At 43.4% G+C, this 139,183-nt stretch overlaps 12 protein-coding genes across 16 annotated transcripts; 7 read left to right on the top strand and 5 right to left on the bottom strand.

Annotated features, from left to right (window-relative positions):
- The first annotated feature begins 1,111 nt into the window (after positions 1–1,111).
- LOC115389516 (C-type lectin lectoxin-Lio2-like) lies at positions 1,112–1,444 on the top strand. The gene has a single exon (XM_030092915.1). It carries the CDS (start codon positions 1,112–1,114, stop codon positions 1,442–1,444), a length of 333 nt encoding a protein of 110 aa, XP_029948775.1.
- Positions 1,445–16,179: 14,735 nt separating this feature from the next.
- On the top strand, positions 16,180–22,993 carry LOC115390315 (CCN family member 1-like). Its single transcript, XM_030094121.1, has 6 exons — positions 16,180–16,361; positions 17,022–17,235; positions 18,860–19,107; positions 19,881–19,998; positions 20,945–21,126; positions 22,033–22,993. The coding sequence occupies exons 1-6, from the start codon at positions 16,311–16,313 to the stop codon at positions 22,339–22,341; spliced, it is 1,122 nt and encodes a 373-aa protein (XP_029949981.1). The 5' UTR covers positions 16,180–16,310; the 3' UTR covers positions 22,342–22,993.
- A 256-nt stretch (positions 22,994–23,249) lies between these two features.
- Positions 23,250–30,056, bottom strand: LOC115390675 (ATP-dependent RNA helicase DDX39A-like). Its single transcript, XM_030094612.1, has 11 exons — positions 29,969–30,056; positions 28,980–29,187; positions 28,766–28,893; positions 26,028–26,304; positions 25,587–25,705; position 25,409; positions 24,561–24,691; positions 24,366–24,475; positions 24,128–24,272; positions 23,779–23,926; positions 23,250–23,496 (listed from the first exon to the last, which is right to left on the bottom strand). The coding sequence occupies exons 2-11, from the start codon at positions 29,185–29,187 to the stop codon at positions 23,480–23,482; spliced, it is 1,284 nt and encodes a 427-aa protein (XP_029950472.1). The 5' UTR covers positions 29,969–30,056; the 3' UTR covers positions 23,250–23,479.
- Positions 30,057–33,426: 3,370 nt separating this feature from the next.
- Positions 33,427–56,920, top strand: evi5l (ecotropic viral integration site 5 like). Of its 2 annotated transcripts, XM_030095216.1 has the most exons (20): positions 33,427–33,561; positions 42,881–43,270; positions 44,496–44,685; positions 45,261–45,485; positions 46,180–46,254; positions 46,523–46,648; positions 46,777–46,920; positions 47,002–47,091; positions 47,979–48,076; positions 48,334–48,394; positions 48,508–48,561; positions 49,723–49,755; positions 50,469–50,609; positions 52,609–52,725; positions 53,165–53,305; positions 53,395–53,574; positions 53,664–53,810; positions 53,949–54,044; positions 54,179–54,274; positions 56,568–56,885. In XM_030095216.1, exons 2-20 carry the CDS (start codon positions 43,029–43,031, stop codon positions 56,883–56,885), a joined length of 2,574 nt encoding a protein of 857 aa, XP_029951076.1. In that variant the 5' UTR covers positions 33,427–33,561; positions 42,881–43,028. The 2 variants fall into 2 exon arrangements, with proteins under 2 accessions (XP_029951076.1, XP_029951077.1); XM_030095217.1 differs by lacking the exon at positions 33,427–33,561 and having other exon boundaries at positions 43,029–43,270; positions 56,568–56,920.
- A 4,996-nt stretch (positions 56,921–61,916) lies between these two features.
- Positions 61,917–68,973, top strand: LOC115391112 (zinc finger protein Gfi-1b-like). The gene is made up of 6 exons (XM_030095220.1): positions 61,917–62,023; positions 65,400–65,665; positions 66,216–66,460; positions 67,966–68,091; positions 68,184–68,349; positions 68,425–68,973. Exons 2-6 carry the CDS (start codon positions 65,440–65,442, stop codon positions 68,601–68,603), a joined length of 942 nt encoding a protein of 313 aa, XP_029951080.1. The 5' UTR covers positions 61,917–62,023; positions 65,400–65,439; the 3' UTR covers positions 68,604–68,973.
- Positions 68,974–69,455: 482 nt separating this feature from the next.
- LOC115391113 (lysozyme g-like) lies at positions 69,456–85,517 on the bottom strand. 2 transcript variants are annotated; one of them, XM_030095221.1, is made up of 5 exons: positions 85,412–85,517; positions 84,727–84,804; positions 71,811–72,007; positions 71,574–71,724; positions 69,456–70,073 (listed from the first exon to the last, which is right to left on the bottom strand). In XM_030095221.1, exons 1-5 carry the CDS (start codon positions 85,413–85,415, stop codon positions 69,916–69,918), a joined length of 588 nt encoding a protein of 195 aa, XP_029951081.1. In that variant the 5' UTR covers positions 85,416–85,517; the 3' UTR covers positions 69,456–69,915. The 2 variants fall into 2 exon arrangements, with proteins under 2 accessions (XP_029951081.1, XP_029951082.1); XM_030095222.1 differs by lacking the exons at positions 84,727–84,804; positions 85,412–85,517 and adding an exon at positions 73,577–73,598.
- A 14,042-nt stretch (positions 85,518–99,559) lies between these two features.
- LOC115391116 (zinc finger protein Gfi-1b-like) lies at positions 99,560–102,221 on the top strand. The gene is made up of 4 exons (XM_030095226.1): positions 99,560–99,606; positions 100,971–101,096; positions 101,189–101,354; positions 101,430–102,221. The coding sequence occupies exons 2-4, from the start codon at positions 101,049–101,051 to the stop codon at positions 101,606–101,608; spliced, it is 393 nt and encodes a 130-aa protein (XP_029951086.1). The 5' UTR covers positions 99,560–99,606; positions 100,971–101,048; the 3' UTR covers positions 101,609–102,221.
- Positions 102,222–103,804: 1,583 nt separating this feature from the next.
- LOC115391115 (lysozyme g-like) lies at positions 103,805–107,926 on the bottom strand. 2 transcript variants are annotated; one of them, XM_030095225.1, is made up of 5 exons: positions 107,777–107,926; positions 104,726–104,803; positions 104,385–104,581; positions 104,151–104,301; positions 103,805–104,083 (listed from the first exon to the last, which is right to left on the bottom strand). In XM_030095225.1, exons 1-5 carry the CDS (start codon positions 107,778–107,780, stop codon positions 103,953–103,955), a joined length of 561 nt encoding a protein of 186 aa, XP_029951085.1. In that variant the 5' UTR covers positions 107,781–107,926; the 3' UTR covers positions 103,805–103,952. The 2 variants fall into 2 exon arrangements, with proteins under 2 accessions (XP_029951085.1, XP_029951084.1); XM_030095224.1 differs by lacking the exons at positions 103,805–104,083; positions 104,151–104,301; positions 104,385–104,581; positions 104,726–104,803 and adding exons at positions 106,437–106,926; positions 106,991–107,141; positions 107,225–107,421; positions 107,551–107,628 and having other exon boundaries at positions 107,777–107,856.
- A 764-nt stretch (positions 107,927–108,690) lies between these two features.
- LOC115391114 (lysozyme g-like) lies at positions 108,691–110,663 on the bottom strand. Its single transcript, XM_030095223.1, has 5 exons — positions 110,550–110,663; positions 110,282–110,359; positions 109,305–109,501; positions 108,916–109,066; positions 108,691–108,830 (listed from the first exon to the last, which is right to left on the bottom strand). The coding sequence occupies exons 1-5, from the start codon at positions 110,551–110,553 to the stop codon at positions 108,694–108,696; spliced, it is 567 nt and encodes a 188-aa protein (XP_029951083.1). The 5' UTR covers positions 110,554–110,663; the 3' UTR covers positions 108,691–108,693.
- A 632-nt stretch (positions 110,664–111,295) lies between these two features.
- pglyrp2 (peptidoglycan recognition protein 2) lies at positions 111,296–116,403 on the bottom strand. Its single transcript, XM_030095218.1, has 4 exons — positions 116,337–116,403; positions 114,577–115,437; positions 113,370–113,580; positions 111,296–112,629 (listed from the first exon to the last, which is right to left on the bottom strand). Exons 1-4 carry the CDS (start codon positions 116,401–116,403, stop codon positions 112,326–112,328), a joined length of 1,443 nt encoding a protein of 480 aa, XP_029951078.1. The 3' UTR covers positions 111,296–112,325.
- Positions 116,404–119,060: 2,657 nt separating this feature from the next.
- Positions 119,061–121,592, top strand: trappc5 (trafficking protein particle complex subunit 5). 2 transcript variants are annotated; one of them, XM_030094082.1, is made up of 3 exons: positions 119,061–119,101; positions 119,300–119,578; positions 119,758–121,592. In XM_030094082.1, exons 2-3 carry the CDS (start codon positions 119,309–119,311, stop codon positions 120,052–120,054), a joined length of 567 nt encoding a protein of 188 aa, XP_029949942.1. In that variant the 5' UTR covers positions 119,061–119,101; positions 119,300–119,308; the 3' UTR covers positions 120,055–121,592. The 2 variants fall into 2 exon arrangements, with proteins under 2 accessions (XP_029949942.1, XP_029949940.1); XM_030094080.1 differs by having other exon boundaries at positions 119,066–119,117.
- Positions 121,593–122,081: 489 nt separating this feature from the next.
- Positions 122,082–134,151, top strand: mcoln1a (mucolipin TRP cation channel 1a). The gene is made up of 14 exons (XM_030094239.1): positions 122,082–122,230; positions 127,643–127,917; positions 128,268–128,435; positions 128,907–129,063; positions 129,974–130,055; positions 130,285–130,381; positions 130,661–130,760; positions 130,988–131,094; positions 131,209–131,358; positions 131,445–131,546; positions 131,638–131,760; positions 132,771–132,977; positions 133,092–133,222; positions 133,433–134,151. The coding sequence occupies exons 1-14, from the start codon at positions 122,200–122,202 to the stop codon at positions 133,467–133,469; spliced, it is 1,767 nt and encodes a 588-aa protein (XP_029950099.1). The 5' UTR covers positions 122,082–122,199; the 3' UTR covers positions 133,470–134,151.
- The last annotated feature ends 5,032 nt before the right edge of the window (positions 134,152–139,183 follow it).

Genomic DNA, 139,183 nt, shown 5'->3' with positions numbered 1-139,183 from the left:
GAAGAGCTGCTTGTCAAGCATCTTCTCAAAGCATCTTTGTTCTCTCAAGCAACAAACACCTTGTATTTTTTAAAAGCACAAACCTTGTGTCTAAAGGAACATTTCATAACGATCAAGTCAAAGTGATACTGGTGATTACTCATGTAGGCAACTTTCCAAGGTTGTTTGAAGATGCTTTTCAAGTGATCGTGAAAAACACCAGTTCTTACTAAAAAGTGGTAATGGCATAGTGTGATAGCTTTCGTCCATGAGTGCATACTTCATCATAAATGCAAACAAATACATTCTAAGGCTGCTCTTGTAAGTAGTAACTCAATGAATTCACTCATTCACTTTACATGTTTTTTTACTGGGTTTCCACAGTAAATAAGGTTTTATTCTTGATGATTTTCTTGATCAAATAAAGGCAAATAAAAATGTGAAAATAAACAGTTTATTGACCCAATTGTGTAGAGAATGCACTGTAGTATCAGGTTACACCACAATGTTATTCAGTTCTGTCTTTGCTTTGTGTATTGTTTGGTTTTACGTTCGTGATTTCAGCCATGACATTCATTTGTGTGTTCACCAGTCAAAACACATGCAAACTCCAACCTTGAGGAGCGCTGAGTACGCTGTATACTCCATTGTAGAAGCATAAAGAGCAGAGGAGTGTTTCAGCTTGAGTTTCAGAAGAATAACCATGGAAATACAGAAACTCTTCTTCTTTTTTGCTTCTGTTTTTTGTGTGAAAGTTGAGGGAGAAGTAGGAACACACCATTTTGTCTCTCAAGCACTGAACTGGACAGATGCTCAGACTCACTGTAGAAGATATTACACCGATCTTTTTTCTGTGAACGACCAGAAAGATACTGAGAAGATCGTGAAAGCTGCAGCGGGACAAAAAAGCCTGAACTGGAACACAGTATGGATCGGCCTTTATCGAGATCCTACAAATGCCACTCGCTGGAAATGGTCAGGAGGAGGATACGTTACATACACAAACTGGGACAAGGGTCAACCAAACAATGTTGCCAATACACAGAACACAGTAAATACTAATTCTAATGGACGATGGAATGATGCCCACGGATACTTGGCCTGGCCATTTTTCTGCATCAAGATTTCTGTGATGAACTATGAGAAGAAGACTTGGGAGGAGGCTCTGGAGCACTGCAGAGAGGAGCACAGTGATCTGATCAGCATCGCCTCTGAAACCGACCGTCTTCTCGCACAAACTGAGATGCAGCGCAACAACTTGACTGAACATGTGTGGATCGGCCTGCGTTTCCTCGCTGACCAGTGGCTGTGGGTGGACGGAGAGACAATGGTGTACAAAGCCTGGCCCCAAGGAGGAGACGAGGACCACCAGTGTCCAACGTGGAGACGCTGTGGAGCTCTGACAGTGGAGGGACTGTGGGGAAACTATAACTGTGAGGAGAAACGCTACTTTTTCTGCAAATGAGACATTCTAGAGAACAGCTTCAAAATGCATGGCTTCATTTTAACAACAAAATGCTGTTGCAACACCAAAAAGTTTTAGTGAATAGAAAATATAGTACACACAAAACAAATTGCAAAAATATATGTGAACAATAATTCTTAGTTTCTGTTGTGATGCTGGAGGAGGTTCTGTCTCTTATTTTGTGATGAATACCTGTATCTGAGTGATTCTGATTTTTGTAGCACACTTTGCTTTTGGATAACGTACCAGGTCTGCATGTTGAAATTATGATTTTTGTAACGCTTTCTGCAAAACATTTATAATTCTTATTATTTGTTGTTGACATATTTGTTATTCAGCACAACGAAATATATTAAAACCTGAAAAAAATCGATCACAAAGCAGCGATTTCATTTTAGCAGCAATGAAAACAGTAAATCCGTGATCCAGCAAAAAATCCGTCTTCAAATTGAAGAAGTGCACATTGGTAAATGTTGTTTTCACAATTCTGACTCATTGTTTGGCCATTTCCTGGAGAGATGTTTTGTAGAGCAGCAACACGAGATGTGCTTTAACGACAAAGTTACTCAAAATAAGGAAACACATTGTCTTTCTTTTTACCAAATGTAGAGCCAATAAATGCGATGGAAGCGCCACAGTATTTACAAGTTACAAGTGGTCTTGGACTGTTTAACACACTAATATATGTGTGAAGTGAAACGTTTATCCTCATGTTGCTGTTGAAGGAAATTTGTTTCATTCAAAATTTTGAAAGAATCATGAAGATAAACCTTCACATCCAATTGTACAATTGGATTGATCGCAAAATGATCTAAAACTCATCACAATTGTTACTATTTCTTATCAAGAAATTCTCCAAGTCAGCTTTAGTTAGCCCACTTTAAACATAGATTATTGAACACTGTTGTGTATTTAGAAAGAAAATATGACTGAATGAACCTATTGGGTTTGTGTTTCAAAAACATATAGTCACCAGATAAATCAACAGCTGCACATCATCCATCAAAGCCTTCAGGAACGTGCAGCTTCCACATTAAAAAAAAAATGATGTAATTCTCATTCTGTTTCACAGAACAGTGTTTCTGTTGCTGTTGCTCTATTTTCTCATTTCCACCTCTCTGATTAAGCAGCTTTTGCTCTAACTTAACAGTTGTCTGAAATAACTCCCTGCAAATATCCTAACAAGTGTATGGAAACATAAATGTTATTATATTCTTTTAACCTGTGCTGTCCTCTTTGAAAGTGTAACATGCTGAATCTGATTTGACCCAAATTGCCGCTTCATCTGCTGAATCATACCAGAGGTGCAGTGCCAGACAAAATGCTCAATAACCCTGATTGTCAAATAGCCTCTTCAGATTTTCACTTCATTTCCTCAGTAATTGAAATCTGATGAGCTTCAAGCTCCTGAAACACTATCATGGCACCGTAATGTCTTCAGTTAACTCCAGTCAACCATGTATAGCCCCTTTCCTCTTCTCCTCATGGGCAAAAAATTATGCTGTGAGCCTGTCAGGCGAGAAGCGCCGAGGAATGAGAGAATTCTTTGGGAATTCCCAACCGCAACTGCGAAGGAAGCAGATGGGATCGGGGTAAGGAAGCAGAGAGGCATCATTTATCTTCATAACACCCTCATTCCAGCGAGGTCGGAGCGAGCCGAGGAGGAGGATATAGAGGACAGGGAAATGAAGGGTGGAGGAAAGAGGCAGGGAGAGATGTGTCTTATCCATAAATGTTGCAGACATGAGATATCTGAGTTAGTCCATCTATCCTGATGGCTCGTGATCGGATTGTGGCGGACCTTGTGTCCATATTCTCTGCCAGAATTAGAAAAGGAGGGATGAGTGCTCGTGAAGAATGGGGAAAAGGAAGCTATTGATGGGGAAATAAGGGTAGGATGTCGCACAGGAGAATGGGATGCATGACTGGGGACACAAGGGGAGGGAGGAGTGATGGCAAGAAAATGGCTGAGAAGGAGAGAACAGCATTCATTTCACAGTGGGTTAACTTCATCATGACTATGCATGTTTAAAATATATCATTATTTTGTCATTTGTGAAGCCAGCTGAAAATAAGTGGAGGGCAAAACTGAACTAAAGGTGTACATCCCTTGATCTACAAAAAAAATGTAAATAGATAGACAAATAGGGGTGTTTAGTGCCGTACAGGAAACTTCAGAGACAGCAGCTTTGCATCTATTTGACTAGAACGAAAATCAAATGTGTGAGACAACAAACTCTTGTTCTCGGTAGTTCTGGTGAAAGCTGGTAAATTAATTCAATCAAGAGTCAAGATGTGGCTTTTTATAATTTACTCTGGTATCACAAAGATACTTGAAGGAAAAAGGAGGAAGCAGACATGAGAAAGTCTCAAGTCATTTGGTCTTGGGCAAGTCAAGTCCTGTCATAGGTCAACTGTTTTAACATATCAGTCTATTATAGTCTATTTGCTCATTTTTAAAAACATATCTATAGTCCTATTTTTAGCAACGTGTTTAAGCTTGTAACTGCTCCATTTTTGAACCAGTACTTCATTTAGTCAGTATTTAACCAACTTTAAACTTTTTTTTTTGTGAGGTTACTAATTTTTAACCACATTTTTAGGTAATTCATCATTGCAAAATGTATTTTTTTCAGCCTTTGAATATAATTTCACTACATGCGAAAAATATGTTGCTTGAAAGATTGGGAATCTCACAGTCAATGCAGGATTTGCTTGGCATTATCTGTACAATTGGATTGGAATAGTCAAATTCCTCCAGCTGTCTGCAGTGACGTGAGGTCAGGTTCCTACCTGGTGAAGCTCAGGGTTCTGGAAACTCATTCCATCAGAATCAGATTCACTCCCAGCCACCAGCAGATCCTGTGCAGGTTTCGCTGCTGGAGCCAATCCCAGCTCACTGTGGGTGAGGACAGGATTCAGCCTGGACAGGCTCCAGTCCTGCACAGGACAAACACACAGAGGCAGATGACCACACACAGCCAGGGGAATGTAGAACTAATCTCAACTGCATGTTTATGGACTGTGGGAGGAAACTCACACACAGGGAGAACATGCAAACTCCACATACTGTTTAAACCCATGACCTTCTCATTGTGAAGTGAGAGATCTAACCACCATTTCAGCAGGTAGCCCTACTGTATTCCTCCAGAGCAAAATTTATAACAGAGCTCCACACAAAATGGAAACAAGCTATTAAAAGAATTGAATCATAAATATATGTATAATTAGTAAAGATGATATATTAAATGATTAAATGTTAATATGAAGAAGGAAATGCTAAAATGTTGGTTTTACACCAAAATGTTATGGCGGTCTTACCTTTATTTAGAAATGGAGTTCATGTCCAGATCCTTCTGGGTGACAATCCCTTGAATTATTACCTCCTGCTTCACGTGAAAATCCAGTTCATCAAAGTGAAAAGGATGTATCCTGTTGTTTCTTCCTCAGCAGCTGCAGCGTTTAGAGTCTCTTGACTCTGGAGCGCGCTCCCCCCTAACTAATAGTCATGTATAAAGCAAAAAGATGCCTGCTACCTTGTGGTTTGCAAGCACTTTTTACTTTGAATAGCGAAACAAGTAGAAGAAATCTTGATTTTAAACATAATTCTGCAAGAACGACTCTTAAAGGAATGTGTATATCTGTCGCAGGTGTGGGAAAATGGAATTCCTTGGAAAAAGATGTGTAACAAAGTTCAAACATCTTGCAGTTTAAATGTAAGTTTAAAGAAAAAATATTGAACATTTATGCAAAAGGAGCAATAATAATGATGTGATTGATCTGTAGATTGATTGTGGCCATCTGATGTTTTTTTGTTGTTTTCCTGTTTGAGTTTGGAGAAAAGACTGGGGTAGGAGTTACTGTAAAAAGACTTATTCTTCATCCTACTCCTGTTCTTGTACATGGGATGTGTGTATTTTGTGTTTTTATAAATTGTATCCATTTGTTGATTTTTTTTCCATGCATTCCCATGGAAAAGAATAAATGAAATGAAATGGAAAAGAATAAATGAAATTAAATGAAATTAAATGAAATACCATTAGGCAGCACAACTGCCCGCCTCACTTGGAGTCCTTTCACAGCCTCTGTATCTCAGTAAACAAATTATGCACGTCAGAGACAGGTTTCAGAAACACTCAATGTAGGTTGTATTTTTAGCCACATTAAGAATTTACTCCAACACGAGGCTGAGAAATTTAGCATCCCGTCACTTTTCCTGCTTCGCTAACCCTCCTCCCTGTCCTCTGATTGGCTGTGGGACAAAACTCATGTTGTGCAGAGAGCACATGACTGACAGGGGATCAGAGGCGAAGCGTGGATCTCAGTACAGAGGGGGTGGAGCATTCTCTACGGGCCCTTATGATAGTAATTTTACCATTCAAACAATACCTCATCCTACCATCAAACAACACACTAATGCTCACTTTTATTGAACCAAGCAATGCCTCAGAAAGCAGAATAAAGTCACAAACCAGTTCATAAACTTGTTCTGAAGAACAAATACACATTTGCACGCACGCACACACACACACACACACACACACACACACACACACACACACACACACACAAATGCAGCCTTGACAGGTGTCACTCTCAGAGCGTCCGCTGTCCATGGTGCTGAAAACTCAGACAAAAAGTCATGGGCTGAATTTGTACCATCTTTGAATATAAGCTTGAATATAAAATGAACACAGCTGGTCTAAAATTACACAATCTATTCAGATAAATATAGACACAGCTACCTATATCTTATGGAATTTAGTTCAATATCAGAAAAAAAAATAGACTCGGCGGTCTCTTATAGTTGAAAGCAACACAAGGTACATACAAATAGCCAGGTGTTTAAGACCACAGCATTCTAATAAAGATAATATTTTTGAAGGTTTCACTGACTCACCAGTGGCTCCAATGTTAGGTTTTGGGTAGTACCGCTAGCGGCTAGCATAGTGTTTAGCATACTGTTTAACTTCCCTCCAAAGAGTTCAGATCAAGAGCAAAAGAAAAAACTCGTTCATGCCGTACAGCCAATCAGCGCTGGCTTACAGCTCTGATGCATTCATGGACAGTCGTAATGTAAGAATTGGCAAATTGGAGCCCACAATCATAAGTGTATACCTTCTCGCACACACTGCACATTTTATTATAATAATTTATTTACGAGTAAAAGTGAACACATCACATGAAACGGGGCCCTTGGCCCCACTCTCCGCTACAGCAGGGGATCTAATCCAATCCAATCATAACACCATTCTAAAGCTGCGCTCATATCAGTAACTAACGCTAACCCTCTGATATTAATTTATTAAAACTGAAAAGACAAAATAAACAACACTCAAGTCACTGAAGTCATTGTGCTTCAAGTCAAGTCCCAAGTCTTTAACTTCAAAGTCCAAGTCGAGTCTCAGAGTCTTTCTTATTTTATTCAAGTCAAGTCATAAGTCAACAAATCAGAGACTTGAGTCGACTCAAGTCCGAGTCACATAACTCAAGTCCCCATCTGTGGGACAAAGTTAGAAACAGGAGCTAGGAAAGAGAGTCCTTTTTCCATCCTTTGACGACTGACTCTCATAATGGAGGTGGTTCCTTGAACCATTTGCCCCATTTGTTTGAAGATTTGGTTTTACAGTCATTTCCATTTACATTGTCATAATGCAGCAACTGGCGCGGATTAGTGATGGGCAGCTCAAGTAAATGAAGGTCGTGATTAGCGCTTGTTCCATTGCTCATAGTCAGTTGGGATCAGCTGCAGCCTTCTGCAACCATGCATTTGATAAAGTCGTCAAGAAGATGGATGGATAAATTAATAAATAGATATTAAAGGTCATTAGAAACTTGCAATTCTCCTACAAGTCCCAAAAAGGAACGATGGCTTCTATTGTCATTCATTTATTGGCTGCATTTGGATTATACAGTGTGTTCAAAATGCATATCCTGGATGAACATGATGCACATTACATTCTGAACAGCTCACTGCAGTCCTTCTGAAATATTCCATCATGCTGACGTACAACTTGAAGTAAACTTTGTTACCTTAGGGCTTTTGGGTATCAAGTAAAGGCAGAGGTTCTTGCCCATGAGTTTGAATTATGCGTTGAAAATGTGTCTGCAAAAGTGATAATGGTGTTAGATTGGTGAAGTGCCATGCGGTGGCCAACAAGTGGAGTGAAGAAAGAAAGGCCTCAGGACTCCGAGAGGCTCCGAACATGAATGACCTGTGGAGGTGTTAGATGGGTGTGAGGAACCAGGCGAAGGAGTTTGATGGTGAGACATTGATGTTTTTGTTATACACAGTATTCTTCTATTTCACTGAGCTTGCTTTTACATTCTTTACTTTTTCTGGAACAAATGCAATCTCAATAACATCTGAGAGGCATGAAGTCTGCATTTACACACCCACTCACAATCTGAGACCTTCTGGTTCGATACTCCCATTCCTAAGCCTGCATGCCGTGCACACTGCATACTTTAGGCAGGTAAATGCATGGCTAATCATAGCTTTAAGACAGTTAAGAGGCTATGGAACATGTTGTAAAACAGCCTGAATAAGACTGTTGCCAGCACCTCATAAGCATATGTCTCCAACCAGCACCACATCGCTTGTTTTTTGGTGTAATTCCCTTCATTTTTACATAAATTATTATCAAGCACCCAAAGCTAAAATCTTGACATCCACTATGCATTTGCCCTTAAAGCAGCTTATGTGCAGCAAGCTTCCATATTTGTGATTTTCAAACCCAGTGCCTCCATGTGGGAAATGAAGACTAGCAGCTGGCCAAAGGGTAATCCCCACATCCCAGACAAGTGGGATATTTAGGCTTACATGTCTTCAGGCGGTGCTCCTACTCTACCTGGGAAAATCTTTTTTCCTTGGCTGTCAGCTGGTTGCTGTGAACCCCGGTGACTGCTAAGAAGTGGTGGTGGGTGTCTAATCACGAGACCATGGGTGATGGGAGACAAGAGCGTGCTCTGAATAAAACCAGGTTCAAAGCCCTCTGCTGTCACAATCTGGGGAAGATGGGAGGGAGAGGCACGGAGGGGAAGGGAGTCGGCGAGGTTCAGTCAAAGGAAATGAATTGAAGAAATAAGAATGGGGAGAGAAACGAGTGAACGAAAAGAAGCAGAAAGGATCCTTCATCAGCTCCACCACCTACTCACAGTCTGTTGATAAGAGTTTAATTAAAGATCAGGCAGGGCGAGCAAGTGGAGGAGGACAGACAAAAGCAGCCAAATATTTAACAATGGTACATCAGCAAACTGAAATCGACTGATATTAGTATTGATAAAGTTGATCTGTAAATAGCAAAGTGACGAGGGATGATAAATGCTTTCATTGTTAAGAATCTGCTTGTTCCCTCCCAAGGGACAATTATTAAGTGAAGAGAAAACCTTAAATCTTCTAGTTCAAACTCTACTCTTTCAGTCTGAAAAAAATATTTGCATAAAATCCAACATTGGAATATAATCAACATCAGATTTCATGTTGCACTACCGATGTGTGTTTGGTACGTCTGCACTTGCCACAGCTGACTTCTCAGCACTGAAACTTGATGCAGAGAGCTGGATCATATCTGGAAGGGTGGAATCTAATTCCTGTTTATAATCTAGTGTTTGGTTCCATCTTGTGGAAGTTTAAGGAAAAGAAGTGGTCCCACTGGCACTCAGCCAAAACATACACACACAGCAGTTCTACTTATCAGAGCCTGAAAATTTGACAAAAGCTATTTAAAAAAAAAAAATCATTCTGTTTAAACTACTGATTGGACCAACATGGAAACACAAGGGTCAGAAAAACAACTTTTCAGTGACTCTCAGCTGTAAAACTGTGGAAGAGAAATGTGATTCAAGCAAGACTGGTCCATCCACGATGTGCAGATGTTGATACACTCTTTTATTGCAAATTGATGAGCACTTCAAACCTCATTGTGAGTGTAGCTCCAGTACCGATTCAATGGTTTATCCATCACTTTGTACTGAAGCTTCCACCAGAGGGAGAAATTAGTCCAGGCTGGTGACTGGGGTTGTTGTTGCTGCTGGCCAGGCCTGTTTCTTCTCTCCACAGAGCCAGCCTCGCTCTCTTATGTAACGTTACAATGCTCTGTGGGTTTTAAACGACACAGTTCATCAACACGGGAGCCATATGTCCGTGTCAGATTTAGCACGTATCCCATTACTCATTATAATATTATATGAGGCAGGTGGCGTGTTGCGCAGGCTCACCCGGGGGCTTTCCCACATGTTCTCGCTTTATGTCAACAACAATCCACGCTCAGGTTTCTGTTCTGTTATTTTAAAGGATAATGAGTGAGTAAGTGCACCTTTCGTCTTCCTCCACGCACACAGGCGAGGTTCCCACATGGTTTGCTTTTCCACTGCAGCAGGAGGGGAAAACAGTTTAATGACCCTGCTGTCACCATCACTTGCTCTCACTCTTGCTGCCGTTGCACAGCACAACTTTTCTTCACTTCGTAAAGTCTCAATTTCATGCTCCCTTTTGGATTTTTTGGGGATGATTGCATTTAAACTATGTTATATAACATGCACACCCATACTTCTGTCTATATGCATTAAGGTTGCTTTGTTTTTTTTAAGTATGCGACCTTAGTCTGGTGTAATTTGGATCATGTGACCTTAAGAGCGGTATGGGCCGAGGTACCAGCCGTCTGTTTTTGTGTGAAATACCATCCTGCCAGACTGCCGGGAACCCCATCATGGCGGGCCAGCCCGGCCAGAAACATGCTCGCCCCTCCTCTTGAAAAAACAAACACTCTTACCATGAAACACCTGTCAACCCCCCCACCCAAATCCCAAAACCCAAAACCCCGACACACACCACACTCCCGCTTTTCCCTCTTTCTTCTCCCTTTCTCGCCGCTCTCACACCTCCTCTTATTCACTGTTCGTTCCTCTGAAGTCTCGCTGTTTTCTCACTCCGGCTCCTTCTTTCTCATCAAGCTGGGTCTCTCTTCATGTGTTTTTGTGTGTCGTGTTACGTCTGGCATGCACCTCCTCAGCCATGTGAGAGAAAATAAACACTTATAATGAGTGGCCTGCAGCTTCTGACTTCTCTTCCTGTTTTGTTTAGATTTTTTTAGTTCTGTACTCTGTCATTTTGTTCATATGAATCTGGAATATTTTCTAACTTTTGCTCTGTATCAGGTTGAATAAAAGACACTTATTCACATTTTCCAAAAATTAGCACATGTTAAAAATTCATTGGTCTTTTTATTTACTTACATTGCACTAATTTGTTAGATTCCACTTTAAATAAAAACATTTTGACTTTTCTGTTTAATGTCTGTCATTTTTTCAGCTCAAACTACTTCTTTTGAATCTTAATTTATGGGTTCTAGTTTGGAGCGTTTCTGAAAACACACGGATTCTTCACATCCTCTCAGGTTACTCATCCAGCTTCACTCAATTTTTGAATTCCAGTGGGATTATGATTATGCTTTTAATACCAAAGACTTTTGAATTGAGCCTGCAAAGCCAAATATGGGTGAAAATTCTTTCTTGACTTAAACGAAGATGACACCAAATATATATAGGCAATATCTTTTTGGCTGTCCTGGGGCATTTATTGCTCTCTAGCTCTGGGACGGTATTAAAAAAACAGCAGAGGATTAAAAAAAAAAAATCCTCAAACTCTTTAAGCCCCAGCTGTCCCTCCCATTGACCAAATCTCCCACTTTAAACTTTTTGTTTGATCTTCTTTTATTATCATTTCAATCTTTATCTCTCTCTTTCTCTCTGCAGCTCACTGAGCTCCTTACTGAGGTTGGTCCCCTGCTTTGTGAATCTAAAAGGAACATTCTCCAACATTAATCCTGTTTGTCAGCACCAGTTTTGGGTTTTCACTAGAAAGATGTGCTTTTACAAATCACTACTTAGATCTCTTTCCCACTTAGATCTGACGCTCTGGAGTGATGAAGCAATGATGAGCACTGTGGGGAGGCTGCATGTTCTTCCTCACGCTGTGAAGGTTTTTCAAGGAAATCTCACAATCTACGAACACATATGACGCCCGTCTCTGTGTTGGTCTTCCAGTAGACAAGCCGACATCCGCCTAGGTTGGACGCCTGAATGAGTCCCCCACATCTCCCTGACACCCCAGATCCTCATTCTCAATCATTCAAATGGATTTATGGAGTCAATATTATATATTGATGCGAAAAACCCTGAATATGATCTTTGGATATAATATGTAGGACATTAAAGCTAGGGTTGGCGATCTTGGAAAACTAGCATGTAGCACGAATGTAGCATCTCCCCAAGGCTCCGCCCAGCTCCCACCCCATTGGAGGAGCTCCGTTGGGAGCGGAGACGCAGAGACGTTCCGCGCGCGCGCGGTGCGTAGTGCGTTCCTGGCGTAACCTGTCCTCAGCGCTTCGTTTCTTCGTTTTTCTTTATTTGCACTATGCCAAGTATGGCGCACTCACCGGTAAGTAAAGCCCCAAACATTCTTCTCCGCCATTCTGCAACGACGCTCCGTCCTTCTACGCGCGCACTGAACCAGGGTCAGTGCACGCCATTGACATGTACGCGCAGGGGGGCAGGTCGAACGGCGAAGGGATTTGATTGGTTTAAAAAAAGGTGTCCCGTCAAGACGATTGGTTGCTGTTTTTCCCGTTTTACTCCTGCTGTAGATAGCGGATATTTTCCAAACTACTTTAAGAACACGCTATGAATTGTTTCCCATCGGGTCATAAAGATCATTTTAACCAGTATTTAAAAAAATGTATCTCATTCAAATCGCCAACCCTAGCTTTAACAAGAAAAAAAAAAGGTAAAATAGGCAAAAATCATTCTGTTATTATAATTCATGCAATATTTGTGTTTCCTGATTTTTTTTTTTTTTTCATATATTTTTTGGATGGTGAAATAAAATGCTTGTAGGTCAGTGGTTGGTGCTCTGGTCTCACAGTGAGAAGGTTCAGATTCAAATAAACCCCCGGGCCTTTCTGTGTGCAGATTACACAGTTCTCCAGTGGGTTACTCTTGAGTGAGCGAATAATTAGGGTTAGGGGTTTTTTTCAGTTTGAAATATGTATTTTTAACATAAACATTGTATTAAGGCACTTTATTTTGAAAGAAAACCCAACAAAGTCAAAAGGTAATTTTTTTCTGTGTTTGATTCCCAATCAAGATGCTCTGATAAGAAATCAGTCGCTCCATAGAGCCTGAAGGAAGTGGCGAAGCTGAAATTTCAATTCAATCAATTTAGATTGATCGAAAAACCAATCTGAGTTCACAGAGATTGGTTGAACTGATTGTTTGTACAGATGAATGCTTTACCTTATTGGCTGAACAATGCTTTGAAATGCAAAATGATAAAACTTTACACTTGCAATTCAAAGCACGATTAATCATGATTAACTATGGATGTTCTATAATTAATCATAATTTTTAAAAAATAGTCTTTTGACATCCCTCGCTGTGGGTCCCTGAGCAAGACCCTTGACCTCCACCAGCTCTGCAGAGCACCACAGTGTGCTTCCCCACCTATGATAAAGTGAATTCTAGTGTCTTTAAATTGTCAGTAATGTAAATATGTTGCACTTAGAAATGTTTTCATGTTAAAAGGAGATTCATTATCTCATAAGTGATGAACTTATTTCACATTTTGATAGAGAGAATACCTTAAAACTATGTCATATAATACTCTGGACTCTGGTTTTAATCTCAGCTGAACAAAAATAAAGTTATTTTTATTTTACTGTGAGAACGTTTACTTTTTAAAAGACCTGTTAAAACCATATAAACACATTCTAAACACCAATAAAAGCCGTCATAGTCCAGCACTCACGTACAGTAAATGATTTTCCCATCTGGGTGAAGCTGTTTCATCACGCATTAGTTTGAGTGTTTGTCCCTGTGATTCTCTTTGGTTCAGCATCAGTGGAGAGGCTGAAAACAGCCGCAGTCCCAGGACTTCCCAACCCCCCCCCCCCCCCCCCCCCCCCCCCCTCCACTGCACCATGACCAGCGGAGGATTAAAATAGATGGGCCGTGACTTTGTCTCTTTGGTCACACCATTAGAGGGCCGTGACTGGCAGTTTCCTGACGACGTTTCCTTTTTTAAATTGAAAGTCACGACTCCGGTTCTCAGTCTCCAAACACGAATCGGGCAGGTAGCCGCAGAGCAGACGTGACTGCTGGGAGAATCCAGCCAGTCATCGGCAGACAGTCATGAAAATGAAACACAGGCCAAACACAGCTCAGCCTCCGAGTGTTGGAAATATTACACACACACACGTTTGAAGTGACTGTTGTTTCGCTCAGAATCGTTGACAGCTGCATTTTTACAGCATGTCGAGAGTCAGGTGACCGACTGATTGATGATGAGAGGGATATTTCTCCTCATCAGTGTTTAACACCCCACCTGCCCTCCTCCATCTGAAGTTTCTCTCTACTGTTTTCTCCCCTCTTGCTCATGACATCTTATTGTTTCATACTTTTTTTTTAGTGAAACTCAGTGAGAAAGAGCAATAAAGGTTTTACAGTGAGTAACTTTTCAAAGGATCTGTTGGAAACTCATTAGTTTTGGGTGGTTTTAATTAAAGTGACAATTAAGCTCAGTAAGAAATAAATGTGAATGTACCATTCACAGCTGTCTTCAAAAACTTGTGACTTCTGCTGTTTTATGTGTTTTTTCATTATTCCAGCAATAGAAGTATGATAAGGGTTTAAAGAAACAAATGGCTGTAATTCTGCTAATAAGCTGTAAAAGTCTTTCCACTTAAAGCGCCCGGCCTTGAGGAGTCGCTGCTTGTTAATGAGGTCTTGACCTTTCTATTTGAAGTACATGTTTTAAAGTGCTGCTGCAGTTTATGCACATGTAGCAGTCCGCACTTCAGCAGTGATGCAAGTTCATATTTACACTGCCCTCAACTTTGCTATTGTCTTTAACTGATTTTTGCTGCGGATATCTGTTTAGAAACTCACTGCGTTGTGCACTCTGAACAAGAAAAACATTATAGAAGGGCCGCTTTCCAAAGTTTATTTTTTTTCTTTTCCAGTACTTTGAACAGCCTCCAAACACTTTAGGGGATGAGTATCATTTTGTAAACACTCATGGCTAATTGAAAAGTACCTTCCTGCGAAGGAAACGCACATTTAACTCAATGAGTCACGAAATTTGCAAACCTGCCAAAATCCAGTGAAGACTTCACAGCTGGGAAAACAGCTGAGGATGTCTTCTGCGTCTGGAACTCACCTTCTTTCACTGGACTGCTTGTTGGGACTGTCAATACTGCAGGATGACGACATTAATAAAGTCTGCCAAAGTGATAAGCATTGGTGGCCTAGAGGTTAGTGAGGGAAGCCTGAATCAGTGCCTCTCTTTTTATTTTATTTTTTGATTGTCTTCAACCATAGTTAACAATACTGTGGGCAAAAGTTCACACATCATTCTACTATATACACGTGACCTATAAAGGACCTTCATCTTCTTCGCTGCCTGTCAGAGGACTGCAAACATGTTTATCCATCACATGCAGGAACACGAAGAAGGGCGTCTCTCGACAGATTCATACTGAAAAGTATTTTTCCAGAGAACCTTAAAAAAAAAAACAACACTGAGAGACAATACAGAAAAAAATACTGGAAGCAAATCAGAGAGGAATAGAATAAGAATATGGATTGTTTTCATGCTTCATAAAGCCTGTTATAATAGCTACAGGATGCTGCCTCGGCCGGAGCTTATTTTATTCCATCTGTGAGTTGAATCTGAAAAGAACATTTATCAGGCCAGAAACTAAATCAGTGGGAGAACAAATATGTCACCAGAATTCTCATACACATCTCATCCAAAAAACAAAAAAACAAAACAATAAACAGCTCATCTAAGAAATCATTTGAAAGTTTGAGTTTTTCCATTTTAAGCCAGAACTCTACAAAGCAGTGTCTTCGCCTCATCGCATTCTTTCATCATAAGAGGTTTCTGTGTTGGAGCAGGTGTGGCTGGAAAGCTGTGGTTGAACATAAAATGACAGGAGGAGGCCAGCCCTCGTGTGCGCTGCCCTTAAAACAATAATCCTGCTCTCAGTAACTGGACTGGGCCGTTCTTTCCAAGTGATCGTATCCTCGTCGTTCCCATGTCAGCGCCATGCGGTTAGGAATAATAGCGAGGAACAGACGAGCCCACCTGAATTCAAGATGGAGCAAAACAATCAAAGCTTTGCCTCCGAGAACGATGGAAACATATTTTCTCAGACAGAGACAAAGGAAGGTGTGTTCACTCTCCCTGACAACTGTTATTATCTCACTATTTGCTTAATGCACTCCACTTGAATTTTCTGGCCGGGCACCTACATTGCTCTGGAAAAAACAGCAGGAATGCCCCCCCCCCAGCTGAAAGTGGGGGCTTTATTAATGTTACAGAGCTGTCTGGCCCAGCTGAATATATTTACTTAGTGTTAGGAGGACGGCGGCCACAAAGGCAGGAATGTGCCTAAGTGTGACTTGAAAGCGGCTGTTACATTTTAATTTTTAACTCATAAAACAAATAAGAGAGAGCTGGCTGCCCTGCGTTTTTATGAATGGCTGCTTTCATTCCAAAACCCACCCACCAATCAGCAAACTGCCCCCTCTTACGAAAGCCACGCCCCTTTGGAGCTATAGGGGTTGTGTGTGCAAGCTGATTGGTCAGAACTAAAGGGAGGGGCGGGGCTTGTCATGAGGGTATAAATTGGACTTTAGTAAGTTATCCAAGAAGAAAACGGACTAAGGTCCAATGTAACAAGACATAAAGGCTTGTTGTGAAACTATTTCAGACCAACAGCCATTCAGTGGATTGTGGTTGAAGGACCTACTTTTTGTTGTTGTTGTTGTTTTTGTATTTATTGGAGCTTCCACTTGGCTCATTATGACATTTCTGTTTCTCTTGACTGTCCTGACAACAGCTGTCACCACACAGGTAAGACATCTGGCTCCTGCCTGGAGCTCTTATAGCTGTATTTAATGTCTGTTTTCAGGGTTTGCTTTTACAGTAATCTCAGTTTAATGTGTTTGTTTTTGTGCGGAGAGTGACAATGCAATTAAACCTTGACCTTCTGGGTGTGAAGGGGATTTCACTCCTCGGTGGAATGAATCCCCATGAAGCCAACATCAGATTGACTTAATTGCTGGTGTGACTGCGTGTGAGAAATATTTCTTTCAGCTGGCAAAATTGTGATGAAATGAAATGTTTGGGAAATGAGGCGCACGGCTGCCAGCACTCCCCTGCTTGTGTAATTATGATCAGTGTTTCTGTGAAGATGCTCAGCCTTCCCGGGAATCAGCGTGTCTACTCATGTCCACTGTCCTGAAAGCACAGCGGCGAACTGGAACAAGTTGGCTCTGGTGCTGAGCTGTGAGTCAAGCCGCAAGCCGGCAGGGGACTGTGGTTCAAACCCCGAGCTGTCTGGACAGTGAGGGGTGACGGGCCAGCAGCAGCCACACACCCATCAGGCACAAACCCAGAAATGAGCGCCACAGAGCTTTATCTCACACAGAAACGCAGGAAGGATGACTTGTCCGTTTACGTCCTTCTCCTTGACCTCCCTGAAGCGGAGTCTGACCCCTGCGCTCCCTCCAGGTGGCCGCTGGCTGCCCGGCGGAGTGTGTGTGCGCCGCAGAGCCCCCGGCCTGCCCTCCGGGCGTGAGCGCGGTGCCAGACGGATGCGGCTGCTGCAAGGTGTGTGCCGGCCAGCTCAACCAAGACTGCGGCGCCACGAGGCCCTGCGACCACCACAAAGGCCTGGAGTGCAATTACGGCAACGACGTGACCATGGCCAGCGGCGTCTGTCGAGGTGAGGGTGGGAAGAACCGGGCATTCTGGGAGGGAGGAATTCAAACCCCCCCAAAAAAAATGGCTGCAATCTGGAGCCATTCGGGCTCGATTTTACCTCCACTGCTCAAGTCACGGCAAGTCGGGCATGGAAAAGTATCTTAAAATTACAGTTATTACAGTTGGTATGATGTGCTGTTGAAGCCAAAAGGTCATGAGAAAAAGTGTTCCCAGCTCAGCGGCTGAACAACGTGTAACCTTGCACATCCGGGGGGACGGCACGGGGGGCGTTTTAATGAGAGGTGCATGTTTTATGACGGCGACGGGGGGTTTCAGAGATAAAAATACTCTTTCCATCTGCACCGTGCCAGTGCAGCCCGGCTCACTATGAATAGCCGGTTCCTCCGAGCTCTGGAGACAAGAAGTCTGACACATCCTATTTTCTTATTTCTACTCGCTTTCCCTCCCCTGTGTGATTGTGTGTGCCGTTGCTATGAGGAGTCACCGGGAACTTTTCCATAACAGCTGAAGGGCCGTGCTGCTCAAACACACTCATGTTGAGGTTTAGAAGGTAAACATTGAGGTTTTTTTTTTTTTTTTTTAAGCGCAGACAGACGCAAATGTAGAAACACACAGACACAAAAGACACAAAAACAGATTTCATTTAGTAAATTAGAATAGTCAAATGCATAACGGTGTTACAAATTCACAGATTTCATTAAAAAATTTAAACCAATAGCATATAAATAAATAGTTTGGTTTTTACAACGTGGGGCCTTTAGAAGTGTTCTTGGTGTGAAGGAAACAAGATGAATGCCCGGGGAAGTCAGTTTTTCTGAGCTATTCACACTCAATGCTTCTGGTTAGGGTTAGTCAGAGTTAGGGTTACTAAGTTAGATTTTTTTCCACATCGTTAAACCTGCTGAAGCAGTGAATACTCGTACTGCAGTGGGAAGTTATCACTCAACATTTGAGTCGTGTTTTGAAGCTTTATAACTGCACATTGACCACATCTGACCATTGGTTTATTATTTTATATTCTTAGTGTTATTGGGGCTCAGATATGTGTCTGGAAGAAATGATAAGGTGATTTTTATGGTAGACTCTGTTACACAGAATGCGCCTGATAGTTATTAAGATTTCAAACATGGAACCCGGAGTAAAGAGTTGTAGATTCAAAATACTGAATCTATAAGATATATTTTAAAAGCTGAACTCAGCTGACTTTTGAGGTAAAGATGTTTGATGAGTGTGAAATGTTCTCAGATGAACAATTCAGAAGCAATCACCGATTGGAGCTTTGTCATCTTTAAGCGTCACGTCTTTGTTGCAGATGAAGACAAAGTTTTCAACGTGGCCACATTTTAGAAAATGAAGAAAGTATCAGAATAACCGACGCTGCCACGATGCTGGAGGAGATGCAGTAGTTCTTGCTTTGCAGCAGGAAAACCTCAGTTTGAATCTAACTTGAGGTTTTTCTGTGTGGAGTCTGCATGTTCTCCCTGTGTTTTCGCCCTGTGGTGGACTGGCAACCTGAACAACCTCAACAGAGTGAACCACAGCCTCAGCAGTGGAAATAGGAGCAGAGAAGATGGATGAATGATTATAAATGACAATGTGCATTTTCTATTTAATGTTTTTTTTAGCCAGATCAGAGGGACGCACATGTGAGTACAACGGCAGGATTTATCAGAACGGCGAGGGCTTCCGCGCCGGCTGTAAACATCAGTGCACCTGCATCGATGGAGCTGTGGGCTGCGCGCCGCTCTGCGCCAACAAGCTGCCGCCGGCGTCGCCGTCCTGCCCCGACCCCCGGCTGGTCAGGGTGCCCGGGCAGTGCTGCTTCAGTGTGGACTGCCACCGAGGCACCTGGCGCCTTCCACCAAAGAAACAGGTCGGTTCTGTCATGTCAGGGAAAAAGTCTCAATGTTTAGGTGATAAAAAGTGAAGATTCATCTCAAGATATCACAATATAGTGAAACACTGAGTCGTCTCCATAATGAAATTCAACCTATGAAAGTACGATACGCTTTTTTTGGATTATAGATGTATTTTTTCAATTTCTTACTATCTTTCTTTATTTTTCAACTATTTTTTTCTTAATTCTTAACCATTTTTTTTTTAAATCTTGACAATCAAAAATACAGCATCTCAGTTTATTCTAATATCTACCAGAGCAATTGTTTTCTTTTTTTAAGGTGGCCATCATAATTAACTTTATTGTTTCCTTTCTTCATCTTTATTGTTTAAATGTCATGAAATGAGGAATAACTGATAAAGCACTAATTTAATTGTTGTTACATTTCCATATATGCACTTGTTTATGAAGCAGAAAATGACATATTAAAGTCACATATTAGAAGGGTCTGTCTTGTTTCTTTTCAACTCAATTTCTTCAAAGAAACAAACAAAAATAATTAATATTCTCTCTCTTGATACTCTTATTTTGATATGAAGGCCCTGCTTGTGTTTAGTCTATGATTACATTTAATTATATGTCTCTGCCATTAGTACAGTTTGGTTTTAATGTGTTTGAATGAATTGCATATTTACTGATTTTTGTGTCAAACTGAGTGAATAGATGTCAGGTTGTTCTTGTACAAAAGTATATAGAGACAGATGGTTATAGCACTGCTGAAAACCATCCCATCCACTCTCTTGCTTCAGGTGCCTCCACCTCGACGGCATCTGCCCCGTCTGCAGCAGCATCCTGGAAACGAGCTGCTCGTCTCCAACAAGTTCACAGACAGCTGGGAGAGCGAGCGCGGCTACAGACACCTGCCAGGTGAGACACCGCCGCACAGCATGCTGGGTAAGATCATTTAGCAGCATCCAGATGTGTCTGAGAGTCTGCAGACTGTCCTTCAGCGCCTCCTGGGTCATGTTCTCATCCAGAGGTTGGTAGTTTAAATCCTCTGATGTGTGAGCGCCGTGCATGGCAGCAGTAGTTACCAGACCAGATGAGACAGGTTGTGTAAAAAGCGTATTGAAGTAGTAAAATGCTGTATGTGTAGCGTTGTGTCACAGTGTCGATATTTCATAGCAGCTTCATCATCTGCTTCCTCTCAGCCAGTATCTCGTTACAACCGAACTGAATAAAGACAGAAATCATCTTGAAGATTTTGAAGTTTTGGGTCAAATTCAAATACAGAACATGTTTATGAAAATCTGAAAGCCTCAAATGGAAAATTGGATAAATTCTAAGACGACATTAAATGTTTTTGCACAGATTTTTTTTTTCTTCTTTTCCTCCCGATTGTCTTCTCTTCATCATTTTGTATTTTGAAACCTCCTTATTGTTTGATGGGGTCTCAAACTGAGGGCTGGAAGTTACAATTTACACTCACACTACTGTAATGAAGTAATTCGTCAACTTTAATGAGTTGCAGCAGAGTACAGCCACAGTTTGAATTAATATCCAAACCTTTTCATTTGGAGTCAGTTCTTTCTGTTCACTGAGAATTCTTGCTTTTTGTTCACATCCATACTCGATGATAAATGAGTTTTCAGCAGACTGTTTTTTTCTCCAGGAGAAATGTCGTTGAAAAGCAATAAATACTTTGTGGGAACAGTTTATAAAGAGTAGTTTGAACTTCTATTGAACTTGTTGTAACTGGATTTCTAGCAGTAGTTAGTTGAAGTGGAATTCTCTCTCTCCAGCTCCTCTAAAACCACAGATTGAGTTTTCCCTCTTTCCTCCGCCCTTGCCTCTCGTCTCCAACATTTCCCAGAGTGGAACCACTTGAAGGCGAATTCGTGTCCGACCCAGACCACCGACTGGTCGCAGTGCTCCCGCAGCTGTGGGATGGGCGTTTCCTCCCGCATCACCAACAGAAATCCCAAGTGCAAACTGGAGCGGGAGACGAGGATCTGCACCGTTCGACCCTGCGGCAGCCAGACTCTCCCGGCCAAGGTGAGAAGATCTGAACCCGACCTGAGAGCGGAGGTCAAACGCCCACATAACTCCTAATCAGGACAACTTATCTGTCCTACAGCGAGGCCTTGTTGTACTCTGGTAACGTTTAACAAGCGGCTGTCTTTACAACTTGTATGAATTCCTTCCTTGTTTCACAGTTTCGAGCCAAAATCAGAGGCAGAAAAATGTCAAATCTGAACAGCAAAAGGGGGGAAAGAATGAAAAATTAGATGTTCTGGCACTGAGTAAATATGCTCTTAGTGCTAAAGCCATCTTTATCCCGAGCTTAAGAACAGAGATTATCTTCGCAGGGCTTTCGGGAAGCTGCACATCCAGTGGGAACGAGGCCGTGCTGATTTACTCAGCAGTGTTTTGGTGGCAGCCAGGCGCCTTTTTAAATATAGTCCCCCACCCCTCGGCATTCCTGCCAAGCAACTGTCCATAGCTGGTCCCCATCTGTGTACTCAGAGTCCAGGGAAGCGGTGTGTCTATATTAATCCTTCATGTTGGACACACACACACACACACACTCTTTTCTCTGCTCTGCCGAGTTAAAAGCTCCGATGCCAAGACCGATCAGAGGTGTGGGTGTGTTTAACAGAAAAGGACACTCAAATGTGAAATAAATCTGAAAATTAATCACTTAAATCTAAAAATAATCCCCCTCTGAGTCAATGTTTTGGCAAAACAAGAGGAAGTCTGGCCCCTTTAATGTGAAACTAATGAGTTGGAGTGTAAAGCTGCTTAAATCTGCTGTTACGTAAAAGGACGGAGCAGACAGGCTTAAAAAGTCACAGCTTATTAGGTTTGCTTTTTGTTTAGTGAGTTTCTCTACTGAAGCCAATTAAGGTGCGGCAGTTATCATCGTCCAGACCGTGACGCTCTCTCTTTACGTCCCAGCAGAAAGGGAGGAGCTGCTCGCCGACCCACAAGGCCGCCGCGCCCGTCCACCTGTCCTACGGCGAGTGCGTGAGCGTCCGCCTCTACCGGCCGAACTACTGCGGCGTGTGCACGGACGGCGGGCGGTGCTGCTCGCCGCGCCGCACGCGCACCGTGCCCGTGACCTTCGTGTGCCCGGACGGCGAGCGCTTCCGGCGCTCGGCCATGTTCATCCAGTCGTGCAGGTGCGGCGAGGACTGCGGCCACCTGAACGAAGTGGCCCTCCCTCCCCAGCACTGGATGCACGGAGACACACACCAGTTCGTCGACTAACTCCGAGGGCCTCGAGGAGGAAGGCGCTTTGAGACGAGGGGCCACTTGACAGCCACGGACCACAGGCTGTCAGAAAGGCCATCCAGATTGGACTTTTCCCCGACCGGAGCGGACGGATCGCCCGTCCCGCTCCTGTTCAAACCGACGTGGGACCTAAAATAGAGCCCCGAAAGAGCCTGAAGCTCCCTGGCAGGTTCAGGCGTGGAGGAATCCAAGAGGAGGAACGCTTCAGAGCAACAAAGCACTTTATTTAGCACTGAAAATCTCAGCAATGCACCAAGAACACCATCGCCTTATCGACATCGATGACTTTATCTCTGGTAGCGGTGACGGCCTCATTTCTCACAAAACACCACGACTACTCATGATGCAAAAAAATATTTTGCAAATTTAGTAGAAAACTTCACCAGTGACTTTTTCTTACTGTACATGATCCACAGACATTTATGGTGCCTTTTTATGGCGCTGCAGCCAAGTACGCACATCAACAAGCGACACGGCTTCCTTTCTGTCTGTCAGACAAGGAAGTCTATCTTTGAGCAAGGACTTGAACTGATTGATTTCTTTATTTTTGCATTAAATGCAGCTTAGAAAAATGTCTTAAACATGTACTTTGTGTTTGGATCTTTGTCTCTCCTGTAAATACATTTAATTTTGAACCAAAGTTGTATTATTGTTGCTTTTATACATGTTTATGCGTTGAGACGCTACAGTGTGGCTGCTTTATCTTCAAGTTTCATGTGAAGCTTTGTTAGAACTCAATGTGGAGTTTCACTTTTTTGTTCCGACTTCAAAAAGGCACCAGCGGCTCGGAACAGCTGCGTCCTCATGTTGTGACAATGGCTCCCCCTGCTGGTGAGAACATCCACCTCTGGTAGAAAGAAACTCAGTACAAACACTTATTTTAGATAGAAAATCTTTATTTAACCAAAGCACTGTATCCATGGACTGAACAACAACAAACAAAAATAATCCGGCAAAAACACACAAAAACAAATGTCACATTTTGAAGTTGCCTGTTGGGAGAAAGATGGTAAATAAGGGGAAGGTGTTGAATTTTTCTTATTTTCTTTTAACTTCCTCCACAACACGGCTATAATAATGATTGCAGAGTCGTCACTGGAGAGGCGTTTCAGACTCATCTGGACTGTTCAACTGCAAAGAGAAAAACAAAGAGGCTCAGATGGGAGTAATGCGAGTCCTCTATCAATCCCACATCTCTTCCCAAATTTCACAGATCTGTGTAATCCTTCACGCTATCTAAGTATTACGTGTTCTGAACAGATGTAACAGCCAAGTTCATTGAAATTATCTCATCAGTTAATGTCTGTATCTATGATCATTCACGTCATTCAGCGTCAACATTTTCTCCTCAGCGGTAAAAGTCGCATGCAGGCATATAAACAAACTCTTCAGACAGGAAGGTAGGAAGCTTACTGTAGGAGGAGATGTCGATCTCCTCCGGTAGCTCCGCTACGTTGACCTCGAAGCGGTCCTGGACCTCGTTCAGGGTCTTGGCGTCGCTCTCATCTGACACGAAGGTGATGGCCAGGCCTTTCGTACCAAACCTGCCGGCGCGGGCCACCTGAAGACCACAAAGTCAAAAAGAATTACATCATGCATGAATGGAATTATGGAATTCTGTCAACATCAAGCCTAATTGTTGGAAGTTTTCTGACTTCCTGTGCCTATTCTCAAATCTCTGAATAAAAAACACATTACAAGGTTTATCTTTTTAAATCCACACACAGACCTAAAAACACAGTATAATTAAGGCAGGACTGACTCTGTGGAGGTACGTGTCGGAGTCCTCCGGCATGTCGTAGTTGAAGACGATGTTGACTCGCTCGATGTCCATGCCCCGGCCGAACAGGTTGGTCGCCACCAGGATCCGCCGCTGGAAGTCCTTGAACTGCTGGTACCGGGATAACCTGCACGCGGCAGAGCAGCGGCACTGTCAACCCCCAGACAGAGCAACATGCTGAAATCTGGAGAGGTGGAACCAATTGTCCACTTGCGCCCACCTCTCCTCCTGCTGCATGCCTCTGTGGATGGCGATAGCTGGGAAGTTCTGCTCCACCAGCAGCTGGGACAGGGCAATACAGCGATGGATCGACTTCACGAAGATCACCACCTGCCACAAATCACCCAATTAAACACTGTTTTACGTCAATATTTGAAAAAAGAAAGAAAAAAGAAAGTAGTCATTGTTAGCTCACCTGGTTGAACTCGAGCACGTCCAGCAGGTCGAACAGCTTGCGGTTTTTCTCGCTGTCCTTCAGCTTGCAGTAGTACTGCTGTAAGCCGTGCAGCGTCAGTTTGGTCTCGTCGTCCACAATCACTTCCATGGCTGTACGGCGAGAGGGAGAGAGGGAGCGGCGTCAGTCTCGCTAAAACACACACCAACACACACAAACAACCACAGGAGGTGGTGTTTGTTCTCCTGCAGCTCAGCGGGGCCATGAGGAAGGCGCCGCCGACACAGGAGGGTTTCTATACCCCTCTCATATGGCCACTTATGACACGGACAGCCACAAGTGGGCAAAGCTAAAGGGGAGTCAGTGGGAGAAAGAGAGATCTGAAGGAAGCGGAACGCCACGGCTAGAACCTCAGGACTGGGCTGCAGATACATACTGAATGGGAACGTTGTGTCAACTGACATAACTGCATAAAATTCGCCAGAATACTAATTAAAACTCAGACTAAAATTATTTACGATCCATAAACACCATTTTTCTTCAAATAAAATCATATGAACACAAAAATCCCACTGCTGTAACGCAGGAGTGTCAAACTCATTTCAGTTCAGGGGCCACGTTCAGCCCAATGTCATCTCAAGACGGCTCAATCAGTAAAAAGGCGTCATAACAACCTTTAAATTTAAAAGTTTTTCTCTGTTGTGGTGCAGAGTATATGTGATTAAAAAAAAAAAAATTCTTTATTTTCACAAAACCAAATAAATTTGAATGAGAATTACTACAATGAAGCCAATCTTAATGATACACTCGTGCAAAATGCATGAAATGATGAAATTAAACTTCTCTGATGTATGTTTCCATAAACTGACGCTGAAAACAAGCGTCTCAGTGCTGTGTTATGTTCATTATTCTTAAAAATTTTGTTTTTTTTAATGCATGTTGGTTTTATGTGTGGTGGTTTGACAGGACCGATTGGAGCCTCTGGCAGGCCGGTTCTGGCCCACGGGCCTCACGTTTGCTGGAATGTGTGCCATGAGAGGAACTCACATCCTGCATGAACTTGCGGCACACGGGCCGGATCTCCTTGCTGAGCGTCGCACTGAACATCATCACTTGCTTCTCGTGAGGCGTCAGTCTGAAGATTTCCTGGACGTCGGCTCTCATGTCTGTCGGGTGAAACACAGAATATCAGGAATCGGCCTCCTCTCATCAGCGTCTGACAATCTCCTCCTTTGTCTGCAAATCAAAAACGACTTCAAGTTTACCTACAATCTTTGTCTTTGTGAATCTCATCACACTAGAGATACACTGAATTAGTGTCTGTGCTTTTCTTTGGTAAATTTTAATGGGACTCTGCTTACCGTTTAGTTTATTTTGCTAGCTTTAAGTCATTGTTCTTGATTGTTTCAGCCAGATGTGATGTTGAAACTGCTCCCACACCCTGACCAATGTCTTTCCACAAAGCCCATCGTCACTTCCTCCACTCACCCAGCTGCTCCAGCATCTTATCGCACTCATCGAGCACAAAGTGTTTGATGTTCTTGACGACGAGCGTCTTGTTTCGGATGAGGGCCAGCAAGCGTCCCGGCGTTCCCACCACGATGTGAGGGCAGTTCTTCCTCAGGGTGTCCTCGTCCTTCTTGATGGGCATGCCGCCAAAGAACACCGACACCTTGACGGTGGGCATGTACTTGGAGAAGCGCTCGTACTCCTTGCTGATCTGGAAGGCCAACTCTCGAGTGTGGCACATGACGAGGACGGACACCTGGAGCGGACGACGAAAATAAAGACTTGGCATGGTCTGGAGTTCACCCCAGGAGGAAGAGGGAGAAAACAGTCCTTTGCATCGCACAGAAGAACCTTTGGAAATAAATGGCTAAACATGAGCTGGCTCCACATCTATTACAATCTGGATTAATCTTCTTTCTGGAATCATGATAATGTTCATAAAAATGTCAATAACCCTAAATTACTGTACTGATGTGGTTTTACGACAAGTTTCTTTTCTTCTCTACAAAGCTGTTAAAGTGTGGTTATTCTATATTCGGGTTTAGGTTTCAGCTGTCGGTGCTGGACGATTCAAAGAAGTCATTAAAAGACTCTATGGGTTGATTTAAATGTAGCAAAAACAGAGATACTTCTAACATATTTGGCTCTTTTGTTCATGTGTAAACTAAGCTACAACCACTAAAAATGATTTGCAGATGTGTCTCTGAAAACTCTGGCCAAAGTGCAGATTTGGAAAAACTCCATCTTTCCATTCGTATATAGACTGAGGGCGATGGAGATTCACGTCACAGGATGCAACAGAAGCATCATATGCGTGCCAGCAGTTGAGTTTGGTTACTGTGATGACAATGGAAGCAGTCTTTTTTTTTGTTGACATTTGTGCAAATGCTTTTGGCATTTTTCACTCATGCCACATTTAGGAAGCGCCACTCCTCTATCGGTCCTAATAACTCCCCCTCTCGCTGCTATCTCTGAAGTAGGCATGGGCCGGTTACCGGTTTTAAGGTATACCACGGTATGAAAAAGTCAAGGTTTCAAAACCACTAAAATTTTCCGTCATACCGTTCCTGCGGTATGAGCGGTTTTTTTTTAATGTGACGTCTAATCAGGGAGAAAGTAGAGGTCCCTCACGCTGTCTGAAGCTGCAGCCTAAAGCGCCCCTCCCCCTTCCCCCCGCGCTTGTTGTGAGTGACAAGCAGGCAGCTCTGCAGGCTGTGTGATGGCTGGAGGAGGCGAGCCCCCGGAACTTTTCCGCCGTCCAAGCGGACTAAGTCAGCTGTTTGGGAGTACCTCGGCTACCGTGACAAGGCAGACTGCCACGGCTTGGAGGAAGATGGTCGCCCGACGTTTAAAACGTGCTTGAGGACAGTGGCAGCCCGAGGAGGCAATACATCGAATATGATAGCGCATCTACGGGAGCACCACCCATCGCTGTATGCTAAATTTAAGTTAATGCTGTCTTGAAATGAACGAGTGTATTAGCGTTTCACATTAGTGAAATGAGCTTGTTACCTTTTAGTAACTTTTTTTTATATTTTAACTGAGGCAGATATGGTAACTAGCTTGCTAAGGATTTATTTTAGAATGCTAGTTACCATATCTGCCTTCGTAAAAAATAAAAGTTATCCAAAACATTTTCTTTCATCAATCTTTATTGCCAAGATGGACAACAGCGAGTTTACTCTCTAACATGACGTGAAGAAGAGAGACGCACGTGTAATGTTTCATTTTGCATGTCTTAATTTTTTTTTATTTTTAGGACAGAAAAAACAGAAAAACTGAAAAAATAAAAGACTGTTCAATTGAAACATTTTTTTCCTTTTATTTTTTTAAATACAGACATTCAAAGTACATATTTTAGAGCTGCAATCATAATACCGTGAAACCTTGACATTTTTGCCTAAGGTTATCAGACTGTCAGAATCTCATACCGGCCCATGCCTACTCTGAAGGAACAGGAAGTTATTTGTGCCATTTGTTATGTTGTTTTCCAGGATTCTAATAGGCTGGCATGGCTTTATGCTTCTTGTTTGTGAAACTGATCTGGTGTGAATCATGATATTTTTAAAAACAGAGGGAAATATAATTTTTTTTGTAAGAACCAAGCTTTGTGTAAACATGGCCTAAAAGGCTACGACAGCTGGAGAGAAACCGATGAAGAGCAGGAGCTCAGTTCTGGGATTTTTTTTTTTTTTTTTTGAGAACACTGGACTCCACAGAATGTATAATATACATCTTATATATGGAGGAGACATCTGAGAAGTTCTGCAAATCGTATGTATTCATATTGTAATAAATTTGTGCTCATAAAAACAAGATTTGGTCTGCAAAAGCGTTTTCCCACTGCGAGCCATGTAAAAGAGGGGGTCGTCTCCTCATCAGAGTCGTGTCATATTCAGAACAATACAGCATTCAGGATTGAGAACAAAATGAAACCGAACCCAGGGAGAGATAAAAGACCAGAGAAGTACAAGCTGTTCTAAAGACTGTGCTGCTGATAATCAACTGGGTAAGCTGGTAATACCTTCATTTTTTTCCAAGAGACTCTGAAAACTATTATGAAGCCTTAATAAATTTTAGTGACATTAGTCATAAGAATTAAGGTTTGACAATTAAATCAACTCAGTATTGATTCGAGTAAATAGAAACCCTCGTAAATCAGTATGCAGAAATGAACTGTATCGACTTAGAATCAAACTGAGTTGTGATCAACTCACCTGACCATCGACGGGTTCGATCTGCTGCAGAGTGGCGAGGACAAACACTGCAGTTTTTCCCATACCAGACTTCGCCTGACACAAAATATCCATTCCAAGGATAGCTTGAGGAATGCACTCATGTTGAACTGAAAGTCAAATAAATAACAACTCAAAGTTAGAAAAGGGAGCCACCAGTGAACATCCAGTGCAATAAAGATGATGTGGTCTTCACCTTCTGAGGGATGCTCAAAACCACAGTCCACAATGGCCCGGAGCAGCTCCGGCTTGAGGAGAAAGTCTCTGAATCCTGAGCTGTGGATGGAAACATAAGACCCCTTCACCTCCTTCCTGTTCGCTGGGGTCAAGGTCTCTGGGACTCCCTGTGGCTCCTCGTCGTCTTCATAGTCCAGGAGTTCATTCTCAACATCGTGATCTGTCATCTGCAGAAAAGGCCAGAAGACATCCTCATTACGAACTGACTGACGAAACACAGTTTTTACTCACGTCCATGTGCTTTCTGCGGCTTTAACAGCTCTACAAGGGACAAAATTGGCTACAGTTGGCTTTAAATGTGTTTAATCAACAATCCTGTGACTGGTCCTGGAGTTGTAAATCCACAGTTCACCTACAATTTCTCAGTTGTGGGACTAATTGAGGTTTATCTCATCTAAACAATGTTTAATGACGAGCTAATGTTAGTTGACTATAGCTCACATCAGCGTGAGTAAACAATTTGTAGCAATCTGCATACCTTGGTATGTGTAATATTCAGTAACCAACAATGTGCGATACAACTTCTCCACTTGGCTTTGAATTTAAAAAGCGTGCCGTTATTCGAGACACACACCCACATAACGGAGACGTCGTCCTTCGCCTCCATGCAAACTGGCTAGTTAGCAAGCTAGCGGCAGTAATCATGCACCTGCGTGAGACTTAGCCAAATTAACTGTGAGTGATATTTCATGTATGTGCAAATTTCGAACGACATATAGCAATCGTGGCTAAGCAAAACTAACCGACGAACTTTGCTGCTTAAAAGATGGACTGCTAAACCACTGTGAAGCTAATGCGATTAGCATGCTAGCTTGCGAAGCGCAGGGTAAGATGACAAGTTTTGCGTACAGAAAAAATACAATTACTCCACAAAGTTATCCTTGGTTTCAAAGAGGACCTTGTACACTTACGGGAGTGTTGTGGAAAGTAAGCGAACGTCACTATTACCTTGGTGTGATGTTTTATATTTCTCTGATTCCAATGAATCGACCGAGCTAGCGGAACGCAGTTCAGTACGATGAGCACACATGCGTGTCGCGTTCAAGAACACCTCGGAGACCTTTGAGCTTCAGCGGCTGCGTGAGAACACTTGTTGTGAAATGAGCGATTTAACATCATGCGGACTCATGCACAGCTGGTGGTATTACCAGGAGTATTAACGTAAAGACAATACATGCATATAATGATGGCAGCAGGTTGAGATGAAATGTTGTGATTGATGATTTTTACAATATTTAATTATTCTTAACAGTTTAAACGTCATTTTAACATCAATCAATGGCTTTTATTAAATGTTTACTAAACATTATCATTGTAAAGAGATATAATTTGTAATTTTGGTTCTGCTATTCGTGACTTCGTGTTGTATTTCATATTTACGGCAGCACTTGAAAGCACCTTATTGTAGAATGATTGACGTCCAGTTTCCGTGGATGTGATTGGTCAGACTCACAGCGGTCATAGAAATCCAGCATTAATCTCACTTACATGTCCTCAACTACCTGTCATGTACATACTAATATTCCATGCTAAAAATACTGGAGTTAGCATACTCATGTAAAGTCCTCGGTATTATTTGTAGCATTGTCAGCCATAAACTGGAAAAGTGCAGTATTCATATAGGCCACTTGATGGCAATGATGTGATTTGTCAGACACCAGAATAAGACTAGAAATACTTTCTTAATTCCAGGAGAAAACTGCTCAAGGTTTTCATACAAATAAAAGCTGTAAGAAGGTTATGTTTGATGATTAGGTCGATATTAAAAAGTACGCACTCCAAGTGAAAATTTGAGCACCACGACAGATATCAGGGTTTGTTGTGTTTATCAAGACATTACATAGCAGCTGTTATAACTGACTGGAATTCAAATTAGAAAAACTTTTGGAAATTTTTGAAATGTGAACATGAGTGTGAAATTTCAGTAAATCCCACGCAGTTTGTTTAATATCAGAAAGAGAAAGAAACGATTTCTTTATTTTTAAGGGAGTGATTTCAACACATGTCCAACTCAAGTATAGTCTTCAGTGACTCCATGAATGGAGATGCAATCGGTGTCTCACAAGGTCATCCAGTGCTAGACACGGTTCTTCTCACGAGTTTTGGTGATTACAGACAATCTCTGAGTTAAAAACTTCAAATCTCTGGAAGAATATCCCCTCTGGATATATCCTCAGTTATAATGATGTAGATTACCTCTAACTCTGTTTGTATGTTTGTTTAATTCTACAGGATTTACCATAAGGAAGCCTACATGAATTGACTTCTAAAAAATTTTTAAAAAACAGCTTGCAATAAAAGCGATCTGTAGCAATTCATTTGCAATTGTTAAGTAATCCCTCACTTCTCTGCCATGATGAATCACATTTTGTGTGGTGTTGGTTTGTATTCAAGGTAACAAGCAGGTCTAAAGGTTTGTGTGGACTGGCTTGAGGCTTCACTAATGAATCATTTGCATATATCTGCTGCCTTTTTTTCTTTTGAGCACATTTGTTATTCACACCAGAGTTTGCTTAAAATGAATTTAATTCATTGTCTTATTCAGAATACAAAGGCCTTAGGGGACATATTGTTGCATTCAATAATGTGATTTCATAACTGTAAACAAAAAAACACAAATGTAACTTTAATGTATAAACAACAGACAGCTGACATTAGTGTGATAATGTTTTTTCTTCACTGTCCACCCATAAATCTATATGTGAACAATGATAACTGCATAAATGAGACCATGTATCATATAGACACAATTTTTAGATAAATTACTCACATATTTTCATGTCATGCTGAATAAACAGCTACTATTTCACACAAAAAAAGAAAAAAATATTTTTAACAGTTATATTACAACATGAATCCAAAATCCTATCAAATACAAATCATTGTGATGGATTTAACTTGACGACAACATTAGCGATGTTAATGTAATGTGTGTTACAGATTTACTTTAGAATAACTTTTGGATGGTTTGCAAAGAGTTATAAAATTCCATCATGTCACAGTGGCCCATCAGGACCAACGCCAACACAACAGAGAAAAGGAATGTTGCGTTGAAGGTTTTTGCTCCTGTATTTGATTTCTAGGTTTGTATTGTGGTTTTTGCTGTTGTGTTGTGACATTTGCTGCTGCCTTGTACTGTTGGCCCTCCTGGGCCACCATACATTTTGCTGATAAGAATCTCAGATATAAAACAACAATAACCAACAAATACTGTTCATGACTGTTTGCTGCAGCTTGTGTATCAGATGTAATATTTTGAATGCTTCAGATTTATCCTAAATATTATAGGTTTGAACTAAGTAATATCAATGGTTTCCTGACTGGTTGAAGTCGTTTTATCACGTGTTCCTGTTTATTTGCTGTGTTTGCCTTTACACAATCATGGCTGAAGAACACAAGCACTGATTAATGGCCCTTAGCTTTTTATTTTTTTTCCTTTGCACACTGGCAGTTCTCCTTATTATTTTAACTTTTTGATCAATATTATGTGCTGTGAACAAGACCTTTTAGAAATTATTATATTTTATTTAGAATTTTTCCACTGACTGGTCAGCATTTATACACTATTATATCTGATTTTAAGAGACTTCACATTTTGATTTTTTTTCGTGTTAGCAACATGTTGAAAATTAATCTCACAAGTTGGACAATGTTTATTCTGCTGATTTTCAATCAGTGTCACTAAAACATTCTCTCTAATTGATGCCCCTGCCCCAACCATATGCCTTTATCGCTCCCTCTCTGTTACTATTCACATTTTATACAATATTTAATCTTTTCGAACGGGTGAAACTTTGTCCGCTTTGTACAAGTTTTAATGTGCATTTTTTCCAGCAATGTTTGGCATCTTTGAGCTTTTTTTGTAATACATTTATAGACCTATCAAACGAGAATTGCTGAAGAAATGTTGAGTGAATTATTTTGTTGCTAGACAGAGATGAACCCGTTCTTGTGACACCGCTGTATGACACCTGCAGAGCCCGCCTTCCAGCAGAATAAATCTCCACGCCGATTGGCTACACTTGCTGTCCCTCAACGCGAGTCCCGGTTTTCGGCTTTCCCATTGGTCGACGACCTGTCAATCACTGTTTCATCTACACTGTGATTGGTGCGCCCCACCTCGTGCTCAATAAAACGATGAGAACGCCAGCCATTCTGTGTGATTTACTTGAGATGATTGATGCGGCCGAGTCCACCTCATCCCCGCTGAACCGGAGCCTCCGTCGCGCGGCTGTCATGGTGGTTTTAGCGGGCGGCTCCAGAGATATTTCCGTCTTGTAATCCGGCTCTCAGACAGCCGCAGTCAGTGTCCGGGTGCGGAGCCCGTGGAGCAGCTGTGGACGGGGCGCTGCCTCCCGGTCTGATCCCGGTGTGGTCGGCGGCAGGAGGATGGCACTGCGTCGGACCGACTCTCCGTGTTTTTCCTCGGTGGTCTCTTTAGATTTTAATTAGCCCACAGCAGTACGTTTGACATTTTTACGACGGACCGGCGTGGGAGCGACGATAAAATGCAGCGCTCCGATTATGGCAAAGGAATCTAGGTACGCCTGAAATGATCTTATTTTCCATTTTTTTTATTCCGTCCTTTAACAGTATATCGGTGTTATTGGGTCCGTGCATTTTACCGTTGCTAGCTTGTGGTGTGTCAGCTGGAAACACTGGAAACTGAACATGTTGTTGAAACCTCATCAGCTTCATCCATTTATCTCAGTGAAAAAAAAAATAAATAAATAAAATCCACCGGAGACACGGCCCATTCATTAACATCTGGCCGTAAACCACATTTATTGCTAAGGTTTAGCATGCCCCTGTTGTGTATGTATGTGTATGTATGTGTGTGTGTGTGTTCTCTGTCCATATTGCCTTTCCTCAGCCCTCCCGTCCTCATTTCGTGTCGTTACACAATCGAGTGGTTCGGAGAAGCCGGGACGTTCGGCGCAGCGTTGAGGGGATGATGTGTCATTTTGGCCACAGATGTTGATCCGGCCGAGCCACGACTCGACTGCAGAGCATGCAGGGCCTGTTGTTCAGGCATCCTCACGGAGGAGGCAGCGGGCAGGCAGGCAGGCAGGCAGGCAGGCCGGCCGGGATAATGAGCTGTCATGTCCAAACAAACCGCTCAATGGGATTACAGCCGCCTCAAGTATGAACGGGATTAAAGGAGTCACCCTCAGATTGCTCCTAATTCCGAAGATGGAGGAAAGAGTCTGGATAAAATACCGCCGATCACACTCTCTGGTTTGTCGCTGAGATTGTCATTGACTTGGAGGTGTCTTTAAATATGCGTTGCATTAGGGCTGCAGAATAGGAAATAGCTGCATGTTGCATGTTTCCATGCACTGAACATTCACGCTCTGCAAACTCTAAGAAAAATGACAGAATTCTGAATTAGTCTGATCTAGAATTATTAAACATAAATAATCCAGCCTTGATTATTTCATAGCCTCAGGGCAGTAGTCATAATCTCAAAATCAATGGAAAATGACCAAAAATAATAAAGTTGAAAAGCTGTTAGTCCGAACTAGATCAACAGAGAAACACCTAAGGCCCAGTTCCTTCTGTTTAAAAGTGAGTTACATGTCATATATTGAAAGTCAACATTATTGCATGCCTCACATTTAGCTGCTGTCCCCTTCCTAGGTGTATTTTGTTTTGAAGTACTTGTTTACTCTTGTCTTTTGTGAGGTTTTTTCCTTCTTCTACAGAACAACAACAGTGCAGCAGAACTGACAACCACGACCGAAATCACCAAGTTAAATGAGTGTATTGTGAATCTAGGCCAGGCATATGTAATTTCAACACCCCCTCAGCAACATAAATGGAGGGATGTGACAGAGTTTTACTCAACAACTAATAAGGTTAGAGGACTGGTTACAAAATGAAAGTGCTTCCCCAGGCACTTATGTTTTCTTTTTTTTTCTTTTTTTTTTTTGAGGGGGGACTGTTTATGAATTAATTATCACAATCTCTTGATTGTAATTACACTCTAAATGCCCCATGTTTCAGGGCATGAGTAATAAGTTTACCATGTCTTTGAACTACAGTTTGACTGCCTTCAGACTTATCTGTGAAATCCACTCACCGGGCAAATGGCATCTCGCACATTTCACTGTCAAGGAAACGGGTATCAGATTCTTGACATCCTGGCGACCTTGTTTTCAAACGCAGAAGACACTGAAGCTTCTTCTTTATCTGATCCGGCAATCTTGCAAGCATCCAACAGCATGAACGTTACCTCTGTGACAGTCCAGCTCATCTCTGCTAACCTTTTACACAGCTGCTGTTGCCTCCATGTTCGTGTGTGTGTGACTGGCGAGCCAAAGGGGGTCTGCACAGCCTCCTAAAGACAGTCTCTGAGCCGTTTGTTGATTTGTGTGTGCATGTGTGGGGCCCCTAGCATGTGCACGGGGGATATCATCTCAGTGTGCTGCACAGTCTGTCTGCCCGCTGCCGCTGCTGCCGCTCAGTATTATTCTTGTCTTTGATCTATTTAAAATAAAAACATCGGTACATGTCCAGGTCCTAACACAGATGGATGATTTAGAGCTGGACAAACAAAGAGGCTGCTGTTATTTATCCCTGAGCTTACAGTACCTTTTCCCGTCTTGTAAATTGATAAAAGAGGAACATACTGACCTTTGAATGGACATCAGTTGCCACTGTTGTGTAGGAAGTTATTTCTGTTTTCCAGCTTTATTAATTGATGAAGTCGGTGTAGATGATTGTTCCTTAATGCAGCCGGCTGTTTGACTTGGCCACAGTCCACGATATGAATCAGTACCTTTCATCAACGTATAATGAAATGATATATATGCTAAAAAAATGAGTTCTAAATATGGTTTTGATCTTTGATAACCATATCAAACCAAACATCATACTTTTCTAAAAGTAACATTTTCTCCCCATAATGTGCTCTTAAATTCCTCTTTGTTGTTTTTTTTTTTTTTTTTTCAGTCACTTTCCACTGCCGCCTAATGTACAGTTTGAATATTTGGATAATGTGTGTCATTTGATGATGTCCACAATGAGTGAAGTATTCCTTACACTTCATTTACTGTTCTTAAAAGGTCGGGATGTGGGATGACATTAGTGTGTGTTTAATGTCATATGAAAAATGCATCTGTTTCTCTTTTTGTTTACTGCAAGTTACTTTTCCTTTTTCTGAATGGTGCCTCACAAATAATGGTTTATTGATCAGTTATTATTACAACTGTTGTGTCATTCGAAGGTAATTTTGATGAATATTTGATGATTTTCTTTTTTTTTTAGATGATTTTTCTCTGCCAGCTATTTCATATACTCTATGCAGACTGGACTGACGCTGGCATCTTTGTGCCAAGCTCTCCAGTTTATTGTTGTGGTGCTGGCCAGCGGCGTGCACGTCGCTGCGCTGCTGACACATGGAAACAGGGAGCAGCTTGACGACCTGGCCGCTGGGGTTCAAGCTCACAGCGACTGCAGCTCGTCCAGTTCTCCCCTTTTTGCTCCATTGTTCTCACATCCTGCGGATCTGTACCTGGATGAGGTTCCCCCTCAAGACTTCATCCCTGCGTTGGGTTGTGATCTGCTGGATGTTGGATTTACACCAAAATGCAAATTATTGCTCAAACATCCGGGACCCCTGACAGTAATCGGGGTTGTATATACCTGGAATAGTGCTGTGGCCTAACCTGAATATCCCATTCCTGTCTATTATTCACACCCGTCCCACTTGGAGTGTTATCCGAGCCGTTGTTCCTTTTCGGTAGACATCAAGGATATGTATTTTGTAAGCACGTGGGATTGCAGAGCATCTCTGAATCCTAACAGTGAGTGCGACTGTTGGAACACGTCTAATCCTGCTGCTCTCCTGTAGAAAAGGTCAAAGTGTTTCATCGGCCCGGCCGTCGTTCTGTTATTGTTCTCAATGAACACCAGGGAATGATTCACCACAGGCTGAGTCTTTGGGAGGATGATTAACGACACAGATATTTTGCCAAACGAGAGCTGCTGAAACCTTTGTTGTCACGCTGAGCTGTTGATGAGGCCTTTGTCCAAATACACCTGTAATGTGACTGCAAGTTAATGGACCATCTGCCTTTCAGTGCTTTGATGCAAACAGCACAGAAAAGGCTCAGGTTTTACATCATGGATTCGGTGGAGCTGAAATGTGTTTTGATCAGTTTATTTACAAATGAGGTTTGTTTTCTTCGCGACGGATGCCAGAATGAACAAAGTTCAAAAATTGTGTTGTGCATGTTTTGATTTTTCTACCGTCTGAGTGAATCCGATCCAGGATCCTGCAGAGCCTATTAGCATATCTGTTAGCGCCTGCTTACTAACAGGACTGTTTGGTTACTTCCCCAAGAGGCTTACGTTAAGCAGGATGTACGAGGGAACAATGCTATTTAAAAGAAGTCAACCAAAACTAATTCCAAAGTTTTTTTTGTTTTTTTTTTGATTTGCAGTGTTTGGCTGTTTCCTCTTCTCACAGCCAGCCTACAGCAAACAACAGATGTCTGTAATCAGAGCAAGTGATTAAACCGCTCCACTGCTGATCAGTGTTTGAGACAGTGCTCCCGGTAAAGTGAGAGGTTTTAAAGCTATCTAATTAATGCAAAAAAAGGAAAACAAAAACCTGTCTTTCCCAGCGAACGGTTGGCCCGGCTCAGTCGCGACGGCGTACGTTACTTCCTCAGGAACAATCGCAGCGAGCTGCCCTGTTGTCACTCTGTGAGGTTTACGTAAATTCACTCATCCAGCTTTAAATTCACTTACTTGTCTTCTGTCTCTTCACACTTAGTAGTAGGTCTGTGGGACGATCAGAGGATAGTATGACCGCTTCTGAAATAGTTCAGGTAAAGTGCAGACTGCTGTTCACCTCGGACCGCTTCATGTTTCACTTGCTCACAGAGGAAATTGATATCCATATGTGCTTGTTGCTGTTGACAGTATTCGTGACCCAATTTAAAAAATCAAGGATTTCATGGTCTGTTTACTGTGTTTTCATGCATCTAAGCCTCATGAGGCTTTAGGTTTTTGTGTTGCCAGTCTCAGTCTTGACACATCGTGAGCACCTTGTCGACACCAGTGTGTCCTCTCACTCAGACTCCAGTCATAATGCAAGTGTCATTATTTCTATTAGAAGATCTGTACAAAATCTTAATATTCTGTTCAAATGGACTCCTGGATGAAGAAATTGCATTTCTATGAACACTTTGTTTTGTCTCTGATCGTATTTGGTGCTTCTAATGACTCTGGACAGACATCAGTGTAAATTGCAGAGCTTGTGGCCGTGCATGTCTGTGAGTCTTAACTCTAATTGTTGATCGATATGAGAGTGATTGCCTTTATTATTCAGTGGTACATTAAAGCAAAGCAGTTGCTTGTTGCTGGCTGTTGGTAGTGGCACTAGAGTGAACTGGATAATGTTGTGAGGGATCCTGATTAAATTTAGAGCAGGGGAAGCATTAGTCATATGAAGCATGCATAACCTGGAGATGCGTTGGGGAAAAAAGACATTGTCTTGCATTTTAATTGGCAGCAATGTGTTTCCTCCTCATCCTCTTCATGCATTATCAATTTGACAAATGTCGTGAAACTATCTGTTGCCTGGGATGGACATAAGTGAGTTAGCGACGTCCTACATAATATCCATTTGTAGAGTGCAGCCTGGACAACAAGGCTGTTTGGAAGAAATGGATTATTACCCTAATGATGCTCCTGGAGGATGTTCCCGGGTTTTGTGATCAAATGAAAGCTTTGCTGTTCGGTTATTCCGCACAGCATCCTCATCTATGTGAGGCGGACAAGAGATGCTGCATATAAACAAGCTGAAGTGTGGCATTTCCCACCGCAATGGGACGCCTGCTTTAGGGTCGTCTAAAAATCCTGCTTTCATGATGCACAAATGGATTCAGGTCTGATTCACACGCCATTGATCTGATGCACAGTGTGACGCGCCGTGTGTTTAACTCGTCAATATGTCTGCATCAGGTTTGTGAAAGCTAAGTCCATGCATTGGGTTGGTTTGACTCAAATTATGGATTTTACAAAACGGAGAGAGAGTATGTGTGTGTGTTCGCTTAGCAGCAGTGTCAGAAGTAAACACACATCTCCTCCTCACAATGGGACGTTCTGAGCACCATGGAGCCCAGCAGCAGTCACGGGAACGAGGCGTAGAGTAGTTTAAGCAGCGCGGAGATGAAGAGTCAGTGTGTCGGTAACCAAACATGAGGTCATGAGTTTGAACAGCGGCCGCAGCGCAACAAAGGGATTCAGCTCAGCAGTGGGAAGGCCCCGGAGGCATGGCATGCACACATCAGCAGGGTCCAGGACCCTGAGAGAAAAAAGGGCTGATTCTTCTCAATTTCATTCATAAAGTGCTGATCAGGTTTTTAATTTTTGTCCGTGATAGCACGTAATACGTCTTTATTTTGTAAGAGAATATATAGACCGATGTGTTTTTGGTCGGCCGTTGTCAGGAGATCAAAGGGGCCATTGTTGCCCTCTTTATCATATATGCCCCAGGCTGGATCAGCCCCCGTGTCGCCACTGCCAGCTGGAGGGAGAGGGGAAGCCCGTTTTATTCTTTATACCAGGAAAATGTTTTTGTTTCTTTAAAGATTTGTACAGTCTGCATTGACTGAGCAAATGTGTCTCTATAGGGGAAGAAATAACAGTGGAGTTTGTGTCTGTGTTCACTGAGAGGGTTCATTCAAGTGTAAAACGACACGCTGGGGAGAAACTAAACATGTATAAACACACATTGGTACATTAATCCACAGCAGGTCTCTGGCACAGAGGATGGCTCTCTTTAACACACACATTGATGTGGAGCTTTAGTAGTAGAAACATATGTCGCACTACACATATAATCACATGTAAAATCTTTCATGTAGTGAACACACTCAGTTATAAACGCAAATGTTACAGAATTACAATGAAACGACCTCCTGCCGGCCTCCCCCCCAGCGTTTCCCAGTCCTCTGCAGTTTATTCCAGGCATGCGGTGACATTACAGCGAGCCTGCTGTCATGCACGGGACAACAGCCAGGCTCAGGGAAAAAAAAAAAGAGGAAAGTGGCTTGTTTTGCTTTTTCCGAGACCTTCATGGTGTCCTTCCACGAAGCAGGAAGAACCTCTTTAGTCCTGCATGACTCACACCTTTTTACAGGATGAGTTGACCACAGTGACACAGCTGTTTGAAGCATCTCCACTCTGATACAGTGAAGAGGCCGACGCTTTAAATGTTGCAGGTTTTATTGCACCACAAGTGCAGTGGCTTTTGGAAGGGTTCCAGTGAGACTTTTGATTTATTAATTGATTTATCTAATCAGGAAATGAATTTGAAATACATAAAGGAAAATCTGCTTTACATTGTTTTATTTAATGGAAAAACAAAAGAAATATAATTAAGTATTTGTGTCAAGGACTGTGTTGTTTTCTCTTGTGCTTTTTTATGTGCAACAGTTGAAACTGGTGAACTCTGAGATCCAGAAGATTCAACAACCACTAGCGAGAATGATAGTTCACTTTGGGTGTGTGATGCTCAGTGGTTAGCTCCTCTGCAAAAATGCTCCTGGTTCGAACCCGCTGGGGAGCGGAGCTCATATTTTATGCTGGGATTGAATCTGCATTTAACCTAGCAGATTCATCAAAGAGACGAGTTTATCAGTCCTATAATGTTTCAGGAGAAGAAGCACGCTGTTGTTCCTTTAAGTTGGAAAATCAGTTTTATCTTGACCTTATATTGGCCTTTATGGTTCTATCGCAGCTTGGTAATTATTTCGATGATGGCTTTTTTTTTTTTTTTGCAAATCCTCTTCTACGACTGGGATTGGTTTCATTTGCTTGTTAATGGCTCTTTTGATTGGGCCGCTTGCTTTCCATGAATGTGGTCCTTGTTTCTCTCCCATGCAGTGTTCAGACATTTATTATGCTCCTCTCTCTCCCCGTTACTCTCCTGCAGGCTATATTTGGCTCTGCTTTGTTTTACTGTGCCCGTCAGACTCGTATGCTTCACATTATATAGGCTGCTGAACGTGTCTCTCAGCCTTCATGCTTGATCACATCACTCAAATCAGCTCCTCAGTGCTACTTTGTAGATTTTTTTTTTTTAAATATATGCATACAGGTATGCATGAGTGTAATGCCGTTGTTTTTATGGTTGCACTGATTGAGACCAGACTGCTCATTTATTTTGCGTGTGTGATTTATCTCGTCTGCAGGCATACATCTCCCCTTATATGTATTCCATTACTATGTGGATGTCAGTCACTCGGTGTGTGGGGGTGGGCGGCACGCAGCATTTTCCACAGGCCTGCCATCTCGAAGACAGTTAGGCACATCTGGGGGAGTTGACTGGAGCTCCACTCTGGTTTTTTTTTTTTTTTTTTTTTTTCTTAGCTCCCTGGTGAAGAACAGAAATGTGGACTTTTTGCTCATTGTCTTCACACAGTGATTTCACTTTCTTGCCTTGCCTCTCTGGGGGCTGACAGCAGCACAAAGACATGAGGAACAGATCATATCTGTATTCGGCGTGTGTTTTGTGCTGAGTGGGTTTTCAGTTCTTCGTCTACCTTCTTCTTGTCGATATAAAATCTTCGCACTGCTTCTCCACGGCCAGCCAACAGTCTTCCTGCCTGCATTTGAAGGTTTGCGCTGGCCTGGTTTTACCAAGTCGATCGTTGCATTTAAGCCAGGAATGCCCTGATCACTATCACCATTCATGCTTAAGTATCAATTTGGAATCGTTTATCTAATCATCACAGATTGATGTAGATAACAAGTCTCTTTTGTCCTGCAGGGAAATCACATCATGCAAGAGCAGGATACAATTAAAAGGTTTCCAAATGTCTCTGTTTGAAGCCAGTGGTGTCTGATCTTGATAAACTGTGTGACATTTGAGTCGTCTCCTTGAATTAAGTCAGTAGATAACTGGATTTGATTCATCAGTCTGGTTTTGATCAGTTCCCCAGCTGTTTCAGATCCCTTCTGCGGCCCGACTTCTTAACCAGGCGTGAAATCAGCCGAACTGCGTTATCAGATCCTCATGACGGTTTTGCTCTTTCACCGCTTCTCATGAAATCAGAACAACGTTTGAAACATTTCTGTGGAAGTTCACTCGGGGTTGTGAATCGAAGTTTCACCAGCTGGGTCGTTTCCTCGGTGTAAAACTATAAAGCGCCGTCCAAACTGACGTCAGGGTGACTAAGAGCCACTCCCTCATGGTCGTCACCGGAGCCCGGGTGTGGACGGGCATTATTCAAGTTTCAGTGTGGATTTTTTTTGGATCGTTTTCCGCACCAGTGAAGACATGTGGCAGGACGAGCTGAGGAGGAGAGTTACGCTCCTTAAAGTGAATCGAATTAGGAATTTTGTTTCAGCTAAAGCATGAGGAGGAGCCACAGGGCGGAAATCTTGAATTCCTGAAGATAACTGAATGAAAGCTTTTAACGTATTGACTCAACATCTTTAGATTAGTTAGAACAACAGACTAATGCAGCGTAGGTGAATTAGAGCAGTCGACTACAGAGGTAGGCAAGTAAGTACAAATATTTCTGTTTCTCTAATTGTGATTACGTGGTTTTTAATTCAAAACCCCAAAACATTTCAATACTGTACTTTTTAGCTATAATACTGTGACGGTTACCCTAAAATCTGCATGTGTGAGAAGTAAAACCATAGACGGGAACACGGGTTTCTCTCATACAACACAAGCTGTTCTATCAATGAAATGGCAGCAAAACAGATGAGCGTTTTGTTTCACAGGGAAAGACATGGAGTCAGATTGGCAATACAATCAGTCATGATCAAAGCTGAGGATTTTAAATTTCTCTCTGTATTCATTTTCACTCTTTTCCCCTTCTTACCTCGCAGGTTTGAAGATCTCTGATTATATCAACTCCAGGGCCCAGAAGGAGGCTTTATAAGGCGACTGAGGCAGACTCAGAGGAGAAAGGCCAGCAGTGCGTCAGACGCCCTCCTAACCACGCCGCTCCTGCCGTCTCTCTCCGTCCTCGACGCCATGTCGATCGCCAGCAACAGCCCGGAACGGGAGGGCTCGGCCGGCGCTCCCTCTCAGCTGGAGTGCCCGTCCTCCCCGTCCGGCATGGACCAGGACCCTCCGTCGACGGGCAGCCCCGTGCTCAGCCCGGACTCCTCCTCCCACGATGCCGCGCTGTCGGCGCCCGCCGCCTCCCCGGCCGACTCCGAGAACCTGAGTCCGGACGAGTTGGAGCTGCTGGCCAAACTGGAGGAGCAGAACAGGTGAGATGAGCGGTGGCGTCCTGTTGGGAGGGAAAAAAAAACTGTTATTCAGTTTGTCTACTTTTTCAAAAAAGTTAAATTTAATTGCTTACTCAAGCAGCGCGACTGCACAAGAACACGTGAGCTACGCGGCTCGGCAGAGCTTGGGTGAAGGTTGCTCAATGTTAAAGGACGCCGTCGGGAGCATTGAGACTGCTTTCTGCTTTGTGGCAGAAAAGTGGCTCCCTGGAGACGACTGCCGCTACAAAACCATCTCCCTCCTCTGTCACGCTAAACATCGGGGGGCTGCTTTATTTTTGTCCGCAGATGTAAGTGTAAACATCTGTTTAGCTAAATTTGGCTAATATTCTGCAGGGATTAATATTGGTTGAAAGCTCTGGACTGCTACATGCAGTCGTGAAGAGTCAGTTTTGCTGATGTACTGTTAGCGTTTGTCACGAAGCTCATTCTTTATAAAAGCATTACATTTACAGGGATAAATACTGAAATGATATAGTTAAGCAACGTTTCCATTCAAGGGGGAGCTTTAATCCCAGTGTTAGATAAGATTTAATCCTGTACGATGAGAGAACCGGATTCTGCATGGGATATTTGTAATTACTGATCTATTACACATTTTTGCTTTACATAACCCGTAAATTTCAGAGAAAACACGTTTTCCTTTCTCCGGTCTTCATGAATCTGTGCTGCGTCAGTGTGCAGGGCAGAGGAGGTGAGTGACTTAAAAGAAGAAGACATCCGGGGTCAAATGGAGTCTGAACCTGACGGCCTCAGGGCGAAGAGCAGCATCTTGAATCACATCAGCTCTGCTCTGGACCACCCTGCCGCCTCACGGACTCAACAGAAGCAAAACATTTCTAATATTCATCGGTTTTTGATTGAGTGATGTGTTAAAGGCTAAATACCAGGCTGTGTTCACCTGGCATTTCAGTCGCGTTGTTCGGTCTTTATGGAGATTCAACGTTTCCTCGCGCCTGTGTGTGTGTTTTCATGGCTCAGCCTCTCCTGCTGTAATCGAAGGAAACAAGCCCCGAGGCTTTAGGTTCCTCCTCAAGGTCGAAATCCCTCACAAAGTCACAGTATGCCTCTCTGCCATGACTCTTAATGCATCCCCTTCCATTCTCTCTGGTACTTCATTATGTGACACACATGCTGCTCCGTCTAGTTTGTTTCAGTCGGTAAAATCCACCTGGGGATTTCCCCTTCCCCGTTGTGCTTTGCGCAGATTGCTGGAGGCCGACTCCAAGTCCATGCGGTCGATGAGCGGCTCCAGACGGAACAGCGGCTCCTCGCTGGTCTCCAGTTCGTCGGCCTCCTCGAACCTGTCGCACCTGGAGGAGGACACCTGGATCCTGTGGGGCCGCATCGTCAACGAGTGGGAGGAGTGGCGGCGCAAGAAGGACAAACTGCTGAAGGTGGGAGGCGGAAAGCCACGAATAAGACAAAATTACAAACGAATTTTCAGATTGCCGTGTTCTCACACCAGTCAGTATGAAGCTGCTAGTTTGTGTTAATGTTGGTCCAGTCGAGCCAGGAGCGCTACTTGTTTTTTTTTTTTTTTTTGCGCTGCACCAGTGCTCATCTCTGCCCGTGCGTCGCCTCCCCTCCCCCTTCCCCTTCCCCCCCTCGCTTTGTGTGCTCCATCACAAAAAAGAGTCAACTCCCCGCGGGGAGGAGCGGAGGAGACGGATCGAAGGACAGACAGTAGAAATGAGTCGGGGCAAAATGCTAAACCAAGCAGAAATTTATTGGCTGGTCAAACTTGACAGATGCCAAAAAATAAAGGAGTGATCCATCATGGTGTTCTGTATGGCTGAATGTAATTATCAGAAATCATACTTAACGCTCTTTTTTATTATTATTATTATTATTATTATTATTATTATTATTATTATTATTATTATTATTATAATACGTTGTCACTCTGCTCATCTGTTCGCTGCTCAGAGAACTTTAACCGGTCTTCGTGTTTCTTGTCTGTGTTCTCCAGGAGCTGATCAGGAAGGGCATCCCGCATCACTTCCGCGCCATCGTCTGGCAGCTGCTGGGCAACGCCACCGACATGCCGGTGAAGAACCAGTACTCCGAGCTGCTGAAGATGTCCTCGCCCTGCGAGAAGCTCATCCGCAGGGACATCGCCAGGACGTACCCCGAGCACGAGTTCTTCAAAGGCCAGGACAGCCTGGGACAGGAGGTCCTCTTCAACGTCATGAAGGTCGGTGCGTCTTCACGCCTCGGCGTCACAGAAGTGCAACAGATTAGGAAAACTCGTCTCCATGGCTGTCAGACTAGCATGCATTTATAGAGGCATGTTGTGTGTTGAAAGGTGGAGTTCATCCCAGTTCACAAATTGCAGAACTCGGGTTGGGCTTTGGATGCATTGTGAGTAAATCACAGGGGGAACTTGGAGGGATGCACAAACTTTTTGCCAAAAAAAAAAATTGATATTCCCATAAATGTACTAAAGCTGCCAACTTCCTCTTGTAAAAACAGGAGCTGGTTAATATTTCATCTCTGTCAGATGAAGCTCCTGTCAGCCTGCTGTAGGTCCAGGTACTTTCAGGTAGCGCAGGAATAAATGTCACAGACTGGAAAGATCTGGTTGGCGGTCATTAATGTTTCTGTTTTGCTCCGCTGTCTCTCACCTTGCTAATATGATTTCCCGTTCTGAAACGAAGCCTCCCGAGACTCTGGGGAAATGTGGAAATGTGTTGTTGACCAATACGGAAAGAAGCTTGTTGACAATCAGCAGATGAGTTGAGCTGTTCAGGAAATGATGGGATGTCTGGTGACTTGTTGATCTGGTTTCTCAGAGTCTGGCTGTTTAGTCGGGTTTGCAGATGTCCGATTTCTACCTGAGCTAATGTAATGGAAGCGTGTGTGTGTGTGTGTGTGTGTGTGTTTTCCAGGCATACTCTCTGGTGGACCGAGAGGTGGGCTACTGCCAAGGCAGCGCGTTCATCGTCGGCTTGCTCCTAATGCAGGTAATGATCAAATCGGATATTTCGGGAAAACAATCCATAATGAGCGTATTTTGCCTCCAGGGTCATAATATTGAGTCTGAGGTTCGCTTTAATCAGTCCCGCTGGATTTCTTTGAGGTCTGCATGGCAGGTGTTTGAAAAATTGCAAGTCAGTCAGGAAGTCTCTGGAGATGCTGAATTTATTCCGCTGTCCAGTCGGTTGTTTTTTTTTTGTTTTTTTTTTTAAACCTGTTCAGAAAACTGACTCGCCTGCTTTCACCTCCTTCCAGATGCCAGAAGAGGAGGCCTTCTGTGTGTTTGTGCGTCTGATGCAGGAGTACCGTCTGAGGGAACTGTTCAAGCCCAGCATGGCGGAGCTCGGCCTCTGCATCTACCAGTTCGAGTACCTGCTGCAGGTGAACGGCGCCGGGCCGTCTGAGCATATGGCAGTACGCCGTCAGGCCACCGAGTGGCAGCAGAGCACTGATCTACGTCTGGTTTCCTCATGAGTGCTGGTTTTTGGTTCCCTTTTGTGATTTTTCAGGAGCAGCTTCCAGAGCTGAATGTCCATTTCCGGTCCCAGAGTTTCCACACGTCCATGTACGCCTCCTCCTGGTTCCTCACACTCTTCCTCACCTTCCTCCCCCTGCCTGTCGCCACGCGCATCTTCGATATTTTCATGTATGAGGTAAGAAACGCCACAAATGTGTGTTTCGACACACCAGATCCTGCGATGCGTTTTCTCAGCCCCTGCCCGACGTCTCCGCAGGGCCTGGAGATCATCTTCCGCGTGGGCCTGGCCATCCTGCAGTACAACCAGACCGACCTCATTCAGCTGGACATGGAGGGCATGTCGCAGGTGTGTGTGTGTGTGTTTGTGTGAGAGGCTTTCTGCAGAAATGACTGTCACGTACAGATCGAGCCGTGAGTCAAACCCTCCACGTCCCACTTTCTCCCCTTGCACGCAAGCTTCCTGAGCCACATATCTAAAGTCTACATCTAGAAAAAAACTGTTATGTTCAGTCAGCAGGTCTCTAAATCTAAATCTGTGTTTTGCATGTAAAGAACTCTCACACGTTTTGTCTAAAAGTGAACATTTTGCCCTCGAGGGTCTGGGTTCTGCTGCGTTGGCAGCAGGAGAGGAAATTAATTATTGTTATTTGGATTAGTGATATTTGGATTTTTGCAGATCGCATCCAGTAAGTAGTTTAAAAGAATAACTGACTCTAGCTTTTATTTTTCTGTTAATGGCGTCATTGTTTTCTTCAGAGTTCAGACAGTTTAGGGTTTAATTCTCATATTGATTTGTTGCGTTCAAACAAAAAGTCTGAAATATTTGAATTTGTCTCACATGCAGCAAAGAAAAACCCTGCAAATGTTAATGAAATCTTAAAGAAGTGACATTTCAGCATAAAACCAAAATATTACAAGTATTTCAATGGTTAAATTGATTTGTTTTTTGTTTTTTTTTATCAGATAAAAACTTTAATTTCCATATCATAAAGAAAAACTTTTTTATTTGTGTTATTGTAATTTTCTTCTAGATTTTTTTTGCTGTTAAATATATATATAAAAAAAAAAAACTTAACAGAAAATTTTTCCAGGAAATGTGAAAATGTATCTATATTTTTTTAGGTCCTCAGTTGTTCTTACATCAGTCAGACGGGGTTATTTCTGACCCGTCTGCTTCTACATCATGTTGAATTAAGCTGTATTAAGCGTCTCTCTCTCCTCTCGGTCTGACAGCATTTCCAGAAGGTGATCCCGCACCAGTTCGACAGCTGCCCAGACAAGCTGATCCTGCGGGCCTACCAGGTCAAATACAACCCCAAGAGGATGAAGAAGTGAGGATGCTCATTACTCAGATGGACGGGCTTAATGTGGCCTGGGAGGATTTCTGCTCTGCTCTCACTGATGCCGTACTCTGACGCACATTAGCATCCTGTCTTTTATCTGCGGTGTTTTGAAGTGCCGTGTTAAGAAGAAAGGAGTGCTTCTCCTCCTCGTTCCCTTTTAAGCTCCATTATTAAAATTGAATTACTGCTTGAAACGTAGCAGCAAAGAAATAATGTTTTCATTTTGTTGACTATTTTTGTTTCAGACTAGAGAAGGAATACACCACAATCAAGAACAAAGAAATGGAGGAGCAAATTGAAATTAAGGTGGGTTTAGTTTTTCTTTTACATCTTATGAGTATCATTGTAAAATTGGGTATTTTAAATGTTCAGAACTAATACAAAGTGTCTTTTCTGCATTTGTGTTTGTCTGTTTGCAGAGGTTACGCACAGAAAACAGGCTGCTGAAGCAAAGGATCGAGACTCTGGAGAAGGTAAGACAGAGGCTGTCGTCTTGAATAACAGCTTTTAAACGTCAGTCAAATTTAGCAGGAAGCAGACTCCAAAAAAAAAAAAAAACTCGATTGGTCTCATTTAAACTATGAAACATCTGCTCATTTTCTCCTGCTGGTGCTTTTCCCCCCACTGAGTGGTTCGTCTGTGTGGGACTGACTCATGACTCAAGTGACAGTGGGGACACGATTAGACGTCTCCGTGAGGGACGGCAGTAGTTTTTCAGATGAGGATTGTCTCTCCTGTCCTGAGAGACGTTTTCTGTGTGCAGGGTGCATGTTCTCCCTGTGGGTGTGTGTGTGTGTGTGTGTATTCTACCACAGTCCAGAAACATGCACTTTAAATTTTCTAGCCTCGAAGTCCTGCTGTCAGGGTGAGTTTGTAAGCCGTAGGAGGAGTTTTCACTGTACTCAGCAGCAGAAAGTTACATTAAAATTGCCTTTATTTTGAGATTGGAGTTATTTTTTACAGCAATAGACATTTTCCTCATGTATACTCTGCACTACAACAAAGAAAGAGTTCTAATGGCTGTGTTTTAGCAGGTGAAATGTGTTTCACACTGCTGCTCTGAATCGTCTGTAGGTGTGAATGTGAGGTTGTGCATTTTGTTTGAGTGTGTGTGTGTGTGTGTGTGTGTGTGTGTGTGTGTGTGTGTGTGTGTGTGTGTGTGTGTGTGTGTGTGTGTGTGTGTGTGTGTGTGTGTGTGTGTGTGTGTGTGTGTGTGTGTGTGTGTGTGTGTGGTGTGTGTGTGTGTGTGTGTGTGTGTGTGTGTGAGAGAGAGGGTGTGTGGATGCTCAGTCCTGGTGGACCTTTTTTTCCATCTCCTCTGCTCCAGCACTCTGCAACTGAGAGTCTTTAACATTTCCTCTTCTGTGAAATACTTTTCTTCCCAATGATCTCCCTGCTTCCTCTTTTTTATTTGTTTGTTTTTGTTTTCATCACACACTCCTCTTCATGGCTTTTGTTTCTGTGAAATGATAATCTCTTCTTTCATCTGGGATCCTGGTCTTTCTGTCTTTCCCTTGGATTTCCCTCTGGGTTTTCTTTGTGGTTTATCCTCTCTGCTGTCCCTCTGTTGTTTCTCTCCCTCTCCTCATCACTTTCTTTTCATCCTCTCCTTCCTGTCGTCCGTGGCGCTGTAGGAGAGTGCTGCTCTGGCAGACAGGCTGATCCAGGTACAGTACTGTCAACCTTTGCCCCACTCGCCCCTTCCCTCCTCGCACTGCTTCTCCTTTTTCCTGAATCGGCCAAATGTGCATGAAGGAGTTGGTCATTTTATTTCCTCATACTTGCTCAGTCCACATAACCGCCCTGAAACCCTCGAGTGCATGTTGTGTTTCTCTGTGATGAAACTCCAGGTTGTTTTATCCCCTGCATGTAGCATGTCGCAGCTGATCTGTTCTGACAAGTTTTTACTAACTCAGAAATGTGTCCTGTACCGAAATGTGAATTAAATTTGTCAAGCTGGAGTGACGTGTCGTCGGTGTGCTTATTTGTTTTCTTGCCTGGAGTTGGACTGGTAGATTTCTGTCACTTGGCAGGAGCTTTGTGTAGCTTAGCATTACAGTAACATTTAAGCTGCACTGCAGGTGTTTGCCTTGCTTTGTCTGGAGGTAACAGAATCAGCCTCACGGCACAGATTGTACTTCTGACAAGTAAAGTTAAATAGAGACGTATTGATATTTGATACAATTTTGCAAGAAAGCAGTTAAGCACCTGATCCAGAACACTAGTAATTCCTCTAAAACACGTGTCAGGAAGAGCTCCATGTCCTTAATACTCCCTGAATATCAACTGTGATACTTCTTTTTAACCAGAATCATGAGATCTAGACATTTGAAACCCTGGGAAGAGCCTCACGCCGCCCCGCTCTGCTCTCTGTCGTTAGGGCCAAGTGACGCGAGCGCAGGAAGCCGAGGAGAACTACGTGATCAAGAGGGAGCTGGCGGTGGTGAGACAGCAGTGCAACACGGCCAGCGAGAGCCTGGAGAAAGCCCAGGACACCATCCGAGAGCTGCAGCAGCAGAAGGTAAACCACAAACGCACGAAGAGCCGCGGCGGGCCGGTCTAATTCTGTTCATCAGGCTTTCCCTTGGTTAATTCACTAGAAGCAACACAGACTTTCCTGCAGTGAAACGTACCTTGATATAGAGCTATTGTGCCACAGATGATTTAAATAATTACTTTATAATATCAGATTCTACATCATTTGGCTTCACTTGACTGAAACATCCGCTATCCAGATTAAGCTGTTTAACGAAGAGGGCGCAGAGGGCGAGGACGAGCCGGAGATCCAATTTATTATTCACCAAACAAACCGTAAACGCTCAGCGGAGGCATGGTGACGGGCGGTTTCCCTCCCTCCTCCAGATACTCGGGCGTCTTTGATAACCGAGACTGAAAACCCCAAAATGACAAATCGAGAGTCTTGTACTCACGCAATCTACTCGCCCAATTTCTGACATTCATATTTTGCTTCAAAGGGAAATGTTTTTCCACTCAGAAGTTTCTGCTCTCCGACTCCGTGCTGTAGTTTCACTTTGATGTGGTCATCTTAAAATGTACAGTAGCTTCGACTGCCGTGACTTCACTGAGTCAGAAAAGCTGAAGTGCCGCCTGGCGCTCACTACTTTATCTGATCTGCTCTTTTTTTTGTTGTTTCTAAATTCAGATACACAGCAGGAGAATTTACAGAAATATTGACTCTGAATCGGTGAATACTGCATTCTCACAGGGCGATCATAAATAAGCGTTGACGGTTTTAGCTTCCTGAAATCTAAAAGGAGGCATCAAGAGATTTACACACGATTTAAAGGGAAGCTGAACTCGGCCTCCAGTTTCTTCTTTTCTCAGAAGAAGAAACCAAACAACCCAAAAGAGGAATTCATCTAACAGCTCACGTTCAGTTCATTGACACGTTGTGTTGATCGCGGCTCAGACAGATGAACGCGGAATTTTTCAACCACTGGTGCGCCGTGGGAGCTTTTCCAATTTCAATTAGTTGTTTTAAAAACATTTTTGAAAATGAATTTTGAAATGATTTTTATCTGCAGATGATACTGTGGAGTGTCTGTGCTGTCTCGTGACTGGCAGATTGATCATGGAAATACTGAATTCTGCTTTCTGCACAGACATGACGCCTTAAAACACCGTAAATAAAACACACCATGAAAGGAAAAAAATCCCACTAGCTTAATGCTAACTGCTGTGGGAAAATCCACAGACATGCAGAGAAGTCACAGAACTTACAAGAACAAATTAAACGGAGCAATTCAAACGGAGCAAACTCATAAAATACACAAGCACAAATGCTAATTAAAAGTAAAAACAGGTCTATATACTTCCCTCAATTATGAAAATACAAACAATGATTTAAAACTCTGAATATTCCAAGTTAAAACAGGAAGTAGCTCCGGAGAGGCTCAAAGCGCATATTGAGGATTCCATCCAGAGCTGATCTACGAGGCGCCACCTAGTAGTTTATTGCTGTTTTTGCCTTTTTGTCCCTTTTCCTGAAACCGCAGGGATGAGTCCTCCGACAGGAGAATGTGCTCAGAGAAGGAAATGCTGAAAAGAAGTGAATAAAACACAGAACTGCATCAAATGTGAAATTAACACTGTTTTTTAAATGAATTGTTTCGTTTCCTGGTGTGAACACATGAAGAAAAAGGCAACTTTTATATTAAAAAAAAAAACCATAAAAGCTTACACTGAGGGAGTGGAAATATGAAAGATGATAAATGACTTTTTCATTGTGTTTATTGAATTGATTTTTAAGACACTTTCATAAGAATGACTTTATTTTGTTAATACAGATTACAGAGTTTGATTTTTTTTTAACATTTTCAGTTGGCGGGGTGCCTGGTGATTCTTTCAATGAAAAAAAAAAGATATACCCTGGCTCAAAAAAAGGCTGAAAAACACCTCACTAGTATATCAGAGACTGTGACGATCAAACCAAAGCTGCACATCTGCAGCGGCGGCGGCTCGTCAGAGGCGCGAGTGTGACCCTGCCGTGTCGGTTTCAGTACACGGAGCAGTTCGTCAGCAACCTGCAGACCCAGCTGGAGCAGTCGCGGCTGCGCGAGGCCGAGCTGCTCGGAGCGCTGAAGGAGATGCAGGACAAGGTGCTGGACCTGGAGAAGGTGAGCCGGCCGGAAACGCCTCTCGATGTGTGAGTGACATGTTTACCAGAAACGACCCTGCGCCGTTCCCTCGCAAGTCTTCTTAGCTTTCAGTTTCACTTGATGAGGTGTTGGTCCACAGCAGCTCTGCCCGAAAATACAAGTGAAAGCTGCTCAAAACAAACATGTCAGCCATTTACTTTTAAAGGTTTTTCAGTATGCCTCCGTTTTTCCCTACTGCTTTTGTTTAGAAGTGACTGAAATATTAATAAATAGTTTATTTCGCCTGACAATTGACATTTTTCTTGGTGTAATTATTGTAACTGGACTAGTACTTCAGTATTAGGAAATAAATTCATGTCTTAATCTTATCAAGCAAAAAGGAGGTCTCCCTTATAATTGAAGTCGTTTGATTTTTGGACAGCCAGAGAAATCCAGACGTTTGCTCTCGCTCTTTCAGAGGAGCAGCTGCCTGCCTGACGAAAACAACATGGCGGCTCTTCAGGAGGAGGTCAAGCAGATGAAGCTGAGGGAGCTGGAGACGCTGCGTTCGTTCCGGGAGATGCAGGACTCCGTCGCAGAGCTCAACCAGCGCTGGCAGGTAAGAGCGCCGCTGCTTCTCTCATCACCTGTGTGTGTGTGTGTGTGTGTGCCCTGCCGCTGTGTTGGTAACCCTTCACGTTCCCGCAGCATCACATGTCCCGCGGCAGCAGCACGGGCGGCGGCGGCGGCGGCCACTGGAAGGAGTCCCCGAAGAAGAACGCCATGAACGAGCTGCAGGACAAGCTGATGACGGTGAGGCTGCGGGAGGCTCAGGCCCAGGCCGAGCTCCGAGAGGTCAAACTCAAGGCCCTGCAGCAGGAGAGCCAGGTGAGGCCGGCGGGGACAGACCCATCCAGCCAGTCCCCAATGTATCCCCGAAGAGTAACGGTCTGTCGTGTGACTCCTCCTCTCGTTAGAACCAGATCCACAGCAAGCTGATCGGGCGCCACGAGCAGGAGCGCTCGGCCCTGCAGGACCGGCTCCAGATGCTGACCAATCAGAACAAGGCTCTGCAGGCGCAGCTCAACGAGATGAAGAGGAAGCAGGCCGAGTTCGACTGCAAGGTCTGAAGAAATGAAGCACAGCAGGCTGTAGACGATGACTGTCCAGCGCAGGATTCAGCCTCCATCCTGGAAATGCTGCCTTGCTCCTGGTTCCTGTCCTCTCGTCACTCTCCTGGTGTTTTCTTCTCTTTGGTGCAGAGTAAAGAGGAAGTGATGGCGGTGCGACTGAGGGAAGCCGACAGCATGGCCGCCATGGCCGAACTCAGGCAGAAGATCGCCGAGCTCGAGATACAGGTGTGTGTGAGTGAGTGTGTGTGTGTGTGTGTGTGTGTGTGTGTGTGTGTGTGTGTGTGCGTGTGTGAGAGTGTGTGTGTTAAGCTTTGTGTTTGCAGGCAGTATTGAGATCTGTGTGTGAAATGTGTTTTTAGAAGGAGGAAGGGCTGATCCAGGGTCAGCTGAACCACTCAGACTCCAGACAGTACATCAACCAGCTCCGGGACCAGATCGCTGAGCTCAAGAACGAGGTTGGTAACACACACACACACACACACACACACACACACACTCATATGACCTTTTTGAAAAGCTATGACCCTAAAAAACACCTCCTACCTCATGTTACAGTGTAAACTTCTTTTTTCATTTTGATTTCTTTAATCCTTCATTGTTTCTCTTCATAAACTGATTAGTGAGAGCTTAGAAAATAAACAGCACCAGCAATTTGTTTTACCTCTAATTTACTGTGCAGCATGAAACCAGACACTTAAAGATATTGATCAGCATTCACAACATTCTTACAGCTTTGTATCTAAATGACTTGAGCCGCTGGATTTGCCTTCATATCTTTCATTCAATACAAAAACATCAAAGGGTCATCGATCCCATGAAAGTAACCAGATTGACTTTGTGTCTTGTTATTGATCTAATCTGAGTTTGTGATCGTCTTTTGGTCGGTTTGTTTGTTCTAAACTTAACTGTAGGTTTACCCTGCAGAGATTTACAGATGTTTCCTCTAGCTGCTGTGAAACTCCGATCCGTCTCAGGGACCGTTTTGCTTCGCGTTGTTTGGGGTTTGAGGACGTGGCTGAAAACCGGCGCGCCTCCTCGACGCCGACCTGCTGCAGCTTTGCTTTTCACCACCGCAGGAGAATCTCGTCACGGTGCAGCCTCACAGCAGACACCACTTCCACCCAGAGACTCACACACACGCGCACACACACACACACACACACCACACACACCACGCACACATTTAAATGTGTCTCTGGTATCGAGACCGCTGCAGCTTCTCAACCATATTCTCATCATCTGAGTGGCGTGGGGCTGTTTTCCTGAAAGAGGAGCGAGGCGGTGAGCGTAGCCGCGGTCTCTGTAGCCTCGGCTCATATTTCACCAAATCAAACATCACATCAGCTGGTCGGCTTGTTCTAACGCCACGCGCCGGCTGATCGGGGTTGTAGCGAGTCGCGTGACGTCTTCGGTAGTGAAATTAAATCTCGAGCGACTGGCGTGGCGCTCAGGACTCCAGGTTTGCTCATTCAGAGAGCGGCAGTGCGTGACTTGAAGGGCGCAGCGAGACGGCCCTGCCCTTTGTCGCTCTTTTCTTCTGCCTACCTCATTCTTCTTCTCTCTCTTTTTTTCCTCCCATCAAAGAGGTGTTTTCTGAAAGGAGACTGAAACTTGCGTGAGTCGTGATGAGGAAGCGATGAGCCATTTAGAAAAATCTCAGTGCTGGCAGCAGGCAGTGACGCATATTGCTACCGTCTGACATGCAGCCGACATTTAAACGCAGAAGGCTGATTTGTGTTTGTTTATTTTTCTGTTGTTTGCATAAACATTACGACTGGGGTTTTACCCAAAATGACTTTATCGAGGGGGTAAAAAAAGCAAGCGAGAGGGACAGAAGACGGCCTTTGCTGCTGCACCGAGCGCAGATAGACAGTCAAAACATTTCCACTGGTTAACCACTGAGCCCCCCCTCCACCCCCCGTCCTACCCCCCACCCGGTTGCAGCCAGTCAGCGCACGATGGAGGGGGAGAACAAAAACCTCTGAGATTTTTTGTGACTCACTGTGGTCCGTACAAGGTCAACGTGCAAAGAGAATGCATGTGAAAAGCGGCCAAAGACTCGAGAAAACATTGTTTCTGCTGCTGCAGAGCGAACAGTGCTCTGACACACTGTGTTGTGTTTTATACTCCAGTTAGATTTTACTTTCCCTTCATTCAGCTCAGCCCCCCCCCCACCCCCCCGCCGGCGCTGGAGCCAGGTGGGTGTTGCGATTGAGCTGCAGACTGTGTGATGTGTGTGAACTCTGAGAAGTTCACATCGGCGGTTTTCACGGGTCTGTTTTTATCACACCCGGTGACCCATTAAAGTGTTTCCCAGCACCGACACTTATGCTTCATAAAGTGTGTAAAAAATCTGTTGAACAATTGAAGTTTAACTTGGCACTGTGACACGGTCGCGTGTGTGTTTCTTTCACCGAGCTGAAGTTCCAACAACCGGTGACTTTATGAAATGAAGAAGCGTTTTCAGGACTTGGTTTGAACTAATTACGGATTTCTAAGGAAATGTAGACTCAGCGATTTTTTTTCCAGAAATATTAATCCAATAAGTTGCATCACATTTTTCCAAATAGATAAATTGATTATTCCCAACCTGAAGCGTGCATTTTAAGCCTAATATGTATCTCATCGTCTCGATGACGAGTCTGAAGTGGGACTAGAACTGCATCATGGGAAAACGCCAAAACTCTTGTTTTTTCTGTTGACAATCCCCGAGCCGCGACTGAAGTAGAAACCTTGTTCTTCCTCCAGATCCGGCAGCTGCGAGGCCAGAAGGCGACGCTCGGCTCCAGAGTCGGCGGCGGCGGAGGAAGCACCGCCTACCAGGACCTGTGCCTGGCCAGCCCGGCCTCCGCCGAGGGAGACTACCTCAGCTCGGACGAGGACCTGCTGCCCAGCCCGCTGCCGCCCGCGGCGCTCTACCCCGGCCTGTCGGGCCCCCGCCACCCCTCCGCCCACCTGGACAGCGAGGGCAGCACGGACAGCGACCCCGAGGAGCGGGTGCAGACGCACCCGGACCCCCAGCAGCTGTACGGCGCCATGGTGTGCGCCGAGGCGCTGGATAACTGAGGCCCCCGGGGGGGGGGTCCGCCGGGCTTCCCCCGGCCGAAGAGACGGACTCGCTGCTGTAAAGTAGGATTGTATTCTCCAATCCAGCCTCTTCTCCTCTTCGGCGTCGACCGGACCTCTCCTGACCATCACTACCTGTGGCCCCCCCCGCCCCCGTTAGCGTCCCCGCCGCCGCCGTCCCCCCCCCCCCCCCCCCCCCCCCCCCACACTCAGAGGTAATGTACGGCCTCTCTCCTCGTGTAGCTGCACCGTCAGAACGGACCCGCTCCTCGCCGCTCGAGATCTCCCTCTGGAGCTGAATCTGTGACCGCGGCGTGGAGCGACAGGAGAAAATAGCCCCGCCCCCCCTCCCCCGTTAACCCCATTAATGGACATTTCACTCTATCTGCCCTCCTATGACTCTCCTCGCTCCCCGAATCATTCCGAGGTCAAACATCCTCATTCTTCATTTTTCCATCGGGAAAACTCTTCAATCATCTTCACTGCCTTCAGAAACGCTGTCGGCCGTCTGTTCGCCGCTGTGGGCGTCGAGAAAGAAACTCGAGAAGGTGACGAATGAAGGAACGTCCTCTGTGCTGCGAGGATATTACCAGACGGCTCGCAGAAACTAAAGTTTGTGTGAAGTTTGCAGAAGACACGAACGCAAAGTGACGGCATTTCTGTTAAAACCGCCCCCCAGTAAAGAAACTCACTGTTGCCAAATCTTTAGTTCAGTTTAGTTGTTTTTTTTTTTTCTAATTTATTTATGTGTTAATTTATTTTGATATTTCTTTATTTTTTTATACATCTATATGAAACTTTATGCGTGTGGAGACTCCGACGAGGCCAAACTCTCCACCGTCCTCTGTGCCAACGAGTCGCCGAGTGGGAGACAGAAAATATGCTGCTATGATTTCTTTCTTTTCTTTTTTTCTCTGAACCTTTAACTCTGCTGTAAATCACGTCGACGGTCACTGCCCAGAACCATGAAATGTGGAAAACCCGGCACATTAAATTTCTGAAAATGAACTAAATAGCTTAAAATCCACAGTAAATGATTTAAGTTTGTTTTTTTTTTTTTTTAAGGCCTTTATTCACAATCTGATATTCAAAAACATGAATCTTGACACATCATTTTGCTTTAAAGCACTGAGAAATTTTCAACATCACTCAGATTTTTATTTCATCTCCAAACTCTGAAGCGATCTCATTACAAACCAGAAAGTTTGGGGCGAGAAAACTCCTTTTAATTCAACGTAACATCGTTATCCGTCCATCTTCGATACTGACAGCAGGTCAGGTTCCCGCCGCCGGGCAGTTCATTAACACGAGCTCGCCTCAGATGCGTGTTTTCAGACGGTGGGAGGAACCTGGAGGATCTTGTGTCGATGCTCAGACGGAGGCTCGCTGCTGCTCTGCTAAAAATCTGCTGCTATTATGAGCAAGTTTTGCTTTTGAAGATGCGGAAAGTAAATAATGTGGGAGTACAACAGCTGATTACGTCCTACATGAAAACCAGATAAATGCATTTAATCTATGAAAGAGATGAGAGGGGTTTTTGTTCAGGGTTCAGAAATGTCCCGACCGCCGCCGGACTGCTGCTCTGACTGACAGGAGGAATATCAGAGTATCGGGAATCCTGTGGAGAATCACGGCTCTGCGCTCATATCGGATGAACAGGGATCATTTCGGGTGTGTGTATGAAATATTTAACATATCAAACTATATATTCTCTTTAGAAGAAATACAAAGTTTGTAAATCTTATGGAAAGATATGAAGTATATAGCGGATATGTGAAGCTTCTCAAGCAGGGTGTGGGTGAGTGGATTCAGGGAAAGAGCTCTAAGTCATCCGTCTGGCGACTCTCTATCGCCACTTCCTTTCATGAAGCTTCAGGACTTATTTTGCGCCACGCCGCGTTGTTGCCACCTCCTGAGAAATAAGGAAACTGGATCTTCCCGTCAAAAGGCTAAAGAGGATGTTGGGTTTACCTCCACACTGTTGCAAGTAACAGCTTTTTTCGTATGAAGCAACTGAAATCTCAACGCCAGAATCAGTGCCGGGGTGCCGCCGGGCGCCGCGGCGTTTCGTTTACGCTCCTCCCAGCCGGCGCCTCCGAACGCGAGACCGAGTCATGTTCTCACCGTCACAATCCGAAAGGTTTTGTATCATATCACATCTCATCAGAGTCATGTTTCAATATGTGATTTGTGTTTGCAGGTCGGTTTTATTGTGCTGGGAGGAGTTAACCTTTTAAAATGTGTGAAGGAGAGATCTGCATGTCAACACGAAGGGAAACCGTGAAAACCACTCATCTACAAATTAGTCATGAGGGATCAGGCAGGGCGAGGATGAACGATGAACCGAGAGAAAGGCGCTGATAGAGAACTTACAAAAAGAACAGAAAAAGTCACCAGACCTGCGCCGTCATTCCCACTTTCTACCATTTCAAAAGACAGTCATTGAACTAACCATCTGATTCTTCGGATGGTTTTCTTGCACATTTTATTACTTTTTTTTTTTTTTCCAGCTGAAACATGCCGATTGTTGAATTGTGTGCAGGATTTGTGGAGATCTTGTCTTCGCTGCACGATCAACTGACTTTAAGAAATGAGACGTCTCAGCCGGAGCTCAGAACGCAAACCAGGCAGCGAGTCCGGATTCGCCGGAGTTTCACTGAGAGTTAAAATGTTCTCCTTCCACTAAATCCTGCTCGCTGCTCTGTCTGCACAGCTTGTTTCAAGCTAAACTTTGGGACGTTTGTGTTAAAACGCTCGTCGACGCCACCTAATGCTGCCAAATCTGCCCCAGATCAGATCTCAACCGACACAGTTAAAGTGTTTTAGTTTGGATTTCACTCGTGAAGCTGTAATTCCGACTCGCTGCCATTCAGTTTTCGGTGTCCTCCGCTTCCCAGTGACGGCGCTCCGTCTGAATTCGCCCCTTCTCTACTGTGATGAAGCATTTTGATATGTTTGTAAAATCAGCCGCCATCCTTGATCTTATTTTTTTGTAATCGGGGCGTCACACGAGACGATTAAACATCCTGATGTGCCATAAACGTTCCCACCCGGGGGGTTTAAACGAGGAGCCGGCTGCTTCATTTCCACTGAGGGGGGGGATTTCTACACTGTGTCGCTCCAGAGTAATGTCGGTCGAAGCTGGACGTCTTTTCAGACGGCGTTAGATTCATGTACTGTACGTGACGGCGGTTCCATATCCACAGCATCACACCAGGAACCCCGTCCCCTTCCTCCTCCTCCTCCTCCTCCTCCTCCTCCTCCTCCTCCTCTCTGTCTCTCTGCAGGTCATCTGATGTTGTCAAATATATTAAATAACAGTTAAAAAAAAAAAAGAATTATATAAATTCAAGTATGATGGGGAAAAATTACATTTCAGTGTTCTGTATCTTATGAATGATACAAAATAAACTTTGACATTGCACCTTTGCACACGCCTGATGTTCTCGGTGTTTCTTCGGTGACCTGGAGCTTTTCATGAAATCCGTCCCTATTTTAGTAAAATGAGTATGAGGCTCTGAAACGTACTCAAAGTATATTTTAGAGCTCTTTAAGCCTTTCATTGAGACGGAAGGCATTCAAAGTCTGTGTTATTTATGTCTGATCAGATCTGCTGAAAATGACAAAACTGAGCAAAATCAAACCGATTTCTATCCGAAATTCCCTGAAATGGACAAATATTTATAAAAAATGAGACTACTGGATTCCACTACTCCGCCATAAAATGAACCATTTTCATAGCTGTTTTTGAACACACTTCTTTTCCTAAACTGTTTCCCACTTCACATTTTTAGATTTAGGTATTTTTTCTTTGCTGAAATATGTGGAGCTTTGTTGCTTTTTTACTTCATGATTTTTTACACTTGAAGCTGTTCAGATCCTCAGAACACTTGAAACTCATGAGAGCTGATGCTTCTCTTCTTACTAAACAGTAAAAACACTTACGTGGCTCTACACAGACGAGCCTGTATTTTAGAATTTCGAATCACAAATGAGAGAATTTCAAAGAGCAGTAGAAATGTCAGTTGCGTGTGTGTGTGTGTGTGTGTATGTGTGTCACGCCAGTGTGTGCAGCTGTAACCCTCGACCTTTATTCTCTGGCTGGGCTCGATGTACAGCTGCAGATCCGACACCTCGATTCTCAGCTGGGTTTTTTTTTTTTTTAATGACATTGACATTAAAAACAAACGTTTAACACCCAGAGGTCATGAGCGGCTGTGAGATGATATTATCATCTGTGTAGTCCACAAAGATTCACATGAAACTCCACAGAAAGTCTTATGACATCGATATTTTTGATACAGCTGTTGGGTTTGGGTCAGAGGAGGAACAGAAGCTCATCTTTATTCCAAATGAGAAAAAAGCAAAGTGATGAAAGTTCAAACATAAACTGTGGCAGACAGCAAACAAGAAGAAGAAGAAGAAGAAACAACTCGACCCCGGTGTTCCGGTGAAACACATCAGGAAACCAGAATCAGACACCAGGCGGAGAAGTCACGGAGCCTGAAAGGAGAAACCGAGAATCTCAGAAGAACCGACTCGGTGGACACTCTGGTGTCATTTTATTCAAACAGTTTGAATAAAAAACGTGTTTCTGTCATCATGGAACCAGAATTCACCCTCACGAGGGAACAAATCAAGCCTGAGTCTTTTCTTTCGAGTGCAGGCTGCATTTCAGTGAGATGATGAAACGACGGGCCGAGTTTCCTCTCCTCTCCCTGCAGGTCCTCGCCTCGCCGACGCCTTTCCACCGAACACCGTGCAGAAGCTTCGTCGTTGCATCAGGCGGCTTTGTGTCCGACTTGATCTCGGCGGTGTGTGTGTGTGTGTTTTGAAACACAACCGCCTCAGCGCGGTGTGTCGACACTTTCAGGAGAATTTTCAGCAGAGCTTGTGTTCACTTCCCCCCTGCTGGGACCGTCGAGCCGAGGTGCAGCGGGGCAGATGTCGGCTCCGAGCGCTCCGTATGAGGTCGTGTGTGAGGAAGCGGTGTGGTCGGAGGTGTCAGAGCTGAAGCGCTTCCTCAAACAGATCATCAGCCTCTCACAGGCCACCACAGAGCACAGCGCTGCACTCCGCGTGTGTGTGTGTGAGTGAGTGTGTGTGTGTGTGATGCTGAGGACACCCGTTAAAATCTGGTGAGTGTCTTTTACTCATTTATTTCAGTCTGATGCCAACTTTAACGGTTTGAACTTAGATCTGAAATATTATGATCCAGATGTGTGATTTCTGGTTTTTATGAACTCAGTTTAAATGATCTCCACGTGTTCATGTGAATCAAACAGGTTTTGTGAAACCAACTAAGTCCTTTTATCAACTGGTTATCTTCAGAAAATAAAGTGTTTTAAAGATGGAGTTGCAGTGAAATCACATCAGTGATGCTTTGGATTTTCACCAGGGAGACTCAGCTCATCATTAGAGACGGAAAATACATTAATTCAAAACTGAAAACAATAATCTGCTCGTCCTCTTCAGCTGATAGTTAGAGGATCCGAGGAGCGACGCTGAACGATGTTCACGCTCTGAACTTAGACTTCATATTCAAACCGCAGAACCAGATGGAGACCTCAGTGTTCAGTGTCAGTCTCAACATCCAGTAACATGTATGAAAGGGAAAACTCACAGCTGCATTTATCTTTTTAGAAAACATCTAAAAGTGAAATAAGGGCTGGAAACATGAACTCAAGGACATGTATTATAATTATAATCAAAATAGTAATGCAAATCTGTTTAATGACTCCATCACATCTCAAAGGTTAAAAATTAGTCTGTAATTAGAAAAATAAATGAAAATCATGGGACTTAGTGCAGCAACTTTACTTGTATTCCGAAAGTAGAACGTCGGATTTCTCAGTGTAGATCACGGACGTTTGTTTGTCTCGGCCCGTCTTCACTGTGTTTAAAGAAAAAATAATAATTAAAAAGATGTAAAGAAACAAGAATGTGACCGATCATTAAAACCATGTAACAGTGATTTTCACGAAGAGAGATTCATGTGGAACTCATGTGGTTTTTTTATGTTCCCACACCTGCTTTTAGCAGATCACCAATCAGAAACTAGAACATAGAAAAAAGAAAAGTTTTGTGAGCCTCATTAAAAACACCTAGGACTGAAAATCCTTTTTTCTTGAATCGGTAACAACAGCGTCACCAATATAACGGTTATAATCGTGAATTTTGATGTGATGGTTTCCGGCGTTCATCTTGACTCCTCAAAAAGCCGATTTCCTCTCGATGGGTTTGTTCGTAGTTTTCATAAATTCGTCTCTATAAATGTCCCTGCATGGATCAGAGTGACAAAACTAGCTCAATTCTTTTTTTCTTTTTTTTTTAATAATCACATTTTCACATCCATCTTGATTTTTCTTTAATTCTGCATTACGAAGCTTTTATGTCCCTGTAGATTCATTATTCAAGGCGAGCCGGGTCGCTCATTTCAAAACTCCCCACAGGTTTTGTGTTGTTGTGATATTATGTGCTGGTGTGATATATTTATTGGTTTACTGATCATCTTGATCATCTTCAGTCTCACACAGTGGCTTCTAACATGCATCATTGCCCCCATTTTCTGTTGCACATGCAGGATTGTGTAGTTTTAAAGGGAGATTTTTGTTTTTATGGATTTAAGTCATATGTGTAAACTTCCTCTTCCATCACTGCCTGGATAAAAGCACCCAGGATTCATTGATGGATTTTATTTTTTTGGGCCTCGATGTGACTCATATCTTCAGATTCACCAGCGAACCAAAGGCACGATCGACGAGTCCGGGCTGAAAATCTGGAGGCAGCTAGAAAGCTAATTCTACCGAACATCCGTCCAAACATCCATATATCAATCACTGCATGAGAACAACCGACTTAGAGATTATAAGCAAAGAGAATCCAAAATAAATCCAGCATGATGCAGATACTTGGTCGCATGGATGAGGCCACATCCTCAGACTTTTCTTAAATATTTTCTAGTGCTGTCAGTTTTAATCGCATTGATCGCAATTAATCATGATTAATTCATGGGGAACTGTCAACAAATAGCTTTTTTAAAGTTGAGATTAATTAATCTAATCCTCATAAATCAGTCCCAATGTCAGGAAAAAACACTATTATCCTCTTGTTCTTTTCTTTGACCCAATTGGCAGACCTCAATGGATTAATCGCGAATAAAATTGACAGCACTAATATTTTCATAACTTTATCTCACTAATTGCTTTTCAAGACTGGCCGATGTTGACGGAATCTGTAAGGTTCCCTCTTGTGCACATGCTATTTAAGCACACTTCCTGTTTCCAGCAGGCTGATGTGTAGGCCGCCATGTGGCTGTGATCCGATCTGGACTGAGGTGGATGGAATCATGTTCAGGATATTTATTTACATGACACTTCATGTTTAATGGCAACATGTTGGGATGTCATGTTGTGGCCGAAGACACACCTTCAGGCTTCTGCAGAAGATTTTCAGAACTTTTGCTCATCACTCCCTTTTTGACTAAATGGACAAATTATATACTCTGGAATTGCCCCCTGGGATGAGTTTGCTCTATAGAATGTATACATTTCTGCCAAAATTATCCAAAACCCACCATATTTTTCAAAATAGCTGACTTCCCTTGGGTGTGTGTTCTGTGTATCTCGGCCATTTTTGCAGGCGCTTCATGTTTAAATTTTGCAGGTGGCACCGATGGACCACTTTTTGCAAGCGACGTGTTTTCATATCACGGAAGTCGGCCATTTTGCACAGTGTGTGAAGCGTGTGAAGCTAACTCCTCCCTGGGTGTGTGTGTGTGTCCCAGAGATGAGAAATGTCACCAGTGTGAACTGCAGGCTCTCCTGATGAAAATTGATCAAAATGTTACGCAGAAGTGAAGGGCGTAGCCGCGGAGGTCCTCCCATGCTCCATCAAACAGGAAGTTCTGTCTAACGTTCATCACAGCGCCACCTGCTGGCAGCAGGAATTACATTTTGATGGAGGATTCTGAGACCAAATCTGTTCTTCACCATGAAAACTGGAATGTTTTATTTCAGCTGCAGATTTTTTTTTTTTTCAGGCAATAAATTTTGGTCCTTTATGACCTGGCTCTTTCTTTTTGCAGTTCCATGAAACGGGGAACTTGGCTCCACATCTAATTTGAATTCTACATCTAAATCCATCAGCTGTGATTGGAACAGATGTTAAATCTTCATATGTTGTCCTTCTGTAGATGGCATTCGTGCAAAAATATTCAAGAGAAAATATGTTTTTTTGAACTTAATGACATTAATGTCAACAAGAACAACACAAAAGCAATGTTTAGGGCCTCAAAAATGGATTTGTTTTCTCATGAGGATTTTTCTTTTTTTTTTCTAACAGGGATGTCAAACTGAATCCCTGAAAGGCTTTTAGATGTGTCTCTGCTTCAACACACCTGAAGTCATTTCATGTTTTCATTGAATTTAGATCATTAATGTGTAATGTAACCCATGATCAACAGATCATTGATGTCTGCATGACTAAACCCAGTAATTGTTTATTTATCTCTAGTCTGAATCAGTGGCTGATCAGCAGCTTCTCCTCCTGAGTGATGCCTCGTTCCTTCCTGGTGAAGCGAGGAGGTTTGAGCCACCTTCGAGCGGCAGCGCAGAGCCCCAGCCCCGGATCCACCCCCATACTGATCAGCCCAGCAGAGAAACCCCCGGGGTCCCTGGATAAAACCCTGGGGTACTCCACCGCGGACGCCGCTGAGAATATTTCAACCCCCATGATATTGCTGCAGCTTGATCTCCCACTGTCTGGCTGCACTGATGGAAGTATGTCCCTTCTGAAATCTATTATCCCAAACTTCTATTTCAGATTTACAAAAACTGAGAGAGAAAAAAAAAAAATCAAGAAAATGTTTCTGCAAATCCACAAAAAGTGAGTACATAAAAATGAGAAGAGGATAAATTATGCATTTCTATTATAAGTGAGAAAAAAAAAGAATAAAGGAAAGTTGCATGTCACAGCAGCTCACATAGTTCAGATTTTGATATATGAGCATATGTTGGAATTAACAAAATGACTAAAAATAGTTCAGGGTTAAAGGTCAGATCAGTCAACTATCCACAAGCAAAGCTCCAAACCTCCTTCATCGAAATCAATAAGAAGACAATATAAACACAAATTCCATCAAAACCCTGATCTCAGAACTGTTTATATTATTTACACCTTCTACTTACGGCTTCGTACACATTTTTCAGAAGATTTTGCTGTGCACCAAGTTCACACACACACACACACACACACACACACACACACACACACCTCTACTGTCATGTCAAGTGTTCCGAGCTTCATTTCTCGCTCTGTCTTTGTTCCCAGGCTGCAGATCAGCCGAGGCCTGCAGTCCCGTCAGCTCCAATACTCTGAGCGGCGTGAAGCGAGCCGCCTCTCCCCGTCCCTCGCCGGCGCTGTGGCCGAACCCTCCTGCGAGCTCAGGATATCCAGACAAACTCCCGGTGGGACTGAGAGATCTGAGAGAGCGTCCTCGGAGTTTCAGGGAGACCAGGAGCCACGGCGGCTCTCAGATCAGCGCTCTGACGCCAGAATGTCCTCTCTGTGGAAAAGTATGGCTTCTATCTCTTATTTCTCTTATGCAGTGTGAGACACAAGGACATCAAATCACATGAATGTAGGGTAAATACACAAAATGAGAATGAGGGTACGGATGTGAAGGTTCATAGCTGATGAAAGTTCAAATCTAAAACACACAACTTCAAGCAATGTAGAGAGGGAAGAAGCTGGAGACAAGAGCTCAGGGAAAAGATGCAAACTCGACACAAAAACGCCGTCACTCACATGAAAATCCTTTAACTACATGCTACAAGATAACAGCACTATCCCCTCCTGGATTTACATTCCAGCTGTAGACGACTGAAGGGAGGAAATTAGTCAAAAAAAAAAGTTAGTTGCTGTTTTTTTGTTTCACTCACTGTGGGAAGCTTGTGCTACTTCTTTTTTCTCACCGGTGACCGACGAAAGGTGATTGATGTGTCGCAACGTTGTCTGGAGTGGCTTGAAACCAACATTTCAGTCATTTCTTTTAATAGGGTTGGGGTCATGGTTTTTTTCTTTTCTTCTTAATTTTGAATATGTGATTCACAAAACACAGAGGAGTCACAATATTTTTCTAGTCATAATACAGAAAGTGGACTAAAAGCTATTTTTCAAAAAGACCACTTTATTTAATTCATTTGAGCACAGGTATTCAGAAATCCCCTCCCCACCACCAGATGGCGCCCGAGTGTCTTGTCTGTGTTGCCTTCAGGAGGACTTCTGCCTGTCAGACTCATCTTCCTTCAGAGGCCACAGTGCAGTTTGACCCCAGTGAGCAGGAAATATTATCATTATAATATATCACTAATGACAGTTCTGAATGTGTGTATTTATTTTGGTGCATCAAAGTATCAATATATCATTAATTAGTTCACATTTAATGAATAGTCCTTTTATAACACGTGACGGACCTGAAATTTGAATGAAGAGCTGCAAATTCAACAATACTTTGCATCAATTCAGCATATGCCTTAAACCTGCAGATCACTGTCACTTTTTAATGTAATATTTGTTATCCTTAAAGTTAAAAAAAAAATCCTTAAATTATCCTTAAAGTCATAAAACATTCAGCCACACGGAGCTGGAACTCAAAAATATAGAAATATAGTAAGATAGATCATGTTATGATTAGAATGACTAGTAAAATTGAAGAAATTATCTTTAAGTAGAGAAATGTTTACATCTGTTTAGTAATCCTCACAACATACAGAGCAAAGTGCGCCCCTGGTGGTCAAATTATTATATTGTCAATTTCTCACAACAAACAGATTTCATGTTGACCAGATTTGACTTCAGCTGGCTGGTTCTGCAGGGTCCAGTTTTATTTTTCTTATTGGAGTGATAACATAGACTGAAAAGAGATAAATCAGCATTTCTCGAAAATTCTCAGGTTGATTCTGGATGTTGCGAGGAGTTTGCATCTTTTCCTGGTGCGCCCACTTGGTGTCAGTGAGTTTAGTCCAGTGATGTTTTCCTGACATTTACAGTTCTTCTGTGTTTGTCTCGTTATAAACAGATATTTTCCTGTTTGTCAAGTTTGAAGACTCACATATCAAAGAGTCATGGCAGCAGAGCTCATCTGTCTGCAGCACACATGAAGCCCAGCAGGGCCGAGAAGGAGGCGTCGCCTTACAGGGCAAAGGTCACCACCACAGCTCCTGAAACACTCCCACATGTATGAAGATGGTATCTGAAGCGCTGATCTCAGAAATCCGCCTCCTGCTGTCGTTTCAGGAGCGGACGTTTGGCTGCACGGTGTGTGGGAAAGTATTCAAGCGCTCCTCCACCCTCTCCACACACCTGCTCATACACTCCGACATCCGGCCGTACCCCTGCGAGTACTGCGGCAAACGCTTCCACCAGAAGTCCGACATGAAGAAACACACTTTCATACACACCGGTGGGTTCACCTGCTGACGTGGATTTGTTCCTGAGCGTTTCCTCCTCACCTCCCCTCATGCGTCTGTGCCTCCAGGAGAGAAGCCCCACGTCTGTCAGATCTGCGGCAAAGCCTTCAGCCAGAGCTCCAACCTCATCACCCACAGCCGCAAACACCGGGACGACCGGCCGTACCGCTGCCCGCTCTGCCTCTACAGCTTCCAGCACAAAGCCGAGCTGCGGCAGCACCAGGACCACCACTGCGTCTACCGCTGACCCCCCCACGCAGCCCGGGACGCAGCTTACCGCCTCTGTAAACCAGGACAAACACTTGGAGGACAGGAAGCTGCTCACTGTGGAGCTATCAGTGAGGCCGTCCAGACTTTCTGCTGCTGATGTTCCAGATGTTTCAGTTCCTGAAGGGAAACCAACGGAAGTCTCTGTTTTTACTCCATGAAAGAAGGAAAACATGGAAGCCATGATTAACTGAAATCTACCAACTCCCTGCTCAGCTGTACAATTTTAGGTATTCAGAGGTATTTTTATGTTCTGTACAACATCATGATGATCATTTTCCTTTAATATACAAAAGCATTCAACATTACTGTCATCTTCAAATAGTTCTGTATATTTGAGAGTCCTGTCTTGAGCATTTTCAGATAGTGTCTCAAAATGTGAGTTTTTTTGCATTTGAAAACATTTCAGAGTAAAGTGTCATCATGGAAACATGACAAAGCCGTTTGACTCTCGTGTTCATAAACAACGGTGCCTGAACGTCTCATTTTGAAGACACTGACTCTTTCATTGACACGAAAACTTGCTTTTGAGGAATCAACTCTCCGTTTTGAACAAGTGACGACTCACTTTTGCAGGTTTTGACTCAGTTTTGCAGTTTGTGCTAATTGTTTTGAGAAATTCATGAACCGTTGTGCAAAAGTAAAACGTGACATGACTGAGCAAAACCACGATAAATTTAATAAATTTAATTACTCATTTTAACTCAAGTAAAGTGGTGCGTTGTATTAGGTTTGTCCCGGTACAATCAATTTCAGTCCGTACATTCACTCAACTCAACAATTTGCTCTAACTCTCATAACCACATTAAATTAGACATTGTAAACACACTGGTTGGTTTTATTGACACTTTATTTTGTAAAAAACAAAATAAACAATAAATGAATCAAAGAGAAAGGAAAAAGGGGAAAAAACAGAATAAAAGACATCTAAATAGGTATCAAGTATTGTTTTTACACGTACGAAAGGGAGTATAGGAAGAAGTCAGAATTTACTCATCTTAACAAAGCTTGTGATAATGAAGATACACAGTAGGCGGCTTCTGAAGAAAAGAGAGTAAAGTTCCCTGCCAGTTTCCCATAATGCATCAAGACAACAGAGGCAAATATGTGATGATGCAAATTTTAATCCACGCCCTCACCTGACTGTATTAAAAGTCCACCTGATTAATTCAGGTAGACTTAAACTTTCAATTTAACGCTGTTGATGTAGTTGAGACATTGTCAACTTGGAATTTTGTGCGATCAAGACACATTCAGTAATGTTTTTTTTCATGCTGACAAAGAATAGTATGCTAAAATAGAACACACGAACTATCAGTGTCATATCCATTCTTCTTGTACCACTGAGCTCTGGCAACGACATCGTTGGCGTAGTCTTTACCAGTTGTTTTCTTGTCCACATTGCGATCTTCAACGTTTCCATCCCCCATGTTGTACGCAGCTATTCCTCCTTCAGACACAAGTTCCAATCAGTTTGTTTTCCTTCCAACAAGTCCTCCATCTCAAACGATCACAATGGTCATGAATTTGTGCCCCAAATTATGACAAACATGCTGCGTTTTAACATGAAGCTTGTGGTCATGTAAATAATCTTTCAGACATATCATGGACCAACAGAGTGTTTTGTTCTGGTTTTTTGTTCTTTTTTTTTTGAGCAGAGCAAGTTGCTCTTACAGTAGCTACATTTTGACCACAAATATGATTCTCTGCATTGAATAAAGACTTCAGTTTATTGTAATTTACGCAATGCTTCTCCTGTGGCACATATACGCTTTATATTGATGATATCCACTTGGTTTATGTGTGTGATCTGCAGTTTTTTCGTTTCGACATGCATTCGAGCTTTCTCCACCAAGCTGCTTGCTGCTTGCTATTCTGGTTGCTATGCTGGTTGCTAAGGACTCTGAAGTTCATAGGAAGTTGATGTGCTTCACAGACTGAATTTTCTTTAACGGAAGGAGTTTTTGCACCTAAATTGTTTATATTTGTTAGTTACTCTAAAAAAGTAATTTGTTCCCAGTTTCTCATTTCTCACTTCTGGAAATAGTAAAAAAATTACTTTACTGGTCACTGCACTTGAAAAGTAATTTCACAACTTATTACTTTACAGTTTCTTAATTCCCTGTGTAGATACTTGGACAAACATACAGTTGTGTCATCACTTATCTTGTCTACAGTGTTTATTCCTAATAATAAATAAATAAATAATAAAAATTAAATGGTCAGTAAGAAATACAAAAATAAAGGAGTGGAGCATCAAATTTGTGAGGAGAAAAGCAGGAACCATGGTAAATGGACTAAATGGACTACACTTGTATAGCGCTTTTTACCCTGCTTGACAGAGCCCAAAGCGCTTCACACTGCAATATCACATCACCCTTTCACACCATACTGGGTGGTGGTAAGCTACGACTGTAGCCACAGCTGCCCTGGGGCAGACTGACCATCACATGACAACCTCATGATTCATGAACCAAAATGTCACTCTGCTCAAAATGTAATAGTGCTGATTTACAGAGAGGTGTTGTGGAGGGTTTCACTTGGAGAACTTTGGGTGTTTAGGTGAGTGAAAAGAGATCTTTTTTTTGATAAGATGGTGTGGTTAACGAAGGTCGGAGCAAGATGAAACAATAATCATGACTATTTGGCGGTACAGACTGGAAGGAACAGAACTTTACACAGAAGTAAAAACGGCTCGAGTAACACAGAAAAGAGCGTTACTGGATATTTTAAATGTAACGGGTTTCTTTTCTTTATTACCCAAAAAAGTAATCGTGTTACTGTAAGACGTTACCCCCAGCACTGGCCACTTGGAGGCGCTTGACAATAAAACAAAACTCTTGGTCAAAATTTGTGGCATGAATTAACAACCACTGTGTTTTTTTTTCTGAGAGGAGGACAGTCTCATTGATTCAAACATGCAGGACTTCACTGATTCTGTGAAACAAACCTTTCAGCTGCTCCTCTTTACTCCAGTGCGGGAACTTTTGTTGGATCTTTTCAATAAACCCAATGAGGATTCTCGTCGCTTGGCGGAGATGCTCCTCGCTGTCCCAATCGCCCTCAGGTTTATGTCTTCCTCCATTTGGAGTAACATCCACCTACAGAGATGGGAAAGAACTGGATCAAAGTGGTATCTTGTGAATTTATTCTGTGAGGATCTGGGCTGAACAGTGTTGGTTCCCACCTGCATCAGACCCCAGGCCTTTCCGTTATCCCCCCAACCATTTTTAAGTTGTGTTCCAGCTCTGGACTCTCTGGAGATGATGCCTGCGATGAGAGCAGGCTGTATTTCCAAGTCGCGTCCCACTTTCTTGATCATGTCCTTGTACTGGTCCATGTCTTCTAAATCCGTCGCTGCCATTTTCTCTGAAGCACGCACACCTTTAGAGACAAAGTGGAAAAAACTATTTTGACATCAATAAATGCTATAAAATTATTTTCTGTAACACAGAGGAGATTTTTTTAACAGCTTATGATCAAGTTGGTTGTATGTAACTGCTAGGGTTGCCAACTCCCAGAGATTGAAATAAGGAATGCCTCTCGCGGGCAGCTGAAAAAAACGAGGTTTTTGGGGGTGAAAAACGCATATATAACAGCATTTTGCCACAGTTATACCTATTACAGACTATAAAAACACATTAGGCTACTACATTACACCTACAGTAGCAAGACTGCAATAACTCATGATCAGCTTGATCAGTTTGTATTTGAGGCCTGCAGTGAGACAGTTATCATTCCAGTATCATCATCATGATGGACAGCAGCTCTCAGCCACTGCACCGGACGCTAGAGCAGCTCAGCAGCTCCTTCAGAGGAGACTGAGACCCTCAGAGCAGGAAGGAGTGATATCACAGGTCTCTCATCCCCACCGCTGTCAGACTGTACAATTCTACTGTGTAGAATATAACCTAATCCTGGACATTATAATATCCTGCACCCGCCCTTTCAGAAACTCAGCAACACTTTATCATCCATTCACTCTGCTAAAACATATTGTACGTATTATATCATACTGTATAGTTATATATTGCATCATATATTGCATATTGTATTGTATATATTGTATATTTTATATATATATATATATATATATATATATATATATATATATATATATATATATATATATATATACTGTTACATTTTTAAGACTCAGGTTGTACATACAGTTAAATCTTCATTGTCTTTAGCTTCTATTGTCCATCCTTGTATGATTTGCACTGTAACTTGTTAATTATTGCACCATGCATTACTTTTGCACCCTGCTGTGGGTTCTATGAGCCTATACACCTGTAAATTTCTCCACTGTGAGATTAATAAAGTCTTCTATTCTATTTTATTCTATATTTATTGCTAAATGTGCAAAATATCATCAAACAGCTGCTGTCTCTTCTGGATTTTAACATGTTCTTTTTTTTTTTTCAACTAAAAAAGTGCAAAATCAAAACTGAAAAACCTTCTAAACAAAAAAACCAACAAGGTTCCGTTTCTAAACTGAAAACACATCACAGTCTGCAGCAGCAGACACAAATCCATGATATATCCGATATGGAAACGGCACAAACTTACATGTATCTGGAAGCCATGCTGCGCTGCTTTAATGTTTTGATTTACTTCTTCCCACGCGCTCTGTGACCAAACTGACTACTGGCCAATGAGCTGCCGTAGCCTCGGAACTGTCTTTTTTTGACCAATGAGATAAGAGCGATTCTGTGTTGTCGAGCCATCTCTGTCAGCTCATTGGTCACAGAACGTCAGAGAGCCGGTGAACAATTTACAGTAAGTTTTCAAAAAAAAAGCGCAAGTTCCACTGGTTTTGACTCTCACAAAAATACGGAACAAAGTGCGTTCCTTTTCAGCTCAATACTGAACGCACACTTTTACATCCAAATACGGAACGATTCCGTTTTTCAAGGAACGGTTGGCAACTCTGGTAACTGCATGATTCACCTGAGTACTCCAGCTTCTCCGCCTGAGCTGTTTCTTTGGAGGCTCCATCAGTATGAACCTTCGTGATGTCTCCGTAGCCTAACAAGTGTCAATTTAACAAGATACTGGAGTTACATAACAAAGTCAGCATTTGAAGCATGTTTCACAAAATAATACAGAATGCAGATACAGTTCAGAATGCAGCCTCAAAAAACATGGCGTTACGATAACACACTCAATCAAGAGTACAACAACAGTGGAACTTACTCATCTTGTCGCCTTGTATCAGGCCTGGGAAATGAAGTAAAGAGCTCTTGATGCTCCCTTGTCCAGTGTTGGATGCAAAGAGGAAAAGAGGGTTTATATAGGCTGTGCTATCTCTAAGTTTACTTTCATATTGACTTCACAGAAGGGGGTTACTGAAGGGCTGGGACCAAGGAGTCCACAGGAAAACAGCTGATACATTTACAAGAAATGTGTTTTCAAAGAGCAACCAGGCACCTTTGTACCTTTGATGACTTTCAGTTTCAAGATGAGGTTTGAATAATTCTAAAGTTCAGTGGTTTTATCTATATATATGATGCTTACTTTTGAAGTAACTTTTCACTGAGTCACTGCATGCAGCTTGGCACCCTGATGGTCAGTAAAAACTGCAGTGCTCAAGGACAAGCTCAAAAAATGCTCCTATACCAGATTTACATCTTGAGCAGAACTTGGAGTATTGAGGTTTTGAGTTAGATGGGCAATAGAGCCTGTTTTCGTCTGCATTTGTGGCAAAATCTTATTAGTATGGATGATAACTGTGTTAGCTGTTGCAACCAAAAGAGATTTTAGTGAGCTGATATATGTGACTGATTTAAGTGTTAATTCGGTCAATGAGTAACAAAGTGAATGATAAAGGTAGCTCATTCCATCTCTCAGTCCTCCTGTTTTTTTCTTAATGTTAGATCGTTAAGTAAGAATGTGTTGTGTGTTTCATTTGGAATTTTCAGTCCAAAATAGGGAACATGACTGGGACTCCATTGAAGCAGTGTATCAGAAGGCTCGGCCTCAGCTTTGGTGTTTAGAGGCATGACAACGCTTTTACAAAATTGTACTCTTAAAGTGACTCATCGTCCAAAATGGAAAAAGCAACAGCTGTTGTTTTCCCCACGGGCCTGGGGTTTGGACTGGCTGTGGTTTGGGGGGCTGCTGGCTCTGGGGGGTGCATACCTGTCTGCAGCGGTGGGGTTTGGGGGTGGGGGCGGCGGTTGTGGGTGGTGGGGGGTCCTGGATGTGGGGTTCGGGGTTCCCTCGCCTTCCGGGGGGGTCTCCCACAGGACATGACGGTTGGATGACGTGGGAATGTGAGTGTGTTTGGGGTAGGGTTGACTTTGTGTGTGTGTGTGTATGTATGTGTGTGTGTGTGTGTGTGTGTGTGTGTGTGTGAGTGTGAGTGTGAGTGTGAGTGTGAGTGTGAGTGTGTGTGTGTGTGTGTGTGTGTGTGTGTGTGTGTGTGTGTGTTCTTGCATTTCTATCCTTGTCGGGGCCAAATGTCCCCACAAGGATAGCAAAACGTGGAACGACGTGCCATGTGGGGACCTTTTTCCGGTCCTAAGTAGGAGAAACTGTGTTTTCTTGACCATGTTGTTGTTACTGAAAAAAGTAAAAGTGCAAAAACATTTCTTTAGGGTTAGACTTTGTTGTGGTGTGGGTTAGGGTTAGGGTAAGGGTCAGGGTTAGGGGCTAGACATGAATGGGAGTCAATGGAAGGTCCCCACAAGGATAGAAATACGAGACTGTGTGTGTGTGTGTGTGTGTGTGTGTGTGTGTGTGTGTGTGTGTGTGTGTGTGTGTGTGTACGTGTTTGCTAGCGTGTGTGAGTGTGTCAGAATGTGGGTGTGTTTGGTTTAGGGATGAGTGGTTGTGTGTGTGTGTGTGTGTGTGTGTGTGTGTGTGTGTGTGTGTGTGTGTGTGTGTGTGTGTGTGTGTGTGTGTGTGAGTGCGTGAGCGCGTTCTCGTATTTCTATCCTTGTTGGGGCCAAATGTCCCCACAAGGATAGCAAAACGTGAAACGACGTGCCTTGTGGGGACCTTTTTCCGGTCCTAAGTAGGAGAAACAGTGTTTTCTTGACCATGTTGTTGTTACTGAAAAAAGTAAAAGTGCAAAAACATTTCTTTAGGGTTAGGCTTTGTTGTGGTGTGGGTTAGGGTTAGGGTAAGGGTCAGGGTTAGGGGCTAGACATGAATGGGAGTCAATGGACGGTCCCCACAAGGATAGAAATACAAGACTGTGCGCATGCGTGTGTGTGTGTCAGCGTGAGTGAGTGGGTGTAAGTGTTGGGTTGGGGCGGGGGGGGAGTGAGGTGGGAGAGGACAGGGTGGGAGGGGTGGGTCGGGGGGTGGACGGGGGGGTGGGGGGGGGGGGGGGGGGGGGGGGGGGTGTGATGCCCTGGATCTTGGGGTGCGTGGCCGGAGCGCTGGGGGGGTGCTGGCCTGGGGTGGGTAGCCGCCCGTGTGGGCTGGTTCTCCAGGGTGGGTCATGGCCCTCCGCCTGTGTGGGGGGTCGGCTCTTGGGCTCTTGGGCCTTGGGCTCTCGGCTCTGCCCGCCCCGGGCGTCCGGCGCCCGGGGTGGACCGGCTCCTGCCGGTCGTGGCTCCGCGGGGCCCGGGCCCTGGGACCGCCGGGGTCCCCGGCCGGGGCTTTCCTCTGCCCCGTTTCTGAACCGGAGCAGGGGCGTCTGCCTGCGGGAGCGGCTTGGATCCGGGCTCTGGGATGACCGCCGGCTGTCTGGGCTCTGAGGGCCTCTCTAGCCTGCTTCTGGCCTGCTCAGGGGTCAGAGGTCATATATGCATGATCACTACCACCATCACTATCACCATCATATTTGCACAATCACGCTGATCTTTAATCACTCTTCACATACTCGGTTACCTTGTCTTCTTGTGGTGGTTAGAATAATGGTGATCTGTAGTAGCCCTCTCTTGATGCACGCCCCGAGTTTACTACTAGTTACTCGTCTGTTCACTACTATGGTTCATCGGGGGGGGAAAAAATATATATATATAAATGTATGGTTCTGTCAGTTTTAGTGTTGGTTGTCGGCTCTGTTTTGGTGTTGTCTAGATTGGGGTTTGGGATGGTTCTTGGTTGCGTGTGGTGCGTTGACAACACTGTTTTGCAGTTGTTGTGAATTTGTACATAGGTTTAGCCAACCCCCCCCCCCCCCCAACCGTTCTCCCTCTCTTTATCTTTCTCTCTTTTCTGTCTCTCGCTCTCTGAGCGTTTCCGTCCCGGTCCTGTCCGGCAGCCATGCTGGACGCCAGCTTTAAATAAAGGCAGCAGCAGGAGGAGATTCGTTCTCGTCCTGCTGCTAACATTAAAATCTGTTCAGATAGTAAAAGGCTACATTCATACAATATTGCACGCCCCAGCTGCTGAACAGGACAAGGGAGGAAAAAAAAAAACCAAAAAAAACAAAATGGAAAAAGCAGCGAAAACTATTAAATGTGGAATAACAACTGCAATGAGCAAAATACTCCATTTTTAGATGAAGTACAGAATAAAAATTGTTGAGAAGAGTCATGGTTTTATTTCTATGTACATAGTACACTGTAGGGTGGGGAACATGAGTAACTCCACACAGTAAACCCTCCAAACACTCTCCAGCCAGTAATTCAACCAGTCCAACCCAGGTGAGAGTGAGAATGCTGACGGCTGCTCTGAAGTGCAGCTCCTAAACCACTCAAGAAAAACAAACCAACAAAGGGGAGTTCCTTTTTTTCATTCACGCACAGTGACATTTATATAAATCGCCTAGTCTTCATCACAGGCATCAGATGTGAACTTTTAAAAGAATCTTGAAATGCATGAGGAAACACAGAGTGTGCTCGTGTTGTGTTTTCTTCATCAGTTGCTTCAGTCGTCTGCAGCCACTAATATCCTTGCTTCTTGTACCACTGAGCTCTGGCAACAACATCGTTGGAGTAGTCTCCGCCGGTCGTGTGCGCGTCCACATTCTTTGTAATTTTGAGCTTGTGTCTCTGCCCGAACTTACACGAGTGGTCCAAAACTTAAAAGCTTCAGAATGCTTTTTTGATAGTCTTCCCCCCAAACTTTTAAAAAGTGTTTTTGAGTCAGTCGGCCCATGTATTCTAAAGCTGATAAACACCTCTCTGAGCTCTGGTTGTGTTCCTGAGGCGTTTAAACATGCCATGGTCCAGCCTCTTCTCAAAAAGCAGAGTTTGGATTCCTCAGAGCTCTCCAACTATTGGCCTATCTCTAAGCTGCCCTTTTTGTCAAAAGCCTTGGAAAAGGTGGTACTATATCAGCTGCAGAATTATCTGGACTCAAACAATTTAACAGAAAAATTCCAATCTGGTTTTAAATCACATCATAGCCCTGAAAGTGCTCTTTTAAAAATTTTAAATGACTTGCTTTTAATAACTGATTCTGGCCACCCAGGTCCTTTTAGATCTCACCGCAGCTTTTGATACTGTGGACCATGAGATCTTATTAGATCGTATGCAATCCTCTGTTGGAATGAAAGGCACAGTCCTAAAATGGTTTAGGTCCTACCTCACTGGAAGGCACTTCTCGGTGAGCCTCGGCTCATTTTCGTCTGCTAAAGCCCCCTTTAACATGTGGAGTCCCCCAGGGCTCTGTCCTTGGCCCCACTCTATTTTCTATCTATATGTTGCCTCTTAGGTCAATTTTTCACAAATATCAGCTTTCTTTTCATTGTTTTGCTGACAATGTACAAATTTATTTGCCACTGCAGGCTGAAAATGCATGTTCATCTCTACAGCAGTGCCTCCAGGAGGTAAAGGATTGGCTGAATTGGAACTTTTTAAGTTTAAATGAAAACAAAACAGAAATGATTCTTTTTGGTAAACCTGGGCCTACTATTGATTGTGGATCTTCCTGCAGCCCTCTTGTAAAAAACCTAGGAGTTACTATTGACAGCTCCCTCAGCTTGGAAAAACAGATCAGCTCAGTGATCAAAACAAGTTTTTTCCAGCTACGATTGATATCTAAAGTTAAACCTTACTTGCCTTCTGACCAGTTGGAAAGACTAATCCACGTGTTTATTACATCACGTTTGGATTATTGTAACTCGCTGTATATTGGTCTGGCTGCTTGTTCCCTGCGTCGGTTACAGCTGGTACAGAACGCAGCCACCCGCCTCCTGACAGGGGCGAGGCGTGTTGATCATATCACTCCTGCGCTACAGTCTCTTCATTGGCTCCCTGTCTGTTTCAGACAGAGTCAATTTAAAAGTCAATTTAAAATATTGTTGCTTGTTTTTAAAGCTCTAAATGGCTTAGCGCCGTCGTATTTGGCAGAAATGTTGTTTGTATACACCTGCAATGCATAAGTTCACCATGTGCTTTAAACCTGCAGGTGACTGTCACTTTATAATGTAATATTTATATCCTTAAAGTCATAAAACATTTAGCCACAACAGAAACTGAAAAATATAGAAATATAGGCGTATCGATCACATTATGATTACAATAACTTTTAACACTGCAGAAATACTCTTTCAGTACAGAAATGTTTACATCTGTTTAGAAATCCTCTTACAAAGCAAATTGTGCCCCTGGTGGTCAAATTATTATATTGCAGTTATTGTCAATTTCTGTCAACCAACAGATTTCATGTCAGATTCGACTGTAGCTGGCCGGTTCTGCAGGGTACAGTTTTATTTTTTCATTGGAGTGATAACATAGACCACACGGAGATGTGTCAGCACTTCTAGAAAATTCTCAAGTTGATTCTGGACGTTGTGAGGAGTTTGCATCTTTTCCTGGTGCGCCCACTTGGTGTCAGTGAGTTTAGTCCAGGGATGTTTTCCTGACATTTACTGTTCTTCTCTCATTAATCTGTGTTTGTCTCGTTATAAACAGATATTTTCCTGTTTGTCAAGTTTGAAGACTCACATATCAAAGAGTCATGGCAGCAGAGCTCATCTGTCTGCAGCACACATGAAGCCCAGCAGGGCAGAGAAGGAGGCGTCGCCTTACAGGGCAAAGGTCACCACCACAGCTCCTGGAACACTCCCACGTGTCTGAAGATGGTATCTAAAGCGCTGATCTCAGAAATCCGCCTCCTGCTGTCGTTTCAGGAGCGGACGTTTGGCTGCACGGTGTGTGGGAAAGTATTCAAGCGCTCCTCCACCCTCTCCACACACCTGCTCATACACTCCGACATCCGGCCGTACCCCTGCGAGTACTGCGGCAAACGCTTCCACCAGAAGTCCGACATGAAGAAACACACTTTCATACACACCGGTGGGTTCACCTGCTGACGTGGATTTGTTCCTGAGCGTTTCCTCCTCACCTCACCTCATGCGTCTGTGCCTCCAGGAGAGAAGCCCCACGTCTGTCAGATCTGCGGCAAAGCCTTCAGCCAGAGCTCCAACCTCATCACCCACAGCCGCAAACACCGGGACGACCGGCCGTACCGCTGCCCGCTGTGCCTCTACAGCTTCCAGCACAAAGCCGAGCTGCGGCAGCACCAGGACCACCACTGCGTCTACCGCTGACCCCCCCACGCAGCCCGGGACGCAGCTTCCCGCCTCTGTAAACCAGGACAAACACTTGGAGGACAGGAAGCTGCTCACTGTGGAGCTATCAGTGAGGCCATCCAGACTTTCTGCTGTTGATGTTCCAGATGTTTCAGTTCCTGAAGGGAAACCAACGGAAGTCTCTGTTTTTACTCCATGAAAGAAGGAAAACATGGAAGCCATGATTAACTGAAATCGCCAACAACCTGCTCAGATGTACGAGTTTTGGCATTCAGAGGTATTTTCATGTTCTGTACAACATCATGATGATCATTTTCCTTTAATATACAAAAGCATTCAACATTACTGTCATCTTCAAATAGTTCTGTACAGTTGAGAGTCCTGTCTTGAGCATTTTCAGATAGTGTCTCAAAATGTGAGTTTTTTTGCATTTGAAAACATTTCAGAGTAAAGTGTCATCATGGAAACATGACAAAGCCGTTTGACTCTCGTGTTCATAAACAACGGTGCCTGAACGTCTCATTTTGAAGACACTGACTCTTTCATTGACATGAAAACTTGCTTTTGAGGAATGAACTCTCCGTTTTGAGCAAGTGACAACTCACCTTTGCAGGTTATCGACTTGATTTTGCAGTGTGTGCTAATTGTTTTGAGAAATGCATTAACCGTTACAAAAAAGTATAAGTGACTTGACTGAGAGAAACTATGATAAATGTACTAAATTTAAATACCCATTTTAACTTAGCAAAGTGGTGCGTTGTATTAGGTTTGTCTCGGCACATTCAATTTAAGTGCGTACATTCACTCAACTCCATTTCTCGTACAAACTACAAAATCTTTGTCAATATATGTTCTAACTCTCGTAACCACATTAAATTAGACATTGCAACCACATTGGATGGTTTGATTGACACTTTATTATGTAAAAAATAAAAAAGCAATCAATGAATCAAAGAAAAAGGAAAAAGAAATGCAGAATAAAAGACATCTAAATAGTATCAAGCTTTGTTTCACACTTACGAAAGGGAGTATAAGAAGAAGTCAGAATTTACTCATCTTAACAAAGAGCTTGTGATAATGATGACACACACAGTAGACGGCTTCTGAAGAAAAGAGTGTGAAGTTTCCCATAATGCACCAAGACAACAGAGGCAAATATGTGATGATCCAAGTTTTAATCTAAACACTCACCTGACTGCTTTAAAAGCCCACCTCACTAATTCAGGTAGACTTAAACTTTCAATTTCACGCTGTTGATGTAGTTGAGACATTGTCAACTTATAATTTTGTGCTGTCAAGACACATTCAGTAATTCAGCTTTGTCATGCTGACATAGAATAGTATGCTAAAACAGCAAACACCAACTATCAGCGTTATATCCGTTATATCCATTCCTCTTGTACCACTTCGCTCTGGCAACGACATCGTTGGCGTAGTCTTTACCAGTCGTGTTTGTCCACATTCTGATCGTGAACGTTTCCATCCCCCATGTTGTACACAGCTATTCCTCCTGCAAGACACAAGTTCCAATCAGTTTGTGTTTATTCCAAGTCCTCCATCTCAAATAGTCATGATGGTTATGAATTTTTGCCCCAAATTATGACAAACAGTTACTTTTTAACGTCAAGCGTCTTCATCATGTCATGTAAATAATCTCACAGACATATCATGGACCAACGGAGTGTTTTGTTGTTTTTTTTGTTTTTTTTTTTTCTTTTTTAAATGGAGCGAGTTGCTCTTAAAGTAGTTACAATGGAAGGAGTTCTTCCACTTATATTTGCACTAAGTATTTATATTTGTTCACAATTTTGCTTCTGCGCATTAAAGGTGCATTAAGGAGTTTGCACGTTTCATGCGAAACAACGGCCTCATCAGGCCTTGGGCATAATGCAGCTTAGTGAAACGCTTTGTGCCTGTGGCTTGTGTCCATGTACGTGCACGGAAGAGGGGAATAAAACTGCATTAGCAGCCTTGGCACGCAGAAGAGGTGATCGATTCGCAAGAATGGCTTCAACTGAAGTAAGTAAAGTTATATTTAACTTTTCAAGGAAAATCAAAATTATCAAGTGCCATCCTTATCTCTTGCCAAAATGTCTGAATCAATTACCCAGGTTTTAAGTTTCTCTTGCCTGCATGGAGTCTGTGCTGGAGTTGTGGCAGTGCTAGAAGCCGGTCTTTTATTACTTTCTGGAAGATCCATTCTCAATACTGCTCAGTTGTTGTTCGCTAATCATCTGGCGGAGTAATGGTGGACAAAACGAAAGCTAAGCAAGTCAGGCCAGCTGGAGCGGGCATTACTTCACATCCTCTCAAATTCTCCCAAGAAATACAAATTGCCGGACCGGCACTGCAACTGTCAAGTGTCAAGTTAGTACTGTTAGGGTACTTACTATGAATAAGTCAGGGCACATTGTACACATCATTGAGTATTTGTAACATATTTGTGGTGGAAAATAAGTACTTTCAATGTTTTAATCTCCTTAATACACCTTTAAATAACAACTTTTGATTTTGTTATGTTTTGAAAATCAATCTGGAATTATTAGTCAATGCAGAGTATTTGTGGTCAAATGTATCTATTTTAAGAGCTACTTGCTCTGTTAAAAAAAATAAATAAATAAATAAAAAATCTGTTTATCTGTGATATTGTTTACATGGCCACTAGCAGTGTTGGGGTAGTTACTCTAAAAAAGTAATTTGTTACTAGTTATTCATTACTTATGTAAATATGAATGAAATTACTTTACTAGTCACTGTACTTGAAAAGTAATTTCATAACTTTACAGTTTCTTCATTCACTGTGTCGATACTTGGACAAACATTACAGTCATATCTTCACTTATCCTGTCTCAGAAGTGTTTATTTATCATATAAAACTCTAGGAAGAGAATCTCATAACACAGACTTTTGGAAACATGAGGGGGGAAAAAAAATCGGTAACGCTTTACTTGAAGCACCCGGTATTACACATTATAAGTAGTTATAAACACGCATAAATGACCATAATGCTTTATAACCCACTATACAGTATAGGGTTATGGTTAGGGTTTGGGTTGGGATTGGGGTTAGGTCCTGATATTATAAAGTATTGTGATCATTTATGAGTGTTTATAACTATAGTTATACAGTGCTATAATATACTTATAATGTGTTATACAGGGCTGCTTCAAGTAAAGTGTTACCAAAACTTCTGAAAAAAATGTCTTTATACTCATGTAAAAAAGATAATAAATGGTCAACAAGAAATTAAAAAGTAAAGGTGTTATGATTTTAACCTATAAAATCAAAACAGAAATGCACTCAAAATGATTAAAAGTTTAAAAAAAATGCAAAGAATTAAACAGACAGAAAATTCTTACCACCTGTTCATGAATTATAGAACTACATAACTGATCTATCGATGACATTACAGAAGAAAAGGTCTATAACCAGTGTTTGATTTATGAGTGGGAGGAGAGAAGGAATGGGGTGCAGTAGATCAGTGGAGAGCAGTAGGGACCTCATGTTTCTTTGCAGAAGCTGCAAAGTTTCAGCTCATTTCAACTCCTCCTGCATAGCTAAGCTGACACAATAAAGCGGCGGAGCATCAACAAAAGGGTGGAGCATGACGACCGTATCACGACTCATGAACAAAATGTCACTCTGCTCACAATGTAATAGTGCTGATTTACAGACGCGATCACAGGCGTTGTGGCGGGTTTCACTTGAAGAACTTCGGGTGTTTAGGTGAGTGAAAAGAGATCCTTTTTATGAGATAAAGATGAAACGATAATCGTGGTTTTCTGACCATGCAGACTGGAAGGAACAGAACTTTACACAAAAGCAAACACGGCTCAAGTAATGCAGAAAAGTGCATTACTGCAGTCCGGTTAAGACATTTCAATACAGATATTTTAAATTGTGATGTGTTACTTTACTTTGTTACCCAAAAAAGGAATAGTGTGACTGTAACACGTTATCCCCAGCACCAGCCACTAGGAGGCACTTGACGTTAAAAAGTAACTTGGTAAATAATTTGGGCTGTGAATTAACATCCACTGTGGTGGTTTTCTGATGGAGGACAGTCTTATTTATTTGAGCATGCAGGACTTCACTGTTTCTGTCAAACAAACCTTTCAGCTGCATCTCTCTGCTCCATCTCGGGAACTTTCGTTGGATCTTTTTAATAAAGTCAATGAGGATTCCAGTCGCTTGGCGGAGATGCTCCTCGCTGTCCCACTCGCCCTCAGGTTCATGTCCTCCGCCATCTTCAGTAACATCCACCTACAGAGATGGGAAAGGACTGGATCAATGTGGTGTCTTGTGTGAGGATCTGGGCTGAACAGTGTTGGTTCCCACCTGCATCAGACCCCAGGCCTTTTTGTTATCCCCCCCAACCATCTTGTAGTGTTTTTCCTGCTCTGGACTCTCTGGAGATGATGCCTGCGATGAGAGCAGGCTGTATTTTAAATTCACCTCCTACTTTCATTATCTTGTCCTTGTACTCGTCCATGTCTTCTAAATCCGTCTCTGCCATTTTCTCTGAAGCACGCACACCTTTAGAGACAAAGTGGAAAAAAACATTTTGGCATCAATAAATGCTATAAAATTATTTTCTGTAACACAGAGGAGATTTTTTTTACAGCTTATGATGTAGTTGGTTGTATGTAACTGCATGATTCACCTGAGTACTCCAGCTTGTCCTGCTGAGCTGTTTCCTCGGAGGCTCCAGTAGTAGGAATACACATGATGCCTCCATAGCCTAACAAAAGTGTCAATTTAACAAGATTTTGGAGTTACATAACAAACTCAGCCTTTCAAGCAGGAGCCTGTGACACAAAATAACACATAATTAGACTTTGTTGGGTGTTGTGGTTATGAAGACGACCGGTTTAAATGACAACTTGACTTTATTGAAGAGTAGGCAGGAGATACACCGCTGATCCTTGCACATATCACACTGGGGTGAGAACATACATTTACCGGCTTGAGCAGAACTACGTTTATGAGAAGGATCAATATTACTGTGTTTGCAAACAGTCAATATTCTACAGGCTTTACTCGGATTTATAGAAGAATTAAAAAGTCCCATGTAAACGCACGACATATGACACAAAATAATGCAGATACAGTTCAGAATGCAACCCTCAAAAACATGACGATATGAAAAAAAATTAATTTAAATTATATTTAATTTTTTCTATGCATGGATGGGTTTTTTTAAATTGTCACATTTCACATTTCTATTCTATTTATATTTCTTTTCTCTGTGCTGCTGGAACACTGCAATTTCCCCCTTTGCAAGATATAAAGGACTTTCAATTAAATTCAATAACACACAAACCAGAGTAAAACAACAGTCAACTTACTCATCTTGTTGCCTTGTATCGGTCCTGAGAAATGAAGTAAACAGCTCTTGACACTCCTTTGTCCAGAGTTGAACGCAAACAGGAAAAGATGGTTTTTTATATAGGATGTTATTTTTACTTTCACTTTCATACTGGCCTCACAATGGGTCTGACTGAGGGGCAGTACCAAGGAGTCCACAGGAAAGCAGCTGATTTACAAAAAATGTGTGTGTTTGAGAGAAAGAGAGAGAGAGAAAGAGAGAGAGAGAGAAAAAAACCCCCAGCAATTTCTGGACCCTTCCATGACTTTCAGTTTCAAGATGAGGTTTGATTAATTCTATAATCCAGTGGGGTTTTTTTTATCTATATTTTATATACATATATTTACATCGATATGATGGCTTCCTTTTTTTAGGGGATTTTTCACTGATGGTGTGTTTATATGGAATGTTGAAGTCAATATTCCAAAAATGATTGGCCTGTCAGGTCCAGTGCTCCAGTGGTTCTCCTCATATCTGGCTGGTAGGAGCTTCAATGTATCAGCCAACCATAATACGTCTGAGCCAGCCAACCTGCAGTGTGTTGTGCCCTAGGGCTCATTTCCGGAACCCCTTATGTTCCTACTGTATGTCCTTCCTCTGGGTCAGATAATGAGCAGTTCAGTAACGTTTCTTACCGCCTATTTGTTGATGACCTACAGCTGTGCTGCTCCTTCGAGCCATCTGGAACCCATAAACTGAGCTCCTTAATGAACTGCATATCACAAACCAAGCAGTGGTTAAGTGATAACTGCCTCCAATTAAACTCAGAAAAAAACTGAGACTGTCATTGATATGGAATAATGCTTTGTTTACAAGTTCTCAGGAACACAGTGTGATGGCCGCTCTGTTTTGTCTGAAGTCCCTTGGTCTCGGGACTGTTTACCTGAGAAACAGCTTCTGCTAGTGAGATCTGACGATATGACATGGAATGGCCGGTGGATCTGCCACTGTGTGGAGGTTTGAAGTGATTCTGCGGGTCCCTCTCTGGCTGGTGGAAGTTGGGGCCTCGTCGGACTCTCCCCGTTCCCAGATGACTCCTCATTGGTGACAGACCCTCATCTGCTGTCACTTCGAGCCCCCTTTCCACCGCGCGGCAGGCCGGTGCGCGCTTCCTCCATATTTTTCCATGCCCTGCTGCGCGTGTGCTCCCTTTCTGTGACCCGGCCAATACCAATAGCCGAGGCATCTTCAGTAGACCTAAAAACTATTCTGCGGATAGCGGGCGGGTTTGGATTTGAAAATTGATTAAAAAAAATCGTTTGTGCGGGCGGATAGAGATTTTAAGAAGCAGTTGCATCTGTGCATTTCTTATTAACACACCCTCTTCTGCTGTCATTTGGTGAGCTGATGCTCCTGGCGCTGTGCTACCTATCTCAAAAATGTCGAAAAGAAAGGCAGAAAACAGGAACTTTTTGGACATGTGGGAGGCAGAATATACGTTTACATATGTCAAAGACATACCTGTTTGTCTTGTTTGTGGAGCCAATGTGGCTGTAGCGAAAGAGTACAACATTAGAAGACACTATGAAATGATACATCATGAGAAGTACAAGAACATGGACACGACACAAAGATGCCAGAAAATACAGGAGATGAAAAGAAGTCTGGTTTCACAGCAGCAGACTATGTTCACAAAAGCAAAATCACAAAGTGAGGCTGCTGTAAAGACAAGTTTCATTGTGGCAGCAGAGATTGCAAAATCAGCCCGGCCCTTCAGTGAGGGAGAATTTGTGAAAAAGTGCATAATGAAAGTTTATGACCTCATGTGCCCAGAGAAAAAAAACAAGAAATTTTCAAATGTGAGCCTGAGCAGAAACACAGTGGCTGATCGCATTTCAGCTCAAAAGTGGTAAGGAATGTCTGTTATTGTGGTGGTTGAGCTCCAATATTTCAATCTAATATTTCTTTTCTACTTTTACTTCAGACGTGCTGCTGTTTTGCCCTGCCTCGATCCTCCGCTGCCAATTATTTGTTGGTTGTTGCCTTTGTACTCCGCTGTTGCTGGTTGCTGCTGTGCAGACCTGTCCTGTCGCGGCCTGAACTGCTCTTAACCTCTCCCTGCATTCAGTGTGGCCGCCGTTAGGACGGCGCTTCGTTCAACCACAGGGAGGGTTTGACTTCTGCTTGTTGCAGTCTCGCCGAAGGAGGGCTGCGCAATTGGGGCACTGTTTATCCCTCCCTCCATTGTGGGAAAACTGAAATTCATTTTTTTATAAATTGTAATATTTGTTTTGTTCTGTTCTAGGAGCTGGTGGTGGAGTCAAGTGGTGGTGGTGGTGGATTCCCCTGGTGGTGGTCATCCCGTTTACTTTGTGGTGCACTTCCCTTTTTTTGGTTTGCTGTGTTGAGTCTTTGTGTTTTTCCCTTAGTGTTTGTGTGTGTGTGTTTGGGTTGGTGAGAGAGAGAGCGATAAGAAGCTTCCTTATTTTAAATTCTTGGCCTTTTAAAAAAGGGATTGTTATAATAAAGTATGGTCATAGTTATTTTTTTTCTGTAAATAAAACTTATCAAAACTCAACTGACAAGTCTCCGCCTCTCAGTAAGATTACGAATCTGTGTGCTTTAGTTCTGTATTTCTCCAGGTGCAATTCCTGGGGTGGCGTTGTTGGTTTTGCTTAGTTAATAGGGAAATTGACAAATTACATCACCGCTCCGCGCCACAAGAAGTTATTTAAGTTCAACCGATTTAGTGGGGGCCATGGCAAGGGAGCTTCAACGCGGGACATAATCTCTGCAAAATCGCTCATTTTGGCTATATTTTTCATCCATTGCCAGTGTTATCATAAAGTCAGCTCGACTACCGTCTTCAGGTGGGTCAGCTGACACTTCTCGCTGACTTAGCCACAATTAGCTCAGATGGGAATATGGCGGAGCTCCTCTCCCCAGCAGAGAGACACTTTGAGTCGGCCTCGGCTGTCATGTCACCTGGGTGCCTGACTTCCAGGGGCCGAGTTGGGGCCGATTGGGTAGAAGGCCCGGAGCTGCTCCACGGAGGCAATGGGAGAGCTCCAGCAGCCGCGCCACGGCCTGCTTCACGCGCCTCCGTGGTTATACGACGGGTGCCCGTGTGCTCCGCGGCCATCACGGAGCGCGTCTCCATGGAGGAGGAAGCAGGCCGCAGCGTGGCTGCTGGAGCTCTCCCGTCAGCGGGAGAGCTCCGGATTTCCGCTCCCGGGTGGAGACGCGCAAGACAGATTCAATTCAACATTATCCATCAAACATACTTTACTCCTTATAGACTGAACAAATTAGACAGTAATATTTCTGATCAATGTCAAAGATGCCTAGCATCTGTTGGAACTCTGTTTCACATGTTATGGGGTTGCGACCGCTTGAAATCATACTGGACTCATATCATCACTGTGACCTCTCGAGTTGGTGGACAGACCATAATTGCTGACCCAAAGATTTGGTTGCTCGGGGAAATTGTTCAATTGAAACAGAACTCCAATAAGAAACATTTCATACTGTTAGCAGCAACAGCTGTAAAGAAGTGTATTCTGAAGAAGTGGAACAGCACAGAGCCTCTTTGCCAAAAACACTGGTCCAATGAACTCTTGTCATACTGCACTCCAGAGAAAATCTTGCATTCGATAAAAGGAAAACTAAATGTCTTTGAACTGATTTGATTTGAACCGACTCCATTTTTGAATGTTTTGTGCCAACTTGATATGACCACTGATTAGCTGTATCTGTTTGCTGTTGTTCTATGTATAATTACCTCCGCCAGGAGGTTATGTAATCATGTCGGTTTGTTGGTTTGTTGTTTGGTTGGTTGGTTGGTTGGTTGGTCGGTTTGTTGGCAAGATCCCGGAAAAAGTAATTGACGGATTGCAATGAAACTTTGTGGAAAGGTGGGTCTTGGGCTAACTGAGAATTGATTAAATTTTGGTGATGATCCGGATCACTGTCTAGATCCAGGAATTTTTTAAAGGATTCTTTATCATTGAGAGATAGGGAACCTTTCAAATGGTTGGGCAGGCCCGCTGACAGGGGGGGGACAAACGCCTGGTTCACACAGGACGTGTGTAGAGGATGGGAAAAGCCTTAAATAAAAAGTAAATAGAAAAACTGACACCCCCCCACATTTAAAACAAGAAACCCGAAAAATAAAACACAATAAGTTGTTAGGTTGATGGTTTCTAGTATTATATCATGTTCCAAATGTCACTGTCATTACCCCTTTTGTGACAGTAGGTGTCACTCAAGTACCATGGATCAGTAAGGAAAACCGCTTGTGAAGCGCACCATCCAGGAAGTGGCAGAATTAAAATGGCGCTTTCAGCGGTCACACACGTATAACCGTGTCCTGTTTTACTGCTCCACAAGTACGTTGAACATGATGTTTTATCATTTCACCTTAAGCTCACAAGTTTGTTGTAGTCTTGTGTTGCTGTTGATGTCGCGGGTGTGCAGAATGATTGTTGAATTGCAGAGTTTGAGCATGATTCGTGTCTCGTGTTTTCCCATATTAGCTGTTAGCTTCAAGTGACCACGATGTGGCAACGTGTGGGAATCTTTGAATGTTTAATGAGTGCTGTGAACTAAACTGTATACAAATTAACTCTAAAAGAGCTTTGGGAAATGCATAAGCACCTGTTTCATTTGTTTTGAGTTGGATGTAAAATGTAAAGTACTGTTATTTTTGTGTTACTGTAGTGTATGAAGGCAGCCGCCTCATATTACACTGATGAGATGTTCCTATTTCTGTTTGATTTCTGGTAAGAAGATGAGTTTTGATGTTAACCTGTTAATTGCAAATGGTGTGTCTATGTTATGTTGTATGTTTGATGTGCTTTGATGGATTTGAATTTGTTTGAAATGTGTTTTTATAATGGAAGTGGCAGAATTAAAATGGCGCTTTCAGCGGTCACACACGTATAACCGTGTCCTGTTTTACTGCTCCACAGTTCTTCAATGATTGTGAGGCAAAAACGCTACCGGCCCAGGCACCCCTAGGCTGGAGGCCGGTAACATTTGGGGGCTCGTCCGGGATCCAGCGCTGGCAGCCTGAAGACGTCAGAACTGCATTGGTGACATCCTGTTGTCAGAGCTTCAGGGAAGACTGCTCCCTATAGCGTCATCCAGAGAGCAAAACTTCAGGGAACCAAGCCAACATGACTCCTTCACAGCGTCAGCTGCTGACATGGAACCTGCAGAAGAAATTACCAGGCCTAAATTTCAGGCAATTACAGACTGTGGCACGTGAAATCAATGCATATGAAGAAGGACAGATAGCTGACACATCCAACATAACTGAAGCTGAACTGTTTGATGCGATTGTGGATTTTGTGAGAAGTCAGAAGCTGAAGGACCAAGAAGATGAAGGCATGTCTTGTTTGCTGGCTCTCCTGGACATTGTTGAGGACTTTCTGAAAACTGCTGACCCTGTTCACACCGTGTCAGAAGATGGAGATGCCAGTACCCATGCTGATCTACCCTTCCCAACACCTACGGAGATGCAAATGGACAGCAGCGACAGTGAGGCGCAGCCAACTCCAGAAGCCATCATCATGGCAGGATCTTCTACTTCAGCCAAAGACTCTGTGAAAGGTGTTAGACTCAGCACATCCTCATGCATGTCTGATCATCAGGTGGTAAGGCTTACGGATGTTGCTGGTCTGTTACCTCGTAGAGAGTTCAAGATTTATGGAGGTCAACTGTCTGATTGTGGGTCTGAAATCTCTTATAAAAGTGTCTGCAGACAGATGGATGAAGGTCTCAAAGAAGGTTTCAGTGAGTCGGAAGTGATAAGAACAGTGATAAAGGTAACAAAACCAGGTTACTTCAGAGAAATGCTAACAAACAAAGATGATCTCACTGTAGATGAGTTGAAAAGGTTCCTCAGGTCCCACATCAGAGAAAAGAGTAGCACAGAACTCTTTCATGACTTGAGTAACACTAAACAGCAGGATAAGGAGACCCCACAACAATTTATGTATAGGATCATGGGTCTCAAAGAACGTGTTCTGGCAGCCTCACAACAAAGTGATGCTGAGTTCAGTTATGATAAAAGGCTGGTCCAAGGTACATTCCTCCATACCCTTTACCAAGGTTTAACTGAAAAAAACAGTTACATCAGGAGTGAACTTAAACCTTACCTCAGAGACTTGGATGTGACTGATGACTACTTGTTGGACAAAATTACAAAGTCAGCCAATGAGGAGGCAGACAGACTCAAACGCCTCGGTTCTGCGACTAAAACCAAATCGTTAACTGTTAGCTCAGCTCAGGAAGCCGACAGTCGACCAGTTGACCAAGTGAAACTGACTGATGTTAGCCGTAATATCCAGGCTAATCAGACTGCTATCATGGAACTGACGACACAGGTGTCTGCATTGACAAAGCATTTGACCAAACTGATGACAAAAGTAGACAGTGAAACCCCCAGAGATACTTCACAGCCCCACACCGGCTCCCAAACAGGGAGGATTGATACTAAAGGCCGATGTCCTGAGTGTGTTCAACAGGGAAAAATGTCATGCTCCCACTGCTTCCGCTGTGGCCAAGAGGGACATCGAGCAGTGGGCTGTCTGAAGAGACCACGGGCGGGAAACGGAGCGCAGTCGCTGGAGAGGGGCAGCCAGTGACTGAAGTCAGCACAACGCCCCATGTGACAGCTGGATCTCTTCAAACAGGGAAGTGTGCGGCAACAAACACTCAGGAGAAAACAGGAAAAAAACATGTTGCCCAACTCATTGGCAAAAGGTGCATGGTTTCCTGCACCATCAATGGGGTTCCAGTGCAGATGCTTTTTGATTCAGGGGCCCAGGTATCAATAGTGGGAAGAGATTTTGTTGAGAACAAGCTACCAAATATTGCGATCCAACCTCTGACGAGTTTGCTCACTGACAGCCCCTTGGAAGTTACTGCTGCTAACGGTACTGATGTCCCATTTGATGGCTGGATAGATGTAACGGTCGAAGTAGTCAGCTTGAACCATGGAGCTGTAGCGGTGCAGGTTCCTATGCTAGTTGGAAAAAGTTGCATCAATTGTCCATTGCTAGGATCAAATGTTATTGCTGAGATCATCAAGGGGAATGAGCAGACCAATGTTATGGATATCGGTTCACTGCTGAAGGAAGCTTTAAATGTGAGCGAAGATACAGCCAAAGCTATTGTGTCCACCCTCAATACAGCTGTTCCAGAGGAAGAATCTCCCATGTATGATGTTAAAGTTGGAAAGAAAGGGGTGACTATCCTGGCAGGCAAGATAGATGAGGTTCGGTGCAGAGTGAGAGCCTGGCCAAAGGGAGCGACAGTGTTGTATGAGCCAGCTATATGCAATCACTGCCCAGAAGGACTAGAGTTGTTCCCGGCTCGCGTCGACATTCCTCATGGGTCATCCAAAGTTGTTAAGATTCCTATCCAGAATGTGACCGAACATGACATTTTTCTCTCAGGAAGAACAGTACTCGGCACTCTTCAAGAGGTGGCAGACATGAAACCTGTCATCGGCCCACGGGAAAATGAAACACCAGTCACACCGCCCTCAAAGACCGAAGTCTGCTCTGCTCAGTTAGGCCCTGGAAGACAAGATCAACAGGTAAATCACAAACCAACCACCTCAGTCAGTGGAAAATGGCACCCACCTGTTGACTTGTCGCACTTAGAGGAAAGCGAGCAGGAAGCAGTAAGACAGATGTTGTACGAGGAATCAGACATCTTTGCCAAGGGAGATGATGACATTGGCTGCATCGAAAGTTTGAAACTCAAAATCAGCCTCAAGGACAAAACACCTGTGCAAAAGTGTTACAACGCCATCCCAAAACCATTGTACAGGGAAGTAAAGGAATATGTACAGAACCTGCTCATTCAAGGATGGATCAAGAAATCAAAATCACCATACTCATCTCCTGTTGTCTGCGTCCGAAAAAAAGATGGAAGCTTACGCTTGTGCGTGGATTTCAGAGAACTCAATCGGAAAACCATCCCTGACCGACACCCATTGCCACGCATCCAACACCTGCTGGATAACCTGGGAGGCTATGCTTGGTTTTCCATACTCGACCAAGGATGCGCTTACCATCCGGGCTTTGTGGATGAGGGATCACAACATGTCACTGCATTCAACACCCCTTGGGGCCTGTATGAGTGGGTGCGACTCCCTTTCGGCTTAACAAACGCCCCTGCAGCATTCCAAAGATGTATGGAGGAGGTGTTGGAAGGGCTGAGAGATGAGTGTTGTTCCCCATACCTGGATGACGTGCTGTGTTATTCCACAACCTTTGATGGTCACCTACAAGTGCTACGGGAGGTGTTCAGTCGAATGAGAAAACATGGGATCAAATTGCGACCAAAGAAATGCGAACTTTTCAAACAAGAAGTCAGGTACATAGGTCGTGTTGTTTCAAAGGAAGGAGTCCAGATAGACCCCAAAGACTTGGAGGCAGTAGTACAACTGAGAGAGAGAGAGCCCAAAACAGTTGGAGAAGTAAGAGCTTTATTAGGGTTCTTAAGTTACTACCGCTCCTATATTCAAGACTTTGCAAGACTAGCCAGACCGCTTTTTGAACTGGTGCAGTGTCAGAAAACTATGAAGACCAAGACGACAAAAGGCAAACCCCAAAACACAAATACTGGTCAGTTGGCAGGGAAAACTCCCATACAGTGGACTACAGAGCACAGTGCCATTGTTTCCAGATTTGTGGACATGCTAACCAGTGCGCCTATCTTAGGTTACCCTGACTGTAACTCTCCATTTATCCTGCACACAGATGCCTCCAATGAGGGTCTCGGCGCTGTACTCTACCAACAGCAAGAGGGCAAACTGCGTGTTATAGGATATGGCTCCAGGGCACTGAGTGCAGCAGAAAAAAATTATCACTTACACTCTGGAAAGTTGGAGTTTCTTGCTCTGAAGTGGGCGATTTGCGATAAGTTCAGAGACTATCTTTACTATGCCCCAACATTCACAGTGTACACCGATAATAATCCACTGACTTACGTGCTGAGCACAGCAAAACTCAATGCAGTGGGTCATCGGTGGGTGGGGGAATTGTCGGATTTTTGTTTTGACATCAAGTACAGGCCAGGGCGTGTGAATGCTGATGCTGATACCCTTTCACGTTATCCTCTCCAGTTACATGATCGTATTTTCGAGTACACAGAAACTGTGCCTACAGATGTGGTGGCAGCTGTCTGGCAAGGGAACAAGGTGGTGGAGGAGGATGATGTGCCATGGGTTGCTGCGCTGGTCCTCACTGCAACATCCGATGATTCAACAACGAATACCAGGCAAGTTTTCACTCCCCATGACATCCAAAGTGCACAACAAAATGACCCAGTGATCAGCGAGGTCATAAAACTGAAAAAAAGAGAATGGACACCAAATGACAAAGACAAAAGACAAATGTCACGTGAGACAAAGAGACTAGTCCACGAATGGAACAAACTAAAACTGGACAAAGGAATTCTGTACAGGCATGCTAGTCAGAGAAAACAGCTGGTTCTCCCTGCAGAACTAAAGCCAATGGTGCTCAAAAGTTTACATGATGAAATGGGACATGTGGGAGCAGATAAAGTGATCTGTCTGGCAAGGGAGAGGTTCTTTTGGCCTTTCATGCAGAAAGAAATAGAGGACTATGTCATCCAAAAATGTGCTTGCATCAAACAGAAGAGACCTGCTATTCCTGACAAAGCACCCATGGGTTCCATAACATCCAGTGGCCCGTTTGAGTTAGTCTCAGTTGACTATCTCCACCTTGAGCCAAGCAAGGGAGGTCATGAATATATCCTCGTTCTGGTTGACCATTTTACCCGCTTCGCCCAAGCGTATCCCACAAGAAACAAGTCTGGAAAGACAGCGGCGGAGAAAATATTTCAGGATTTCATCCCCAGATTTGGATATCCTGAAAAATTACACCACGACCAGGGGCGGGAATTTGAAAACGCACTGTTTCAGAGGCTCCAGCAATTAGCGGGCATATGTCACTCCCGAACCACCCCGTACCACCCACAGGGGAATCCTGTGGAGAGACTGAACAGAACCTTGTTGCAGATGCTTCGAACCTTGGGAGAAGAAAAAAAATCTGATTGGAAAGAACAGCTACCTCACATGGTTCATGCATACAATTGCACCATTCATCAAGCTACGGGATACTCACCATTTTTTCTCCTATATGGAAGAGCCCCACGCTTACCAGTCGACCTACTATTTGACCTGAAACCAGAGCAAGATGTCCCAGACAGGCAGATGTTTGCACAAAAATGGGCAACCAGGATGCGAGAGGCTTACAAAATTGCTTCAGAGAACAGCAAGAAATCTTCGGCGAAAGGAAAAAAACAATATGACAGAGGTGTAAAAGGTGCTACACTTCAACCAGGTGACAGAGTGCTTGTGCGCAACCTCTCTGAAAGAGGCGGGCCAGGCAAACTACGAGCTTACTGGGAGGAGAGAGTCCACCGTGTCATAGAGAGAATCGGTGAAGGACCCGTGTATAAAGTACAAGCTGAGTTTGGAAACAAGACCATCCGTGTACTTCATCGAAACCTTTTGATGCCTGTGAATGCTTTACCCTTGGAAGAGACAACGAACACATCGAAACAACAGAAAAAAACTAAACGTGACTAACCGCAGTGACGTGTCATGGCAGAACCCTGAGTCAGAGGAGGAGGAAGAGGAGTTATGCAGCCTCCGTCGCATTCCAGTCTACAGGATGACTCCAATCAAACCTCCTGCTACTCATTCAGAACCACTGCAACCACTGAATCCCTCTGCTTGTGAGTTTCAACCAGTGAGAAATGTGTGCACTGAGAAAGCACCAGCTACTGAACAACAGTCTGCTCACTCATCGAAACAACAACAGATACCACCTGAAGAAAACAGCATGGATGGTGCAGAGGTTGACCAGGCAGTAAATGATGATGTTCACCTGGAACCTGGTGAAATGGAGATGGGTACCGAATCAGAGTCACTGGAAGAACAAAATTTGAGAAAGTCTTCCCGGGTGCCACGTCCCAAGGAAATGTTCACCTACAACAGTTTTGGACAACCCTCATACCAACCTTGGAGGCCTGGGGTTAACTCTGTGTTCCAGTGTGTACCTTACTTCATGTCCAGTCCGGCGATGCCAAGTCTGGCCATTCCAAACGCGCACTACATTCCAGGGCCAGTGATGTGGACTTGCTAGACTGAGAAGAAGAACTCTTGATGCAGTCGTTTTTTTTTTTATATACAACTTCCTGACTGTGACTTGACATGTTATATTTCTAGATGTCAGGAGACATCTTTAAAAGTGAGGGAGAGTGTAGAGGATGGGAAAAGCCTTAAATAAAAAGTAAATAGAAAAACTGACACCCCCCCACATTTAAAACAAGAAACCCGAAAAATAAAACACAATAAGTTGTTAGGTTGATGGTTTCTAGTATTATATCATGTTCCAAATGTCACTGTCATTACCCCTTTTGTGACAGTAGGTGTCACTCAAGTACCATGGATCAGTAAGGAAAACCGCTTGTGAAGCGCACCATCCAGGAAGTGGCAGAATTAAAATGGCGCTTTCAGCGGTCACACACGTATAACCGTGTCCTGTTTTACTGCTCCACAAGTACGTTGAACATGATGTTTTATCATTTCACCTTAAGCTCACAAGTTTGTTGTAGTCTTGTGTTGCTGTTGATGTCGCGGGTGTGCAGAATGATTGTTGAATTGCAGAGTTTGAGCATGATTCGTGTCTCGTGTTTTCCCATATTAGCTGTTAGCTTCAAGTGACCACGATGTGGCAACGTGTGGGAATCTTTGAATGTTTAATGAGTGCTGTGAACTAAACTGTATACAAATTAACTCTAAAAGAGCTTTGGGAAATGCATAAGCACCTGTTTCATTTGTTTTGAGTTGGATGTAAAATGTAAAGTACTGTTATTTTTGTGTTACTGTAGTGTATGAAGGCAGCCGCCTCATGATATTACACTGATGAGATGTTCCTATTTCTGTTTGATTTCTGGTAAGAAGATGAGTTTTGATGTTAACCTGTTAATTGCAAATGGTGTGTCTATGTTATGTTGTATGTTTGATGTGCTTTGATGGATTTGAATTTGTTTGAAATGTGTTTTTATAATGGAAGTGGCAGAATTAAAATGGCGCTTTCAGCGGTCACACACGTATAACCGTGTCCTGTTTTACTGCTCCACAGTTCTTCAATGATTGTGAGGCAAAAACGCTACCGGCCCAGGCACCCCTAGGCTGGAGGCCGGTAACACGTGCCGCTTCCGACGCGGAAGTGGGAAGCACCACGCACCCACTGTCAGACCGGCGCCCCTGTTAACCTATCTGACGGTTCATACAGGAGACGCGGGGGGCCGCCACATCCGTAGCGGCTCGCGCCGTGGACCGTGGCCACTCTGCTCCTCTCTATTTTCTCCGCGAGCTGCGTGCACCGCCAGTTGTAAAGCTGGACAGAGCAGATCGCACCACACAGGAAGTCGGGAACGGAAAATACGAGAGAATACGGTCAATTTTCAAATTAAGATGAAGTAAAATAACATAAATTATGTTGCTTTTCGGTTTTCCTTTTCAGATAAACACTCACACACACACACAGGGAGAGAGGGCGACAGGGCGACAGAGAGAGGCACCGCACGCTGCAGCGCTCTGATCACACCCCCGATCACAATGTTATGCGATTATATATGGTGTTCTTATGGTCGTTGGTGACTGATTTGAGCTGTGGCGGAGGTCTGCGCTCTCTGAGTGCCAATTTCTAGTTTTATATTATTGTTTTGTGGAGAGGGATTTTTTGTGTGTGTGTGTGTGTGTATATACAGTTTGTATTGTTCTTTTTTATTTTGTAGTTTTTCTAAAAGTGAAAATTATAAATAAAATAATTAAAAAACTTCTGAGCGGATGAACGCTCTGCTCCCCATGGTGCTGAGGCGGGCGGAGGGCACAGAGAGGTGGAGAGAGGAGGAAGACCTGAGGGAATGTGACCGGGTGGCAACGTGAATGAGATCAGACAGATGGCGGGGGAGCGAGAATGTAAACAGAATCTTGAAACATCTTGAAAATGATCCGGACTTTGACAGGGAGCCAGTGGAGCTGCTGGAGGACGGAGTGATGTGGTGAAAGGAAGGGGTTTTGGTGATGATGCGAGCTGCTGAGTTCTGGAGGGATTTGTGGGTGACACCAAAGAGGAGTGAGTTGCAGTAGTCGAGGCAGGAGGTGACGAGGCTGTGCACCAGGATGGCAGTGGTGTGAGGGGTGAGAGAGGGGCGGACGCGGTTTATATTACGTAGGTAGAAGTATGCAGACCGAGTGACGTTATTAAAGCGACACTAAGGAACTTTCAGTTTTCGTTTATTTTGGCGGCGCCAGTGGACAAAAGCGGTAGTGTTTTGCCTGACCGAATACTACAGTTCCCATGAGGACTAGCGCGTGGTGTTGTAAATTGCTGCTCCCGGTGGCATGCTGTGGGACTGAACTCACCTTCATTTGTTTCCAGTGGCTGTGTGAAGGACAGATAACAATGAGGTCATGAATCTAAATGAATCTAATGGTGGCTAAACAATGTTATATCATGATGTGACGCATGCTGTAAAGCAGTCCGCACATTTGGAGTTTTTTAGTGAGCAGGGTTCCTACCACCCTCCTCACAGCTGCCCAGTCCAAGTGAAAGCAATACTGACGCCCTCAGGCCGTGACAGAGGGGTCATTCAACTAGTTGTAAGTCGATGTATCTTCACAAAAGATATTAAAATGTTTAATTAAGGTTTAAAAGTTCCTTAGCATCGCTTTAATGTGGGAGTGAAAAGAAAGTGAGCTGTCGAGGACACCCAGACTCTTAACCTGAGGGGAGGGGGACCCTGTGGAGCTGTCAATAGTGAGGGAAAACCTGTTAGATTTGGAGAGTGAGGACTTGGTACCAACAAGAAGGAGTACTGTTTTAGCTCTGTTTAATTTAAGGAAATTCAAGGTGAACCAGGATTGATTTCAGAGATGGAGAGGGTGAGGGAGGAGGGTGAGAGAGTGGAGTCAGGTTTGCTGGAGAGATAGAGCTGGGTGTCACCCGCATAGCAATGGAAATGAATACCAAATTTCCGGAAAATGTTACAGAGGGGAAGGAGGTATATGATGAAGAGGAGGGGCCCCAGGACAGAGCCCTGGGGCACGCCAGAAGTGACAGGGGAGGGCTGACAGGTGAAGGACTTGAGCTGGATGAACTGAGTGCAGCCAGTGAGGTAAGAGTGAAATCAGAGAAGGGGGGTGCCTGTGATGCCAGTGGAGGAGAGTCTGTTGAGCAGGATGGAGTGAGAAACGGTGTTGAAGGCCGCACTCAGATTGAGGAGGATGAGGATGGAGATCAAACCAGAGTCAGCTGTCTTTAGAAGGTCATCTGTGATCTTTATGAGTGCTGTTTTGGTGCTGTGGCCGTGTTTCCCACTGAATGTGTCGTGACACCCGCGTGTAATTGTGCCATTCTGGGCCGGCTTCGATTTGTCTGTCACCTCCTCCACATCTGCAAACCGCTGTCTCTTCAGCTCTTTCTTCAACTTGGGGAACAAGAAAAAGTCACTCAAGGCTACATCTGGCGAATAAGGCGGATGGGAGAGGAGATTCATCCCATTCTTCGCCAGAAACTGCGTGATGCGCAGCGCCGTGTCCGCTGGCGCACTGTGGTGGTGGATCAACTGGGCTCCACTCCGACACTACGCAGGTCGCTTCCTCCTCACATCCTCACGGAGCCGTCTGAGGACTTCCATGTAGTAGTCCTGATTTACAGTCTGACCTGGAGGGACAAACTCGCTGTGGACGATACCCTGGACAGCGAAAAAGCAGCTCAGCATTGTTTTCACGGCTGAGCAGACCTGACGCGCCGACATCTGGCCCTTTTTAAACCACCCGAACCACTCATGGACATGATTCTTCTTCAGAGCATCATCCTTGTAGGCTTGTTGCAACAAGGTGAGTGTTTCTGCTGCTGTTTTTTCCCAGCAAAAAGCAGAATTTAATGTTCGCGCGCTGCTCTGGCTTTCCAGTTAATGTCGCCATTTTGGAAAAATCGAAGACGCAGCTGCATTCTGTTGCTATAAATAGCACCTGACAGGCGTCAGTGTCACTCTGGGAGCTCAGCTTTTTCACAGATATGCATGAGGCTTACCTGTAGCACATCTGACGGCCAGAAGTCGAAACTCATTATCATTAATATTTTATGACCAGAGTCCGGGAACTTTCCGGTACCCCCTCGTACAAAGCAAAGTGCGCCCCTGGTGGTAACATTATTGTATCGCAGTTAATGTCAATTTCTCCTAACTGACAAATTTCATGTTTGTGAGATTTGACTCAAGCGGGCCAATTCTGGAGGATCCATATTTCTTATTGAAGTGATAAAATTAGCCAAAAAAGAGATATATCAGCACTTCTAGAAAATTCTCAAGTTGATTCTGGACTTTGTGAGGAGTTTGCACCTTTTCCTGGTGCGCCCACTTCCTCCCACAATATGAGGTGACTTCAGATTGTCCCTGGGTAAGAGTTTAGTCCAGTGATGTTTTCCTGACATATACAGTTCTTCTCTCATTATATGTGTTTGTTTCGTTATAAACAGATATTTTCCTGTTTGTCAAGTTTCAAGACTCACATATCAAAGAGTCATGGCAGCAGAGCTCATCTGTCTGCAGCACACATGAAGCCCAGCAGGGCCGAGAAGGAGGCATCGCCTTACAGGGCAAAGGTCACCACCACAGCTCCTGAAACACTCCCACATGTATGAAGATGGTATCTGAAGCGCTGATCTCAGAAATCCACCTCCTGCTGTCGTTTCAGGAGCGGACGATTGGCTGCACGGTGTGTGGGAAAGTATTCAAGCGCTCCTCCACCCTCTCCACACACCTGCTCATACACTCCGACATCCGGCCGTACCCCTGCGAGTACTGCGGCAAACGCTTCCACCAGAAGTCCGACATGAAGAAACACACTTTCATACACACCGGTGGGTTCACCTGCTGACGTGGATTTGTTCCTGAGCGTTTCCTCCTCACCTCACCTCATGCGTCTGTGCCTCCAGGAGAGAAGCCCCACGTCTGTCAGATCTGCGGCAAAGCCTTCAGCCAGAGCTCCAACCTCATCACCCACAGCCGCAAACACCGGGACGACCGGCCGTACCGCTGCCCGCTCTGCCTCTACAGCTTCCAGCACAAAGTCGAGCTGCGGCAGCACCAGGACCACCACTGCGTCTACCGCTGACCCCCCCCACGCAGCCCGGGACGCAGCTTCCCGCCTCTGTAAACCAGGAGAAACACTTGGAGGACAGGCAGCTGCTCACTGTGGAGCTATCAGTGAGGCCGTCCAGACTTTCTGCTGCTGATGTTCCAGATGTTTCAGTTCCTGAAGGGAAACCAACGGAAGTCTCTTTTTTTACTCTATGAAAGGAGGAAAACATGGAAGCCATGATTAACTGAAATCTACCAACTCCCTGCTCAGCTGTACAATTTTAGGTATTCAGAGGTATTTTTATGTTCTGTACAACATCATGATGATCATTTTCCTTTAATATACAAAAGCATTCAACATTACTGTCATCTTCAAATAGTTCTGTACAGTTGAGAGTCCTGTCTTGAGCATTTTCAGATAGTGTCTCAAAATGTGAGTTTTTTTGCATTTGAAAACATTTCAGAGTAAAGTGTCATCATGGAAACATGACAAAGCCGTTTGACTCTCGTGTTCATAAACAATGGTGCCTGAACGTCTCATTTTGAAGACACTGACTCTTTCATTGACATGAAAACTTGCTTTTGAGGAATGAACTCTCCGTTTTGAGCAAATGACTCACTTTTGCAGGTTATTGACTTGGTTTTGCAGTTTGTGTTAATTGTTTTGAGAAATGCATTAACCGTTCTGCAAAAGTCAAAAGTAACATGAGAAATGCACCAAGGTGACTGAGAAGCAGCAATAAATTTGCTAAACTTAAAGGTGCCTTAAGGAGTTTGCACGTTTTAAGCGAAACAGCGCCCCCTGCAGGCCTTGGACGTAATGCAGCTTAGTCCCTGTGGCTCGCGTGCACAGAAGAGAGGAACTCCTTCCTTGCTCGTTTAGTAGCACTCAGGTAAAATTTAAGTTTCTTTTACCTGGCGGAGTCTGTGCTGGAACTGTGGCAGTGCTAGAAGCCAGTCTTTTTTTACTTTCTGGAAGATCCTGCTCAGTTGTTGCTCACTAAGCATCTGGCGGAGTAATGGCGGACAAAACAAAACCGAACCAGCCGGAGCGCGCATTACGTCATTCCTTTCAAATTCTCCCCAAAAAAATGCTGGTGCCGGACCGGCACTGCAACTTTCAAGTAACAATTTAGCGCTGTTAGGGGTACTTGTAATGAATATGTCAGGGCGCATTGTACACATCATTAAAAATGTGTAACATATTTATGGTGGAAAATAAGTATTTTTAAGGTTGTAATATTCCTTAAGGCACCTTTAAATACCCATTTTAACATTTTAAGTGGTGCATTGTATTAGGTATGTCTCAGTACATTTACTCAACTCCATTTCTTGTTGAAACAACAAAATCTTTGCCAAAATATATTCAAACTGTCATAACCACATCAAATTAAACCCTTCCTGGAGGTATTTGAAAATATGAGTGTGCAGTCACTCATACTGCAATGAGAGTTCTTCAAAGGACTGAAGGGTTCCAGTTTTAAACAGATTCCCAAAAGATGTGATGTCTTTTTTAAACCACTGTTTTTGTAATGCCGTCTCTCAGTGTTTTAGAGATTTGAATGGAAAGGAGAGATACGATAGATACGTAGCTTGGATACGACCTGTTTTCTTCTGCATTTGCTGCCAAATCTGATCAGTACGGATGATAACTGTGTTTGTTGTTGCAACCAAAAGAGATTTTAGTGAGCTGATATACGTGACTGATTTCTGTCTTAAGTGAATGATAAAGGTAACTCATTCCATCTCTCACAGTCCTCCTTTGTTGTTTTCCTTTATTTAATATAGTTAAGTAAGAATGCATTATGTGTTTCATTTTGAATTCTTCAGTCCTAGATAGCTAATATGAATGGGACTCAATTGAAACGATGTATCAGGAGGTTCAGCCTCAGCTTCGGTGGTTAGAGGCATGACAACACTTTTACAAAATTGTACTTTAAAAGTGGCTCATCATCCAAAATGGAAAAAAACAGTGTAAACTGTTGAACATGGAATAACTGCAATGAGCAAAATACTCAATTTTCAGCAGAAGCACAGAATAAAAATTGTTGTTACACTGCAGGGTGGGGAACATGAGTAACTCCACACAGTAAACCCTCCAAACACTCTCCAGCCAGTAATTCAACCAGTCCAACCCAGGTGAGAGTGAGAATGCTGACTGCTGCTCTGAGGTGCAGCTCCTCAACCACTCAAGAAAAACAAACCAACAAATGTGAGTTCATTTTTTTACTCAAGCACAATGACATTTATATAAATCACCACAAATTCATCACAGGCATCAGATATGAACGTTTAAAAGAATCTTGAAATGCATGAGGAAACACAGAGCGTGCTCGTGTTGAGTTTTCTTCATCAGTTGCTTCAGTCGTCTGCAGCCACTAATATCCTTGCTTCTTGTACCACTGAGCTCTGGCAACAACGTCGTTGGAGTAGTCTCCGCCGGTCGTGTGCGCGTCCACATTGTGATCGTGAACGTTTCCAGCCCCCATGTTGTACGCAGCTATTCCTCCTGCAGACACAAGTTCCGATCAGTTTGTGTTGATTCAAGGATGCCCGACTGAATCTGTCAAACAAACCTTTCAGCTGCTCCTCTTTACTCCAGTGCGGGAACTTTCGTTCGATCGTTTTAACAGAGTCAACGAGGATGTCAGCTGCTTGGCTGATATGCTCCTCGCTGTCCCAGCCACCCCGAGGTGTGTGTCTTCCTCCATTTGGAGTAACATCCACCTACAGAGATGAAAAAGAATTGGATCAATGTCGTGTCTTGTGAAGTTATTCTGTGAGGATCTGGGTTGGTTGTTGGTTCCCACCTGCATCAGACCCCAGGCCTTTCCATGATCCCCCCAACCATTCTGGAGTTGATTTCCAGCTCTGGACTCTCTGGAGACGATGCCAGCGAGGAGAGCAGGGTCTACTCCGCGGCTATGTGCCACACTATCTATTTTGGCCTTGTGCTGTCTCATTCTGCCAGCATCCATCTCTGCCATTTTCTCTGAAGCAGCCACACCTTTAGAGACAAAATGGAAAACCAGGATTTTGGCATCAATAAATGCTGTAAAAACTCTTTGTCTGTCACAGGAGTTGTTTTTTTGTTTTTGTTTTTTTTTAACAGCTTATGATCAAATCGGTTGTATGTAACTGCATGATTCACCTGAGGAGTTCAGCTTGTCCCCCTGACCCGTTTGCCAGGAGGCTCCAGTCGTAGGAACGTTCGAGATGTCTCTGTAGCCTAACAGAAGTGTCAGTTTAACAAGATATTGGAGTTATATAACAAAGTCAGCATTTCAAGCATGAGTGTGTTTCAAAAATAATACAGAATGCAGATACAGTTCAGAATGCAGCCTCAAAAAACATGGCGTTACGATAACACACTCAATCCAGAGTACAGCAACAGTGGAACTTACTCATTTTTTCGTCTTGTATCGGTCCTGAGAAGTGAAGTCAAGAGCTCTTGATGCTCCCTTGTCCAGTGTTGGATGCAAAGAGGAACAGAGGGTTTATATAGGCTGTGCTATCTCTAAGTTCACTTTCATATTGACTTCACAGAGGTGGTCACTGAAGGGCTGGGACCAAGGAGTCCACAGGAAAACAGCTGATTTACAAGAAATGTGTTTTCAAAGAGCAAACCAGGCACCTTTGTACCTTTGATGACTTTCAGTTTCAAGATGAGATTGATTCATTCTAAAGTTCAGCATTTTTATCTGTATATATAGATATATCTACATACATATGATGCTTACTTTTTGAAGTAACTTTTCGCTGAGTCACGACATGCAGCTTGGGACCCTGACAGTCAGTAAAAACTCCAGTGTGCAAGGAGAAGCTCACAAAATGTTCTTATACCAGATTTACATCTTGGCCAGAAATTGGAGCATTGAGGTTTTATTTTATCTAATGTCCAGGGTATAGTATGCTCTGTGAAGAAGATTGTATTGTGTAGTTATATGTGTAGAATTAGAAGAGCAACGCTGGCTACTAGTGCTCATTGATTCCCATTCCCCTTCTGCAAACTGATTTTCCAGATCTTCTTCCCATTTACCTTTCACTTTCAGTTTCTCCCAGCCTGTAATCTGTGAGATTACTGAGGAAAAATAGGATATGAACCCCCCCCCCCCCCCCCCCCCCCCCACTCCCTGTTTGTTACGATTGGCTGCTGCTTTAATGGCTGAAGATGGCCGCCCTGCTTGGAGATAATCAAGTGTTGTACCTGGAGGTATTTGAAGAAATGGGTGTGCAGTCGCTCATACTGCGATGAGAGCTCTTCAAAGGACTGAAGGGTTCCAGCTTTCAACAGATTCCCAAAAGATGTGATATCTTTTTTAAACCACTGTTTTTGTAATGCCGTCTCTCAGGGCTTTAGGGTTTTGAATGGTAAGCAGATTTGTTATAGATAGGTTGAACACAGTCTGTTTTCTTCCACATTTGCTGCTAAATCTTCTCAATACGGATAATAACTGTTTGTTGTTGCAAAAGAGAGTTTAGAGAGCTGATATACAGGACTGATTTCAGTGTTAACTCAGGTCAATGAGTGATAAAGTGAATGATAAAGGTAGCTCATTCCATCTCTCACAGTCCTTTGTTTTTTATTAATATTAGAGAGTGAAGCAAGAATGTGTTATGCGTTTCATTTGGAATTTTCAGTCCTAGATGGGGAATATGAATGGGACTCCTTTGAAACAATGTATCAGGAAGCTTAGCCTCAGCTTTGGTGTTTTGAGGCATGATGACACATTCGCAAAATTTTACTCTTAAAGTGACTCATCGTCCAAAATGGAAAAAAACAGAGAAAACTGTTTAACATGGAATCACTGCAATGAGCAAAATGCTCCATTTTTAGAAGAAGTACAGAATAAAAAGTGTTAGGAAGAGTAATGTTTTTATTTCTCTGTACATAGTACACTGCAGGGTGGGGAACATGAGTAACTCCACACAGTAAACCCTCCAAACACTCTCCAACCAGTAATTCAACCAGTCCAACCCAGGTGAGAGTGAGAATGCTGACTGCTGCTCTGAGGTGCAGCTCCTCAGCCACTCAAGAAAAACAAACCAACAAATGTGAGTTCATATTTTTACTCAAGCACAATGACATTTATATAAATCACCACGAATTCATCACAGGCATCAGATATGAACGTTTAAAAGAATCTTGAAATGCATGAGGAAACACAGAGCGTGCTCGTGTTGAGTTTTCTTCATCAGTTGCTTCAGTCGTCTGCAGCCACTAATATCCTTGCTTCTTGTACCACTGAGCTCTGGCAACAACGTCGTTGGAGTAGTCTCCGCCGGTCGTGTTCGCGTCCACATTCTGATCGTGAACGTTTCCGTCCCCCATGTTGTACGCAGCTATTCCTCCTGCAGACACAAGTTCCGATCAGTTGTTTATTCAAGCATGCCGGACTGAATCTGTCAAACAAACCTTTCAGCTGCATCTCTCGGCTCCAGTTCGGGAATTTTCCTTGGATTCTTCCAATGAAATACACGAGGATGTCAGTTGCTTGGCGGAGATGCTCCTCGCTGTCCCAGCCACCCCGAGGTGTGTGTCCTCCTCCATTTGGAGTAACATCCACCTGCAGAGATGGGAAAGCATCGGATCAATATAGTATCTTGTGAAGTTATTCTGTGAGGATCTGGGTTGGTTGTTGGTTTCCACCTGCATCAGACCCCAGGCCTTTCCATGATCCCCCCAACCATTCTGTAGTTGATTTCCAGCTCTGGACTCTCTGGAGATGATGCCTGCGATGAGAGCAGGGTCTATTCCGCAGCTCCGTCCCACATTATCTATTTTGGACTTGTACTTCCTCATTCTGTTGGCATCCGTCGCTGCCATTGTCTCTGAAGCAGCCACACCTTCAGAGACAAAGTGGAAACCAGGATTTTGGCATCAGTAAATGCTATAAAAACTCTGCTGTAACACAGAGGAGATTTTTTTTTCACAGTTTCTGATCGAAGTTGGTTGTATGTAACTGCATGATTCACCTGAGCAGCCCAGGTTGTCCTGCTGAGCCGTTTGCCAGGAGGCTCCAGAAGTAGGAATTCTCATAATGCTTCCGTAGCCTAAGAAATGTTATTGGAGTTACAGCCTTTCAAACATGACTGTTTCACAAAATAATGTAGAACGTAGATACAGTTCAGAAGGCAGCCTCAAAAAACATGACGATGTGATAACGCACACAATCCAGAGTACAACAACAGTGGAACTTACTCATCTTGTCGTCTTGTGTCGGTCCTGAGAAATGAAGTAAAGAGCTCTTGATGCTCCTTTGTCCAGAGTTGAGCACAAACAGGAAAAGAGGGGTTTATATAGGCTGTTATTTTCACTTTCACTTTCATACTGTGACTTCACAAGGGGGATGACTGAGGGGCCGTACCAAGGAGTCCACAGGAAAACAGCTGATTTACAAGAAACGTGTGTGTCTGTGTGTGTGTGTGTGAGAGAGAAAGAGGGAAAACCAGCCATTTCTGGCCCCTTCGATGACTTTCAGTTTCAAGATGAAGTTTCACTGAGTCACTAAAAGCAGCTTGGAACCCTGATGTTTATTTTTATGGAGTGTTGAAGTAAAAAAATAAATGCTTGTTTATTAATCGCAGAGATTATGAAATGATGATCTTCTTTAATTCTTAATCCATCTATTAGTCCATAAAAACACTGTCGCACGCACGTACGTGCGCGCACACACACACACACACACACACACACACACACACAGAAAAGGATCAGGCCTGTGTGTGTCGCTGTGGGACATTGTCGTCTCACGGTGAGGATATCCAGTTTAATATCTTTCGGTTATAAGTTTGCATGTTTGGGTTTTCTTCAGGTACTTTCTCACCACAGTCCAAAAACACATATTATAATCAGATTGTTTGATCGGGCCTAGATGCAAAATTATCCCTTTGTGAAAGTGTGTGTGTGTGTGATTGTCTCTCTTTGTTGAGGATAAAACACGATCGAGGACGGACGGATGGTCGAACGGACTTTACTGAAATCAAATTTCTGTGGCAGAAAAGAGAAATGTGAGACAGAAACATTTAGTTTTTTTTTTATTTCCTTAGGTGACACATAATCCAGAGTGTGCTTTATTTCTTAGGAAGTGGATTTATTTTTTTTTTTGCCTGTTCCAGCTATTCAAAGCTGAAGTTCTTCTTGTACCACTGAGCTCTGGCAACAACATCGTTGGAGTAGTCTCGGCCTGTGGTGCTGGCATCCACGTCCTCTGAACGGACCCGCCCATCTCCTGCATTGTAGGCTGCAATCCCTCCTGCGGAAACAAAAACTGATAATCAAACAGCCAAACACTGATTTCAGAGAGTTGATCTGTTTGAGATTGTTTCAGTCAAGCGGACCTTTCAGCTTCATCTCACTGCTCCAGCTGGGAAACTTTTTGGCAATCCGACCGATAAAATCAACGAGGATCTGGGTGGCTTGGCAGAGATGTTCCTCACTGTCCCACCCGCCTTGAGCAGTGTGTCCACCGCCGGTTGGACTGATGTCAACCTGCAGGAATGGAAACGTAACAGACTCAGGCCAGTTTATTCAGTGGGGAGAAGAAAACGAAGACAAACTGAAAGAGATTCACTTCAGCTTAGTTTCCATGGTTATTACAATATAAAAACACCAGTGACTGGAAAAACCCCTTTGGTTGAAAATATCCAAAGCACCCACACATCTTATACGCCAGCTTCACTGTTATTTAGCTTTTTGCTTTCACGATAATCAGCTCAGTGATCCCGACCTGCATCAGTCCCCAGGCGTTGCCGTTGTCGCCCCAGCCGTCCTTCAGCACGTTTCCGGCCCTGGTCTCTCTGGAGATGATGGCAGCAATGAGGGCGGGATCGATTCCATACTTTTTTCCCACGCTGCTGATTTTTGCTTTGTACTTCTCCATTCTGCCCGAATCGGTCTTGGCCATGGTGTGTGAGGCTTCAACACCTTCAGAAAAAAGGAATCAGAAAAGAGGAATTTTGCTTTAGGGTCAGAAAACTAACAATTTGGGGTCACGTTTAAAATGTTACTTCACAATTTATCAAGTTGGCATCTGTGTTCCTGAGCTGTTGAGTTGAAATGAGTCTTTCCATCTCTGACTCACCATTACTCGGAGTGGTCTGAACTTCCCACAGCGGGGCGTACTGCAGCTCTGCACTTCCATTGTTTGTATCTGCACATAATTATCTCTGTTGTTCTTGTGTTCAGTTTGGCCTTCTGTGTTGCATTTCCCGTTTGTCTCGCCTCTTTGTTCTGATGTACTTCCCTGAGCTTTGCACTGATATTTGCTTTTGTTTTTAAATCAGTGCCTGACTTTCGTCTACCACTTATGCTCAATACTCTTTAGGGTCTTTTTGTATTATGTATCAAACCTTTACCACGGTAAATGCATTTTTAGGAAGTCTTCTACTTCAATTTTTTTCTTCATTCCAACAATTTCCTGCATATATTAAATTTTACATTCAGTTGCTTGAAGAAAAGCTTCCTGGAGGGAGTGCCTTTGTGCCTGGGTTGACCTGGATTCTGCTTTATTGGAAATAAACCTGGTTCACTGTTTGGGTCATCTTGAATCATTTTCAGTTTTTTTCATTGAGAAAATCATGTTAAATGAACAAATCAGTGGATCACTGGAAAAAAAAAAAGGAAGAGGCATGCAACATAATTTCTCATTTTCCACCCTCGTCCATCAGCAGATGAGTCTGGCAGAGGATGAGGATGATAATTTACCTGAATGAGTCAACTTGTCCTGACGAGCCGTTCTCTCTGAAGCTCCTGTAGTTGGAACATCGCTGATGTCTGCGTAACCTATAGGACAACATTCAGATCAGCACTGAAGCAAAGATTTGAAGGCAGTCCATTCTTATTTCAAAGTAGTACACATTAGATAAAATCAAATATAAAGACATTCAGAGTCTTTTACATTGTGTTCAGGGTTTTTACCATAGGAAAGTACAAATTCTATACACATATCAGATGTTTAATTTAAAATACTCACTCATTTTTCTTGAATTCTGCTTGTCTGTGGAATAAAAGAAGTGTGCACGGCCTTCAACTGCACCTGCCTCGAGCTCTCTCAAGTTCTTACTGTGAACTTGTAGAACAGGTTCTTTTATACTGGCAGCTACGGTGGCCCGCAAGAGTCATCAAAGCGATGAAAGCACAACACAAATCTAAAAGTCGCAGCACAGTGGCCGGTGGAGAATACATAGGCGTCAATAACTGCACACAGAAGACAGCGAGTCAGGACAAGTTGAATTACTCAGGTAGATTATAGTTAACCAGATCCTCTGCCAGACACACCCAGTGTTGGATTAGAGTGGAAATTTTACAGTTTCCAAATTCTGGAAATGCTGAGATCCACCAAGTGCCAACTGAAACTCAGTGGCAGGCGTTGGCACAAACCCTGAGGGTGGGGGACGGGCTGGAATAAAAGGACCAAAACTTGTTTTTGCAGTAATCTGCGAGAAGATTTGATCTGATCTCTGAAATTGTATCTTTCAGCTCAGTCAAATGCAACTCAATAAATGACGGGTCTTTGCTGCTTCACTTCTGGTTAATAAACACATGAAGACTGCAGTCATTGAAAATGACAGCATACGTGTGAATATGCTGATTTCTTTGCCTTGAGAAATATGGGACTGGATACTCCACATTTTGAAGGAAGATGGAAACAAGGATGAATAAACAAATCGAGGTGTGGATCATGAGTCAATCAATCCAGTAGAGTAGAACAGAGCACTACTTTATTAATCCCAAACTGGGAAATTCCAGAACACATTGTAACACAAACACTATGAACATCACACCAGGGGAAATGGCTTTGTTTTGTTGTTTTGATCGGAGAAGTTTCTGTAGTAAACCACCATCACCAAGAAGCAGTGAGGCTCATCGTGTGAAGACGGAACCCAAAAATGGCAGAACACATCCATCCTTCCAACGAGCCAGCTTGACTTGTCCTGAACCACAACTTTTCCTCTCACATCTCTGTAGCTCAATCAAACTCACACAATGTTATTTGCTTCTTTTGTTATGGACGACTCATCCCCTGCAGACTGTCCTGCACTGCGTGTGCAAAAACAGATCCTACTGGACTAAAACTCAGGGACTTTTAGGGATGTTCGGTTGTTTCACTGTTTGCACAAAATCACGAGACATGAATCTGGCACGGTTTGATTTACCAAAGCTTTGCATACACATATGACAAGTCTCCGTGCTGCTCCAGTTCATGACAGTCAGAAAAAACACCTCAAGTCATGATTATAAATTTTATTAACACCTAAATGTCCAAAAAGTAGATGATCATGCAACAATTTTAGGATTTCCACCTGATGATCCTGTCTGAATGCCTCCTGCTCAAACTCGTGCGTCGCTCTGATGCTGGGTTTTTGGTTTAATGCCAGACTTTATGCATCATACGTTATTTTAAAACGGCTGTTTGGGTTCATAAGCAACAACAAAACTTGTATCCTCTCTTGAATGTCAGATTCTTTAATTTAAAATATCTTTTGAGTTTTTATATACAGACTGATGTTTTGTTTTGTTTTTTTTAATTGAAAGTAGTTTTGATTTGTCTCTAACAAAGGCATAAATTAAAAAAGAAAAGTATGTTTTAATAAAAAACAATTACTAGTTTTACTGTCATTGCTCTGGCCCCAGGATTTGAGCGTGTGCAGCTCTGTGGCGCCCCACCAGGGGAGGCCCATCCCGCGTTTTAAAAAACAGTGACCTACATTACGAATGTACCAAACTCAACCTAACAGCGGTGGTCCTGTCATTCCCTGAAGTGCTCCCAGCTTCTTATTTCAGCAAAGAAGGCATCTCCAGGGCAGGCGGTGTAGTTCACCACCTGCCTGTGTCCCTGGATGGTGAAGTTTGCCACCAGGCCCCCTCCATCCACCCCACACTTGACCAGTCGGTGACGCAGCAGGTCCATGGCGTGGCGGGACGGCGGGGTGGAGGTGTAGTCGCCGATGATCGACACCCCGTACCCGACGGAGTTGTGGCCTCTGGTGTGCGTGCCCAGGTGGTTCCAGCCCCTCCCCTCATAGACGTACCCGTCAGAGCCGACCACGAAGCTGCGGATGGAAACAGAGAACACGGTCACTGGATTCTGGAAATATCTGGAATTTGAGTAAATTAAAAAAAAAAAAAAAACACTTGTGCTTCAAACTACCATAAATAAAATGTGATACTACTGAATGAGGTGTGTCAGTAAATTTAAACGACCTCTTACTGAAATCCACTGAAGGACATGTTTATACTGTATCATCATCAATCATCTTGCATCAGCAGTTATGGTCCATTTCACACTTTTCAATTAGATTTTACTGAACAGTAAAAGGCACACGACGGTATTAATATTGTACTGCTGTACAAAGTCCCTGCCAAGACGAACCAGTGGAAAAAAAACCTTTAAAAGGTCCAAGGGCTCTGTGAACAGTTAGGAGCAAGACAATCAAAACTGACCTTTTTTTTGGAGAAGGGACTTTTTAGTTTTTACTTTTGTTTTCCTAGTTTCGTGACAGTCACACAATGATTAAACCCCTGAGAAACATGGTGCTCGTGTTTGCTTCACACTGATGTGTTTTGTCTTAACATGTCCTGCTCCCAGTCAGTCCAGAGTCATTTGTTTTGCTTCTCTATGTGAGAAAATGGTGACATTGGGTGGACGGCTTACATAAAACTGGAGAAAACATGTTTTCTCCAGTTTAATGTCCCAGAGTGGGACATTTCTAAATGTTTCAGAGTCTCGTGTACTTTCAATGTTTTCTGTTTGCGTTTTCAACATGGTTGTAAGTCAAAGGCTCCCTGTCACCTGTATCCTATGTCGTCCCAGCCGCGGTCGTCCTGGTGGAAGCGCTGCATGGCCCTCATGTCTCCAGAGCAGTGTTTGAAGGTCAGGCAAGGCGCTGACGGCTGGTAGGTGTGGTGAACGTAGAGGAAGTGAAGCGGAAGAGACAGCGGATTCGGTGTGTTCCGGGAAGATTTTGCCCCCCACTGACAGCGAGTGATGATCTGAGGACAGTCTGAGTGAAGACAAGAGAAGAAAAGGGTTCAGATGCAAAAAATAAATAGACTGAAAGATCAGTATTCATACACCAACCGGATAATCAGTGAATTTTAAAAGAAAACATTTTAATTTAACTTTAACAAAGTGGAAATACAGAAACTGAAACAGAACTGAAGAATCAAGAAATGGCTTGTATGGCATTCATTTTCACTTTTTTGTCTCTATGTCTATCTGTACCAACTCCTGAGACATGACCTGTCTCTTTTTCAGTGACGTACTGCACGCTGTTCAACAGCCGGTCCATAACTGTGTCCATCAGGGCGTTTTGATCTGTGGACTGATGACCCCAGTGACCCCAGTGACCCCGATGTGGAAAAAAGTTGGAAATAACAGTTAAAGCACTTGGTATGTTAGAGGTGAATGGTGTCTGTGTGTCTTTGTTTTCACCATCAATAAAACGATTCAATCTGATGGTGTAATTTTAATCTATGCATCTTTATATTATTTACTGCAATGTGTTTTCTTCCTTTTTTAATTCTAAATTAATCTGAAAAAATAAAGAATTAATTTGTTTCTGATTATAACCGTGTTTTACTTTTTTTTTTATTTAAACAGGCAAATAAATAAAAAGATAACTGTGCTTGATTCCCACACTCCCAAAACGTCCTGCATGAGTATTTAGCGCCCTCTAGAGGATGAATATGACCTGACAGCAAACAAAAAAACAAAAAACAAAAACTGAATTACTTTAGTGACAAACCAGCAGGGCACTGAGTCAAAGTCAAAACTGCTAGAGCTACCAGAGCACTGGTCAGTTTAAAAAGCATGGAATGATATTTTTAAAATGAAAACACTGCCTGTGTTTGGTTTTTGCAGAGATCATCTGCTTCTGTCTCACCCTTTACAACTACACCCTCTTTTCTAACAGCAATCTCAATCACTAATCCACTAACCTTCTGCTGAAACCATCCTTACTAGCAGTGGTGCTTTGTGCCCGGATGTCATCGCTCACCCCAGTACTTGTGAACAAACAGCTTCAGTCCTTCGGCCACCGCCTTCCCGACGCCGGTGTCCAGAGCGATCCACTCGGTCTTCTCCAGCTTCCACACCAGCGACAGGGTCTCCATCACCCGGCTGTGAAGGTCGAGGGACTCCAGCACGGCCCTGGACAGCTCTCTCCTCTTCGGGCTGACGTTGGCGGTGATGGCGTCGAGGCCCTGCCCCGCTTGTAGAGAGAAACTGTAGTATCCTTTCAGGATCTTGCTGAGGCTTTGTGGCTGTCCGGAGGAAGACAGATTGCTGAGGTGAATGCCCAGGATGGCTCCATCCATGCCTCCATTTATGATGGCGTCTGTGGCCAGGGTGGCAGGCCGGGACAGCTTGAACACCTTGGGGCGCTCCACGCTGTCCCAGCACCCGTTGGGCCCCAGGCGGTGAGAGGGCGGGAAGTCCTGGAGGCTGAGGAAGGACAGGCCCAACGTCCGGCCCAGGGTCAGCGGGAAAAGCCCGTCGGTCGTTGCCCCCTCCATCAAGGCTTTGAGTCCCGACTCAATTCCCAGCAGCAACGGCGCGAGTGCTACGGTGGTGCCGTCCTGAGCCAGGACCACCCCTCGCTCCTCTCCGTAGTCCGTCACGATGTGGTGGATGGCCTTGTCAAAAAAGCTGAAGGAGGTGGCGTTGAGGATGGCCGTCTCCAGGAACTCGGTCCCGGTCAGGTTGTTCGATGCACCCAGGTAGTGGATGGTCATCTGATCGTCGTGGCCCGCCGTCCGGCGCAGGGCCCTGAGCAGAGCCAGGCTGGACAGGCCGGGATTGGAGTCTTCGACCTGCTCCACAGCTCGGATGAAGCTGTCCATGTTACGCAGATGTTCGCCTTGCAAAAGCATCGGCATCATGGGGAAAATGAAGAAATCATCAGAAGAGCAGCAAGGATTCAAATCACTGTTTTGTGTCCTCATTGTGAATCAACGCTATAATGAAATATTTCAGCCTAATTCAGATGTACAAACCTCAGAAAAAAATGAAATACAGACAGACTGTGGGGAAAACTTCCTGATTTACAACATGCTGCAACCTTTTGATCAATCAATCTGTAATATTTATGGAAATTAAGAAAAATCCAAACCATCCCAAAATCAGCAGTATCACCATTTCACATTTGATTCAATTTGTGTGCATCAGCTTTTACATTTCCTCAGATGTAGGTTGATACAATGCAGATGGATTTGTCTTTCTGTTTTTAATTGAGAAATTTTGCATTCATTTCACTCATTTTCTCATTGCTCTTTATATGTTTCCTCTTTTGCTGATTAATTAATAAAACGTTACACATTTCAGTGATGTTCATTGGAGGAGTCAGTGATCAATAAATTCAAACAACTGCAACATTATGCAGTTTTCTAAAAGAAAGTTTTAAATACGACTGTTATCTATAAATTTTTTTTTTTACCATGTATGATATTTGCTTTAGAAGCCCTTTTTTATTTTTGCAATTCCACAATTTCATTTTGGAAAATATTCATCCAAAGTAAATCAGGGTGAACCATTTGACTTTATGCTAACAGTCAGATCTCAATAATTTACTTCATGGTAGAAAAAGGAAACTCTTGATGGATAAACATACAGATTTTACAAGGACACACGCTGCAAGTCTGGAAGGCAAAGATAACAAGGAACAAATGTGCCTCAGCATGTCACTAAAAACAAAATTTTCAATGAAGAATTTAATGGAAATAAGACAAATGTTAATGTATTTTGGAGAAGTAGACTTACCTGTTGGTTTACTGTACACAGTAAAAAAGAAGAAGCAGAAAGTTAAAAAAAATCTAAATAAAGTCATGTTGAATACCCCTGTTTTTCTTTATCAAAGTTAAATAGATCTGTTTCACAAATTAATCCAAATAAAGTTCTTTCAAGTCCAAATTCCTCAAAATTAACAGTCAAATTTAAAGAATAACTGTCAGTGTGCAGACTCCAAGTGCGTTCCCTGCTGTTGCAATGATTTGTGTAGGTGTATATTTGTTTAACTGTATTTGTGGACGTGTATGACAGCTGACTTGTGCCCCACTTTTGAAGAGGACTCTTTGCACACTGACTGCTTCAAATATTGATTCAGTCCTCTCTACGTCAAAGTGTGTCAGCATGAGTAAATGCAGTTCCTTTCAATTTAGTGAAATAATAAGTTAAATGAAAGACCTTTTTTTAATTATCACTGTTATTAAATATGGTGATGTCCATATTCCTGCATGAAACCGCAATTGCATCCTGTGTTATTTGCATGCAGTTTGTTATTTCGATCAACAGAACAGACAGAAGACGCAGACGTTTGGTTAATGTTTATCTCTTTGGGTTATGAGTGTGTGGCTGTTGTGCACCAGAGTCAGGAAGTAGTACGAGTCACCTCAATGGTAGGTCAGAATGAGTTGTTGGACGGTGGGGTTTTGTTACCGCTCTCATGTCACGGTGGATATACAAAAGTTTAATTTATGTGAGATTTTTAGATTTGGCATATTCTTCCTTATGTTGCGTTGTTTTATTTCCTTCTCAGTTTCAGCCTAAAAAGAGACTTTGTGTCAAGCGGCGTCCTGGTTAGAGGTGAAATAAAAAAGATAAAAGAATAAGCCTAGATGGTTTATCAATGCAACATTTACAGGTGAGACAGACAGTGTCACCATCAAATCATTTTGGTTTGTAATGTAAGACATATCCAGGATGTCAACTTTGTCACACAGAGAGAGTGAAAGTCAGATTGTGAACTTTGACTTGTCTCTTTTCTCACAAATCACAGCTTGAGTATCGGCCTACACAATGTTTCTCTCACTGCCGTGCACCACAGCTTCATTTATAACTCACAATTACATGATACTGGTATTGAGGATATTTTTTTCTCAGAATGTTTATTCAAACACTGAAACTATATTTGAAATACAGTACAAAAAATCTAAGAAGACAATGTAAAACTATACACATGGGGATGTTTTGCTTTATATCAGAGATAAAAAAATATATGCCCATTCAATAAAACATGTAGAAACAAGATAACTGTTATGACTGTGAATGATGTAGTATTAAAGGCAGGGTGAGTATAGTCATACAGCAGCATTCAAACCCAAGACAATTCACATTACTTTAAAAAAAATGTGTTAAAAAAAGGGGATTAAGAAAAGCATAAAATGAGAATGGATAAATGTAAGAAGGTAGTTAAAATCAATTGTTTAATGGAACGCCTGAGCAAATATCTCAGGTCAGAGGCGGAGTGTGGGTCTCAGTACAGAGGGGGCGGAGCATTCTCTACAGGCTCTTATGGATAGTAATTTTACCATTCAAACAATCCCTCATCCTACTGTCAAACAACACAACGATGCTCGCTTTTATTGAGCCAAGCAAACCTATATGCCTCAGAAAGCAGAATAAAGTCACAAACCAGTTCACAAACTTGTTCGGAAGAACAAATACACATATGCACACACACACACACACACACACACACACACACACACACACACACACACACACACACACACACACACACAAATGCAGCCTGACAGGTGTCAGAGCATCCACTGTCCATGGTGCTGAAAACTCAGATAAAAACTCACAGGCTAAATCTGGACCATCTTTGATACAGCTTAAATACAAAATGAACACAGCTGGTCTAAAATTACACAATCTATTCAGATAGATATACTAACAGCTATCTATATCTTTTGGAATTCACGTATATTAGAAAAAAATAGACTCAGCAGTCTCTTGTAGTTGAAAGCAACACAAGGCACATTCAAATACCACAGCATTCTGATAAAGATAATATTTTTGAAGGTTTCACTGACTCACCAGTGGCTCCGATGTTAGGTTTTGGGTAGTACCGCTAGCGGCTAGCATAGTGTTTAGCATACTGTTCCTCCAAAGAGTTCAGATCAAGTGCAAAAGAAAAAGTTGTTCATGCCGCACAGCCAATCAGCGCTGGCTTACAGCTCTGATGCGTTCATTTACAGTCGTAATGTAAGAATTGGCAAATTGGAGCCCACAATCATATGCATAAAGCCCACCTTCTCGCACACACTGCACATTTTATTATAATAATTTATTTCCGATTAAATGCAAACACATCAAATGAAACTTGCCTGGATGGTTCATATTCTACTAATGAATCTGAGATGGATTTAGACCCAAGCCCATTCAAAGACAATGTGGTTTGTTTGCCTCGTTTACTTTTCATTCTATCAGTTGTGTCCTCGTCTCTGAAAAAAAAAACTATTGCCTTATTGTTTCTATTTTCTAATTGTTGTAACTAAAAAAAACACTTCAAATTATATTATTATTAATAATCATTTTATTATTCTTATTACATCTGACTAGTACAGTAAGCCATGCCTGTGACTGTGGGGTTGATGGTGGTTTGTTTAGTTTTCTCGTGCCTTGTCTTGTTTGTTTGTTTGTGGAGAAATACGCTTTCGGAATGGCTGTCACGTGACAACATGACGTACACACCCCGGAAGTAAATAGAAGGCAAACAAACAGCACTGTCTGCATGCGTGGTACGTGAACAAACAGGTGCATATGAGTGTTTTCTTCTAGTTTTGTGAAACCTGGGAAAATGCCTCTTTATTTTTTTTTTCGAGTACCTCTGTGTTTTTTCTGTTTGTTTTTAATTTGTGTTTTGCCTGCAGTAGAAGTGCTGCGTGTTTAGCATTAACAGGTTAAATGTAAGCTCTTCTCCTCCTCCTCTTCCTCAGTGAAGCATCATGGAGGCTCGCTTCACCCGAGGGAAGTCTGCCATCCTGGAGCGGCCGCTGAGCCGGCCGAAGACCGAGGTGAGCGTGAGCGCCTTCGCCCTGCTCTTCTCGGAGGTGGTGCAGTACTGCCAGAGCCGCGTCTACTCCGTGTCCGAGCTGCAGGCGCGCCTGGCCGGCCTGGGCCAGCGCGTGGGGGCCAGCCTGCTGGACGTGCTGGTCCTGAGGGAGAAAAGCGGCAAGAGGGAGACCAAAGTGCTCAACATCCTGCTGTTTATCAAGGTACGCACTCACAGGTGTGTGTGTGTGGGTGTGGGTGTGCGTGTGGGTGTGTGTGTGTGTGTGTGTGTGCCAGTGTCAGGTGAATTGGATTTTAAATAGTCATGCAAGATCCAGGTGTGATTAATTCACCTCATGCCTTCTCTGACTTCTTCCTCTTTTATGTGCTTTACATTCTCCAGGTATCCGTATGGAGAGCGCTGTTTGGCAAGGAGGCGGACAAGCTGGAGCAGGCCAACGACGACGACAAGACCTACTACATCATCGAGAAGGAGCCGCTCGTCAATACCTACATCTCTGTGCCCAAAGAGAACAGCACCTTGAACTGCGCGGCCTTCACCGGGGGGATTGTGGAGGCCATCCTCACCCACAGCGGCTTCCCCGCCAAGGTGACGGTCCACTGGCACAAGGGCACCACGCTCATGATCAAGTTCGACGAGGCTGTGATAGCCAGAGACAAAGCCCTGGAGGGCAGATAGAGCACAGGGGGATGAGGGCGGGAGCGGGTTGAAGTGTGATGGCAAGAAATGCTCATGATCACTACCTGAAACCTGATCTGTTGTATTACAATATGAGCAGTTTCAATTTAAGATCATGGAACTTATAAAGAGAGCACAGCTGTACATTTGAGGAACAGGAATGTCTTTCCTTCTAAAGCCCTGACGGTGAACGTAATGTGATGAATTTAACTATTACCAAAGCTTATTTATTCATTTTTTTCCTGTTTTTGGTGGAAAGTGGAATCACCATGACAAATTCAGAATGTAAAGTCAGTTTATATGCAACATTTGGTCAAGGTTATGTTTATATGAGGTGTGGCAGTGTGTTACCACATCTGAGAAGGTGTGACAGTGTGTTACCACATCTGAGGAGGTGGGTCATCCTCTGGTTTTTTTTTTTTTTCATTCCTGGTGAGATTATAGCCTTCTATAAATGTTTCTTCTCTGAGATCAGCATCATGCACAGGTGGTTGACCTCTCGGCGTTGTGGGTAGTGTACTGTAAATGCAGTGATGTTAGATAATGCCTTTATATTGGCGTCATAAAGTGTAAATAAATTCATGAAGAAGTATTTTTGGATGGCAGCTTTTCATCTGTGTCCATAAAACTGACACTGCAGTGGTTTACAAAAGTATTCATACTTCTTTAGCCATACTCAAGACATACTCATATGTCTTGTCACAACCACAAACTGTGTGTTGTGAATGTGTGTATTCACATCTATCTTCTTCTATTGAACAGAGAAATATTGATCATTTGGAAATAAGTATCTTCTGTGAGCACAGGTTCGCCAGCTGATAATTTATGAAAGACTGCAGGCCATTCTGGAAGCCTTTCGCTGCCATCACCTCCATACCGGTGGATTTTAAAGCTGCGATGGAAAGAAGGACTCTGAACATCGTGTTGTCAATAATGGATCACCCTGACCACCCTCTCTACCACATGCTGAACAGATAATGTTTTCAAACAGACTCCTGCAGCTCTCATAAAAAAAGGGATAGGAGATCCTCACTGCCAGCCATAATGGATGGACAGCACAATGCACTTTGGACTCACAACACAAATGCATTTATTGACAGTAAACTGAACTGGGCTGGGTGGGGAATCCCCAAGTCCTTTACAAGAAGGGCCTATTTTTTCAGATTGCTGAGGTCCTTCAGGTCCCTTCAGTATCCCTGTAACTGTCCTCTGTCTTGTTGCATGCTGGGGCAGCAGACCGAGGGTGGCCGACACCAACAGGCTCGTCAAACTGAATAGAGGAGAAATACATGGTTGGGGTGGAGATGGGCTGTGGTGCAGGTGGTGTGATGTTCAAACTAAGGTGATCAATGATTCTTGCCCCATCTACGATATGTGCAGGAGCACATTCAGCAACAGTTTCATACCACTAATGTTTTACAAAAGATCCTTCTTTTGGACTTCATATCACTTTTTGTAAATGATGTTATTGTTTTCGTTGTCAGTCCATCTCCATGCATAGTACTGTTAAACCTTGTACATATTGATTTTTATGATTTACTTATGTAATTTCTCTTCTGGCTCATTTGATATTTTAACATTTTAAAAAATCTAAAACAATCTGCCTCTGGGATCAAAGTATTTTCTATTCTATTCTAACATTCATAACTGCTGCACAGAGCTAAAAGCACAATTCAGTTTCACATTTACAGTTTTACATTTTGTACCCTTGTTTTTGCTTTTCTACATATTCTACACTACATCTTTTGTGTCTTGACTTTACTGTCTTTACGTGCTGCTGCAACAAACCCGTTTCCGGGACGGGGACTCCTAACGGGCATCGATCTATCGATCAGGACGTGTTCGAAACAAGTCCGGCTGATCAGAAACACAGCTGATCCATCCACCCCCAGCGTCCCGCAGAAAACCTGCTGACTCTCTGCGGCGCACACGCACAGTCACGAGGGTCGAGGGTCCCGGTCACGTGACCAGTCCGGGCGGAAGTGAGCGTCAGACAGGCGGGGGTGGAGCGATCGCTCGACCCGGCTGCTTTTCGATCTCAGCGCCTCCAGACAGTAATAACCACTTTATGAAAAGTGCTCCCTGGTTTCTGTCATCGAGTTTTGTCGTTAAATATCTATGTTTTGTTTGTGAACGGGCGACTTCATGGCTGCGGCAGGACCCCGGGACTTCTCCGGTAACGTACCACCGACATGTAAACATTGTTTAGCCATTGATTAACCGGCATTATTTATTATTATTATTGTTATTTTCCAGTTTGACGTATTCGTGGGTTATTCGTGGGTGTGCTCGCGAATTTTGTGCTGCTTTTTGTGCTGTTGGACACAAGACGTTTAGTCATCGACAACTGCAGCGGTCTCCGGTGATCGGGTGTGTTTACATGATGGAGCTCTGCGCTCCTAACAGGTCCTCTGCTCCCTCTTTCTCGTGAACTTTAATTATTTGGGGGCCGCTTGTGATTATAGGTGGTTTTCCTTCGTGGCCACGGTCAAGTGACACAGCAGCGGTGCCATTAAAAACCTCTGAGCACGGCACCCTGCAGTCAGAACACGCTGTGTCAATGTGGGCCAGACATGGCCTTTTACTGTCTTATTCACATGACCCTGAGCAGACATGCTGTTGTCATAACTATGCCAGTGTTTGCTGTTAGGTTTTAAATACATTTCAGGTTTTACATTTTGCATTTATACCATATATACTAAACCGTGTCCCCCAAACTGTCATTGTACTTTTGCGTTGTACTCACCAATTAGTATTTATTATCATTATTTGTTTTATTTTGTTATTGGATGCTAATCATCCCCAGGTTTTCCCCTTGTAATTTATTATTGTTTACTGGTAGAATTTGTTCTGCTGCTGCAGGTCAAAAAACTATTAATCTACAAGATCTGATAAGTCTGTAAATCACAGCATGGGGCACAATTTAGTTTGGCCCTCAGGTGTCTTTTAAAATTGTAATTTACAATGATCTATTAAAGTGAAGAATGTTTGTTTTAATATCATAAGTAAAACACATCCCCTTGACCCCCATAATTAAAGAAGCACTCACTGCACTTTAAAAGCCACTCCAGTAGTGATGTGACATGAAAAATTTCATGTTGAATTTCAGTTCATTTTGACCATTTATGTTGTTAAATTCAAACAATTCATTTATGATTATGATTTATATCCAAAGGAAATAAGCACTTTATCATTTTTTGTTCATACTTAAATCATTTTATGACATATCTGGGTCATTTGGAGCCTATACTTCCTTTTTTTAATTCCTGGTGATTGTGGCGCTGTATGTCAGACATAACTTCAACAACAGGTACAGGACTGTCATCAAGAGATCAGTGAAGTCTGAATTGACTCCGCTGACTGGCAGTGAGGTTTCAGAGGTTGGATAAGTCACGGTGGGATTTTCTTGGTTTGGAGGAAGCTCCTGTTAATAATTAAGTCCTGCACCATCACCACCTGCCACCTTTTAACAAATGCAGCAAATGAAGCACATCTAATTGTCTCAGCGCTCTCTGGCATAATAATCACTCTGTTTTATAAGCTGCTTTGTGGACTCTGGAAATGTTTCAAAATTCTGGATGGGCACTGTTTTTCACTTTAGAACCAGAAGTTTCACAAATGTTAATCCAAGCAGATTATTAAAACTTTGACAGTTTAAAAATGATTTAAAACAACAGAGAGAAATGTCTTATATAATTTAAATAAGCCACATGCTGATGTGCGCACGCTTTACACAGTATTATTAGCAATCGTCTGATACGCTTCCATAAATATCACTGGACAGTTTGATATATTGCAATATTCAAAGTGATGTATTGATGTTGTTCATGACCCAGTTTTCAAAAAGCTGTCACGTATGATTCCTCTATAATTTTTATCTGCCTCACATACATTTATATGTAAAAACAGTTGATGGAATCATCTCTGAGAATGAATGCATACTTCTTCACAGTGTATAGTGTGTTGGAAGGAAAAAAAGCACGAAATCAGTAAAATCCATTTACCATTTTCTTTGTAGCCCTCCATTCATACATATTTTTGGCTCCTGCACACATAAGATCTCTAAGATTCAATTTAAGTTCAATCAAAATTAGGGCAGCAGTAACTAAACAAACAATATAAAATATGTTATGTTATTGTTTTCATGCTTTGCCTCCATGTTTGTTTATGTCTTTGTTTTTTAAGATGTTTATCTCCAGTTTCCATTCTCAGCATTTCTGAAGCAGGGCAGATTTGACTTTGTGGGGTTTTTGTTTATTTGTTTGTTTGTTTTGTCATTTTACCTTAATTTTTGTGCTTTTGTTGACTGCGCGGTCCAGGTATATTGTGGTCTGAGCCATTAGAGGCTCATCTGTCTCCACATCAGCAGTGTGAATGCACAGTGCATGAAAACATCCCGTAGAATTTGTTCCATTTCAGACAGTCTTTCTCAATGCGTGGATTTCAAATATAAATACAGAACTGACAATAAATATGCAGCACATTGTGCAGCCCAAATCAAAGTACTTCTTGTTTTTGCCCGAGCATTGTGTTATCTCTGGTGTTTATGTGTTGAACTGTGGGAATCAAGTGTTAAAAAAAAGTCACAAAACTACATTCTGAAAATAATGAAATGACTCCCTTTTAGTATATTATAGTATATAAATCTCTCAGATGTGTAGTTCTCTACATATAGAAAAACAAAGAAAGGAAATATATGGTTGTTGTGCAAGTGCAACAAAATTGAAAGTGTGATTCCCAATGTGCAAAGAGAAAGACAAAAACATGTAAATGTGCACATAATGTGTACATATGCTTTGTTTCTTGTGCTGTAGCTTTTATTCATTGTGTTGAGGACAGCGGCTCAAACCGAGACCAGCATTTTGTGTCCTGTACAGATCTTCCGGGGTGAACTGAGTGTTCCTCTTTTATTCTCTGCTAATAGGGCTCCAGGAGTAATTAGACCAAATCTAAATCCTCACCTCTGACCTACAGACGAACCAGAGCATGTTTATCTGTCATCCATCTTTTCTGTTCAAGATATTTTCCTTTCGCCTTTTGATGAGTGGAAGCCTGAGCCTGTGGGTGGCCTCCTGCTGCAGACAGCTGCTCGATCCAGGCCCTGATACAACATGTTGATGGACTTTAGGAATGGTTGACGGACAGGCGGCTGCCATTGCTCGACAGGCGGCAGTGAACCAGAAAAGCCAGATGTTTTCATAGATGTTGAGCCTGAACGACACAGAGTGTCAAACACGGCGACACGCTCAATGTCCCGCACGCACGTCTGTTTGTCTGATGACTATCAGCCCGTGACGATCGACACCGATCTAAAACATGGCCGAGTCTCACACCCGGCGTCTGATTCTTTCGCCGGGTCGCTCCTCTTGCTGATTCATGCAACCTCGCTCGCTGAAGGCGACGTACAGGCAGTTCGTGTCACTTCATCGGTTCTCAGAGGCCTACAGCAGGTGCTGGATTAATGCAGGAACTGACCCTCTATTAATAATCCGTGGGTTTACTGCAGGCGGCCTCATGTGGGTGTCACACCATGTCAGTTCACCACACATATTTTCAGGAACGTTCACACAGTCAGATTTCAGGCAGACTTGACCTGCAGGTACGCAGCAAACGTTCCTCCCTTAAACTGCATTTCAACTACTTTACGGTAAATCAAAGTAAATATGCTCGATGCCTGCTTTGATCCGCTAAGTCAGAAAACCGCGACACTGACTGCTGCAGTGTAAGTCATGGACAAACTATGTCAGAGTTCGTGAGAGTTTTAGCTGTAAAATCAATGCCTTAAAGGCAGGATTGGAAAAAAAAAAAATCACTAACTGCTGATGTGATGTATGAGTTATTCACAGCTGTTTTCAATCTGCCGCTATAAAACAGGATTTACATGGTGGTTCCTTGTTTTTTCAAGGCACTGTGTTACAATTTAGTCAAACAGTGTTACGTGTCAAAATGAATGAGTTCAAGTGATCATTTTACAGACTATGCCTCAGGAAGTTATTTGGGGACTTTTGATTTTCACTGAAATACAAACTAATTATTCATAGAAAACAGATCCATCATGATAAGTCTTTTTCATACATGTTATTCACACTGGTTACCATTAAACGCTGACAAAACAAATGTCATCGATAACTTTGACCTAATAAGAAGCAGACCATGCTTTATTACCATTATTTCTTGGAACGTTAGAAACTCAGATCAATGAAATCAAAAGGTCAAAGTAAAAAATACAAGTTAAAAAGTAACAAGTGTGTGTGATTATGTATTTATTATTACATTATTTACGATGAGGGTTCATAGAATGGTCAGTTTTAACCTGAAATAGTAAATAGTTTAACATAAAATCGAAAAAAAAAAAAACCTTGACTGAAGTGAATCTGACGACATCTTTTCTGCTTTCAGAGTTCACTTCTCCTGTATCCAAAGTGATTCAAACAACAAGGTCAACTTAAGAACTAAATGAAGCGGAAAAATTAAACATATTGAGAATATTGTTTGAGACCAAGACAACAGGCAGAGTTCTCAAAAAGTCGAAAGCAAAATGCCTTCATTTCAGCAAATATTGTACTTTTTTTAAATTCGTCTATTGTGTGGAATTGACAAAGAGTGAGTGACAAGAATTTGATGTTTGGAGCTCCTCGCTGTTGCGTGCGAGCTTTCATTGTCACAGTTCTTCGCTTTTTGCTGAGCAATCCTCCACACCAGTGGCCTAATTGTCTTCTTTCGCTTCTCCTTTCCATCGGACCAGTCCGCTCCGCTGGCGCTTTTCCCTGCTGACTCACTGTTTCTGCTTCAGCAGCATCTGAAGCTCGACGGAATCATAACAGCCGTCAGTTCTTCACGTGATGTGCCTCAGTGTCGTTCTCACTTCTGAATTCTTCAATGTTAAAATGAATAAACAGCCTTGACAGCCTTGTTTTTCGTTCTTTCTTATAGCCGCTGGGTCAAGTGAACACGACCATGTGACTGGTATTAAATTTGATAAGCCTCCTTTATGTTGGGTGGCTTTCGGTTAAAATGTGACTGCGCTTTGGGAAGATTGTTGAGGTTTTGGTGTCGGTCAGTCTCTGTTTTAAACACTCTTCTTAGGTTAAACATTCTGCCCATGCCTGTTTTTATTGTGCTGTGATTGCAGAAAGTCAAAATTGGGAGTTGCACTGCAGTTTTCCATTGTTCTCACCCTCAGTTTAAAATGTCCTTCTAAGCTAATCTTCTGTTCACAAAGTCCAGTGTGTGCAGAACTGAATCCTCTAAAGAAGGAAGCAGTTTAGGATTAGATGTGGTGAAATGTTGGATATAGTGATTCGGAATTGGTAATCCTGATCATTTTAGAGAAAATTCTGTATTTACTCCAAAAGTTTACATCAAACCTCTTTGGGATTTCATCATTATTTTTGTGTGGCTTGATATAAGGGATTTCTCTGGGAGACATATTTCTGTAATATTTCCTTGAAGACTTTTCATCGTGAGATATTATAATTTTATTATTCTTGACATTTTTTTGGGTGCTTTGGTGCTTTTCATCTTCACTAATCTGATAATATTCCTGGAAAGCGTTAATTGATCCGAACCTTGTTTTTCTTCCTGTCAGAGCGAGAAGGCCTGTCCTCATCACAGCCTCACTACGGCTCAACGGACAGCAGCGGCGAGCACGAGCCGCCGGGCAACAGCCGTGGCGCCAACTGCAGCGACCACACGTTCCCCGCCGCCGCCGTGGGCCACTGGGCGGCGGCCGAACGGGAGGAGGACATCCGCAGGAAGCTGAAATACTTCTTCATGAGTCCTTGTGACAAGTATCACGCCAAAGGCCGCAAGCCGTTCAAACTGATCCTGCAGCTGCTCAAGATCGTCATTGTCACGGCTCAGGTGAGGCACAGCTTCACGCAGCGTTCAAAGAGTCTGTTATGATTTGCAGAGGTCATTTTTTAATGATTTGTAAAAGATGTCTGTTTTCTACACTGCTTTATTTTCTACAAATAAAATTTATTATTATAAGTGAAGGGACTTTCGTTGATTCAGGAGGTGCAAAAACCCGTCAGACAAATTGCAGCACATTTCTCAAACAGTCTTCAGTCTCTGAGTTTTACCAGGAATGTGAGGCCTCGGGGTTTTGGTTTTCTTCTCTTCCTCATCCTGAGACGTTCCACTCTCTTCTCACGTTTCACTTTCGGCTGTGAGTTGATTAATTTGTTTGTTTTTGGACGCGCCGGCCGCAGCTCGTGCTGTTTGGCCTCAGCAACCAGGTGGTGGTGACCTTCAAGGAGGAGAACACCATGACCTTCAAGCACCTCTTCCTCAAGGACTACGACGAGTCCTCGGACGACTCCTTTTCCGTTTACACGCAGCAGGATGTGTACGACCACATCTTCTACGCCGTGGAGCAGGTAAACCCCTTCACTCAGCCGCTTCAACATATCAAAACCACCTGTGTGTTCAGTTGTTCTATTCAAAGTAGTCTTGCGTGCTTTGAACACTAAGGATTTGAGAATCCATTTGTGTTCGTGAGGATAAAACCAGGACTTGTCGGCTTTCACCGAGTTAAATGTGTTTGAAAAGAGAAATGACCCGACTGCATTTTCTAGATTTTCTTGTTGGCATTTCTCTTTCGATGACTGCTGGTGGACAAAGAGGGGTTGTTAAAAAAAAAAAAACGAGCTTGCAGCTGAGTAGATTTGTATCTCTGAAGTGATTTTGATCTTCGGCAGTCGCAGCAGGTCAGAGGCGACTTCAGCTTCCTTCCTGTTCCTCAGCCTCCGCTGTAATGTTTATTTCAATGGTGTGATCAAGTGTAATGAAGAAACCTATTTAAATAATATGGAAAATAAAGGACACACAAAATCTGGTCTCCTTTGCAGTACCTGGCGTTACCGGACACCACGGTGGGCCGCTACGCGTACGTCTACGACGTGGGCGTGAACGGCAGCGCCCTCTCCCTCTGCCAGCAGTACTACAGGAAGGGCAGCATCGACCCGGCCAACGACACCTTCAGCATCGACCCGACCGTCATGACAGGTGCGTGAACCGCAGTGCGAGCAGGCGGCGGCGGCGACAGGTGTGAACAACCAGTTAAATAAGACGTGTTGCGCCGATCTACGCAAAGAAATTCACAGAAGTCGTGAAGGGATCACTGTCAGAGCAGCTCGTAGCTGTCAGAGTCACTGAAGAAAACACAGACGCTGGTGTTAGCGCAGACAAGAAATCGAAGATGGAGACGAATCGTCAGCTCAGCTGGAATGAATCTTAACACCTCAGAGGTGAAACCGAGTGCGTTTCATCTGCAGACTCTCTGAGATGACAGCCGTCGCCCGAGGGGGCATCGCCGGCGCTTCTATCACCTCCGACGCCCACGTCAGAGGGCTGTTTGAAAATCCTCCCTCTGCTATCAGCGTACGTTCAGACACTGTGCCACGCAGGCGTTTCAAAGTAATTAAAGTGTCAGAAGAGGCTCCCAGAGTGCAAAAAAAAACTGGGATTCGTTAAATTTATTACAGTGTGTGTAAATTATGTTGCCTATTTCAACTTTTAAAAGCCATTGATACATTGCAAGTATACATTGCACACTGCAATTATTTTTATTTATTTATTTTTTTGCATAAAACCTTTTTTTAATGTCACATTCCCTACTGCAGAGAGCTTATGTTGACTGAGACGAGACTTTTTTCTTTTAACTTCCTCATATGCCTGCATCAGATTGAACCAAAGTAAGAGGAAATGGTTTAAACACAGGAAATGGCGTCGTTTTATAATCCGGGTTTGCCTCATATGGTATGTATGTGCACTGCGGCAGATGATTCTGATGAATCATGCTTGTTTATTTCTTCGTGCTTCTTGGATATAGAGGAAAGGTCGAAAAATAGGAACTGAAGTCATCGCTTGCATTCAGCCAACATGAATTTGTCTGCGTATTCCTCCCTGTCCTCAGACTGTGTGGGCGTCAACCCTCTGTCCACCCCACCGAAGCCGCTCACCAGCAGCTACAAGAACTTTACGCTCAAGTTCCACAAGTAAGGCTTCATTTTTGCTGAGCCCTCTCCTTTGACCTCCACTGATCAGATTATTACGATATTCAAAAAACCGGCTTATCTCAGACACACAGACACGCACACGCAGGTGTGCATAGCGTTGTGTTTCCGGTTGTATTTTAACACCATCGTAAGCATGTAAATAATGCGCTTTTGTGTATTTCTCAGTTTCCATCTTATTTTCTTGTTTTCCTTTTTTTTTTTTTTCCAGGTTCATTAATGTTACGATAGATTTCCAGCTGAAGGCGATCAATATACAAACCATCATCAACAATGAGATCCCAGACTGCTACACCTTTTCCATAACGGTGAGTATTTATGGAGCCAGCATACCACGCCTTGTCACATAAACACAGTTGTGTGTTCCACCGCTCCCTGGCAGAGGTCACCACTGCAGGGCATTATAACCTACAGTTGAAAGAGAGGCCAGCTGGCTTTGGAAAAAACAGAACTAATAGTGTTTATCTTCAGTATTTAGAAGTACAGAGTTCAGTCATGCAACTGTTTTCATTCATGTATTGTATGTCGGATGATTTACACACAAAACTTCGAACTTGCTTCATTCAGACGTTTCCTTTCTCCTGCAGATCCTTTTTGATAACAAGGCTCACAGTGGAAAGGTGAAGATCCAATTACACAACAAGGCATCAATAAAGGAGTGCAAGGACCCGAGCGTCTCGGGACACGGTGAGAATCTGGATCGGCCGAAGGTTTTGAGTCACAACAAGAGGGGAAACCAAGAAGAAAACACAATCTAACTGAAATCAAAGAATGAAAGGAAATCAGTTTATAAAGCTGCTCACAGTTAAGCTGATATGTGATGTTATTAATACACTGCCAGTTATTCTGAAACTGGAATGAAAAGGAGAACTGGCGACAGCGCTGATTTTATTTTCGTCTTTTTGAATATTCAGCGGAGAACTACACGAGGGTGGCGTTCGACGTGGCCGTGGCTCTGGTGTGCATGCTGTCGCTGCTGTTGTGCGGCCGCTCGATAATGCGAGGCATCATACTGCAACAGGTAAAGAAAGTCTCAGCTTCTCAACAGGTTGACACGTCCATGGGAGAATACTGACGTAAGTAGCCACTAAACGTTTTGGGGTCTCACTCATCGCTCTCTGCTCCCTGTCCTCAGGAGTTTGTGCGCTTCTTCAGAGAGACTCTGGACCGAAGAGTCTGCTGGTCCGACCGGTTTGAGTTCATCAACGGCTGGTACATCCTCCTGATCATCAGCGACATCCTCACCATCACCGGCAGCGTCATTAAAATCGGCATTGAGTCTAAGGTGGATCATCAGGGATGGCTTTTCATGTAGTTACACACTTTTTCCATTTCAGTAAAAGTTGAGCCGGTTTCTTTCCTCCTCTACAGACGATGTCCTCCTATGACATCTGTGGCATCCTGCTGGGGACCTCCACCCTCCTGGTGTGGGTGGGAGTCATTCGGTATCTCACGTTCTTCCAGAAGTACAATGTAGGTCACACATGGTTTGAAAAAAAAAATGCTTTTTTTATGTTGCCCCTCCTCTAATCTGACTGGATCTGTCAAACGTCCCACACTGTAGATCCTCATCATCACGCTGCGGGCAGCTTTCCCCAACGTGATCCGCTTCTGCTGCTGCGTGGCCGTCATCTATCTGGGGTACTGCTTCTGCGGCTGGATCGTGCTGGGCCCCTATCACGTCAAGGTGAACTGCTGCGTATAAATAAAATCAATCATGTTATTTTTCTATGAGTAAGGTTCTATGGTCAGTCGTTCAGTTCATCCCAGCAAACATTAGACATTCATATAACTTCGTGTGGCTCGTTTACAGAAAATATACATGAACTATACGCAGAAATTAAGAGAATTTGAAGTGGGAGGTTTAAATATTTGGTTTCACACCTCATGTTGCTGTGTAAGCCTTGGTTGCAATGAGGGATTATATGCTGTAAAAATCAATGTAATTCAAATTTCAGGTAAAACAAAAATAATCATATATGTCTATCCCTAAGAATTAATTGTAAATATTTATGAAAATGAGGCAATTTCAGGTCAGTAGAAATAAAATAAATCTATCATTCTTTGTTAAAATGGCGGTCTTCTATAAACAGTGCAGTCTTTATTTCCTCTTAAATATCTTCTTCTGGCATGAAGGTCGCCGGTCAGTCTGAAAAAGAAAAGGTATTTCAAAAGAACGGGTCTCTTCACATCCTCTTTTTTTAAACAGCTGTGGTTTCTTTGTAGAAACTCCTGAAGCCACAGAAAAAAGAATCAGTGAAACTTTCGAGCTGAACCACAGACAACTGAACCCAGGTTTACCTTCAGTCTGCGCATAAAATACCAACACACACACACACAAACACACACGATCTGCTCGAGAGGAACTGAAACACATATTTCACATTCAGTAATGCTCCGGTCACATCAGGGCAAACCGGAGGAGGAGGGCAGCAAATGTACTCTCTGGAAAAGAGAGAGATCATTCTGTTGTTTTGATTTTATGATGTTATTTCCATTCTAAAGTTTTTGTTGTTGTTTCTTTTTCTTTCTTTTTTGTTTTTTTTTTTTTAGATCTGAGAGAGATCATTTTTTTTCATGACGTTTGATTTACATCAGTGCAAAGACGGGAAACTTTGAATGTAAAAATTAACAAAATTGAGGAACTGTCATGATAATGACCCGAGCTTTGCTTCCACTTTAATCTGCCCTCTGCAGTTCCGCTCTCTGTCCATGGTGTCCGAGTGTCTGTTCTCCCTCATTAACGGCGACGACATGTTCGTCACGTTCGCCGAGATGCAAGAGACCAGCTCTCTGGTGTGGCTGTTCAGCCAGGTGTACCTGTACTCCTTCATCTCGCTCTTCATCTACATGGTGCTGTCGCTCTTCATCGCCCTCATCACGGGAGCCTACGAGACAATCAAGGTAGCGAAATGCCTGAAATGACCGCTTTTCCACATTAAGTCATCATGTTGGTGATAAAAGACATGAGTGTTTAGGATTTCCTCATCTGGAGTGTGTTTTCCTCTGTTTCCACAGCATCAGACCCAAGAACCCATTCACATCACAGACCTGCACGCCTTCATAGCAGAATGTACAGACGCCCCGAACTCTGGGAAGTTCCGGGGTCTGGAAACTTCGCCGTGCTCCTTCTTCTGCTGCTGCGACAGGTGAGTGCGTCTCTAACCTCATAACTACGTCGAGTCGAGGAGTAGCAGGAAAACAACAGTCTGTTAAGGGATTTCCAAACCGATGCTAAATTTTAAAGAAGTAATAGACCAAACAGGACGCTCATCATCACCGCAGTACAACTTTACTGGAAAGCAGTGCAGGAAAATACATGATTTGACTTTTGAGTCTCGTTTCCTTGGTTTTTCCAGAACAACGACATATGAAGATGTCCTGCTGGTGAACTGAGGCTGACCTCAACGACCTCTGGAGCCTCAGGAGCGCCCTCTGCCGGCCAGTGTGTCTCACTGCATGCTCCCGGTGCCTCCATCACGGTACAGAAAGTGGGTCAGGCTTCAGCGGCGCAGCAGAGGGGATGTCGCCATCATCTGGACTCACACGCTCTGCACCAGGAAGCTTTAAAGCAGCCCTTTTATATGTCTGAAAGAATCTCAAGCGAGGACTCCGGAGCATCTCAGAAACTCCACGCACAGACAGACATTTCTCTCGTTTTTAAAACAGATTACAGTATTTTTTATCATGTTTTTGTGATGAAGCAGCAACACAGAGTGTTGTGTTGTAAAAGACCAAGTAGAGACCATTACGGACGTCCTGTACTGCAGACTCGGTGCTGACTGTTTTTAATGCTGGTTTTGTTTTTAAAGTGTTTTAATTTACTCACCTTCTGAAACCTCTGCAATATTTTCCACACCGGACTCTCTCTTCTTGATGAGTCCATTAGATCCCAACATGCAGGACTGTGGCTCTGCAGGGCCAGGAGCGCCTCTGCCGCTCGCTCTCATTGCCTTTTTATCACTCCGGAACCCATTTGACACTAGAATCCTGTAAGCTCAGTTAAATATTGAAAGTGGGAAACCCCACATCCTGAAGACTTTTCAGACAGTCAGAGTAACTCCATGTTGTTGAAAAATCGACTTGTTTCCTTCTGGGAAACCAACAGGCAGTATAAAGTTTTCACATGCAACTCGACTGTAAGAGGTAGTTGAACCTAGTTTAGTTTTCATTGCCGTTCTTTGTTGCTGTTTTAAGACATGCGATGTGTCATGTTGCATTTATCTGGGTAATGATCGGCGTAATGGGACGCACTCACTCACTAATGAAGCCCGCAGGACGGCCCGCGGTCAACGCAAAGCTGTTTTCCAGACCCCTGCACATGTTTCCTCAACGATGTCAAAGAATCCCCAACAAATAAGGATTTCGCTTTTACTACAGATGAAGTCAAACTTTTGTTCTTTTACAAATCAGATGACTATTAACAAATCGCATGTGAAGAAAAGACTCCGACTGCCGTGTAACGCAGAGATGAGTTTATTTTGAATAACAAGAAGACAAATTAATGGCAGTCGAAGGATAACGATGTCCCATCGCTGTGACTCTTGAAGCTTTTTTCTTCTGTTGTCTTCCTGATGATGTCTTGTCTGCTGTTGTTGCCAAGTAACTTGACGTTCAGTGGAAACTTGAATAGCGTAACCTTTGTGATCTTTGTACCGTTTAAAACGCACAATAGTTAAAGGGGTCTCACAGTCTGGACCTGGGATGTCCAGAGAAATGTCCTCCAGGACAAGACGACTCGGATCAATGAAGCAGAGAACTTTCAATCATCTCATGTTTGTTGGATGAACTTTGTAAATATTTCCACAGCCTTAACTCTAAATGATAGACATTATCTTGTATTACCAAGATGCTCTTTTCCTACAGTCTGATGTTTAATGGTGCAATGTCTTTTTTCTTTTTTTTTTTAACATAAATTATCTCCACTTGGAAGTCATCTCTGTGCTCTGTTGTTTTTTTTTTTTACACCTTTCATGTTTGAAATCCAATGTGAGGAATTCTCTGTGCAGTCTGACTCATCAGCATGCAGCCCAGTGTAGACGACTGATATTTCAGATTCAGGGTCAGAGCCATCAGTTGTAACTTGCACAACGCAAAGGTTAATTGATCAGGCGGAAGATGGATCGGCCGGACAGAGTGGTGGGACACTGTCCCGTAAACAAACAGCTGCTGCTTCAGCCTTTCAGATTAGAAGATGAACAAAGGAGGAGAATGTCGACACATTTTCTAATGTGATTCACACAGATGCTGATTCACCAGTTAATCATATACTTTTCATTTGGTGTTTATATCTTAAAGCTTACAGGTTTTTTTTAACTATGTATCAAAAGAATTGTTAGTTGAACCAACATCCATCGTTACTCGGCTTGTGTAAGGGTCGGCTTACTTCCCCAGTAACTCGATCCTTGATGCAGTTTCATTGACTTGTCAGTAGAGAGAGCAAGTAGTTCACAAGCACCGACGCTGATTTTAATGCATCTCAGCAGCAGCACTACGGAAACAATCGGACCACAAGTTTAAAAGTCTCCTTCCGTTAGCATGAGAAACGACCACAGGAAGTGTTTGATAGAAACTCCGACCCTGCAGTTGTAAACCCAGCCTGTTTTTCTGCATTTCAGAGCTTTGAAAGAGTGAAAGTCACTCCTGGCTCTTCTCATTCAGCGCGCTCTGATATGATGAGCTCATTTCCTGGTTCGAGCGCTTCCCAGGCAACGCTGGCAGCTGATGGAGCACATCATTACCTCCCTCCCACTTAGCCTCGTATCATCATGAATTATGTACCGCCCTGTCAGTGCGTCTTGTTGGCCTGTGTGAGACAGAAGAAAAGATACAGAATGCAATGTGTGCATTTCAATAAGCATGGTTCTTCTGTTTGGGCTGTTGTTTGTTTACTAGTTTCAGTATGGTGTGTGTATGTGTGTGTGTGTGTGCACACAGGGTTTCTTCCATCAGAGTCTTTGATGCTCCACAAACACCCCAAAGGAAAGCGCTTCCTCCAGTAGCCACTAATAGCCTGTGGGCTGTTGTTTCAGTGTGCCGATATCAGGTGTGGCCCTTTGTTGAAGTCAGTTTGATCTCAGTTTGAAGCCAGATGTGCTTTGCTTCCTCAACGGTGACTGGGTTTGAACTTCACTGTCTTTCATTTAAACAAAGCAGATTGGATGGGGAACAGAGGCCTGCAGTGACCTCCTTTTTCCTGACTTGTTCTCCCAAACACTGAAATCTGCAGGCGCCCCGGCTTGTGTTTGTCTGTGTTTGCCTGTCAAGTGTGTGCAGCTGTCTGCACCGTGAGGTGTTTGGGCAGATGCGTAACCAGACCACACTGCAGTAAAATACAGATTGAAAAGAAGTCAGTTTGGGTGAGTAAAAAAAAACCCCGGACTTCTCTTAGGTATTGTGCTTTTGTTTTGTGTTTTTCCATCAGAGCCCAGTGCTGAGCCACACCCTTGTGTAACAACATTACGAAGCAATCTGAAATGGATGGGCAGGATGTGTGGGGATTTAGCAGCTTTTTCATCTTTTGCGATGTAATGATGGATGCCATTAGTGTTGCATATTAAAAAGAAAGGTCTGATGAAGAGTCCATCACAGGGTGAACACACACATTCACACATGCTGGCTATTTAGAGTCACCAGTTAACCTCGAACGCATGTTTTGGGAAAGTGGAGATAATTCATATTCATGTGTAAACAGAGGGGAACATGCAAACTCCACCCTGTGCTCTCGGGAAGTGACCGTCTTGCTCTGCGGCTGCTCACAGAGAAAGAGTTAAAGTTGAGTGAAACTTGACGGAGAGCTTTGGGTTTTCCCCCCTCGTCCCGGCCCGGGGCCTCTCTGCCGACTGGAAAGGCTGACGGGCCGCTGATGAAACATCTGTCGGAGTCCTGTAAAGAGCCGGGAGAGCCAGACTCACTCAAACACTCTGAGACAGAGAAACCAATGAATCTGTGGCTGATGATCGCTGCTGGGCTTTCTTTTCTCCCGTCACTCACACGTCTCTGCGCTCTCTGCGCCTTTTCTTTTAAATGTCTCCATTCTTTCTTCTCTTCTTTGGGTTTTACTAGAGGGAAAACAACAGTGGATGTCACATGGCCCAGTCCATTCACTCGCCCTCTCTCTCTCTGAGAGCAGCAGCAGTCTTTGTATGTCTCTCCCTCTTCTATGATTTCTGTTGTGAAGCCTGCAGCTGCAGCTCAGAAAACACTGAACACTTTAAAAAAAAAACATTCATGTCACAGCTATTATGGGCTTGTACCATAGAAAAGTGGATACAGTATTGAATTGAACAGGAAATTAAGTGTTTATCTGACAGAAGCTTTCTCAGGCTGCAGTCTCACAACAAGCCAGATGTCAGGGAATATTATCATTTTGCAGTCCAGGTTTGTTTGTTTTGCCTCTGCTTGGTTCCGCATTTCATTTTTGTCTCTCGTGAACAATTTTCAAGGCTCTTTGCAAATGCCGGTATTAAATTTTGGAGCATTGTGCAACATTGTGGCTGTTTCATATCCTTTCGTCCCCATGGTAAACTTCTCTTCTGACATTTTAGGATTTTTTTGTATACTGCATCTTATCTCCTTTGCTTTACATAAACTAATGAATCCTTTGTGGTTCAAGTTTGTTCTTTGTCACATTTTGAATCTCTTGATTGTTTCACATCCATTCATGTTTAATTTTAAACATGTTCTGGCAAACAGCACTATTTTTTTATTTCATGCAGTTGTTTTGTGACTCAAGTCAGAGTGCATGTATTTAAACTTATTTGAGTTCTGTTTGATGAATGTGTCCCCTTTTTTGACAAATCTGCACATTTTTTGGTTGTTCAGTTTATAGTTTTGACAGTTTCTAATTTAAGGTGTGTGTGTGTGTGTGTGTGTGTGTGTGTGTGTGTGTGTGTGTGCTTTGCATTTTGGTATTTTTCTCTTTTTATTAATCCATTTGCATGCACTAACTGATTTTCTTGTACATCCTGTTGGCTGTGAATTTGCATCTCTTTGTGGTTATTTTGCAGTTTAAATCCGACTTATTTGTCAACTATTCTTAATATGCCTTAGTTTTTGACCATTTTCTGTCTGTTTTTAAGCATTTCAAGTATATTGGCAGTTATTTCAGTCATGGTCAAGCAAATGAGCAACTCTTTTTGGCAAGTAGGTACTTCTTTTGATATGCCACACTTAATCATCATATTGCATAGTTTTGCATTCTCCTCCCCCGGCGGCGCGGCTCTGCTCCCGGTTTGAATTCGACGTCAGCCCCTCGCTTTGCATAACCATCGGCGCGGCTCCTGTGATTGGGCGGCTGGTGGGATTTAATCTGCATTTGTGTGTAAGTGTGTGTGTGAGTGTGAGTGTGTGTAGCACGCTTCGGCCCTCATCAGAGTGCAGCTGGTCTCTCTCTCTCTCTCTCTCTCTCTCTCTCTCTCTCTCTCTCTCTCTCTCTCTCTCTCGCTCTCTCTCTCTCGCTCTCTCTCTCTCTCCGGTCCATCCTTCATCAGGAGGAGCCGCCGCCAGCCGCCGCTCAAACGTGGAGGGAAGGGACGCTTCTCTCCATTGTTACTCCGCTGGAGTTCACGGCCTGGGCGACACGTTTTCTGCCTTTTTGATAATCATTTTTTGCCCCCATCCCTCCCTCCCTCCCTCGGGGCTGGCAGCAGACGGAGGGACCGTCTTCTTTCTCTCACCCCCCCCGGAAGCCTCGAGGAGCCGCGGCGACACTTGAGAGGTAACGGCCAGAATCTGATTGAAGTTCCCCCCCTTTAACCCTCCGAGCTCGAGGCGCCCTCCGTCTGGTTTTAGTGTCTTTCTAAATTAAACATGAACCCCAGCTGCGTGTTTTCCTCTCCTCTCCAGCCAGGCGCCTTGTTGTTTCTTGTGTCACCGCGGTGGATGTAACGTTAGCTCGACGGCCGGCGCGTGCAGCCCGCGGTAGCCGACTCGGGGAGCCTCTCGCGCGGGGTACGGGGGGACTCGGCTGTCCGGGTCTCCGGAGCTCTCCGAGCGGATCCGTTGACGAGCAGCTCCCGCTATTGTTCCGAGGCTGAAGCGGGCCTCCTGACAGCTCCGGCGAGTGGAAGCTTTAAGCTCACACCGTGGCACTTTGCTCAAACTTGGTC

Source organism: Salarias fasciatus, chromosome 6 (assembly GCF_902148845.1).
Source record: "Salarias fasciatus chromosome 6, fSalaFa1.1, whole genome shotgun sequence".
NCBI classification, from domain to species: Eukaryota; Metazoa; Chordata; class Actinopteri; order Blenniiformes; family Blenniidae; genus Salarias; species Salarias fasciatus.
Note: the sequence above shows the minus strand (reverse complement) of the source record. Positions and strands in the feature narration are given on the sequence as shown.

Excerpts from the sequence above, each read along its gene's own strand:
- LOC115391113 (XM_030095221.1), bottom strand. Across the intron at positions 71,725-71,810 it reads AGGCCTGGGGTCTGATGCAG|GTGGATGTTACTCCAAATGG; the intron begins GTGGGAACCAAC and ends CCATCTCTGTAG. Across the intron at positions 70,074-71,573 it reads TAAAGAGGAGCAGCTGAAAG|GAGGAATAGCTGCGTACAAC; the intron begins GTTTGTTTCACA and ends TTGTGTCTGAAG.
- evi5l (XM_030095217.1), top strand. The coding sequence starts at position 43,029 with ATGTCGATCGCCAGCAACAGCCCGGAACGGGAGGGCTCGGCCGGCGCT. Across the intron at positions 46,255-46,522 it reads TCGGCTTGCTCCTAATGCAG|ATGCCAGAAGAGGAGGCCTT; the intron begins GTAATGATCAAA and ends ACCTCCTTCCAG. Across the intron at positions 53,306-53,394 it reads AGCTCAACCAGCGCTGGCAG|CATCACATGTCCCGCGGCAG; the intron begins GTAAGAGCGCCG and ends ACGTTCCCGCAG.
- LOC115391116 (XM_030095226.1), top strand. The coding sequence starts at position 101,049 with ATGAAGCCCAGCAGGGCCGAGAAGGAGGCATCGCCTTACAGGGCAAAG. Across the intron at positions 101,097-101,188 it reads CATCGCCTTACAGGGCAAAG|GAGCGGACGATTGGCTGCAC; the intron begins GTCACCACCACA and ends CTGTCGTTTCAG. Across the intron at positions 101,355-101,429 it reads ACACACTTTCATACACACCG|GAGAGAAGCCCCACGTCTGT; the intron begins GTGGGTTCACCT and ends CTGTGCCTCCAG.
- LOC115391112 (XM_030095220.1), top strand. The coding sequence starts at position 65,440 with ATGCCTCGTTCCTTCCTGGTGAAGCGAGGAGGTTTGAGCCACCTTCGA. Across the intron at positions 66,461-67,965 it reads AATGTCCTCTCTGTGGAAAA|ATATTTTCCTGTTTGTCAAG; the intron begins GTATGGCTTCTA and ends CGTTATAAACAG. Across the intron at positions 68,350-68,424 it reads ACACACTTTCATACACACCG|GAGAGAAGCCCCACGTCTGT; the intron begins GTGGGTTCACCT and ends CTGTGCCTCCAG.
- LOC115390675 (XM_030094612.1), bottom strand. The coding sequence starts at position 29,187 with ATGACAGATCACGATGTTGAGAATGAACTCCTGGACTATGAAGACGAC. Across the intron at positions 28,894-28,979 it reads TTTTGAGCATCCCTCAGAAG|TTCAACATGAGTGCATTCCT; the intron begins GTGAAGACCACA and ends TTTGACTTTCAG. Across the intron at positions 26,305-28,765 it reads TCGAACCCGTCGATGGTCAG|GTGTCCGTCCTCGTCATGTG; the intron begins GTGAGTTGATCA and ends CGTCCGCTCCAG.
- trappc5 (XM_030094082.1), top strand. The coding sequence starts at position 119,309 with ATGGAGGCTCGCTTCACCCGAGGGAAGTCTGCCATCCTGGAGCGGCCG. Across the intron at positions 119,579-119,757 it reads ACATCCTGCTGTTTATCAAG|GTATCCGTATGGAGAGCGCT; the intron begins GTACGCACTCAC and ends TACATTCTCCAG.
- pglyrp2 (XM_030095218.1), bottom strand. The coding sequence starts at position 116,403 with ATGACTTTATTTAGATTTTTTTTAACTTTCTGCTTCTTCTTTTTTACT. Across the intron at positions 113,581-114,576 it reads GTTTGTTCACAAGTACTGGG|ACTGTCCTCAGATCATCACT; the intron begins GTGAGCGATGAC and ends GTCTTCACTCAG. Across the intron at positions 112,630-113,369 it reads TGGGACGACATAGGATACAG|CTTCGTGGTCGGCTCTGACG; the intron begins GTGACAGGGAGC and ends TTCCATCCGCAG.
- LOC115391115 (XM_030095225.1), bottom strand. Across the intron at positions 104,582-104,725 it reads GGACAAGCTGAACTCCTCAG|GTGTGGCTGCTTCAGAGAAA; the intron begins GTGAATCATGCA and ends TTGTCTCTAAAG. Across the intron at positions 104,302-104,384 it reads AGGCCTGGGGTCTGATGCAG|GTGGATGTTACTCCAAATGG; the intron begins GTGGGAACCAAC and ends TCATCTCTGTAG.
- LOC115391114 (XM_030095223.1), bottom strand. Across the intron at positions 109,067-109,304 it reads ACGCCTGGGGACTGATGCAG|GTTGACATCAGTCCAACCGG; the intron begins GTCGGGATCACT and ends CCATTCCTGCAG. Across the intron at positions 108,831-108,915 it reads CAGTGAGATGAAGCTGAAAG|GAGGGATTGCAGCCTACAAT; the intron begins GTCCGCTTGACT and ends TTGTTTCCGCAG.
- LOC115390315 (XM_030094121.1), top strand. The coding sequence starts at position 16,311 with ATGACATTTCTGTTTCTCTTGACTGTCCTGACAACAGCTGTCACCACA. Across the intron at positions 19,108-19,880 it reads GCCTTCCACCAAAGAAACAG|GTGCCTCCACCTCGACGGCA; the intron begins GTCGGTTCTGTC and ends CTCTTGCTTCAG. Across the intron at positions 19,999-20,944 it reads CGGCTACAGACACCTGCCAG|AGTGGAACCACTTGAAGGCG; the intron begins GTGAGACACCGC and ends AACATTTCCCAG.
- LOC115389516 (XM_030092915.1), top strand. The coding sequence starts at position 1,112 with ATGAACTATGAGAAGAAGACTTGGGAGGAGGCTCTGGAGCACTGCAGA.
- mcoln1a (XM_030094239.1), top strand. The coding sequence starts at position 122,200 with ATGGCTGCGGCAGGACCCCGGGACTTCTCCG. Across the intron at positions 130,056-130,284 it reads TTTACGCTCAAGTTCCACAA|GTTCATTAATGTTACGATAG; the intron begins GTAAGGCTTCAT and ends TTTTTTTTCCAG. Across the intron at positions 131,359-131,444 it reads AAATCGGCATTGAGTCTAAG|ACGATGTCCTCCTATGACAT; the intron begins GTGGATCATCAG and ends CCTCCTCTACAG.